At 56.3% G+C, this 138,430-nt stretch overlaps 4 protein-coding genes and 1 non-coding gene across 7 annotated transcripts; all 5 read left to right on the forward strand.

The window, feature by feature from the left end:
• Positions 1–37,486: 37,486 nt before the first annotated feature.
• Positions 37,487–70,522, forward strand: BICRA (BRD4 interacting chromatin remodeling complex associated protein). Its single transcript, XM_054588658.1, has 15 exons — positions 37,487–37,532; positions 47,919–48,019; positions 49,997–50,042; positions 50,137–50,179; positions 52,143–52,208; positions 54,106–56,064; positions 56,799–56,975; positions 64,769–65,401; positions 65,545–65,725; positions 65,980–66,089; positions 66,984–67,045; positions 68,097–68,245; positions 68,357–68,451; positions 68,639–68,741; positions 69,257–70,522. The coding sequence occupies exons 3-15, from the start codon at positions 50,002–50,004 to the stop codon at positions 70,366–70,368; spliced, it is 4,731 nt and encodes a 1,576-aa protein (XP_054444633.1). The 5' UTR covers positions 37,487–37,532; positions 47,919–48,019; positions 49,997–50,001; the 3' UTR covers positions 70,369–70,522.
• Positions 70,523–75,787: 5,265 nt separating this feature from the next.
• Positions 75,788–94,058, forward strand: EHD2 (EH domain containing 2). 2 transcript variants are annotated; one of them, XM_054588659.1, is made up of 6 exons: positions 75,788–75,843; positions 77,837–78,301; positions 79,058–79,155; positions 82,795–83,207; positions 89,432–89,596; positions 92,244–94,058. In XM_054588659.1, exons 2-6 carry the CDS (start codon positions 77,898–77,900, stop codon positions 92,793–92,795), a joined length of 1,632 nt encoding a protein of 543 aa, XP_054444634.1. In that variant the 5' UTR covers positions 75,788–75,843; positions 77,837–77,897; the 3' UTR covers positions 92,796–94,058. The 2 variants fall into 2 exon arrangements, with proteins under 2 accessions (XP_054444634.1, XP_054444635.1); XM_054588660.1 differs by having other exon boundaries at positions 75,818–75,843; positions 77,841–78,301.
• A 1,764-nt stretch (positions 94,059–95,822) lies between these two features.
• NOP53 (NOP53 ribosome biogenesis factor) lies at positions 95,823–104,558 on the forward strand. Of its 2 annotated transcripts, XM_054588512.1 has the most exons (13): positions 95,823–96,066; positions 96,521–96,585; positions 98,429–98,537; positions 99,223–99,422; positions 99,817–99,887; positions 100,672–100,767; positions 102,052–102,156; positions 102,236–102,442; positions 102,814–102,989; positions 103,199–103,265; positions 103,942–104,018; positions 104,111–104,167; positions 104,401–104,558. In XM_054588512.1, exons 1-13 carry the CDS (start codon positions 95,843–95,845, stop codon positions 104,405–104,407), a joined length of 1,461 nt encoding a protein of 486 aa, XP_054444487.1. In that variant the 5' UTR covers positions 95,823–95,842; the 3' UTR covers positions 104,408–104,558. The 2 variants fall into 2 exon arrangements, with proteins under 2 accessions (XP_054444487.1, XP_054444488.1); XM_054588513.1 differs by lacking the exon at positions 104,401–104,558 and having other exon boundaries at positions 104,111–104,171.
• LOC129082989 (small nucleolar RNA SNORD23) lies at positions 103,310–103,420 on the forward strand. The gene has a single exon (XR_008530453.1). It is a non-coding gene; the product is annotated as a small nucleolar RNA SNORD23 (small nucleolar RNA).
• A 14,628-nt stretch (positions 104,559–119,186) lies between the features above and the next one.
• Positions 119,187–123,789, forward strand: SELENOW (selenoprotein W). Its single transcript, XM_054588514.1, has 6 exons — positions 119,187–119,342; positions 120,859–120,883; positions 120,980–121,033; positions 121,193–121,267; positions 121,378–121,476; positions 123,406–123,789. Exons 1-5 carry the CDS (start codon positions 119,296–119,298, stop codon positions 121,456–121,458), a joined length of 282 nt encoding a protein of 93 aa, XP_054444489.1. The 5' UTR covers positions 119,187–119,295; the 3' UTR covers positions 121,459–121,476; positions 123,406–123,789.
• The last annotated feature ends 14,641 nt before the right edge of the window (positions 123,790–138,430 follow it).

The raw sequence follows: 138,430 nt of genomic DNA on the forward strand, positions 1-138,430 counted from the left end.
CCGTCCCTGTGCAGGGCGAGTTCGGTGGCAGGGGCGTGGACGCGATGACCCCGGAGGTGAGGGGTAGTTGGGTCAGCTGCCCAGGTTCGAGTCCTCCTTCTGCCCCTTCTAACCTTGTGACTCGGGGGCAGGTGGCGCCCCTTCTCTCCTCCCAGGTTAGAGAACCAGAAGTGCAGGAACAATAACAGATGCCTCTCCCGGGAGCCTTTGCACGCACTGAACAAGGCCCTGTGTGGAAAAGCATTTGGCCAAGCGCCTGGCTCAGTCAGCAGAAGGCCTCTGTCACTAGTGTTGTCACCATTGTTACTTCTCATTTCTGTGTGGACCTAAGGGGGTGTAGCCAGACACGCTTGGTGGGGTTCAGAGGGTCGGAGGAAGGGTGGAGGGTCCCGAGTGCCCAGCCATCTCCCCTCTCCCACCCCACCCCTCACTGGTTCCCCCGCAGAGCGCTTTTTCAGAGGGTCTGGAGGGTCTGGAGGGGGCTGCCCACTAGACGACCCCACTCCCAGCCTCCACTGTCCCCTGTGTCCCGGCCTGGCAGCCCTGGGAGCAGAGTGAAGGGGGGTATCCCTGTTCACGACCCCTGGGGCCTGGAGGGAGCCCCTGGTGGCCTCCTCGGCCTGGAGGCTAAGGGCGGCCCTTCCCCCAGGGCACCCACAGGTCAAAGCTCCCCGAAGCCCCCTTTCCGGGAGGGTGGGTGCTGCGTGTCGCCCCCTGTGCAGTGCTGGTCAGGTGGACACCCCAGCTCCGCCTCACAGCGTGGTTGGGACAGCTGGCGTGACTGTAACCCCCTCGCTCCCATTCACAGCACCTCCCCTGTCCTCGAATACGGAGCCCCCCGGACTAGGTGAGGGGGTGCCGTCTGGAAGAGCTCTTAGCTCTTCACCCTCTCATGCCAGGCTCCCCGCGGCTCAGCAGGCCCTTGCGGCAGAGTCCTGCATCCCTTGCCCTCACAGCAACCTCCTCCCGTATTTAAGACGCATCTTTGTTCTCCTGTGCCCTGGCACATGTTTGCTTTGCGAGGTGGGTTTCTACTTTCCATGGAGGATCTTGCTTTATTTCTCCTTCTCTGTCTTTTCCACCTAGCTCTTTGCTTTTATCTCTCTTTATTTATTGATTTTTTGAGAGAGAGAGCAAAAGGGAGAAAAGATATACACACACACACACAGAGAAACATCAATTTGTTGTTTCATTTATTGGTGGATCCCTTGGTTGATGCTTGTATATGTCCTGACGGGGTCGAACCTGCACCCTTGGAGTATCAGGACGACACTCTAACCGACGGAGTTACTCAGCCAGGGCCCCAGCTCCTTGCTCCTAGGCCTCCGTGTTGCTACTTGTCCACGTGGTGCAGCCATCACAGTGTGCTCAAAATTCTCCCTGGGGCCAGACCTCCAGGTTGCCACCATCTCCCAGTTCCAGAGGTGAGAGACAAATTGACTTGTCCAAGGTCACACAGCTAGCTGCTGGCAGAGCAGGGATTTGAGTCCGGGCAGATCCTCCTGGTTAATTCCTGACCCGCACAGCCTCCTGTGTCCCTGGCCTCAGAGCTCTGCCCTCAGGGACGGGGGAAAGAGATAAGCCAAGAACACACCCATCCTCCCTGCAAGGTGAGATCAGTATCTTAGTCAGCTAAGATCCCTGGTGGAGGCTGGGAGGAGAGGTGACTCCTGGAGTATGTTGGGGCAGTCAGGGGAGGCTTTCTGGAAGAGGGGACTTCTGGGGGGACATGCTTTGGATTCAACGCCATTCCCAGTAGAGGAGCTTGGGACGCTTTGTACAAAGGCCTGTTGAAGCTTCGTGGGGAAGGAGGGCCTGGGACACGGGAGCTGGGATCTGGGGCACCGGAGTCTTGTTGATGGGAAGTAAGAGAAAGAGGAAGTTCCGGATGCCCCAAGGTCATTGGCTTCAACAACTGGGTGGATGCAGCTGCCCTTTCTTGAGACGCGGTTGGGCGCCAGTAGTTGGGGACCACAAACCCCGGAGACTAAAGATCTAAAGCCCTCTTCGCTGGGGGCGGGGGAGCGGAATGCAGAGAGGAGAGAGACGGAGAGTGAACGCATGAACCGTAGTGCTCCCCCGTGAGAGATGGGGACCCTGAGTGATGCCTGAAGTCCCAGGGATGCGGATGGGTCCCTGAGGAGAGCGCAGGAGAGAGTCGAGAAGCAACCTGAGTGCCCGCCCATGGGTGGGGTAGGGGCATCTTTGGCCCAAACAGAGAAAGAGAGGGAGGAGGACCCGGATCAGACACGGTCAGCGTCTCGGTCAGCGTCTCGGGAACGAGGTGGAGGGGTTTCTGGAAAGGCTGTAGCTTACATGGACGCGAGGTCAGGCCTCCCGGGTTGGATGCAGCTGTCCTGGGAGCAAAGAGGTTCTGCGTTTGATGGGTAGGTAGGGGCGGGAGCCAGGCTGAAATATGGTGCGGAGCCATGGGAAGGGGGAGGATGGTTTCATGGAAGGAAGGGAGGGAGGAAAGAAAGAAAGAAAAAAATCTTGCTACCTTCCATGGCTCCTTAGTGCTCTCAGGTAAACTTCTAACCCTCACCTCCCCAGAAAAAGCCCCTCTAAGTCTGGCTGGGCTTGTCTCCTTGACCCTACCTCTCACCTTTCACCTTGTCTTCTTCTTCGTCCTCCTTTTAAAAAACGATTTTTATTTATTTATTTTTAGAGAGAGGGCACATGAGGAAGAAGGAGAGGGAGAAAATCATCGATCACACACCCCCACTGGGGACCTGGCCCACAACCCGGGGGGGAATCGAACCGATGACCTTTCGGTTCACAGGCCAGCGCTCAGTCCGCTGAGCATCACCAGCAGGGCTCACCTTGCCTTCTTTATGCTCTGAGCTTGGTCCTCCCTACCCACTTTTGTCCTTGCTGTGCCCTCTGCCTACTGCAATCTCCTCCAAGTCCTTCCTGTCTCCCCGGCCTCTGTATAAATACCCCCTCCTCAGGGAAGCCCTCCTTGTTGCCCGTCAAGCTTCCTTCCCAGCACTCAGTTAATTCCCATGGTAGGATTCACCCCCAGGGCCTGACTCCAAATAAACTCATAATGGGTATTGATTGCCTAAACAAGGGGCTAGGCAACCTTGCCGCAGGTTGGGAGGAGAGGTGCACAGGGAATTGGTTTTCCAGGATCTGAGCAAGCTTAGGGGCTGGGGAGAGAAAAGGAAAGGGGTGAAGGAGAGTTCTGGAAGAGGCCGGAGGGGTGGTGCCCAGTTGGCCTCAGGAGTGTTGCCTCGCAAGTGAGGGGCGAGGAGGAGCGCGGGATGAGGGCCGAGGAAGATGATGTTGGCGCGGTCGGGAGGGAGTGCAGGAGGCCAGCGTTGCCTGCCTGGGCACGAGGAGAGGGCGGCCTGTGGGGGCCCGGGGCCCAGCTGGTGCGGGGAGGGAGCTTCGGCACCTGGCCCGCCTCCGTTGGGAGGCAGGATCTTAAAGCGTGGCTGGTGGTTCACAGTTTGGGGGCGAGAGCTCTGAGGTCCTTTTGGGAATCTGGTCAAAGGCCCCAAACCTTTTCCCCAGAGAAATGCACGCTTGGCCCTCCCAGCTGCGGGCAGAGGGTTCCGGGAGCTGGGGGGGGCGGGGGTAAGAGCTTTACCCAGATTGTGACCATGGCAACAGTGATAGCAGCAGTCAGTGCTGCCCTGACTCTGGCCCAGGCCCTTCGCGAGCGCTGACTCATTTACTCGCAGAGGGACCCGGGCAGGCAGGTGCGCCGAGCACCCCCATTGCACAGAAGAACAAACTCAGGCGCAGAGCTGTTAAGTGACTCGCCCAGAGTCACACGGCTGTGAAATGGTGCTCTGGCCTCAGAACCCGGGCTTTTGTCCGTGAAGGCTCGATGCCGCCTCGTTACTGGGGCCAAAATGAGAAAGCCCACAGCCCGGAAGCTGCTCTCGCCCTTCTGCCCCCACTGCTGGTTGGGGATCCGACGTGGGTCTCAGGGACCCACGGGGAGCCGGTGTCTTCGTTAACATAACCGTGCCGCCCCAGCTTCCTCCAGAGAGCGGATCCGTTTGTGAGTCTGTGAGCTGGCGAGTCGGGCTGGGTGGGCGGCAGGCTGCGATGAGTCAGCGAGGCCCGAGGGACGGGCCTGAGGGGTCAGGACTCGCAAGGCACAGCGGCTTGTAGCCAGCTGTGGGGCTTGGAGTGCCTCTCTTGGCCTCAGTTTCCCCGTCAGTGAGAGGGGCCCCGTTCCTTTCTCTTGGCGGTGAGATAGGTGACGTCGTGAGTTGACAGAAGGGCTGTGTGTATGTCACTAGCTGGTATTGTAAGTGTTTCAAGATTCAAAGTGTCTCAGACCGGAGCTCACGCTGGATGACGGGGGCTGATACCCCCGCAAGGCGGGCAGCTCCCGTCGCCAAAGAGACTTAAAATTTCGGCAGCAAAGAGTGTTTCTGCTGCTGATAGGTCTGTGGCTGATGGCACTGAGAGGGCGGAGACACAAGGATGGTCATTGCAGGTCGGGGGTGTCCCCGAGTCGGGAAGAGGGGAGAGAATGGATTTTAGAGATGTTTCAAGGGTGAGATGGCACATCTGGGGGCCACAGAGTTGCCTAAATTATCTACTGGTGGGATTGTTGGGGAGTTTCACTTGAGATTCTGTGTAGTTGGGTGCCTGGCCCAAGAGCACCTTGTAAATGCTGGTCGATCACTCTCGCTGCTGTTGCTATTATTATCACTAACGAGCCTTTAGCCTGTACCCACTGGTGCGGACAGACGGGGCTGGCCTGAACACCAACGGCTTCTCAGACTTCACCGGTTTCTCAGACTTGACTGCCCGCAGGTTCCTTGGGGAGCCTGTTCCGGTGGGTTCTGATTCAGTAGGTCTGTGGCTCTGCGTTTCTGACGGGCTCGCAGGTGCGGCCAGCGCTGCCCTTGGACCGCGTGTTTGAATTGCAAATGGGGTACCGTGCAGAGTGGTTTCCCCTCGGCTCTGAGTCGCTGTGAGCTGTCCGCAAATCTGAGACGTTGGATGCCAGGCTAAAATAAGATTCCTTAGCTCTCAGCTTTTCCATTTGCTAAATTGAGGGCAGGTCTGTATCAATTATTATATAGGGGGAAAACTCATGTAACCCTCTACGTCTTTGCACTGACCCCCCCAACCCCTCCCCCCCACCCCTCGGGGAGGCGACCTCGGTGGGGAGTTTGTGCTATAGTCTTTCAGCCGCCTTTTCTTTCGGATAGTCACCGGAGGACATGTTTATTGATTTTAGAGGAAGGGGAGGGAAACATCGATGTGTGAGAGAAACAGTGATTGGCTGTCTCTCATAAGCGTCCCAATGGGGGCGCGAACCTGCAACCTACGTACGTGCCCTGACCCAGTATTGAACCCGCAACCTTTCTGGTGTGCAGGACGACACTCCAACCACCGAGCACCCTGCCAGGGCCTACCCTTGCTTTTTAACTTGAACAAATGTCTTCAAATTATTTCCATGCCGGCAGTCTTGAAACTCATTCTTCTAGCAGCTGAGGAGTAGTCCATAATTTATTTAATCTCTACCCTAAGGGTTTTTTTTTTTTTTAAGTTTGATTCCAATTTTTTCTGTGAGTCTATATGTGTCTTTATATTTAAATGGCTCTGTAGTCTGACCATTTCCATCTGTCGATTACCATATTAAGATGATTGCTGTCGGGTAGAAATAAAATGCTAGCCAATTGTTACATTATTGTAGCACTGGCCAGGTGGCTCAGTTGGTTAGAGCATCATCCCGATACGCCAAGGTTGTGGGTTCTCTCCTTGGTGAGGGCACATACAAGAATCAGCCAATGAGTGCATAAGTAAGTGTAACAAGTCAGTGTTTCTCTCTCTTCCCCCCTTCCTCTCTCAACATAAATAAATAAAAAAGGCATATGTTATTTAAAATTTTCTAGTAGCCACAGTAGCAAGAGGGAAAAGTAATGTGAATATATTTTATGTAACCTAATAAACCCAAAATACTATCATTTCAACCTGTGATCAGTATAAAAATCATTAATGAGATGTTTTATAGTCTTTTATTGTGGTTAAATACACTGAACATGAACTTTACCATTTTAACTGTTTTTCAGCGTACAATTCAGTGACAAGTATATTTGCAATGTTGTGTAACTCTCTACCCACTAAATATCCCCTCACCCTTCCTTGCTAGTAACCTCTATTTTACTTCCTGTCTTTATAAATTTGCCTACCCTCGGTACCTCAGATAAGTGGTACCACACAGTATCCATCTTTTTGCATCTGGCTTATTTCACTGAGCACAATGTCCTCAAGCCTCATCTTTGTGGTCGCATGGATCCGCGCTTCGTTCCTTTTCATGGCTGAGTAATATTCCAGTGTCTGCACACCGCCCCCCCCCCCCCGTTTTTGAACTCCGGTGCGTATTTCAACACCCATAGCACACGTGGTCTGGAGCTGCTGCGTTTCAGGGCTCGGCAGCTGAAGTGCGTGGCGGGCAGGGCAGCACCAGCCTAGGCCATTTTCTGTTCCCTGTCCTTACTAATGTGGCCAGATTGAAATCTTCCATCTTGCTCTTTGTTTTCTGTTTACTGCCCGTGCGTGTTCTTTGTTCCCTTTTTCTCGTTTCCTGCCTTCTTCAGATGAATTGAGTAATTTAGTGTCCCTTGCACCCCCACTGTTAGCTGATTCACACAGCCTCTTTGTAGCATTGGGGGTTCTCTTCTGCCTCTTGGACCAGGGCTTCCAGTCTCAGTGCACCAGGAGCCATGAGGGGGGGTTGCTTTGGGCTGGGGAGTGGCCCCACCTGACATTCTTGGAGCCACACCTTCAGCCACTTATGCAAGCGTGCTTCTTCCCAGCTCCTTTCCTGGAAGAGGACTTGCTAAGGCAAAGGGAAGCGCGCATTTAGATGTGGGTAGGCCCTGCCAAATGGCATTCCACAAAGGCTTCGCCATTCTCACCCCTTGCGAGTGGTGGCCAGGATTTATGGAGTGACTGCTCCGTGCCAGGCCTGTGCTGTACCCTGGGGACACAGGCGAGAGTCAGCCCGGGTCCTGCTGCTTAAACACCTCTCGGTCTTCGAGGCCCAGGGCAGCCCCGGAGCCGCCTCAGAGGCAGGCGGAGCTGTCAGAGGAACTGAGAAAAGGAGAGGTGAGAGGATGTTCCAGGTGGTGGCAGCAGCTTGGCAGCCCGCGCCCTGGCGGCGTGAGAGCTGGCCGGAGCAGGAGGCGGGCCGCCCTGGGCCGGCGGCCGCACGTGTGGGCTCGCCATCGGGGCAGGACACGTGCAGAGGAGGAAAACAACCGCCTCCCTCTGGGCTGGTTTGGGGAGGATTCCAGGGGAAGGAAGGCAGCACACCAGCTGTTTGACCCGATTGCCGCCGCCGTGGTGGGAAGGGATCAGCGTCAGGAAGGGTCAGCTTGACCTAGGGGCCGGCTTGACCCCGGTTTTGGACAGCGCCGAAGGCCTGTGTCAGATAAACTTCCTGGACACGCTACTCCAGGCCTCTGGGTAACCGCAGAAGCTGTGTCGCAGGGGTGTGACCACGCGGCCTCAGTCAGTGACACGGTGGCAGCACAGAGCTCGGTACCCTCCGGAACGGGAGGGAGGCTCCCTGAAGGTTAGCTGCAATTATTGTTGTTGCTGCTTTTGTTGTCTTTGTTGTCATTATCGTTAATCTAAGGCCTACGGGCAACAGCCAGATCCTTCCTTGTCCCCAGGGCCCAGGCCCCAGAGAAGCCAAGGCAATTGCTCAGGGTCAGAAAATTGCAGATCCGGGATTTGAAGCGGGGTTTGTCTGATCAGAGCTCATGGGTGTCCCCTTTCCAGGTCTCTGGGGAGCCTCCAGGGTTAGCACACAAGGACTGTGCCCCTTGTAGAACAGCCAGGGAGCGAGACACGCTATCAACATAACACCGCCAGGGTCAGTAATGGTACCGCGGTGACTTGGGCAACAAGACCTGACCTGTAGCCCGGACTATTTATAGTCTGTCTTGATCATGTTCCAAGTGAATATTCATGTTTGGATGCAGAAATATTAGCAGTTGATTGTGGGGCGCCGCCTCAGAGCCCATTGTAGGTGTTCTGTAATAGACACGTGGACACCATTACCTCGCAAAGTCTGGGAAAAAATCTGTTTCGGCACACACCTCAGCCCGAGGGACTGGAATCAAGGATCGCAGAGGCACGTGGCTTCTGTCTCCCCCTTTCCCACACCCCAGGGCGCGTATTGCACACTGGTCAGCACCTTCATGGGTTGTGTTTGCTACTCGATTTCTGCACTCCCAGCTGCACGGCTCCCAGTGAGCAGCGGCGTCAGCCCTTGATGGAACTGCAGGCGAGGGAGCGGGTTGGGTGGTGGGAGTGGGCCGTGGGGCTTGTGGAAACCTGTTCTCCAAAAGCCGGGAGCCTGGAGTCTGTGCTGGGCTGTGGCCAGTGGCGAGCAAGGAAGGGGGAACAGGATGATGGGCCAGGAGCAGTGTCCTGGGAGCCGGAGAGGCCAGGCCCTGCAGGCGGCCAGAGAGCAGAATGGGGCGGGCGGGCGTGCGGGCAGGCGTGCGGGCCAGGGTGATCAACTCACTTCCCCCTCGTTCAGGGCGTTCCGTCCCCAGCCAGTGCTACTGCGCTGAACTCTCCACCGGGTTGTCTGATGGGCACCTCAAACTTTATGTCCAGCACTGTGGCCCCCTCCTCCCCCGACCCCCAAAACAAAGCCAAGCCAAGCCAAGCCTGCCCCTCCCAGGTCGTCACTGTCTCTGCTAATGGCAGCTCTGTGTCCCCCCCCACCCCCCGGACAGGGACAGGGCTAGATAGATACTTTTCTGTCATCTTGACTTTCTCTCTCTCTCTTTCTTAATTTAAAATTGAACTTTCCTTATTGTAGTAAACAACACAAGCATAAAATTGACCACCCTAACCCTCCGGAAGTGCAGAGTTCCGTAGTGTTAAGTATAGATCCACGTTGTCGTCTTGGGCACCTCTTCTTCTAACCCTTGTGCACCTCTGCCTAGAGAATGTCCCCAGAACCTGGCCTCACGTCCCCACTTCCACTGCTCCCCACCTTGGTCCAGCCGCTGTCACCTGCCCCCCCCGCCCCCATTGCGCCTCCTCCTCCTCCTCCTGGAACCCAGCCGGCGCCTCTCACCAAGCCGAGGGACCCCCGTGGAACCGGAGTCTGCTCACGGTCTCTCCTCTGCTCAGAGCCCTCCCGTGGCTCCTGTCACTCAGAGTGAAAGCGAAGTCCTTGCAGAGGCCCAGACTTCTGCTGTCCACCTCGGCGGCCTCTGGCCACGCATGGCCCTTGGGCGCTAAATGAGCTGTGAGTGTAAAATGCACGCTGGATTCCAAAGTTTTAGAATGAAGGGGGCCCTGGCTGCTGTGGCTCAACTGGTTGGGTGTCATCCCACAAAGCGAGAGGTCACTGGTTTGAGGATCCTGGTCAGGGCGCATGTCTGGGTTGTGGGTTTGATCCCCTGCCGGGGTGTGTAGGAGAGGCAGCCGATGCATGTTTCTCTCTCACATGGGTATTTCTCTCCCTCTTTCTCTCTCCCTTCCCCTCTCTCTAGAATCAATAAAAGAAAAAAAAAGAATGAAGGGGGGAGGAAAGGTAAACTAATCTCAATATTTTTATATTAATAAAAGTATTAACTATCTTTGTAATATTGATTGCATGTGGAAATGCCTGTGTTTGCGTATGTCAGGTTACGTAAAACACATTAATAAAATTGGCGTGTGTGAGGCCACCTGTTTTTCCCACTAAGAAAGGCTCTCATCGTGTGTTGTTTGGACAGTGCTGGTTTGGAAGGTCCCTCCGCCCTAGGGCGGCTGGAGGAGCAAATGAATTTACATAGGTAAATCTTTCAAAGCCTTTCCTGATCCATCAAATGGCACATATGTATTAGCTGTTTTTTTTTTATTATTATTATTGCAGGAAAATGTGCATAACACAGAATTTACCCCTTTTACCACTTTTAAGTGTACAGCTCAATGGCACTGAGACGTCCATAATGTTGTGCAGCTGTCACCTCTGTTCACTGCCAGAATTTTTTCATCGGCCCAAACAGAGACTCTGTACTCATTAATTAATAACCTATCCTGCCCTCCCGCCCCTCCCCCCCCGCCCGCCGGCAGCCTCTAATCTACCTTCTGTTTCTATGAATTTGCCTATTGTGGTTACCTTGTATCGGTGGAATTGTGCATTAATGCTTCTTCTGTGTCTGGATTATTTCACTGAGCATAACGTTCTCAAAGGTTCATCAATACTGTCACGTGGATGTCACAGAATTCCATTCCTTTCTGCGGGGGAATGATACTCCACTGTATGGATGTACCGCATTTGTTTATCCATTCATCAGGTGACAGACAGTGGGGTTGTTTCTACCTTTTGGCTATTGTTATTTTTTTAAATGGTTTTTATTAATTTCAGAGAGAAGGAAGGGGGAGAGAGAGAGAGAGGAAAAAAAATTGATTTTGTTGTTGTTGTTGTTCCACCCATTGATGTATTGCCACATGCCCTGACTGGGGATCGAACCTGCAACCCTGGTGTGTCAGGACGACACCCTAACCAACCAAGCTACCCAGCCAGGGCTAGCTGTCATTATCTTTAGTACATGGTCTGGACCCTGGCTTTCTACCCAACCTCATCTCCCACTAACTGCTCTCCCCTCGCTCAGTCGGCTTCAGCCACACAGGCTCCTTTCGCACTCACACACAGGTGCACCTCAGGGCCTTTGCACTTGCTGTCCCCCTTCTCCATGACCCCCTGCCTCCCTGCTTCGACTGAGCCTAACCCTAGGAGTCTATTTAAAATCGCGATCCCCTTGCCGTTCTCCTTCACTGCTCTTCCTCCATAATCACGTTCTGACGTACCATCTCTTTTATGTTTGCATCGATAGTATATAAATATTTTATAGTGTAAGTATTTTCTTTTGAATTTTCTGTGGTGCTGTTTTATTTCTTAATAGTTTTGCCATGAGCCACCACAAATCCCTTGTAAAATCAGACAGGATAATAAGTAATTAATAAACAAGTAGCGAGAGTAGGGATGGAAAACTGCTCCGTTCGTATCCTCATGTTAGGAGAAGCCATCAAACTGCTGTGAAACCTGTCATGCTGGGGTGGGGACAGAGATCGTTTTACGAGTCCAGAGTCCGTGTTCCTGGACCAAAGCGCCACACCCCCTCCGCGGCCTGGTTCACCAGGATTAGAAGTTGACCTCTTGCCTCTGTGGCGCTGCCTTTGCCCAGAGGAGCCTGGAAGAAGCCGGGGCAGCCAGCTCTCGTCCACCAAAGTCTGACCATCTGTGTAGGTGGGGTGACCTTGTACCGGTCAAACACAAGGACATCGCCCGCTTGGGTCAAGGGCATCTGCTGTGGAGGGTCCTGGTACAGAATCACTGCCAGCGCCTGGACGCAGACTCCATCCTTGTTCTTTGGGGCGGCAGCGGCCGCGGCCGCCGCCGCACAGGCAGCCTTGCTGCCCACAGCCTGGCCAGCGGGGGGCGGGACCGCGGGGGGCTGGCGCGGCATGGGGGGCGCCCTGGCCGCCCCTGCACAGTGCACGGCTTGGCAGGGAAGGAGCGGAGTCACTGTGTACTTCTAATATTTATCAATAATTCTGTATATGACATAGCATTTCCACTTTAATACTTATAAATATAACTTACCATGTCTATTAAAATTTTATTCAATAAATATAAATCAAATACATGTAAGTTAAGTACTTGTACATAGTATAATATAGTATTAATTTTGGTCTCTGTCCTTCCCCACCTCAGTCTGGAAGGGAACAGGGGCCCTTGTTTTGTTTACAGCCGTCCCCCCAGCTTCTGGAACGGAGGCGTGTGTCTCAGTCCTTAATTGCTAAATGGGTGAATATTTAGTGGATGAGGAACTCAGGAGGATGTGTACAAGCCACCGGAGAGTGTACTGGGGGTGGAGGGGAAGGAAGGTTGGGAAGAACAGAAAAAAGGCCGTACGGCTTAAAGGTGGTGTGATCAGGCCCTGCGTGGGTGTGAGGGGCAGTAGGAACAGGCTGGCAGAGTAGGCAGGGGGGTGGGGGAATTCCTATCTTGACCCCAAACCCACTTCCCTCACTCATTGCTGGGCGATCTTGAGTCAGTGACGTGCCCTCTCTGAGCCTCATGGGTAAACAAGGAGAAGAGCGGCTGTTTACTCAAGAGGTGTGTCCTGCCTATCTGCCACGGACCAGGCACTGTCTGTGGTGGACGAAGGAGGCAGTGTCCTTGCCCACGCTGAGCTTCTGCCCTAGGCGCCCACCTCCAGGCTGATGTGCGAGTGGAGCGCTCAGAGGCCTGGCTGGCCCCTGGCGAGCCCCGGCGCCTGCAGTCAGGTTTGCTGTAAGCTGCAGCGTTCCCCGTCTCTCAGGCGGGGAACAAAGGCGCCTACGATGCAGGGTGGCCATGAAAGCCTGGGACCTCGTTGATGATAACGGTGATTTATAAATGGGGGATCTTGTCACTGGTGTGATGTTGGGCTGGGGACACAGGTTGGCCCCGACTGCGGAGCTTAAGTTTCTTTTCAAAACGCGAACTTGATATGGCCTAGAACATTTTGTGGGCACCACATCTCTGGCCTTGGACGCGGCCCTGATGCTTTGCTGTCGGCTCTTCTGAGCTGGGCCCACCTGTTGCACCCCGAGGCATGCAGAGTCCATTCCCTCTCCTGGCTTCTCCTTCTGGAACTTCTGCAAAAGGTCTTTCATTCAGCAGGCTGCTGAGCCGACCGGCCTTCATCTGGTGGGTGTGTGAGTTAGCAGGGATCATTTGAGCTACTGTAACAAGGTCATGCTAGCTACTGTAACAAATAAGCGGTCTGTTCTCAGTGGCCTAGCACAAGCCGTAAAAGTATCTTTCTTGCACATCATAGACCAGTGTGCGTGTTTCTGGTTGGGCCGCCTCTTGCAAACTCACTAAGGACGCCAGGCTCCTTCCCTCTGTGGCTCTGCCCTCCCCTGAGGCTGGAGTCCACTGTAAACGAATAGCGGAGGAATGTTTTATGTGACAGGCCTGGAAAACGAGTGTCACTCCACTTACATCCTCTTGGCCAGAATTCAGTCACATGGTGACTAGCTACAAGGGATGCTGGGAAATGTAGTCCAGCCCAGAAGGAAATCAAATGGTTTTGGGGGGCACTCACGGAAGTCTTTGCCACAGTGGGGTTCATAGATGCTGGCATGGCCAGTGGAGTGCGTGGGAAGGACCGAGGTCTGGGGGCAGCGGCATCCAGATGCTCTTTTCCTCACTTTTTTCTTGGAATTCCCAGTAAGACATGTTTTACACCGTGACCCAGGATGGACGGACAGACAGACACACGCACCTGAAACCAAAGTTTTGTGGAACTGGTAGCTTGACTACCTTTCGGTCATTCGGCAACACATTTTAAAATTCTCTTGTTTCATCCATGTAAGTGGTGGTTGAGACCTGTTACGTCGATTTCATTGCCGTTCCAGCACCGCAACCCACAGTTTGAAAAACATTGACAGTGAAAATGGAATTGAGTAAACTGGAGCTGCAACGGGCACCTTCTGGGCGTCTGAGAGCGCAGCTGCGTCCCCTGTGTCCCAGCAGCCCCCGTTGCAGAAGCACGTTGGAGGCAGGGAGGCAGGGAGGCAGGGAGGCTAGAACGCTTAGAACAAAATCCGCTCGCCTCCCCTGCCCCCGCCCCTCGACCACCCCTCTGACGGCATTCCCGGTGCGTCCTCCCGCTTCGCAAGGGTCTGGTTGTTCTTGGGGCCAGCCAGGCACCTTCCTGCCTCAGGGCCTTTGCACTCACTGTCCCCACAGCCTGCTGTGCTTCCCCCCACGTATTTGCGTGACTCGGGTCACCGCTTCCGTGGTACCTCTGCTGACCCCTCTGTTTTAAGATGGAGACCACCCCTTTCCCCATCATTCCTTACCCTGCGCTATGGTCCCCTCCTAGACACTTACCATGGTTACTGTTAACCCCGTCGTAGGGTAATTTGTTGACTGATCATGGTGTGATCCTCCTACAAGAATTTAGCTTCTTGCGGGGCCTGCCGGGGCCTGTGGCGTAGTAGGTGCCCATTAGGTATTTGTTGAGTGAATGAATCAAAGTCTTTTGGTTTTGGTTTTTTCCCTCCTCAGGGGAAAGCTGTTTCCTCAGATGTAGGACCCCCTGTCGGTAGGGAGGACGGGGCGGGGGGAGCGTGGGAGGGACAGAAACGGGGTCGGGAAGGCCATTCCCAGGAGTTCTGTGGCATCAACAGCTTGGATGCTTGAAGCAAGAACATATGTCTGTAGATTATTTTTCATAAATGAATTGCCTCAAACAATGCAGGGTTTTCCTGCCCCCCGCCCCGGCTTCGCACCAGCCCTAAATCTACCTCTTAAATCAGCTCAACCTCCTGAGGGGCCACAGGGTGTGAGCTGGTCCCCTCTGGCCTGGGGTTCTATATCTGTGTCGTGTGTGTGTTTAATGTTTACCTAAGTATAAAGGCTTCTGTGGTTTTGTTAAATGTGTTGGGGTGACATTGGTGCACAGTGATGTCAATTTCAGGTGTACCCCTTCCTGGCCTGCACTCCTACCTCTGTGCGCTCCAGCGTGTGCTGCGCCGGGAGTCTAGTCTCCTTCCGCCACCACGACCCAATGTATTTGACCCCCATTACTCTCGCGGTCCTCTCCCCCCGCCAAAGGTGTCTATGTTTTAATTTGTTTGACATGTGAAGAATTGATGCTTCTGAAATCAGTGCTTTGCACACAGGAAATTCTACAAACCCAGCCCATTTCACATTCCTTTGTGATTTTCTCTGTCTTGCCCATTTTTGGCGGGGGGGCGAGGGCAAACGTGGGTGGAATGTGAGGCCACAGCCTCGTGCCCACCCTCGTGGCACCCTGGCCCCCGGCGGGCAGTGCGTACAGAGGGCAACAACCTGGGAGACGCAGGGCCCTACCTGGAAGTGCATGTGGGGGACCCAGGAAGTACAGCCAGGAGGGGGCGGGGCCCTAGGGTCCACCTCAGTGTTTGGGAGATGGGTGGGGGCTGGGCTAATGAGCGGCCTGGGAAGTGAAGTCCGCTGTGACCTGTTGCATTTTGTTTTTTTCTTAAACTTTTTCTTAAATACTCACGATGAGCTTTTAAAGATTTTATTTATTTAATTTTAGAGGGGAAGGAAGGGAGAAAGAGGGAGAGAAACATCCATGTGTGGTTGCCTCTTGTGCGCCCCGTACTGGGGGCCTGGCCCGCAACCCAGGCCTGTGCCCTGACTGGGGATCCAACCAGCGACCCTTTGGTTCACAGGCCGGTGCTCAGTCCACTGAGCCACACCGGCCAGGGCTTCTTGCTTAAACTTTTAAACCGCTTTATTGAGATATAATTCACATGCCATCAAATCCACCTATTTAAAGCCTACAATTCGGTGGTTTTTAGTATATTCACGGAGTTGTGCAACCATCCTCTCTATCTAGTTTAGTCGGAGAACATTTTCATGTCCCCAAATAGAAACCCTGCATCCTTAAAAGTCACTCCCCTTCCCTCCCCCAGCCCTTGGCAACCGCTGCTTTTTGCTCTCAGTCCCCGTGGATTGGCCTGTTCTGGACATTTCATGGAAACAGAGTCATCCAATACGTGACCTTCTGTGTCTGGCTTCTGTCACGCAAGTCATGTTCCCAAGGTTTTTTCATGTGGTACCACTTATCACTATTTCCTTCCTGCTTTTTCTTCCTTTTCTTTTAAAAAATCGAGATCATTTTCAAACCACAAATTTCTCCCTTTGAAAGTATACATTGCAGTGGTTTTTGGTATATTCACAGTGTTGGGCACCCATCACCTCAGCCTAGTTCTAGAATATTTTCGTCACCATTTCCTCAAAAGGAAACCCTGTTCTTATTTCCCCCTGTCCCTGGCAGCCGTTGTCTACTTACTGTGTCCATAGGTTTGCCTATTCTGGACATTTCATATAAATGGACTCATGCAATATGTGGTATTTCGCGTCTGGCTTTTTTCACTTAATACAATGTAAGCATGTGTCCGTGTTTCATTCCTTTTTATGGCTGAATAGTACTCCGGTGTACAGCTGTACCGCGTTTGGTTTATCCATTCATCAGTGAACAGACGCTGGCGTTGTTTCCACTTTTTGTCAGTTACAGGTAAAGCGACTTGGTGTCCTTTTCTTTGGGGGGCAGTGGCATTTCTAGCCACTCCCTGCCCAGTCCTGTGCTGCTTTTGTTCCCACAGCCCAGGCCCCTCCTCCTCCCCCTCCTCCTCCGGCTCCCCCTCCTCCTCCGGCTCCCCCTCCTCCTCCCCTTCTTTCCCCCTTTCTCTTCCTCGCTTCTGTTCTGTTGTATTTCCCCCTCCCCCAGCCTCCACCCAGGGAGTATGAGCCTGGAAATCATTTCCAGGGAGCCCTGGGCAGGCCCACGGGGCGTCTGAGCTCTGCCGGCAGGGCCGTCTCAGCCTGCGCCCCGCTGCCCACCCCTGGGAAAGCGACAACCTGATCCTTCTAATCCAGCCCCAGGGGAGAGGTGTACGGACAGGGCCACACCTAGGAAACAGCTTTTCTTTGGGGCTTCCGTGTATTTTATTGTATATTTTGGAATAGAGAGCACCTACTCAAAACTCAAATGGTATCAAAGGTTTCTAGTGGGAAATCTCCCTCCGTCCCCCAACTCCCAGCCGGCCACTCCCAGGCCCTGTGCCCAGAGGTAACACAGCTACAGCTCCGGGGCCTCCTTCCAAAGAGATGCTCCGTGCACGTGTTAAGCGTCTCTCTCTCTCTCTCTCTCTCTCACACACACACACACACACACACAGTTTATAAGTCAATAATGACAAGTATTCCCTTTTTTAATGTTTGCTTTTTTAATGTTTACAGAATAAACTTATTCTGTAAAGATAAAGTTTTGACAAAGGTTCATACACATCCACAGTAAAAGGAAAAAAAGCTGATGACGTGGCTAAAAGTTTATAAACCACCACTGAGATACAGTAAATAAATAAAAGAAACATTGAAATTGTAAGTGCAGGCAGTAGGTTTTAATTTAACGAGCTAGATCAAGTTCAGCATCTTTCACAGCTGCTTGTAAATGGCCCGCATCGTGCGCCATTGGAGGGCCCTAACTTAGCGAGCCAGTCCCCCTTCCCCGGACACTTAGGTTAGCTCCAGGCTCTCACTGACAGGGCTACAGTGGGTAACCCTGAGCAACTGTCATTTTGTGGGAACGTGAGTAGAGCTGTAAGTTAAATCCCAGAGGCAGAATTGCTGGGACAAAGCGGGAGTGGGTATGTGTTAAAGTATGAAAATTCCCAAATGTACACAAAAGTAGAGAGAACGGCGGAATGACCCATTAATCCTAAGGCTCCACGTAGATGTAGATTTGGCTACCCTTGCTTTGTTGGTCTCTTTTTTGTTGTTGAAGTATTTTAAAGCAGGTCCTCGATCTTTTTGTATTTTACATACTTTAGTATGTATTTAAAAAACAACAAGAAGCATTTTCTCATGTAACCACAATGACATTATTCAACCCAGCAGAAGTCACAGCTGTCGCTCTCATCGAGCGGTGCGCTTTTTTCTTATCTTTTCATATTGAGATGTAATTCGCATACTTAAAACTTGCCCTCTAACGTGTACAGTTCACTGGTTTTTAGTACATTCGCAGGATTGTGCAACCCTCACCACTGTCTGCTTCTAGAATATTGTCACTACCCCACAAAGGAATCTCGTACCCATTAGCAGTCTCCTCGCTCCCCCAGCCCACCCTCCCTGCTCCAGGCCCCTGGCAGCCACAAATCGACTTTCTGTCTCTACGGATTTGCCTATTCTGGGTGTTTCGTATAAATAGAATCCTACAATATGGGGTCCTTTTGTGTCTGGCTTCTTTCACTCAGCATGACGTTCTCAAGGTTCACGCGTGTTGTAGCGTGGATCAGCACTTCATAACTTTTTATGGCTGGATAAAATTACATTGTATGGATGGACCACATTTTATTTATCCAGCCATCAGTGAATGGACATTTATGTTACTTCCATTTCTTGACTCTTACAAATAATTGCTGCTGTGGACATTGATGAACAAACTTTTGGGGGACATGCATTTTTAGTTCTTTTGTGTATGTACCTGGGAGTGGAATTTCTGGGTCAGATAGTGACTCACTGAGGAACTGCCAGACTGTTTTCCACGGCGGCTGCATCATTTTACACTCCCACCAGCGATGCACGAGGACTCCAGTTTCTCTTTATTATTACGACCGTACTACTAGGCGTGCAGTAGTCTCTCATTATAGTTCTGATTTGCATATCCCTCGTGGCTGATGATGTTGAACCTCTTTTCTTCGGGAATGTGTACTTTAAATTGTGATCTGTGCTTACAAATAGGGGCTAGGACCCCCATTTGTTTTTTAAGGTTTATTTATTTTCAGAGAGAGGGGAGGGAGGAAGAAAGAGGGAGAGAAACATCTATGTGCAAGAGAAACATTGATCAATCGGTTGCCTCTCTCACACCCCCAGCTGGGGGCCTGGCCCGCGACCCAGGCATGTGCCCTGGCCGGGCATCGAACCGGCGACATTTCAGTTTGCGGGACAACGCCCAACCCACTGAGCCCCACCAGGCAGGACTTGTTCACTTATTCAGCAGTTATTTAGTGTATGTTGTGCCTGGCTCTGTTCTAGGAGGGGGACTATGGCAAGAACAAGCCAAAAATCTCTTGCCTTCGGGGAGCTGATTGGCCGGTGGGGGAGACCCAGGAGGTCTGAGAGCTGAATGCTGTGGAGAACAACAAAGAGGGAGCCTGGGTGGGGAGAGGGCTGGTGGCACGTGTGGTCCTTTTAACCAGTCCGCCTTCAAAAGATGACATTTGAGCAAAGACCTGAAGAAGGTGAGGGGCAAGCCCTGCTGCTGTCTGCAGAAGGGTGTCCAGCGAGTGCAAAGGCCCTGAGGCAGGAAAATGACAACGCTTGCCTTATAAGCCATAGTTAGTAAGTGCTGGGGCCTCAGTTTGCATCGGGCAGCCCAGAGTCAGCCTGGTTTGTGGTTTTGTTTTTTTTTTTTAATAATGACCTTTATTGACATGTATTTACAATGTGATACATCTGTTGTAAGAGTTCTGGGGGTGTACTTTGACCACCACCTCAGTCCAAAGCACGAAACATTTCCACCCCCAAACAGCGGTCCCCCGTGCCCCCTCGGAGTCAGCTCTCCCCGCGGCCTGGCCTCAGGCCGTGTCCTCTGCCTATAACTGTAGGTTCAATTGGTCTTTTCTAGAGTTTGACGTAAACAGAATCCCGCAGCATGTGCTGTTCTTGCGTCTGGTTCTGCCACTCAGCGTAACGATTTTGAGGTTCATCTGCGTTGCGTGTATCAGTGGTTCGTTTCTTCTCTGTCACGGCTCTGCTCTTCCGCTGTGTGGCCGCACCACGGCTTGCTTGTCCCTTCACCTGCTGGTGGGCCCTCGGGCTGGGTGCAGCGTGTCTGGCCGTTACTGGTGAAGCTGCTGGGGACAGTCACGTACGAATCTTTGCGTGGATGCGTGTTGTTTCTCTTGGGTAAATTCCAGGAGTGGAAGCCGGGGTCTGACAAGGACATGTTTAATGTTATTAGAAATAACTTCCAAACCATTTTTTAACATTTTACGTACCCCCAGGCTGTGCAGTTGTTCCAGCGGCCCCCCCACCCCCACTGCCGCCTGCTAGGGCAGGCTTTTTAATTTTAGACCTTTGAGTGAGTATGTTTTGGGGTCTCTTTCTGGTCTTTGTCTTAATTTCCCTGATGACGGAAGGGATTGAGCATCTTGTTGGCTCATGGACCATTGGTAGGTCTTCTGTTCATTTTTGAATTGGGTTGTTTGTCTTCTTATGACTGAGTTGTAGGATTTCTTCACATAGTCCGGATCCCGGCCTTTGTCTGCTGGTCGCGCTGCGAACGTTTTCCCCCAGCCTGTGATGGGCCAGTTTATAGCCAATTCTTGTCATTGACAGAAGATATGTTCTGGGGGGTTGGCAAAGGCACCACACTGGGGGCTTTTCAGAGATCCCGCTGGCTTCCCCGGGTGGCAGGCAGCGGCTGAGGCCCCAGCCAACGTGACACTGTGGTGTCCCAGCCCAGACAACCCTTAATGCCACCTTGTGCCTTGTGCAGGGCACCCCGGCTGCCCGGCTCCCTCTTTATTCCTCCAATGAGGCTTTTCTTAAAATGGCTTTATGAGATGTAACTCACGTACCATACAATTCCCCCGTTTAAAGTGTGCAGGTCAGTGGTTCTTAGTATCCTCGCAGGGTAGAGCGACATCACCGCAGGCCATTTTAGAACACTTGCACCATCCTAGAAAGAACCCCATACTTCTTAGTCATCCCCCTCCGGTCCTCACCTCCGGCCCCCCAGTCACCGCGAACTTCTAGTCCTTCTGTCTGCTTGGGTTTGCCTGTTGCTGCTGTTTCATGTAAATGGAATCCCCCGCTGTGTGGTCTTCTGTGTACTGGCTTCTTTCACTCAGCGTCGTGGTCGAGGTTCATCCACGGTGTAGCCTGTGTCATGCTCTGTTCCCTTTATTTATTTTTTTTAAGATTTTATTTATTTTTAGACAGAGGGGAAGGGAAGGAGAAAGAGAAACGCTGAGAAACATCAGTCAGTTGCATGGTTGCCTCTTGTGCGCCCCCTACTGGGGACCTGGTCTGCAACCCAGGCCTGTGCCCTGACTGGTAATCAAACCGGCGACCCCATGGTTTGGAGGCCAGCACTCAATCCCCTGAGCCACACCAGCCAGGGCTGTTCCTTTTTATTGCCAAATAATATTCTATTATGTGGATAGACCACTTTTTGTTTATCCATTTGTCTGTTGCCCGGTGCTCTTGGGCTCTGATCTGACACAGCAACAGAAGAGCCTTGGACGCTTTCCTCTTTCTAGACATAACACGTGCCTCCGCTCACAGTGGGTGGGGGGACTGGGGTGACGAGGCCCACCTGTGTACCGGCTGCTTCCCGTGATGGTCTGGTTTTATCCTCACATCAACCCCCCAAGGGTTTGGGTGCAACTCGCCCATTTCCCGCACAAGGCGACTGAGGCTTTCAGATGGGAAACCGTTGGCTCAGCATCCCACAACTGAGCAGAGTGTCGGGGCCACTGGCCCGGATGTCCCCAGGGGCCTGGACATGAACGCTGGGTGCGGTGGGAGCAGGTGGGCCTCTAGAGAAGAGGGTTCACCCAGGGCAGCCGAGAAGCTCTCTTCCTGTCAAGAGGGGTGAGTTGCAGTTCATTTCTTGTTGTGGGTTAGACATTCCAGTGTTTCAAGAATAGCCAGCCCTGCCCACTGTGGCTTAGTGGATCGGGCAGCGCCCCACAAAGTGAAAGGGCCCTGGTTTGATTCCCGGTCCAGGCACTGCCTGCGTTGACTGAGGCGCGTAAGGCAGCTGACCAGAGTTTCTCTCCCTCTCTCTCCCCCTCCCTTGTCCTGTCTCTAAAAACAAACAAACAAACAAACAAATAAAACATTTTAAAAAAAAGAAAAGAATGAAAAGCCAGAAATCCAGATCATTTTCTTAAACACATTCTTCCCGGTTTCTAAAATCGGGCCCACAGAAGTAACTCTATTTAAACCAACCCAAATAAATCTGGGGTTTCTGGTTTGTTGCCTCCGACTGTCAAAGTGACAGATTTGAATGTGGCTCTTGCTGCTCCGCAGGGGCTCAGGCCAGGCACCTGCTTCCTGGGACATAGGATCCTGCCTCAGTGTCCCCAGGGCCCCTTGTGGTGAGGTCACCAAGGTCCCTGGCAGTAGACAGGCTGTAATAGGGACGGAGGACCAGCTCCCCTGGTGGGTTGGCCTTGGACAGGCAGGCCAAGGAGAAGCCGCGCTCTTTGGCTCTGCGCAGCCTGTGCATTAGCTGGGAGATGGAGGCATAAATTTACATTGTTTCGATGTCCTCCTGGTGGTTGTAACAGTTAACCTCCATTGAGCGTTTAATGTGTTAGGCGCGTGGGCTCATTAGGTCCTGGAACAGTCGTGCAAGCAGAAGGGAGGCAGAGAATATTTCAGCCCCATCCGAACCCAGGCCTGCCTGAAACACGCACGCACGGTCCAGGCAGCGCACCGTTGGCCTGCGAGGCGCCTATTCTGATGTCTGCCTTTCATTTATTTATTTATTGCCTTTAAAAAAAAGATTTTATATACTTATTTTTAGAGAGAGGGGGAAAGGAGGGAGAAACAGAGGGAGAGAAATGTCAATGTGTGGTTGCCTCTTGTGCGCCCCCACTGGGGACCTGGCCCGCCACCCAGGCATGTGCCCTGGCTGAGAATGGAACCAGCGACCCTTCGTTTTGCAGGCCAGTGCTCAATCCACTGGGCCACACCAGCTGGGGCCTGATGTCCGTTTCATAGACGCAGACACTGAAGTGTGGAGGGGGCATCAATTCACTCCAGGTTGCACAGCCAGGAGCACATCCAGGCAGTGTGGCCCCAGAACTGGCTGAACTTTGTTTTGGAAAACTTTCAAGTTTCTAGAAAACTGGCAGAAATAATATAGAAAAACCCTTTATCCAGATTCACCAACTTTTAACATTTTGGTACACTTCCCTTTTTTGGTCTCTTTTTCTCTTTTTATGGGCCAGCAGAGCACAGTTTTCTTGCATGGGAGTCTCAGTTTTCCTCATCTGGAAAATGGGCCAGTTACAGAAGTTGGTCCTGTCACACCTGAACTCTACACAATTTGTTTTTCCTAAACCATTAGAGAGTGGGGACCATGCACCCCTTGCTGTTTTGGCCTTTGACACTTCGATGTATATTTTCGAAGAACAGAGGTGATGTTACGTAACCCCAGGATAGTTATCAAACTCATGTCATTGAACATTGGCATGATACTGTTATCTAGTGTATTCTGCATATTCCAATTTTGTCCTTTGTTTAACAAAGTTCTTTATAGCGATACCCTTATGCCCCCAAGGTAGGACCGGGTTTGGGATCCTGCGCTGCAGTTAATTGTTTTCGCTTGTTTCCTTCTGTTTAGAGTGTTTTCTTCCCTTGTGTTTTGTGACATTGGCTTTTTTAGAGGGGTCCCCACCGGTGGGCTGGACTGCTGTTTCCTCTCAGTGAGAGTCGGGTATTCAGGTGATGCCTCCCCGCTGGAATTTTCAGACCCCTGCTCTTGACCTGGCTGTGAGGTTCTTCCTTTCAAAGGTGCGGTCTGGCAGGCGGTCATCTCCTCGTTCCTGCTCCCGTGGCTGGCGTGTCGTTTGCGACAATCTGTTGCACTTAATAATGTGTGCATTTGGGGAGGCATGTGATTTCAATAAAAAGTTAAAGAAAAACCATCTCTTGCCATGCAAAACACCATACAAGTTCGACAGAAGTAACGAAGGAGGGGGGGGGGGCGCATTGGAATATGCAGATGCCCCAACTGCGGAGAGCACAGGAGCAACAGGAAATTCTGGCGCCCGGGGTCCCGCAGCCTTCCCAGCGTTTTGGCACAGGGCCTCCCAGTCTGCGGGCCTTTCCCCATGCCCTCCGGGCGTTCAGTGTCACACGGTGGACAGACTGGTAGATTTTGAGAGCTGAAGACGAGGAGAATCCGAGGCCAGGCTCAGTCCAGGGACGTTGGGGGCCTGGCCGGGCGGGCGCATCGTGAGTGGGCAGTGCCCACAGAGGGCTCCTGTTCCCCGCGGTGGCAGACCCTGTGGGGCCTTGTGCGGAGGCACCTGTGTCCCCCAGTGGCCCTGGGAAGGACTCGTAGCCTGGGTCCTTCGGGGTGAGCAGGGCAGGCCTATCCCCACCTCTCCAGATCTGGGGACCCAAAGCCAAGGCCAGCCGGCCCTGACCGGCCCTGACCGGCCCTCACCGAATGAAGTGCTTTGTGCTTAAAAACAGTTTTCCCGGTGGTGTTATTTTTTTTGAAATCTGAGCCTGGGGATTTGGCCACTTTTGATAAAAGCGCTGGCTCCTCACCCGTCCTGTGAACCCCGGGCACATACTAATTCACTTAATCCTTGTGTCACCGCCTCGGAGGTGGTGTGGTTCCTGTCAGAAGTAGAAACCGAGCTGCAGGGAGAAGTAACTTGCCCGAAGCCAGAGAGGTGCTTGGTATCTGCAGAACCCAACCGGGGCCGCCCGGGCGCGGGTGGTGGGCATCCTGGCCTCATCTGAAGAAGCAGTTCAGCCTGTTTATTTAACCATGGCCTCCCTGCTTAAACTGTGTCAGTTAAGCAGCATGGCACTTCTGTGGAACTAAAAACAGATGTCCCTTTTTCATGACCCTTTAATGCCACCTGCCAGAAAAGGGTGGTCCTATACAAACCCCATCTAGTATGTGTCTAATGTGTCGTAAGCAGGAACAGCGTCTGCACCGGTCACCCAGTGTTTACCAAACATGTCCCAAGGGCTACCTCAGAGACAGACAACAAGTCAGTAAAATGTTTACTGTGTCAGATAATTGGTGAATGTGCCTGAGAAAAATAAAAGCAGAGAAAAGGGGGATCGGGGGCAGGAGGCTGGGGCTACACGTTTGCAGGTGACATTTGAGTGGAGACCTGAAGGGGGGGAGGGGTTCGCCGTGTGCGGGTTCAGGGCAGAGCGTTCGGCAGAGGGGCTGCCCGTGCAAAGGCCCTGAGGCAGGGTCCTGCCTGCTGGGTCTGGAGGCTGCTGAGTAGCCGGAGCTGAGCGAGCAGAGGGGAGAGGGTGCAGGGGAGAGCAGAACTCAAGGTGGCAGGTCCCTTGGCAGGTCCTGTGGGGCCATGTGGGCTCCAGCGAGGACTCGGCGTTTGCTGCGAATGCACGGGGACCTGGGCAGGGTTCTGAGCAGAGGGGGACGGGAGCTGACTCGGGTTCTGAGCAGATCCCTGTGAAGGCCAGAGCGCTGTGGGGCAGGGAGACCAGTGAGGAGGCTGCGGAGGAGGTTCAGGCCCAACGTAGGCTCGGGAAATGTTTGTTAATGTTGAGTGAATGAAAGGCTGACTTCAAGGCAGAATGAGCCGTTTCCTGAGGCAGAGGCAGGGGGTGGGCTGCAAGGTCCGTTCCTCCGGCCCGGGCCCCTGCCCCGCAGAAGGAAGCAGCCCCGCCTCAGAGCCCCTGAGGGCCATGCTCTGTGCCCCGGAGCGGGCCGGGTGGGGAGGGGGCCTGTTGCCTCTGTTTCCACTCTGTAAAATGGGGATAATCAAGTACCTTGGTGTGGCCAGTACATATTTGCTCCTTTAAAAAAAAAAATCATTCTTAGGGGAAGGGAGGGAGAAAGAGAAGGAGAGAAACACCGATGTGAGGTTGCCTCTCGTGCGCCCCCCACTGGGGACCTGGCCCGCAACCCAGGCCTGTGCCCTGACTGGGAATCAACCCGGTTACCTTCGGGTTCCCAGGCTGGTGCTCAGTCCACTGAACCATGCCAGCCAGGGTCATATTTGTTACTTTTTATTTTTTAAATGAATAGATACATACTTCTTTTGTTTTTATTATTTTTAAGTCATCACCCAAGGCTATGTTCAGTCACTTTTAGAGAGAGAGGAAGGTAGAGAGAGAGAAACATTGTTCAATTGCTTCCCGTACATGCCCAACAACCCAGGCACGTGCCCTGACTGAAGATCAAATCCACAGCCTTTTGGTGCGTGGGGTGATGCCTCACCAACCGAGTCCCCCAGCCAGGGCATATTCGCTACTTTTAAAAATAATGGCGAAATAGAAGATTCATACAGAAAAATATAAAACATGTGTGCTCCATCTGGCAATTATAAAACAACGTTCTCTTACACAGTCCTTTTTAAACAGCTTTATTGAGATATAATTCACGTACCACACAATCCACCCATTTAAAGCGTGCAGGGCTGTGGTTAATAGGATATCCGCAAATGTGCAACCATCAATATCCTCAACTTTAGAGCATTTAATCACCCCAGGGAGAAACCCTGTGCCCCTTAGCTGTCACCCCCCACCCATTCCTCCCATCTGTCCCAGGCCTGGCCACCACTGATCCACCTTCTGTCCCTATAGATTGGTTTATTCTGGAGGTTTCACGTGAACAGAATCACGTAGTATGCGGCCTCGTGCGACCGGCTTCAGCCACTCAGCGTGATGTTTCCAGGCTCGCCCATGCTCTCGCACACTAGCGCGTGAATCTTTTTTATGGCTAACATTCCATTGTATGGCTCTGCCACCTGTTGCTCCTGCATCCATCAGTTGGTGGGCATTTGGATTGTTTGTACCTTTGAGCTGTTGTGAATAGTGCTGCTGTGAACATGGGTGTACAAGTTTTTATGTGGACGTGCATTTTTTTAATTGATTTTAGAGAGAGAGGAAGGAGAGGCAAGAGAGAGAGAGCGATCGACTTGTGGTTCCACTTACGTATACATTCATTGGTTGTTTCTTGTATGTGCCCTGCTGGGGGATTGAGCCTGCAACCTCGTTATACGAGGACAGCACTCTAACCAACTGAGCCACCTGGCTGGGCTGGACATGCATTTTTATTTCTCTTGGGTATCATAGGATTACTCTGTGTTTAACTTTTGAGGAACTGCCAGGCTGCTTCCCACACAGTTACAACATCTTACGTTCTAGCAGCAGCCGATGAGGCTGACAGTTATGCTGCTTTATTGTTTTCTTCCCCTTTTGATAACTTTTGGTTGACTGGTAACATGCAAAAATGTGCATGCATCATAAGTCCCCAGCTGCATGTTTTCACACATTGGACACTTCCCACCCAACCTGCTCTTAGATATGAAAACAGAACGTGACCACACTCCCAAAAGATGCCTTGTGCTCTTTCAAATCCCTCTAACTCTCCCCCCGAACCAGGGAACCACCGTCCTGATTCTATGTGAAATCCAACAGCGGCGTTTTCTTCCACTCAACGTCACGTTTTTGAGGTTTTTCCACATTGTGTGAATCAGCACTTGGCTGGCTCCCATTTCATGGCTGTGTCGTATTCCATTGTGTGGCTGTGCCTCCACACATTCATGCGTTTCCCTGTTGATGGGCAGCTGGGTTGTCTCCCGTTCAGGGGTGCTGTGGACATTCTAGAACATGTCCTTTGGTCCACTCTGCCCCGTTGCTTGTAAGGGTGGAATTGCAGAGAGGGGAGCCCCAGGCTCAGAGGCTGACGGAGGAGCGCCCCGCATCGCGTGCTGCAGAATCCTTCCTGGGTGAGGGTCGGGAGCCATGATCTCAGCCCCTGCTGCTGGTTTTGGCTCTTTAACTCTTGCTTGTGGTCTTGAGAAGTGTTCTCTTGCCTGGTGCCCGTGAGCCAGGACCCACATCGCCCGTGCAAACGTTGGGGTGGCTGCGGGAGGGTCCTGTCCCCTGTGAGCGCGTGTCCTGTTGGGCTTCATGGGGCTCACAGGGGTGGCGTCACCCCCAAGGGGGCGTTCCCCACTTTTGCCCAGAGTTTGGTTGTCTGGGGGTGGGGCTGGTCCTGGCATTGGGTGGGCGGGGGGCACTGGGGAGGCTGACCGGCCCACTTGCCTCTTGGGTTGGAGCACATGGCGGGGGCAGGGGGTAAGTCCTCTGGAGGTGCTCCAGCTTCTCACTCCCTGTCTTCCTCTTGCTGTCCGTCTGTCTGTCTGCAGCCCCCTTTCCCACACGCTGTCTGCCCCATCAGCACTTCCGCTCAGCGCCCCCTTCTCTGGCCAGCGTTCTGGCCGCTGAGGCCCAATTGCGCCTTCCCCCCGCCCCCATGACCTTTCACCTCCTCGCCCACGTCCCGCCACCAGGTTTCCTCGGGGTCCCAGGGCCTCACTCCCATCCAGGGTCTGGCCCCGTTTGGAGCCCAGCCCCCTTGCGTCACTCTTCAGCCTGTGGATGCGTCCCCCTCCCCGAGTGGGTCCCCTCCCTCCCCCAGTCCCGGTGGATCTTGGGCCAGGCGCCTACACTGTTCAGCGTCAGCTTTGGTCCCCGAGAGAGCAGTGCCCCTCCGTCGTTCAGTCTGTGTTTACACAAAGCGCACCAAACAGACAGAAACCTGGTGGAGACAGGCAGCAGATAAGATAAATCAAGTTTACTGCACGTCAGATAGTAATCAGTCCTTTGAGGAAAAGTAAAACAAGCGGGAGGTGGAAGTGCTGGTGGGGGGTAGGGACTGCAATTGTAGACAAACCCGTTTGAGTCTCCCTGGCCTGCTGACAGCGGAGAATGGGAGGTACAGGCAGAAGCAGCAGACAAGGGGGAGCAGAGGGAACGGCTTGTGCAAAGGTCCTGAGGTAGGCGAGTGCCTCCTGCGTTGGAGGAACGTGAGGAGGCTGGTGCGGCTGGAGGGAGGGAATGGTGGGGAGACGGTGGGAGATGAGGACACAGCAGGGTTGGGGCCAGATGGAGTGGAGCCTGGCGAGCTGCGCCCGGGGCTTGGGCTTTTCCTCTGAGGGAGGCGGGAGCCCGGGAGGGCTGTGGGCGGCTGCTGTGTGGGGATGAGACTGTAGGAGAACAAGGAAGGCAAAGGGCCCCGTGGCCACTTGGGAGCTGTGAGGGACAGGCAGACCCCAGGGGTGCGCGGACTCCTCAGGCAGACCCCGAGCACGGCCCAGGCCCCGTGGTGCGCGGTGTGCAGGCCAGGGCTGCATCTCCCGTGCTTTAAAAAACGTTCTTTTTTTATCCTCACTCAAGGCCATGCTTGGAGAGAGGGGAAGGGAGGGAGAAAAAGGAGAGAAACATGACATGAGAGAGAAGCATCAGTCAGTTGCCACTTGGACACACCCCAACCAGGGATCAAACCAACAACCGAAGCGCGTGCCCCGACTGGGAATTGAACCCATGACCTTTGGTTTATGGGACGCCACACTGGCCAGGGCTCCGACACTTTTTTTGTTTTGTTTTGCTTTTTGTTTTTTAAGGTCCATTGAAGACGGTTGAGGTTTTTAAAATATACATAAATTTGTTCTTTTCAAATAATTTTAGATTTACCAAAAAATTGCAAAAATAGCACAGAGTTCTTACACACAGCACACCCAGTTTTCACCCATGTTAACATTTGACATCACTGTGGTCTGTTGGTCACAACCAAGGAACCAACATGGCGCGTGTACTGCCAACCACCTCCAGAATTTACCGAGTGCCTGCGTCTTCCCCTAATGTCCTTTTCCTTCTCCAGGGTCCCGTCCAGAGCGCCGCCTCACAGTCGGTTCAGCGCCATGTCTCCTCAGGCTCCTCTTGGCTGTGGCGGCCTCTGGACTCTCCTCGCCTTTGCTGCCCTTGACAGTGTTGAGCGGCCCTGGTCAGGTGTTTTGGAAACTGCCTCACTTGGGATCTAGCTGTTGTTTTTCTCGTGACTACACAGGGGTTAGAGGTTTGGGCAGGAAGACCACAGAGGTCAAGTGCGCTTTTCATCCTGTCACATCAAAAGCACCTACTCTCACCCTGGCCCGTGTGCCCTAGTGGGTTGGGTGTTGTCGCGCAAAGCGAAAGGTCACCAGTTCACCAGTTCGATTCCCGGGTCAGGGCACATGCCTGGGCTGAGAGCTGGCTGAGGGCGTGCAAGAGGCAACCAACCAGTGTTTCTCCGTCTTTCACCCTCCCTCCCTCTCTCTCGAGAAATAAATAAATAAATAAATAAATAAAACCTTAAAAAAAAAAAAAGGACATACTCTCAACGTGACTAACTACCATTGGTTGTTAACCTTGATCACCTGGCTGAGGGCACGGCACTTTTGGCAGTAAAAATGATTAGCTTGTGCCTTAGTATGTGTCGTGTGTGTATGTGTGTGTGTTTTCACGTAACAACTCATTTTCCTCTCACAGCCCTGGGGAGTGGGCACTACTTTTAATCCCATTTTACAGAGAAGGAAGCTGAGGCACAGGGAGGTTGAAGTGAGTGCCCAAGGTCACACATCAATGAAGTAGCGGGGGTTGGGTTCGAATCCCGGGGCTCTGGTTCCAAAGCCCAGGCTCCGTGTTGTCACCTGTTTATTGTAAACCGCGTACACATACGAGAAGTTGTTGACACTTCTGTACAGTGTAAAACGTACAGCCAAGTGTGAGTTTCATTAAGACAGGCGAGGAAAGAGTTTAAAAGAACATTCTATTGATCAGAGGTCATCACCGATGATGAAAACTGAAATCTACATTTTGAGTAAGTTCTTGATGATTAAAAGTTGCAGCCAACTTTTTTGCCAGTTCTGGTGAAAATTTCATGGATTGTGCTTTGGAAAGTGGTTTAGAAAGCGCCTATAATAGGAATAAAACCATTTATTTTCTGCTCCTATTAACTATTATTTTGAGGCAAAATTCACGTTACAAAAAATTTCACATGACATAAAAATAACCATTTTTAAAGTGTGCAGTTCAGTGGCTTTTAGTACATTCGCAGTGTTCCGTCTCGTTTTCTGTCTCCCTAGATATCTAGGCCACTTTCGTTGCCCAAAAGGCGACGCCGCACCACAGGCACTCACTGCCCGGTTCTCCTGCTCGCGGCCCCTGGCACCTCCAATCTGCTTCCTCTCTTTATCAGTTCACCTTTTCTGGACATTCCGTATGGGTGGAATCCTATGATACCTAACCTTTTGTGTCTGTACAATTACCTTTCACCTTTTGGTTTCTTTGTAAGCACGCTTTTACGCCCTCTGTCTCTTTTATGAGGATTTAGTTAAGAGTGGATAATATACTCTCTACAAGCCTGTTTCCCTGGATACAAAAATACGGGATTGGCCATTAGGCAGAGGGACACCGCGGTCCCTGATCTTGTGCCTTTCGAAAGCAGCCTGCTTCCTGGACCCTCAGTCACCGTTTGCGGCTTCCGGCATGTATTGATTACCTGTCCAGGGGAATCTGTTCTAGTTCTAAAATCAGGGAATAAGTAGAAATGGATGTTCTACCCATGGGATAGAACAGAGCCCGGGACAGGAGCCGGGCACATATGGACGTCTGGTGTGGGGCCCAAGCGGCCACTGGCCAGGATAGGGGGGGTGTGCCGGGGGAGGGGTGTCATTCCTATGAAAAGAGATGAAATTGGATCCCTACCTCACACCATGTACCCGAGATGGTTTAAGGATTCAAAGTCAAATCTAAACTTGGAAACTGTTTAGACTTGGGGATCAGGACAGACTCTGAAACAAGATACAAAAAGTGTCGCTATGAGAGGAAGACTTGGAGGTCTGGCACATTTCTGGGGTGGTGGCCCCCCCAGCTAGTTCTCTTTCTCCGAGCAGCCCCTCCCCCTGCTCTGCCCTGCATCGGGGGGTGGGGCATCCCCTCTTCTAGTAAGGTAACCAGCGGCTTTGGGGCCATCAGGGTACCTTAGTGAGAAATAGCCTTCCCTGAGGAAGGTGCCAGGTCCAACAGCAGAGCTTACACAAAGGGGCAGTCACCGTGCACCCGCCCGGCCGCCTAGCTGTAGCTGCCCTGCCCCCACACCCGTCTCCAACCCCACAGGGTCCTCGACTCCGCTCCTTCCCTCACCCCCCGGCCAATAGATCTGCAGCCCCTGTTGCTCTGCCATCGTATCTGGAACCCAGCCACTTCCCACCCCTTCCCTTGTCACCGCCTCCGCTCGGGCTCCTTGCTCGCTTCTCGCCTCCCGCAGTGCGCTCTCCGCTCAGCCTCCGGAGGGGTCCTGCGAAAACCCACGGCAGACCCGTCGCAGCTCTGCCCAGAGCCCTCCCGTGGCCGGGCACTGCGGACGATGCTCAGGTCCTCGCCCCGGCCCTGCCGACAGGGCCTCACGGTCGGCCTGACCTGGCCTCCTCCGCCCCGCTTTCCCACCACTGTTGTCCAGGCGCCCCCAGCATGCTGCCGCCCCCAGGCCTTTGCTTGTGCGGTTCCTGCGGCTGGGGGCCCCCCCTCCGCGTGTTCACATCGCTCCTTTCCTCCCCTCCTGCGTATCTGCTCATACTCGCCTTTCTCCACGAGGCCGTCCTCCTCCCTTTAGCTAAAAACGCCCCCCAGCCCTCCGGGCCTTCCCATTCCTCCTCTGTCATCCTCGCCTGCTCTGCAGTGTGTCGTCGTATATCAAGGTCTGGCTCCTGCCTGTGGGACGCAACCCCCAGGAGAGCAGGGGTGTCCGTTGCCCGCTGCCCTGCCCCCCGGCACCTGCAGCAGCCTCTGGCTTTCCCTGGGGGCCGTGGGCGGCCTGTGAAGAGCCCTGCGAGGGGCAGCGGCGGGACCTGCAGTCAAGGGGTCGCCCTGGCCGCCGGGCGGGGCTCGTGCACAGGGGGCTGGAGAGCAAGGCGGGGGTCAGGTAGCGACTCCGCTGCAGCCCGCCACGCAGCAGCGAGCACAGAGCCGGCTGGCCTGGAGAAGGGGGGGCGTTAGGAAACCGGAGGCGGCACCTTGTCTTCGAGCCACGCAGTGAGCCGATCCCAGGGGGCGGCTCTGCCCGGAGAGACCGCAAAGCCCTCGCTGGCGCGGGGCCTGCTCGGGGTGGGGGTGTCGGGCTGCACCAGACCCCCATCTTCCGGCGAATCAGGCAGTTCTTAGACCTGTGCGGAATTCGGGAAGGAAGTGCTTCCACCACCGTGCAGTGGAAGGAAGGACAGTTGTCTCAGGTCCCGCAGATGCTCAGCTTTCCAGAGTTTGCACAGACAAAGGAGGCAGTGGGATGTCTTGGAAAGCAGCCCAGGCTTCGGTGTCCAGGAAACCCAGGTTCAAATCCCCGCACATCCTTTTACCCTTGAGTAGCTTTTTAGTTTATCTGCAAGTACTAGTTTATCTGACTAGTGATGACTTAAACTATACTCTTATTTTTTTTCCCCAACATTTTTTAAAAATTTATTTTTTTGGAATGGTTAGTACATTCACACGGCTGAAAAGTCAGGAATTATTTTTGAAAAATATGCAGTGAAATGCTTCCCTCCCACCTTTGTTCCCGTCTGTCCTAGTGCTCAGTGTTCAGTGCCCTATAGGTTCTTCTCAGCCTTCTTTAGACACAGAGACGCTTAGAATGTATATTCTTGTATCTTCCATACTCTCTTTCAGCAGATGGTCACATTTCATACATATTGTTCATTTTTTTTTTTGATGAAGTAAACAGTCTTGGAGAGCTTTCCCTATCAGTATATAGAGAACATCCTTGTTAAAAACAAACAAAAACTAATATCTGTGTTGACAGACACAGTCATTGTACCGCTTAACGACAGGGACGTGTTCTGAGAAAGATGCCGTTAGGCAACTTCATCGTGCGAGCCTCGCAGAGCGCACAGCAAGTCCCCGTGTGCCATCTTCGGTGGGTCCTGGGACTTGAAATGAAACAACACGCAGTGAAGCCAGTCTTGCCACAGGCTAACTGATATAAACAGGAGTTCAGTCCCTGTGACATATCATCCACGCAGTGACAGAACAGGCTGATTTGAGGACCTGCTATATTGACACAAACCTGAACGGTCCAGCCCTCTGCTACTGTCGCTGTACCTGTTACCTTTGACACACAGCCGGCAGCGCAGCGGGTTTGTTTACGGCGGCATCCGCACCAACCCGTGCGTGCCGCGTTGCCCTGCAGCAGCGCGGTGGCGACGATGTCACCAACCACATTGCATTCCTCCCTTTCCGCAGGCCCCTCCCAGCGGCCCCTCCCCTACCTTCTGTCTCTGCGGTTTGTCTCTCCTGGACATTTCAAAAAAAAAGGAGCCCTCCAACGGGTGGCCTGTTGTGCCTGCCTTTCGCTCAGCGTCACTGTGTCACAGTTTGTCCTGTTGTCCCACGGTCCCTCAGTACGGCGTCCCTATCGGTGGCCAAAGAATGAATGGCCCCACTGTATGGATATACCGCACCCACTGATGGACATTTGGGTTATCTCAGCTTTTTGGCTCTTATGGGTGTGCAGCTGTGCACACCGGCATGCAAATTTTTGTGTGGACAAATGTTTTCATTTCTCGTGGGTGTGTATGTAGGAGTGAAATAGCTGGGTCGCACGGTGGCTCTGTTTTTAACTGTTCGAGGAGCTGCCCAGACTCTTCCACAGCAGCCACACCATCGTACATGCCCGCCGACAGCACGGGCGGGTCCTGATGTCGCCCCGTCCTCGTCAGCCACTTGTCACCGCCTTTTTACTCACAGCCACCCCAGTGGGTGTGAAGAGGTGTTTCATTGTGGTTCGATGCATTTCCCTACTGGCCGAGGACGCTGAGCGTCTCTTCACATGCTTAGTGGCTGTTTGTACACCATTCTTTTCCACAACTGCATATTATTCCCTTGGGGGACTGGCTATCGTTTCTTTAACCTGTTTTCTACAGGTGGCCCGTGGGTCATTTCCAGTATCTTGCTGTTAAACACATCACCATAAAAGCTTCTGAGTGTTTGATTCTGGATGTGTCGGGTTGTAACCGTAGGATACATTCCTACAAGTGAAATCGCAGAGGAAGGGGTTAAGTGCATGGTCATCTTGAAAGTCATAGCCCTAGACAGTCAATTCTCAGTATCGGCACAGTTGGGGGCCACATGTGCGAACTCGCCTGCCTGCTAAAAGTTCTTTGTGATCCCCAGATCTGCCCTTGCTTTGTACACCCCAAGTGGCAGCGCTGTCCTGGTCGCTTGCAGGTGGGGGCCCTCTGCGCCCGTTCCCGGCTGAGGTCTGGCGGCGCTGGGCCTTCTCATTCCAGCTCTCACGCCGTGAACAAGGATCTTTGTTCGGTTTATTTAGTGCCATGTTTTCCACATTTTTATGGGGTTTTTTTTTTTGGTGGTGATTTAGCTGTTTGAAATGCCTCTCAAGTACAATGCTGAAGTGCTGGCTAGGCCTCCGAAGCTCAAGAAGGTTCTCATGTGCCTCACAGAGGAAATATGTGTGTTCGAGAAACTTCTTCAGGTGTGACTCACAGTGCTGTTGGCCAAGAGTTCAGTGCGAACCAATCAGCAACATATATTAAATAAGGTGTCTTTAAACAGAGACACACATAAAACACAGTGGCGTATCGATCAGTTGATGAAAATGTTGTGACCAGAGGCTCACAGGAACCTGGGTTTTCCCCTGGATCAATACAGTTCATTAGTCCCTAATCCAGGGTTTGTGGAACTTCACAGAACACAACTGCTGCGAGTAACAAGGATTGATCACGTAAGCTCTTCTTTCTTTCGTGCGCGCTAGCTGTGCTTTACTGAGGTTTTGTAGAACTACGTGCAATGAAATGCATGGATTTTAAGTGCACAGCTTGATGAATTTGACACACGTTACCTGTGTAACAGTCACCCAGACGCTGCTGCAGAGCATCTCGTTCAGCTCCGACTGCCCTGGCTCAGAGGGCTGGGCGTCGCCCTCCAACTGGAACGGTCGCCAGTTCCACCGGGGTCCCGGCACAGGCCTGCGTTATGGGCCAGGCCCCCGGTTGCGGGGGTGTGAGAGGCAGCTGATCGATGTTTCTCTCGCACATCCAAGTTCCTCTCCTTTTTTTCCCTTCTCTTTAAAAAATAAATAAATAAAATCTTAAAAAGAAAAGAAAAGAAAAAGAAAACATTTCCATCATCCCAGAAGACTTCTTCGTGGACCTTCCTAGTCAGTGCCGGTTCCAGCTTCTCCTTTCCGCCCGCCTCCTTCGACAGCAGTACCTCTGCTTCTTTCCCATCAGTTTCACTAGACCTTTACTTAAAGGGGACCACACAGTGGGTATAGTCTTTTTCTGTCTAGTTCCCTTTGCTCCTCATGACTCCTTTCAGATTCATCTTGCCTGTTACACGTATCGGTAGTGTATCCCCTTTTATTGTTAAGCTGGGTTCCCCTGTGTGGCTAGAACTCGGTTTGTTTATCCATTTCCCATCAATGGACACCCGTCCTGTTTCCAGTTTGGAGCTGTTGTGAGCAAGGCTGCCATGGAAGTGTTTGTACAAATGTTTTTGTGGACATACTTTTCACTTCGGTTAAGTAAACACCTCGGAGTGGAATAGCTGGGTCACGGAGTGAGGTATGCGGTTAACCTTTGTTAAACCAGGCTTTTAAGTCTTTTCTGGAACAAGACTTTCTAGCAGAAGGCCCCTCCAGGGATGCCTGGCAGCTCAGTGTTGCTGAGCCGCGAGGTCTCTTCCTCTCTCGACCTTCGCCTCGGGACTCCAAAATGACTGTTGTAGCACCGGCCATTGTCGTCAGGCTTCCCCTCCGTCTTTCAAGCAGAAAGAGGGAGCAGGGACAAATAATCTTCCTGAATTAAGGCTCTGTCTTTCTGTCCAATATAAAAGTCATTCCCATGTCCACACTTGGCAGCAAAAGAGGCTGAGAAAGACATTTCTGGCAAATAAGCAAAGGCCTACGCTCGTGATTCATCCTCTTGGGAGGGTATGTTGACGAATGAAGTCAGTCCAAGTTCTGTTTATTAGGACGTCAGTCTGGGAATGGCTGTCGGACCCGCCTGAGCCTTGGAGAGGACCCTCTGGGGCCGCTTTGTCAGGAACCTGGACGCTGGCTGGGAACTGGTGGCTTGTGTTTGATACGGGAGCGAGAGCCCCAGAAAGAAGACTAGAGATGGAAGCTTCCAGAGCAGCAGTTCTCCAGGTGCGGCCCCTGGACCAGCAGCTTCAGCTCCACCTGGGAACTTGTTAGAAATGCACATTCTCTGGCGCCACCCCAGACCTGCTGATTCTGAGTCCCAGTCTTTATTTTTTTTTTATTTACTTTTTAAAAGATTATTTATTTACTTAGAGGAGGAGAGGGAGAAAGCGAGGGAGAGAAACATTGATCTACGGCCTCCCGCACACGCCTCCACCGTGAGGGCACCGGCAGCCCAGGCACGTGCCCTGACTGGGAATCGAACTGGTGACCTTTCGCTTTGTGGATTGACCCTCAACCAACTGAGCCACACCCGTCCGGGCCCAGTCTTTACTGTAAAAGCCTTCCAGGTGATTCTGGCTCACGTTGAGGAATGAGAGGCCTAAGGCGTCTGTGGGATGTTGGCGGGGCTTTTGCTTCCCCTTTGCCCCTCTTCCTTCCATTCCCCCCCACCCCGCACCCCCTTGAAGTTTTCTCTGTTGCCTGAGGCCTCGAAGGCCCAGGGTGCAGTCAGCGGAACCCCTCCTTTTGTCCCCTTCTCTCCAACCCTTGCCTGTTTTCAGTCTTTCTCAGAGTTTCCCTGGCTTTTATAAACTAGTATTAAGCAAAAAATCGAAAACCTCTTGTGGTACCTGATTTTCTCGGCAGGCCTGCAGCTCTGTGGCTGTGTTTAGAATACCCGCGAATGGCAGAAAGGGGAAAGAAAGGACGCACAGAACACTTCCAGTGTGTAACCAACTACCTGTATGAACGGGGCTTTTAGGAGCTTTTAGGAGCACAAAAGACACCAGGCCTTTTAGGAGCAATCCCTGGTTTACAGGGCGCGCTTTTGCACTGTTACACTAACTCAACGAAGGCAGAACTCTAAAGGTCACTCAGAAGAAAGATGGTGTAGATTTTAATTGCTCTTCAACTTGCTCTTTGTCTTCCTTCCCCTTAAAGGGCTGGGAGCAGGCCAGGAATCAACATTTTTTCCCTGTTTTCCTTTTTGGGCTTTGAAATAGACACAGCACGGGAGCAGCTCCGCAGCAGGGCCCCGCTGGCTCTGACTGGGCTTTTGCCGGAATTTCACCAGGTGCCGCCTCCGGGAGGGTCCGGCCCCGCGTGCCTCCCTTGTGCCAATTAGGAGATGGGGTCCTCTCCCCTCCAGGTGGACGTCGCCCTTCCGTGGGCCTCCCTGGTGTCAGCAGAACCTCGGCTGCATGTGTCCCCGTGTCTGGGATCCTTTGCACAGCAAACGACCTGGACAGCTGTGCGTGGCGCTTGGTAGATACGTCACACGCCTGTTACGTACCCGGTGCAGATGATGTCTCCTGAGCTTGCATCCTGCAGTAGTTTCTTGTGGCTGCCTTAACAAGCACAACTACCATGGGGGCTTAAAATAATAGAAATGGATCCTCGGTCTGGAGGCACAAGTCCGAAAGCCAGGCGCGGTGGGTGGCCGCAGCGGTCCTGTGCTTGCGGCCGCCTGCTTCTGATCTCTGCTTCTGCCTTCACTGCTTTGCCCTCTGTGTCTTCCCTTCTGTTAAAAGGTCTTTGACTGTAGGGCTCACCCGGCTACCTTAAAGTGATCTCATTTCAAGATCCTTAATTACATCTGCAAAGATTTCCCCCCGGTCCCCAAATAAGGAAGGCCACATTCAGGTTCTGGGTCGTGGACATACCTTTCTGAGAGGCCACCATTCAAGGCACCACAGACCTGAGAAATAAACACACCATCATAGCATAACTTGCAGGCACTCTGGCACATTGAGTCCAGCCCACAGCCTCTCACCCGACCTGCCCGCCTGGCCAAGCTGTGTGGGAAGGGCACTGACTTCCCTAGGGCACTTTCGGACAGTGTGAGGGAAGAGGGCCCAAGGGTGTTATCGGAGGACGGTGGGACCTGTAAGGGCGCTGCAGAAGGTCACTGGTCGGGGTTTGGCGGAGGGCTAGCCAGGCTGGCCCCACTGTGTGGTTCCCACGAACTCGGGAACCTTTCGGCCTGGGTTCAAATCCCGGCTCTGCCAGTCCGCTAACTGGTGACCTCAGTCAACGTGCCGAATCCTTTTCTCGGCCACGGTTTCCTCCTCTGTGAAATGAGCTTGAGAGGAGTGGCACCGGCCACATAGGGCTGTCATGAGAATGAAATGAAATAGGAGGAAGCACTTAGAACGGCACCCGGCACTGGTGTGCTTGGCAAACCTTGGCTATGATGGCGAAGATGACGAAGCAGGAAGTGGTGGCAGCCGTGGGGGAAGGGCCCAGACCTTCACCGCCTCAAACGCCGGGCCTTCCCAGCTCCAGCCATCTGTTGGGGGGGCTCCCGGGCGGGGTTGGCCCTGCGCTTGGGCAGGTCAGCTGGTGGCCGGCGAGGAAATGGGTTAGCACAGAGGAGCCAAGACCACAGGGGGCCTGGTGGGCTTTGTGAGGTCTTTTGTGTGAGTCAGGATCGATGTGCTTACTGGCGGACTTGAGCTCCAGGAGGGTGTGGCCATGCCTGCCCACCGGAGCCTTGGTGCCCAGCGCAGCACAGTAATACAGGAGGTGCGGCGTGACCCCCGCGAGTCGGTGGGCAAATGGGTGCGTGCTGCGGAGATGACATTTAAACTTCGTGTAGGTTTTATTTTTATTTATTTATTTTAAAGATTTAAAAAAGATTTTTAAAGATCTTATTTATTTATTTTTTAGAGAGAGGGGAAGGGAGGGAGAAAGGAGAGAAACATCAGTGCGTGGATGCTTCTTGCGCACCCCCTGCTCGGGGACTGGCCCACAACCCAGGCGTCTGCCCTGACTGGGGATTGAGCCAGCGACCCTTTGCTTTGCGGTCCGGTGCTCAACCCACTGAGCCACACCAGCCAGGGCTAAAATTCACGTGACTTTTACATATTGCCTCCGCTGCACGTGAATGCCACTCAGCACGGCCTCTGAGTGGGAGGGCTGTGATGGAGCAGCAGCAGGTACAGCCCTCTGGAGACTAAGGGCCAACCTTGACCTCGCAGCCCGGACTCACCCAGGCCTCACCCGTTCCGCCACCCTAGTCCTTACTCCGCTCTGTGTCCTCCTCTCCAGAACCACTATTGCTGCCCAGGGCTAGGCCTCACCCTCTCCCCTCACCTTCCCACCCACCCAGCCTGTGTTAGCACTCGCCCGCTCCGTCCTCCCTGCCGCACCCGTTGTTCAAATACTCAAGCGCTTCCTCACCAACTGCCAAATGTTGCTTTAAGCACCCAGCACCCCGCCTGACTGCCCAGGACCACCTGAAGACCCCCGCCGCCCAAGACCCAGCAACTGCAGGGAGCCACCTGGCAGGGCAGGGAGCCTGCGGACCTCCTCCTGCACCATGCGGGCCCTTGGCCTCCAAAGGGCTGCGTCCGCTGCTGCTGCATCGCTACCCCGCAGCAAAGAGGCCGTTCTGGTAGCTGTTGTTGCTGTTTAACAAATCACCCCAATCATAGGAGGTGAAAGTAGCAATTGGGTTGTGCTCACAGGTTTAATGGGCCAAGCATTTCGCATGGAATCTGACACACTGGGCCTCTGCTCCACGGTGTCCAGGGTCTGGGCCGGGAGGGCCCCCAGGCTGGGGCACAAGGGTTGTCCGCGCATGCGCTGGGCCCCGGGCTGGGGCGACTGAGGCTGTGAACGTCAAGCACCGTGCCTGCTGGCGGGTCTGTTCGTAGCTTCGGCGTCCCCCTCGCGTGGTGGCCTCAGAGCCGTCAGGCGGCTTTCTGATGGCTTTCAGGGTCAGTGTCCCAGCGGAGGAGGCAGAAACTGAATCGCCTTTTGCGACCGAGCCTCAGAAGTCACACAGTGGCCGTTGTGTTGCTCCACCCCGGCTGAAGTAGTCACGCTTTCCCCCATTCAAGGGGAGAGCAGCAAGATGGGGCTGGGGAAGATGGGGGGATTGGAGACACCGTCGCAGCCACCTGTGGAATGCGTCACAGTGGCTGAAAACAAAACCATGATCCTGGTGGTTGGAATTAGGCCTGGGCCCTGCTGGGTACTTCTGGGTGTGGCTGGTGTCTGTGCTCAGCTGGAGGTCAGCGAGGTAGCTCTGCCTCCGGTGCTTGGAGCTGCGGCGATGGGGGTGACGGGCACGTGTCTCTTGTCCTCCCGCAGGCTAGTCCGGGCTTCTCCACGTAGCAGTGGGCAGAGAGGGAAAGTGCGCTGGTGTCTTTAGGCACAGCCTCAGAAATGCACGCCCTCGCTTCTGTCACATTGTTGGCCAAGGCAAGACAAAAGGCCAGCCCAAGTTCAACGATTGCGCAATAGACCCTACCTCTTGACCAGAGGCGCCGCAGAGCATGGGGCAAGGGAGGATGAGTTTCTGGCCGCACTGGCATTCCCCCCTGTAGTCTTGTTTGCAGACCCCTCTCCTGTTTGTCCAGGCCTCTCTTCCCAGGGGGTTCACAGAGTCTAGTCCTTGGCCTGTGGAAAGCCGTGAGTCCTGGTGATGAGTTGCAAAGTTATCAGAAGTATAAGCTCCTTTATGTCAGGTTGTGCCTGACTGCAAATAAAGGAAAACCTAATAGGAGCTTAAACTGTCAGGATTAAGAAGTCTGGAGGCAGCCAGCCTGTGAGGGGTTGTTAAGAACCCAGTCTTTTTCTCTCCTCTCAGCAGTCTTCCTTTGCCGAGGACCTGATCAGCTTCAAGTTTGTTGTCTCATAGTTACAAAATGGCTGCCACAGCCCTGGTTGTCTCAACTGTATTCAAAGCTGGAAGCATGCAGCAAAATACTTTTTCTCTTGAGAAAAGTTCTGTCTTTACATTCTGGAAGAGAAAACTTTCCCTGCTATAGTCTTCCCCAAAAGTCTCATTGAGCTGAACCCAGATCTATACATTTTGGCTTTTACTATATGCAGAATACTATGGCTAACCCAGCTGCAAGGAAGCCTGGGATTGTGAGTGGCTGATAAAGGGGGTAGGCATGCCACTTGCTTAGTCTAATTATTTTAAAGCTACTTTGACCACAGTAGGAAATATGTACCCATACAAACAAGCGTAATTGAAACCAGTGTTAAAAAGAGATACTTAATGCTGAACATGTGTGCGCCTTTTAATTTTTCTATTCTCTCCCATTCTATTTTATACTCTGTACAATTTAATTAAAAAAAAAATCCTGGTCACGACCTGCTAATTTGATTTCGCAGCCCTCAAAGGCATGCCCCATTGTTTGAGAAAGACGGACTCAGAACAGCCTTCGTTTACATCTTGGAGTTGGCAGGTGCTACCCTGAGCGCAGGAGGCTTCTGGGAGGAGGGCAAGGAGGGCTGGGGAACCGTGTTTAGAAAAGTAGTAGCCAGACTTTGCCACTCACCTTCTTGTCCTGCCAGTTCCCATCAGGCCATGATGCAGCTCTGTCAACTTTCGTTTTTTATGACTTGCAAATAACTCCGGGGGTTACTGAAGTTCCAACAGGGAAATTAACATTTGCCTGTGTCTGGCGTTGATGGGGCCTTCGGATTCCTCTCCTGCTAAGCTGTCTGGCTTCTGCACGGCTCCCGATGACAACGCAAAACTCCGATCGCATTACAAGTGCCGGAGGAATTCACACGCGTTTCTGGAAGGACACTTTGTCATTGTTGCGTCATGGCTGTTCTCTTGAGCTGCCTGTGGTTTCCAGGCCTGGCTTTTCCTGCTTTTTATAGCAGGTGGTGAGGAATGAGGTTCTTCAGAATCACAGGGTCTGAGTTTGAATTCTGCCCCCATAGTGTGGTTTGAGGCAAGTGCGCGGACCCCCCTGTTTCCTGAGCTCTGTTTCCTGTGCAGTTGGCGTTCCGCCCACCTCTCCAGAGCTCGGGAGGGGTCAGCGGGCGTGGAGTTAGCACCAGGCCTGAGCCCGAGGAAGCGCTGGGGCCAAGCAGGCTGTGCGTCTGTCAGCTTTGGCTGAGCGGCGTGCAGTACCAAGTGAGCCACAGATCTCAGCGGCATTACAGTTGTAAAATCATCTCGTTCTCCCCCGCATGTGTGCTCTTCGTAGGTCGGCCACGCCTCTGTCCCTGGGTCCACTCCATTCTGGGACTCAGGCGGGAGCCATGTGATGGCTCTTAAAGCATCTGCTCCCATGTGAACAATTTTGGGTTGGCAACTGTGCGCAGGAGTTGTGACTCCCAGAAGTCGCTTTTTCAGAAGCTTTTGATATGTGGGTCTCAAGGCGAGGGGCTCCTAGTGCCGCCCCTGGTTGAGAACTGCGGGGCGTGCTCCCCAAGGTCGAGGGCTGCATCGCTGCGGCACCCTCAGCTCCCCCCGTGCTGGACACAGAATGGGCGCTTCACCAATGCCTTTGCCACCAGGCTGCTCCTTGAATGAATGAATGGGTTTGTTTTCCTGATGCAGATTCATTTAATAAATATTTACTGAGCCTCCTACTGTGTGCCATGCACTGGGCGAGCAAAGAGAACACAACAGGCAAACATCCCTGCAGGAGGGGAGAGGGGGTGGGCATACAATCAACAGCCACGCAATCAGGGAGACCTGTGATATTTGATATTAAAGTTTTTTTGTAGTTACAATTTTTCATTATGGAAATTTTTTTTTTAAGATTTTATTTTTTTATTTTTAGAGAGGGGGAGAGAAAGAGAGGGAGAGAAGCATCAATACGTGGTTGCCTCTCATGTGCCTCCTACTGGGGACCTGGCCCACAACCAGTCATGTGCCCTGACTGGGAATTGAACCAGTGACCCTTTGGTTCTCAGGCCTGTGCTTAATCCATTGAACCACACCAGCCAGGATTCATTATGGAAAATTTTAAATATGCACAAAGTAGAGAGGATAGTAAAACATGGACAAACCCCAGCCCCCGGCAAATCAACCAACTCCACCAATTTTCATTTTTCCACCATTTTTTTTCCTATTTTTATTTTTAAAGAGAGAGGGGAAGGGAGGAGAGAGGAAGAGAAACATCAATTGGCTGCCTTTTGCCCTGACCAGGGACCAAACCTGCAACCCAGGCATGTGCCCTGATTGGGAATTGAACCAGCAACTTTTCTCTTTGTGGGAGGAGCCCAACCAACTGAACCACACCAGCCACAGCTTTTCCACCGTTCCTTCCGACCAGCGCTGTCCAGGGAGCTTTCTGCCATGATGGACGAGTTCTGCATCTGTGCCCTCCCCTGCTGCAGCCACCAGCCACAGGTGGCAGTTATGGGGCCCTTGAAATGTCACCTACGTGACACATCTAAATGCTTCATTTCATTGAAATTTTTAATATTAATATCTATATTTAAAACTCCGATATTCCTAATTGTCCTTTTGCTCAGTTTTTAAATTGTGGTACGTACGATACATGTAATGTAAAATTTACCATCTTGGCCTTCTTTAAGTGCACAGCTCAGCAGCATTAAGCACATGCACACTGTTGTGCAGCCATCACTGGGTCCACCTCCTGAGCTCTCTTCATCTTGCGGAACCAAAACTGCACCCAGTAAAATGACTCCCTGGTCCCCCTTCCATGCCAAGCCCCTGACAACCACCCTCCTGCCTCCTCTCTGAGTTCCTCAGAAGTAGAGTCACAGCGCGTTTGTCTTTCGGTAACTGGCTCGTTTCACTTCGCGGTGTCCTCAGGGGTCCTCCATGTTGAACCTGCGTCCGGATCTCCTTTCCGGAGGGGGCGCCGCTGTCTGTGCACACCACGCGGGTTGTCCGTTCACCTGTGGACGGACACTTGGGTTGGTTCTGCACCTTCACTATTGTGACCCCCACGGCTGTGAACATGGGGGACAAATACCTCCTCGAGACCCCACTTTCAGTTCTTCTGGGTGTCTACCCAGAAGTGGAATCGCTGGATCACGTGGTGGTTCTATTTTTAATTTTTTGAGGAACCGCCAGACTGTTCTCCACAGCAGCTGCACCATTTTGCGTCCCCTCGCGAACCAGCGGCGCACAAGCGTTCCGCTCTCTCCTCATCCTCGCTGACACTTGTGATCTTCTGCCTCATGGACAGCGGCCACCCTAACGGGTGTGAGGCAGCGTCTGTGGCTTTGACTGCATTTCCCTAATGATTAGTGACATTGATCATATTTCACTTGCTTATGGCCGCTTGTGTGTCTCCTTTGGAGACATGTCGAAGTCCTTTCCCCTACTTTTATTTACTTAACTGGAACTAAAGCGCACACAGCCACGTGTGGCTAGGGGCACTGTCTTGGGTGGCGTGGGGCTGCATGCCCCCTACACACCCACAACTGGATTGTTTTGGAGTAAATCACATTCTGTCATTTTACTCTTAGATGTTTCTAAAAGTTAAGGACTGTAAAGGGAGGGGGGAGAACATGGTGTCATTATTACACCTAGAATTTTTTTAAAAATCCTCACCCAAGGATACATTTATTGATTTTAGAGAGAGAGAGAAAATCGTGCCTCCCGTATGTGCCCCAACCAGGGGTCGAACCCACAACCTAGGTACTTGCCCTGACTGGGGATTGAACCTGCAACCCTTTGGTGTACAGAACAACACTCCAACCAGCTGAGCCACCCAGCTAGGGCTACACCGAGAATCGTAATCACAATTTCTTAGTATCATCAAATATCCAGGCACCTCAAAGTCTCTTTTGCAACAGCTGGGTTCGTCCGTGCCCTGAAAGGCTCCTTCTGCCTGCCGGTTGGGAGCCACGGCATGCCTGCCGAACCCCGGGCAGGCGGGTGGCAGGCACATTTCTTCCCTGTGTGTGGCCCCTAGTTTCCCCATAACGGCTCTCTTTGGCCCTGATGATGTCATCTGAGAAGTGGGGGCGATGACAGGGTTGGATGGATTTGAGGAGCCTGTGCCGCGGTTTCAGTCGGACTGTGTGCATAACCCACGGCTGAAGTGTGACATATAAACCCTCCCAAACGGGCTCAAGGGTGACACACGGCAAAGGGCACCAGGTAGAAAACCTGGGGCCTGGGACGTTTGTCCCCCGAACTGAGCTGTGACCAGAAAGCTTTGGGCGTGGCCAGAGTGCGTATTCCCAGTGGCCGTTAAAATGATCACAGGTGCACCTCTCTGTAGTGCACTTCACAGATATTGTTGTTTTTGTTTTTGTTTACAAATTGAAGGTGAGACCTCCACCAGCAAAAAGATTATGACTCAGGTGCTTTATTGCGCTACTTCATTGCACTGTTCTGGGACCACACCTGCAATATCTCTGAGGTGTGTCTGTGTAACTAGTATATACATCACTTACAAGATGTGTGAGGTTTAAAGGTGTTCCTGTAAAACGATCTCCTGGGGGATCGTAACGCTGTCTGCATTTTCCAGATGGGAGGAAAGTCACAGGGGGCCAAGTAACTTGTTGTGGGGCACGCAGTTGGTTAGTGGCCATGCCGGGGTGCGAAGCCAGGCCTTCTCTACCCACGCACCGCCCGCCTCGGCAAAGCTCTCGATTCCTGCCGGGAGCCCTGGGCCAGCGGCGTGCTCACGGCCGCTTGGTAGAAGTTGGCCGGCCACTCCGAGTCTGGGCGTTTGTTAAAGATGCCGCAGCTCTGGCCCCGTCCCGGTTCCTGACCATCTAGATCCAGGATGGGGCCTGAAATCCGTGTGAGACTCTGTGGAGAGGGAACTGTGGGCAGAGGGCAGAAGCTGGAGGCCTCTGCCCCTCTGACCTTTTCTCGTTCGGTGGTGCTCACAGAACACAGAGCGCTGATATCGAGACCAGCAGTGTCAGTACACAGACTGCAGTCCAGGCCCTTGCTGAGAGCCCCTCCCCCCCCCCCCCCGCCGCCATGGGAGAGGCGGGGCCTGGTGTCGTGCCATGTGACAGACGGGGGCACGGAGGCCCAGGGAGGCGAAGTCAGTCACCCTTGGTCACCCGGCCTGTGCGTGGGGCAGCAGGGGCAGCAGGGGCTTGAACCACCCTGACCCCAACCCCAGAACTGTCATCCCACGCTGGGCCACTTGGCGTCAACCCCGTGGGAGAGAGACGCCACCTGGGTACCCAAATCTCAGAGGAGCCCAGACCTGCTAAACGTTGGCATCACATTCTGTTCATTGTGGAGTCTCAAGAATACACAAAGTACCTGGAACATGTGCTGGAGCCCCCAGCTACCTGCCACCCGGTTACCTGCCACCCAGTTCCGACAGTTGTCAGTGCGTTGCTGCTCATCATGCCTCTCCTCTTCCCCCACCACTCCATGAGGATGACTTATTTTTTAGTTTCTAAAGGTGACATTTACATGCCTTGTGATGCACAAATCAGGGCGACGCCCCGTCACAGTGTAGGTCAGTCCCCTGCCCCCGCGCGTGTCTCTGATGTTACTATTGGGACGAAAATGCCTGGATCAGAAGGTCTGGAGGAGAAGCCTGGAGCCTCCCCTGTGGACGTTCCCCTGTGGATGGTTTGGGGAAGCCACTCTGGCTGGTTGTGGGGGGGGCACACCCGGGTCGCGGGGAGGGGAGCGTCTCTCCAGACCAGGGCGGTGTCCCTGGAATCTAGGTGGCACACCGGGTCTTGTAGGTCTTTCTGGGATGAGGAGGAGGGGAAGCCTCTCTTTATCACTCTCTTTATTATCGCCTGGAATCTGGATCCAGGCCGTTCCTGAAGTGATAACAAAAGCCTGCAGGAGCAGGTCACCCGCCTCCGGCTTATCGCCACATTTTCGCCATGTTTGCTTCAGATCTTCAAAGAGAAACAATGCTCCCGGCATCTTCTGTGTGATAGCGGTTAAGGGAGTGGGGGCGACTCTGGAGTGAGCCTGCCTTGGCTCGAGTCCCAGCCCGGCTACCGCGGACGAGGGATCTTGGGCACAGCGCTGACTGGTCTGAGCCTCGGTTCCCTCCTCTGCAGAATGGGGCTCCTAAAAACCTCCCCCTCGCAGGCATTTAGAGGAGGTGGAAAGGGTTAGGGTGTGCAGAGCACTAGAAGCCAGGGCCAGCGCACAGCGGGCCCACAATCATGGGGACATGTCCTCCCTATTATGGCGGAACCCCGTCCTTGACGGAGCCTGCATTTGCGACCGTGCCCGCTCGCTCACGTCTGTAACCCCCAGCTCTCAGCCCTCGGCTGCTTTCCCGGTCACTTGCAGGCGCGTGCAGAGCCGTGGAAGGCACAGGCATGCGGGGGTCTGCTGAGGGCGCTGTTGTGCCACCCAGCGCAGAGCTGAAGCCCAGCATCCCGGAGACCGGGAAGGCAGGGACGCGCCCTCAGGGAGGAGGCCTGTGTTCCAGAAGCTTCGTTCACAGGCGAGCGAGAGGGCTGTCGGCTGTGTGACCCATGTCAGCACACCCGCTGCTCCTAGTAAAGAAGGTGTCCTGAAACAGGAGCACGAAGGGTGAAGATGGGGCAAGACGCTTGTAGGAACTGAGTCCCTTGAATTTCCCCCAGGAGTGGCGGTTCAGCTTTCACTGATTCAGTGTTCATGGCAATTTGATAGAACAAAAGTACCACGAGTAGCCAGAATTGACTGTTTTGCCACACTGATGTGCCGGTGATACTGTATGATGTAATATACTATTATGTAGTAGGTTTATATATCTACAATATTATACATGTGTACGTATGTACAGTATGTATGTATGTTCGATAATGTAAGGTGTCGTTCTATGTGGTTTTACGCTTGTGTTTGGCTTCTCCTTTTAACAGCCTTCCCCTCTCCCTCCTGTTCTCCCCGTTCTTGCTCCGCCCGCCCCCTCTGGCTACCCCTCTCTCTCCTTTGCTGACTTTCTCGCTCACAGCCTCTGTGTCATTCTCTCTCCACAGCTGGCCCCCGAAAGGACACTCCCCACGTCCCCGGCTGGGGGCCCCGCGTAGACCTGGAGCGGACACCCCCTCCTTCCCTTCATGATTCGTTTGTAGCACAGGTAACCAGCGGAGGGTCCCCGTGCATCCCCGGAGGGGCTGCTGTCCCTCAGTTTCCCCTCCTGGGCCCACCTGGGCCCCTGAGCTGGGAGGGACCACACCGCGTTGGCAGAGGCTGGATCAGTAATGACCTGCAGCACCCGCCCACCCCCGCCCCCTGTCCAGCCGGGCCCCAGGTCACTTGGGCGGTCCCGCTACCTCCGCACTCGTGCCGGCCGGCCTTCCTCTCCCTTTTCTCCAGATTCCGTGCAGATCTTGCCCTTTCCTCCCTGGCTGGGCCTGGTTCCTCCCCATCCCCCGTGGCTGGTTGAGAAGGGCAGGGGCTTGGAGGCTGTGGATCTGGTGCCACAGGGAGAAGGAAGTGTACGTGGCTGGGAAGCCGAGGAAGGGCCTTTCCCGGGACGGTCCCCATGGCCAGCTCTGGGACGGAGAGTGATTGGCACGCGAGGCTGTGGGAATGCACGAGTCTGTCTGCGTGGCCTGTGCTGTCATAGACCTGGGGCCCATGCGGGGTGCACGTGTGGATGTACATACATGTATGCGCAGTGAACCCTGGGAAGCATGGGTACCGTTTTAGGCCACAGCCATGCTTCTGGCCAGAGTGTCTTGGGGTCCTCAGCTCCTCCCAGACGCTGTTCGGGGAGGACCTCCCCCAGCCCTCAGAGGTCCCCCGCCGGCTCGTCTTTGTGTCACAGAGCAGTTGAGGTCCTGGGAGCTGGGGTGGTGATTAGAGGGTTTCAGTCGGGGTTGTTCAGAGAGTGCTGTCAGGGTGAGGGGTTCGAACCAGCTGTGAGACTTGTGTGTGTGTGTGGTGGGGGCAGGGGGTCCCCAACAGTCACAGCATCCTCAGGTTCAGGACGTCCCTCTCCAAAAACAAAGGCAAGGACTCCATGGCCCTGGGCCGGCCCCCTGAGGGACCGGGCAGGACTTCTCTGTGTCCCCAAGTGCCCCTGGGAAGAGAGGATGAGTAGGTGGCAGGGAGGGTCATTTGTGTGTTGGAAGAAGAGAGAGGAGCAAGACGGACGTTTGATGGCAGTTTGGTGAGATGGGCAGGCGGAAGCTCCGAGGAGTGGAGGGGTGTTTGGAAAGACAGGAGGTTAGGGGGTTGGGGGAGATGGGCAGATGCAGAGAACTTCAGCCCCCTCACCTGCAGGGCAGGCCGACGTCATGCTCCCCGCTCCCGGGGCTGGAACGAGCCAGCATCCTTGCAGCACCTGGGAGGGGCCGGAGCCGCGGCATCACCAGGCGCAGGTTCCCCGCCCTCACCACGGTCCTGCTGACGGCTCTGCCCGGCTCCTGGGGCCCCCTCTCCCCGCTGTGACCTTCTGTGGGGGCCACTCTGGATAAGTCTTCAAGGGGGTCCCAGAACCTGGGCCGGGAGGCCCTTCTTGCTTCCTGCACCCCCTCCCTCTGTCTCCCGTCCGTTTGCGGGACAGGCCCCTAGCACAGCGCGCTCCAGGCCGGCCCCGCGCTCAGGCAGGCAGGGCGGCGTGGCAGCGGACAGCCCGGCTCCGGGGCCCGGCCTCCTGGGCACAAGGCCTGGCTCTGCCGCCAGCCGGCTGGGAGGCGGAGGGCGAGGGTCTCCATGTCTCCACTTGCTCACCTGCACCGTGAGGGTGGCAGGAGCCCCCTCCAGGGGTACCGTGAGGATGAGTTAGGAGTGCACGAAGTGCTTAGCTTGGAGCTGCACGTGATCCGGGCTCCTTAGTCTTGGGTGATGTCATCATCATCGTTTTCAGATTCTGGGGACAGAGAGGGAGAGGGGAGGAGGACGAGGCAGCTGTGGCTGGTCCGGAGCCTCTGCAGGGAGGGCCCCCGAGAGCTGCCCCCGCCCCTCCCACACCCACAGACTCACGGGAACAGAAAGCTTGGCGCCCCGGGGGCCTCAACCCCGGGATCGGTCCTCAAAGGGAGGGTTCTGACCTGCTGCTGAACTCTAACCCGGCTCCTCCTGCCCCGCCCCGCCCCGCCCCATGCAGTGGCGATGGATGATGAGGATGGGAGATGCTTACTGGACGTGATTTGGTGAGTAACGCGCTCCTCCTGCCTCCCTCTCCCTCCCCTGCCCTGCCCCCCCTCCCCCCCAGCTCCTCAGTGCCTCTTCCCTCCTCTCTTCCAGTGACCCTCAGGCCCTCAATGACTTCCTGCATGGATCCGAGAAGGTGAGTGCCGGGCGGGGAGGCGGTCCCGGGGCCGGGGCGGTGGGACTGGGGGCTGACGCGTCCCCTGGCTCAGCAGACATCCGCCTCCCGACTTCTCTGAGCCAGGCAGCGGGGTTGGGGTGGGGAGCAGAAGAGGTGGCCAGTTCCGGTCCTGGCACTGTACACACTTCCTTGGTCAACCGAGGAACCAGTAACCAATAAAGGAGACGGTGGGGAGCACCATGCAGAAGAGGACGGGAAAGGATAGTGTCACTTGCACAACAAAAGGGACTTCAGAAAAATGAATGGGGAGGGGAGGGGCTTCTTTAGCTAGTGTGGCCAGGGAGAGCCACTCTTGAGGAGGTAACATTGAAGGTGAACTTGAAGGATCAAAGGGAGGCGGCCACGGTGCCCCAGGCAGGCCAAGGGCGGGTGCAGGGCGAGGAAAGCTGGCATGTTCGCGGGACAGAAAGAAGGCCGGTGGGGCTGGACCGAAGGGGAGACTAGTAGGAGGTGAGGCTGGAAGTGACAAAAGTCACCAGGTCTTGCAGGGCCTGGAAGGCCTGGATCGAGGAGTTTGGGTTTTATTTTGAATGTGACAGGCGTCTCTGACGGGTTCGTAAGCAGAGGAATGGCGTGTTCGAGTCTTACCCCACAGAGTGGGGCAGAGCAGGGGAGGGGGAGTCAGTGAGCCCCGAGGGGTTGTATCAGTCACCCAGGGCTGCGTAACAAAATGTTCCAATACTTAGTGACTTAAAACATTTGTTAGAGCTCAGCGAGGGTCAGGAATCAGGGAGCAGCTTAGCTGGGTGGCCTGGCTCGGGGTCTCCCGTGGAGCCTCAATCAGATGTCAGCTGAGGCCTCATCTGAGGCCGGAAGACGTGCTTCCACCGTAACTCACTCCCATGGCCATTGGCTGGAGGCCTCAGCTCCTCGCCACGAGGACATCTCCTTGGGGCAGCGTAAGCGCCCTCGTGGCACAGCAGCTGGTCCGCCCAGAGCGCGTGACCCAAGGGAGAGAGCCAGGAGGAAGCGCGGTGCCTTCTATGACCGAGTCTCCGAAGTCACACATTGTCACTCCCATCGGGTTGTAGTCACTCGATGCGAGTCGCTGAGCCAGCTGCTCTCACAGGGAGGGGGAGGGAGCGCCAGGTCTGGGAAGGAGCGGGGTCGGTGGGCGGAGGGGGCGAGCGCAGCAGGGTGACGGGGACCTGGGCCCTGGGGCAGGCAGCGCGGGGGGCGGGGGCGGGGGCGCGGGCGCGGGCTTGGGGGTCTCTGGGAGGCAGAGCCTACTAGACTTGATGCCAAGGAAGAAAGAGTGTCTAGAAGGCTGCCTGGATTTTGGCCTGAGCAACTGAGTGGGTTGTGGTGCCGTTGTGCGCGACTGGGAATTTGGGGTGGGTTCCAGAAACCCATGGGGGGCTGCTGGAGATGCCAGCCTGGGGCTCGGGAGGGGCGTCCCGCTGGAGGGAGGGAGCGGGGAGGCCGCCTTGGCCGTGGGTGCACAGACGGTCCCCGGAGCGCGCGCACAGATGCTGGGCTCTGTCCCAGGTGCTGAAGGTGCCCCTAGAAATCAGCCAGCCCCTGCCCTCCCAGAGGAAGGCTAGGCACCGCCGGTCAGGTGCGGGGGGCCGTGTTGTGCTGGGTACTTGGAGTCACTTCGTGAGGAGGGACAGAGAGTTGTTGGGCAGAGGTGGCATGTGTGACAAGCCCTGAAGGAGGTGCTGCCAAAGGGACGGAGGGCGAAAGGCAGGGGCACAGCCCGGCAAAGGCGTGAAGGCAGGATTCGCGAGCCGAGGCCGCCACGGTGTCGGGGGCACCTTGGAAGCCAGGCCGAGGGACTCAGTGTTGGGGACACCTTGCCCCCCACCCTGTCTTTGTCTTTTTGTCCCATGTAACCCTAAATTGGTTTTTGTTCTAGAGCAGGGGCTGGCTCACTGCCCAGCTGACCTGTGACCTTGGGTGGGGGCGGGTCTTGTTGCAGCTCGACAGCGATGACCTCCTGGATAACCCCGGGGAGGCCCAAAGTGCCTTCTATGAAGGTCCTGGGGTAAGTGGCCCCGGGGCCTGGGGGGGGCTGCAGGCTCCGGTCACCACCCAGGCCGCCTGAAGCGGCAGCCAGTGGGAGGGAGGCCCCGAAGGCAAGAGGGGAGGGGTCACGCTGGTCCCCACGATGCCCTTTGCTGGGTGGAGGGGAGGGGGCAGTCGCTGGGAGCAGTTGAGTGGAGGCGGGACTCTGCTGCCGGACTGCCCTGGCTTGGAGACCTGGGGGTCAGCAGGTGCAGAGCTGTTCTGGGCAGGTGAGGCGGATGCTGGCTCTGGGGTACACCGGGGGACACTCCCCTCAGGAGAATGGGATGTGGGGGCCTGGGGTTCTGTCCTCGTTCCGCTGTTAGGGGGTGACCTGGACAGGGAAAGAGGGTCAACTGATGTAGAGGTCAGGCTCCACCTGGAAGATGAAGGCAGGGCGATGAGCGAAGCCCAGAGCGGAGGCCGCGGTGGACGCTCACTGAGCACCTCCTGTGTGCCCGGCCGCGCTGGGCCCATGGCTGAACGCCGGGGCCCCTCCTTTCTCTCCTGCCCCTTCTGCCCCCCTCCTCCTCTCCCCTCTTCCTCCTCTCCCTCTTCTCTCTCCCTCCCTTCCTCCCGCCTCCCTCTTCGTCGTCATAACTATCACTTACTGAACACTTCTTCTGTATAGGCCAGGCCCTTTAGGGTAACTTTCATTTCATTCTTATAACTAATATATTCTGAATACTTTATCTTTCATAATATAAATGACTAAATCCACAACCCAGCCAATAAGCATCATTTGATGTTGGTGCCTTTGCAGGCCCAGGAATGGTGCCGAGCCCACAGTACTCCTTCGGGGGCCTTGTTCTCGCTGCTGTTGTTTTCTAACGCCCGTGCCGTCCGGGCTTGGGCTCTCACGCCTCCTGTGTGTGATGTCGCTGAAAGTCATGACCCTCCTAGGAGGCTCTCTGGTCAAACCAGAGGGGATTCCACGCGGGGACCGTGATGATGGCGTGTACAATATTTACTCAAATGCACATGCACATATTTATGTCTGTGTGTCCTTGGTCGGGCGTGGAAACTATTTAAGAAAAGTCAGACTCGCGGAGCCCTTGGCACAAAGGAAGGTTTACGTGCCTTAGCGGCTGTTGCTGCTGCTGCTATGTTTGCATAATCTTTTTATTTTTTTAAGGTTTTATTTATTTATTTTTAGAGAGGGGAAGGGAGGGAGAAAGAGAGGAAGAGAAACATCAATGTGTGGTTGCGTTTCGTGCGCCCCCTGCTGGGGACCTGGCCTGCAACCCAGGCATGTGCCCTACGCTTGGAATTGAACCAGCGACTGGTTCACAGGCCGGCACTCAGTCCACTTAGCCACACCAGCCAGGGCTAATAGAAGCATGATCTTTTATCTAAAACCTCAGGGCCAGGTATGCTTTGAATTCAGGACTTTTCCGGATCCTGGATAGGTAGGTGGTGCCGGGTGTGTGTGCGCCGCTCATAACAGCAGCTCATTCACCTTTCCGTGGACAGACTTGAGGGGTCACGTGACATGGATAGCTAATGCCTTTCTTCAAGAGCGCCGCATCAGTTCTGGTCAGGTTTTGCTTCCAAAGCGATATGAAAACACTTGTGGTTGTCAGAGCTTGGGGGTTTTGGAATTGCAGGTAAGAATTAAGGGCCTGTATGATGGTTTAGTAAATGGTTTTTATTATGTTCTACTGATGTGTGCAGCTGGGGAACAAGGCCAGGTTAAGCAAGTGCCACAGCTAAGCCCTGGTGGAGCTGGGATTTGAACCCGGGTCCAGACGCTTCCGAAAAGAATGTTCTTCCTTACTGTGCCACCCTGACCCACAGTGTCCCCTGTTTGAGCTGTGTCCTGAGCCCTGCCCTTTGCTAATCTCAGGTCTTTCCTTCCCACCTTGTTTGGCCTCCAGCTCCATGTGCAAGAAGCTTCTGGCAACCACTTGAACCCGGAGCCCAGCCAGCCAGCCCCCAGCGTGGACCTAGATTTCCTGGAAGATGACATCCTGGGCTCGCCCACGGCAGGGGGCGGCGGTGGGGGCAGCGGGGGCACCGACCAGCCCTGCGACATCCTCCAGCAGAGCCTCCAAGAGGCCAACATCACCGAGCAGACGCTCGAAGCCGAGGCCGAGCTGGACCTGGGCCCCTTCCAGCTGCCCACCCTGCAGCCCGCGGATGGCGGGGCAGGCCCGGCCGGCGCTGGAGGGGCTGCCGCCGTGGCCCCGGGGCCCCAGGCCCTCTTCCCGGGCGGCACAGACCTGCTGGGACTACAGGCCCCGCCCACCGTGCTGGCCCACCAGGCCCTCGTGCCACCCCAGGATGTGGTCAACAAAGCCCTGAGCGTCCAGCCCTTCCTGCAGCCTGTGGGCCTGGGCAACGTGACCCTGCAGCCCATCCCAGGCCTCCAGGGCCTGCCCAACGGCAGCCCTGGGGGCGCCACGGCGGCCACCCTAGGCCTGGCCCCCATCCAGGTGGTGGGCCAGCCGGTCATGGCCCTCAACCCACCCACCTCCCAGCTCCTGGCCAAGCAGGTGCCTGTCAGCGGCTACCTGGCCTCGGCGGCCGGCCCCTCGGAACCAGTAACCTTGGCGTCCGCCGGAGTGTCGCCCCAGGGGGCCGGCCTGGTCATCCAGAAGAACCTCCCAGCCGCCGTGGCCACCACACTCAATGGGAACTCTGTGTTCGGAGGAGCAGGAGCCGCCACTGCCGCCGCTGCCGGGGCGCCCTCAGGGCAGCAGCTGGCCGTGGCCCCGGGCCTGGGCACCTCGCCGCTGGTGCCGGCGCCCAACGTGATCCTGCACCGCACGCCCACGCCCATCCAGCCCAAGCCTGCGGGCGTGCTGCCCCCCAAGCTCTACCAGCTGACACCCAAGCCTTTCGCCTCCGCGGGCGCCACACTCACCATCCAGGGCGAGGCGGGGGGGCTCCCGCAGCAGCCCAAGGCCCCCCAGAACCTGACTTTCATGGCAGCGGGCAAGGCCGGCCAGAATGTGGTGCTTTCGGGCTTCCCGGCGCCCGCCCTGCAGGCGAACGTCTTCAAGCAGCCCCCCGCCACCACCACGGGGGCCGCCCCGCCGCAGCCTCCCGGGGCCCTGAGCAAGCCCATGAGCGTCCACCTCCTGAACCAAGGCAGCAGCATCGTCATCCCCGCCCAGCACATGCTGCCCGGCCAGAACCAGTTCCTGCTGCCCGGCACGTCCGCCGTCCAGCTCCCCCAGTCGCTCTCGGCCCTGCCGGCCAACGTGGGCGGGCAGATCCTGGCGGCCGCAGCGCCCCACGCGGGCGGACAGCTCATCGCCAACCCCATCCTCACCAACCAGAACCTGGCGGGCCCGCTGAGCCTGGGCCCCGTGCTGGCCCCCCACTCCGGGGCCCACAGCGCCGCCCACATCCTCTCGGCCGCCCCCATCCAGGTGGGCCAGCCCGCCCTCTTCCAGATGCCTGTGTCCCTGGCCGCCGGCAGCCTGCCCACGCAGAGCCAGCCGGCGCCCGCCGGCCCCACCGCCGCAACCGTCCTCCAGGGGGTCACTCTGCCCCCCAGCGCCGTGGCCATGCTCAACACCCCTGACGGCCTGGTGCAGCCGGCCACCCCCGCCGCCGCCGGCGAGGCCGCGCCTGTGCTCACGGTGCAGACAGCCCCCCAGGCGCCGCCCACGGTCAGCACCCCGTTGCCTTTGGGCCTTCAGCAGCCGCAGGCACCGCAGCAGCCCCCCTCACAGGCCCCTACGCCCCAGGCCGCCAACCCACCTCAGGCCACCACCCCCCAGCCCAGCCCGGTCCTGGCGTCCAGCCCGGAAAAGATCGTGCTGCCCCCCTCTGCCGCCGCCACGGCCATCCTCACTCAGGACTCCCTGCAGATGTTCCTGCCCCAGGTAACCAGGGCCGGGTGGGGGCTGCGGGGCAGCGAGGGCCGGGGCTGTGCTGCGGGGAGGGGCCGATCCCAGCGGGGCAGCGACTGGGGAGGCCTTGTGGGCTGGGAGTGCGTCTCCGAGGTGGCACCCTGCCTGGGTGCTGGCATCCCCTAGGCGGAGGCCCGAGGGAGACACGGACTGACTGACAGGGAGACAGACACAGAGAGGGGCCGACTGACAGATGACAGGCAGGGAGAGGGACCAACTGCTAGACAAGGAGAATCGATTTGACACTGGAGACACAGAGGGCCCAACTGACAGGTGACAGACAGGGAGAGGGGACCATTGATTTGACACCAGACAGGGACAGGCGGACAAGGAGAGGGACTGGTTGACAGTCAAACACAGCAAACGGCTGGCTAATGGGACGATTGATTGACAAGGAGAGGTACTGACTGACAGACTGCCCTCCTGCTGGAGGGCTAGGAGGGATGTGGACGGGCAAACGGGACAGACAGAGGGAGAGGTGGCGCTGGAAGATGACAGACCCCCAGGGACCCAGTGGCAGGGGCTACTAGGGCTGCCCCCCCCCCCCGGTGCCTGGCTCCCCAGGACTGCTGGCCCCTCGGTGCTGCTGGTACCTGGTTCCCACACCCCCTTCTCTGGAGCATCGCTGGGGGCGGGCGGGGGCCTCAGGGTGGGGAGGCCGCAGGCCGGGGGCGGCCTGCTGACCCTGTGCGGGCTGCCCGTTGCAGGAGAGGAGCCAGCAGCCCCTCTCCGCCGAGAGCCCCCACCTCTCCGTGCCCGCCTCGGTCATAGTCAGCGCCCCGGCTCCCGCCCAAGACCCAGCCCCGAGCACCCCCGCCGCCCAAGGAGCTGGCCTCGGCCCTCAGGCCCCCGACGGCCAGGCCTCCCCGGCGCCAGCCCCCCAGGTAGATGAACCCCAGCAGCCTCCGCCCTGGCCCAGCCAGCCCTGCCCCCACGCCCCCCTCTGCTCCCCTTCCTCCCCTGGCTGCCCTGCCTGCCTCTCTGTCTCGCTGGCTTGGGAAATGGCGCTCTCCTTCGCTCCCCAGACATTTCTGAGGGCTCCTGACAGTCACAGACACCTAAGACCAGGGCCAGCTGCCGGGGAGCCCGCACTCTAGGCAGAGGCAGGAAGTCGCCACACACAGTGGAAAATCAGTGATTTCCTAAAATTTTCATATCTGGATAAAGAAAACATTCAGGTAGTTCCCATGTAAAGAGGCAGAGAAGAGAAGCCCCTTTCCTGAGCCTAAGCCTGTGGCTGTCTCTCCCTTTTGGGCACAGACAACCAAAATGATGTCCGGATTCTTTTCCTTCCATTTTTACAAAAATGGTAGCGTTTGCTGCATGCAGGTTTGCACTGTGCATTTTTTTTTTTTAAATAGTATTTTAAGGATTTTATTTATTTATTTTTTGAAAGGGGGAGGGAGGGAGGAAGGCAGGAAGAGAAACATCAATGTACAGTTGCCTCTTGAGCACCCCCTACTGGGGACCTGGCCTGCAACCCAGGCATGTGCCTTAACTGGGAATCGAACCAGCAACCCTTTGGTTCACAGGCTGGTACTCAATCCACTGAGCGACACCAGCGAGGGCTGCACCTTGCTTTTATCATTTAAAAACTCATCGTGGAGACTGCTTTGTTCTTTTATACAACTGCATAGCATTCCATTGTGTGGGGGTGCTGTTATTTATTTAGTCCATGTTGTGGATATTTTGGTCACATCTGGTCTTTACCTGTTATAAGCAAGGCTGCCAAGAATGACTGTGCACTCAGCTCTTCATAGGATAAATTCTTGAAAAGGAGATGCTGCGTCTAAGAATACATGTATTTGTAGTTTTGACGGGTATGGCCAAATTGCTCTCCATGGTGTGTAAATCAGTTTCTCCTTTATCACCAATACATGATCTATGCCTTGTTTCCAGCAGCCTCTGCCATGTATTGAACTTGGCCAGTGTGGTAGGCGAAAAATTGTCCCTTGTGTTTACTTGCATTTCTTTTGCTGGGAATGAGGTTGGGCAGGCTTTCATTGATTTAGAACTATTTGGGTTGTCTATGGAATTGGCTGTTCATAACCCTTTGCCATTTTAACATTGGGGTTATTGGTCATTTTCTTGTTGATTTGTAGAAACTCTTTACATATTAGGAAATTTAGCTGTTGTCTCATAGGGGTCATAAGCACCAGAGGTTAGGGAGAGCTAGACACCTTTTACCCCGGAGGGGTGGTGTCACTCATTCAAAAAGACCAGCGGATGGGCACGTCGGGACAGAGAGGAAGAAGGAGTAGCATCAGTGCAGTCGCGGGTGGCAGAAATCAGCTGATTTTGGCCTCAAAACAGCCATGATTTCATTCTTGTATGATTTCAGTGCCACGTGACTGTAAGCAGCCAGTCTGTTCATTCATCAACAGGTGTTTGGGGAGGGTGGGTCATTCACTGTGTGCCAGGCCAGTGCTGGCCCTGAGCAAGTCGCTGGGACTGCTGAACCTCGACCTCCGCATCTGGATAACAAGAATATTTTCTTAGAGATCTGTTAGGAGTAAAAGAGTTCACGTGTGCTTCACACAGAGCAAGCACTTGATACGTATTTGCTATTGTATTAGCCTTTGTTGTTATGGGGCAGAGCTTGGGTCCCATCCAGAGGGACATGGGGTCATGAGGGCATCGGGTCTGTGCAGGGAGGGGGCGGGTAGGCAGGAAGGGGTAGGGGAGGGACAAGGGGCGCCTGGTCTGGGAGAGACCCAAGTTGGAAGCACTGGTTCTAGAGTGGGTCACTCGCAGGCCTGGGTCTCTCTGGCAAGTGGCTCCCCTTCTTCAAACCTCCCTCCTCAGAGACCCGGGCCAGAGCATGTTGGTCCCGCGCTGTTTCAGCGGGTCACTGCAGACACCTGCAGGGGGCCGGGCGCTTATCCAGGCGCCCCTTGGAGCCTGTCCCTCCCGGTCTCCCGGTATGGAGGAGGTTCTCGGGATAAAGGGCTTCCCGCTTTAAAACGTAGGCAGTGTAAATCAACCCCACAAGGGCCGAGTTTCGTCTGTCTTGTCGCTGCTGTATCCCCAGCGCCGGAACAGCGCCTGGCACGCAGCGGACATTCCGTGAGCATAATTAAATAGGGGGGTGGGGGGGTTGGGAGCCCAGCCACCCGCCGGGATGAGCGCTGCCCGGTGCGTAAGCCCCGGGAGATCCAGGGAGAGTGTGGTGATGGTCCTGCGAGCGGTTTGAAACCCACCGTCCTGGAGGATTGTGGGTAGTCGTCAGGAACAGGGACTCGAGCCCCAACTCTGCCACTGTAGGCTCTGTGCCTCAGTTTCCATTCCTGTAAAGTGAGGATAATAGTATGTACTTCAGGGGGACAACTAAAGTACGTAAAGAGCTTGGACAGCGTCGGCACGTCTGAAAGGCCTACAGTGTGAAAGGCAGGCAGCCTGTCTGAAGGGCAGAGGAGGCCCTTGCGGCCTGGAGGGTCCCTCTCTGGGCACTGCAGTCATTTGCCTCATCTGCGGGCGATACTTGCCAAGACACTGCCGCAGCGGGTGACTGAACCCGCGGATAGCCTAACAGCGTCCCACTCAAGCACACAAGATATGGCGTCTTAGGCGCAGCGTTCAAATTAAAACTGTCAGTTATTAAACCCATATTATTACCCTCCCAACCACACTCAAGCAGGCGTTCCTTCTGCCGGACTCTGTATAATGTTCTTATATGCACATACCTGCGATCAAGTTTAATTTATTCATTAGGCACAGTAAGCAATTAACAACGATAACATAAAAGTTACGTGACTGTGGCCTTATTAAGTAAAATGAGAGCGGCTTGAGCATAAGCACCGCCGCCTCACGCGCAGCGCCCCGCCCCCCAGGTAACCGGCGGCCACTGCGCCACTGGGGGCGGGGCGCGCACGGCCGCTGCGACGCACGGAAGCTCGACTCGGGTCCCGGCAGGACAGAATGGGACGGGCCACGTTCCTCAATTTAAACTTACAAAGTGATTATTTCTACAATTTTCCATTCAACATTTTTGGGCCGTGGTTAACCTCAGGTAACTGAAACTGGAAAGCAAAACCGTAGGTGTGGGAGACTTGTATACGGCAGAAGCAGCTATAGACCATACATTAAATGAACGAGTATGGGCGCGTTCCAATAAAACTTTATTGATAGACACTGAAACTTGAATTTCGTATCCTTTTCACGAGCCACAAAATATTTTTCTTTTTTTTTTTAACCATTTGAAAATATAAAACTATTCTTAGCTTGTGAGCCCTACAAAAATGACAGGGCAAGCAGGCGGCAAGCCAGATTGGACCCAGGAGCCGGTGGCTTGCTGACCCTTTTCATATCATTTATTTCATGATTTATTAATTCAGTCCCCTATCATGACAACTGAAGGTGGTTTCCCCTGTGATTAACAATGGTCACAAATTTTTTTTTAATCCTCACCCAAGGATATATTTATTGACTTTAGAGAGGGAGAAAGAGAAACATCAAAGTGAGCGAGAAACATCGATCAGCTGCCTTGCATACGCGCCCTCACCGGGGATCGAACCCACAAACCCTCAGCCTTTTGATGTGCGGGATGATGCTCCACCCAACTGAGCCACCCAGCCACGGCCAATGTTTATAAATATTCTTTACCCAGGCTTTGCACACACGTATGAAAATAACGGTAGGGTAAATTTCTAGAAACAGAATTGCTGGATCATAGAGTGTGTACACTTGCCAACCATTTTTTAGGAAGCCCTAATCCGGCTACACTCCGCGAGCCTTGTGCCTGTAGGGGCTTCCCCCCCCCGCGTGGTCTCGGCCCAGAGCCGTGCGCCGGCAGACGCCTCCTGCGCGTCCTCCAGCTCTGTGTGACGCGGACCGCCTTGCCGTCCATCCACACAGGGACAGTTGGAGTCTCTTCATAAACAGTCCGCTTGTGTGGTAGTTTTAAAGAAATGATTATAAAAATAAGTTCATGCTTATTTGGAGAATTTAGAAAATACACAAAAGAACAGAAGGAAAAAATCACTCCTAATCCCACTACATAGAAGCCGCTGGTAACATTTTTGATAGGAAATGTTTTTCAGCTTTTTTTTTCTTCCCATTCATGGAAGATTTTTTTTTTTTTAATTTTTAAAATTAGGTATTATTTCATAGGGTTCAGTCACTGGAGAGCATTTTGTTTTTAAAGTGCAGGGGAAACGTCCTGCCCCATGCCAACGTGCCGGCCCGCGCTCCCCCCAGACAGCCACAGGAACTTACTCGTGTGTGTCTGTGTACGTACACAGCCTGGTGCGCATGTGGGTTAACATTTCTCTCTGTCCAGGGAATCACAGTCGGCCCTCCGTATAAGCGGGTTCTACGTCCACGAATTCGACCAACCATGGATTGAAAATATTTAGGGAGAAAATTTCCAGAAAGTTGATCCCTAAATGATACGGTGTAACAACTGTTCACATAACATTTACATTACATTAGGCATTTTAAATAATCTAGAGATGAGTTAACATATATGGGAGGATATGTGCAGGTTATGTACAAATACTATGACGTTTTATATAAGGGACTCGAGAGTATGTATGGGCTTTGGTATCCGTGGGGGGTCCTATAACCTGTTTCTCCAGTGAATGCTGTATTGATTCACGTTAGACCATGTCCAGGCATTGGCGCTCCCCACGGAGCTGCTGTAAACAACCTGTTCATGTGTCGTTTCCCACAGGAGCAGGCGTATCTGCCTGGTTACTTCCCAGAAGCCTTTGTGCTGAATCAAAGCAAATGTGAACCTATAATTTGGGTAGCTACTGCCGAATCCCCTGCCTCTGGAGTTGTAGCACATTGTGTCAGTTTAGACCCCCACGGGCAGTATGTAAGAGTGTCTTTATGGGACACGTGGCTTATTCCTAATGTGAAGAGTGCAAATGGTTCCATAGGGTACTTTCGATTTGCATTTCTCTTATTACAGGTGAACTTGAGCATCTCTTGAAACACTTAAGTCTTTTGTGTTTCCTGTCCTGTGCACTGTCTAGTTATATCCTTTGCCCTCTTTTTCTCTGCTTTTTTCCTTAGCGATTTCTAGATGTTCTTTACATATGAAAAGGATAACTTTGTGCTACAAATTGCAGGTATTTCCCCTAGTAGGTCATTTGGTGTTTTTACCTTGTTTTGTTTGTGGTATGTGTGTGTGTGTGTGTGTTTGTCTCTGCATTTTTAATGAGAACAGATCTAAATTTATTTTTTAATTTTGGTATTTTTAACTTTGTTTTAAAATCATTTAAAATATATGCAAAGTTGCAAAAATAGCTCAAAGCACCCAGGGGAGCTCTTTACTCTTTAACCAGATATATTAGTTGTGTAGTGCTATGTAACCAATTACCCCACTACTTAGCTGCTTACGACAACCAACGTTACCTCATCTCCGACAGTTTTGAAGGAGCAGGAATGTGGAAGTAGCGTCTGGAGGGTTCTGGCTCATCATCTCTCGTGAGGTCAAAATGCGAACGAGGGCTGCAGTCACCTGAAGCATTGGCTTCTAAGGTGGTGCTCTCAGGTGGCTGTTGGCAGGAGGCCTCAGCGCCTCTCTGCAGGGGCTCCTGTAAGAGGTGGCTCATAACACGCTGCACGGTGGCTTCCACCAAACTGAGTGATCCAATGGGGGGAGGGAGAAGGGGCGGGGAGAGAGAGAGAGAGAGAGGCTGTGCCCTGAATGGAAGCCACAGCCTTTTTGATAACCTAACATCGAAAGTAGCATGTGATCACTTTGGCCGAATTCTATTGGTCACAGAGACCAACACGTCTGCAGAGTCAGAGGAGACTGACTATGAGGAGGTGGGGCCTCTGGGGGCCAGTTCCCTTTGTTCTTATTCGTAGCTCTCAATAGCATTCCCTCCCCCACCCCCCAGTCACTTGAGAATCAATTGCAGATATCAGTCTCCTTTACATGTTAATATTTTAGTAGAGTATTTCAGCCCTTAGGAACAAGAATGTTCTCTTACTCAGCTATGGTAGATACATTCAAAGTCAGCAAATTTAGCATGGAAACAAGACTGTTGTCTGGTCCACTGTCCATAGTGCAGGTTGGCCACCTGCCCAGCCATCGCGGAATGCATTGCTCTGCCTGCTTCACTCAGCGCTGTGTTCTCCGTCGGCCTTGTGTGTAGGGAGGGGTGGAGCGGGCCAGCTCTCCTCTCCTGACTCTTTCAGCCCCTCGCCTGCTTGGGGCCCTTCGGGTCAGTGTCCTGTTCTGTCCTGTAAATGCTCCCACAGTGGGTAGCCCTGTGAGTGAGGGCCTGGCTGCGCCTTATGACAGATGCCTGGAGGGGGGCCACCAGGTCAAAGGTTGGGCCTTCTCCAAGTCACCAGACCAAACTGCCTTCCGGAGGGGTTATCTGGGTGCCAACCTCAGCCAGCCCTGTGGGAGGTAGGGGCTGCCCCTGCTCTCTCCTTAGGCATGGCAAGCCTTTGGGAACGGGCAGAATGAGCGATTCCTTTTCGTTTTGAATTGCTGACATGCGCAGGGCAAGCTTGGAAGGGATGCCTGCAGGGCCCAGAGGCTCGGAGCCTTAAAACAAGTCGCGGCTCTGAAATCATGAGTCGGCCCACCTCGGGGGCTCGGAGCGGAGAGCTCAGCTTCGGAGCCCGGCAGCGCCGGGGCCTTGGGCAAGGCCCGAGCCCTCCTCGCTCAGCTTTGAAGTCCTGGGTGGTGGTAAGACCGGGAGACTCTGGACCCGTCTTTTCGGCTCCAGGCTTCAGGGTCTCATCCGTGAGATCAGTCCAATGTGGTCGCTGCCCTTGGGGCCGTGGAAGACCACACGCGTGGGCGCAGGTGGCCAGTTGTACTTGTTGGATCCGTGTGAGCTGTCACTAGGGCGAGGATACTGCAGCTGCGCCAGTGACGCCGCTGGCACTCGCCGATTAACTGGCTGCCACGGTCCTGATTTCAGGGCAGGAGAGTGCAGGGCCGAGGCGTGTCAGGCAGGGTGGCTGTGTCCATGTGGTAGAACTACGCCTGGATCTCGTGTTCAAGCCTGATACACGCGCACCTGCGGCACTAGAGTGTGCACACACGTGCCCGTGCCTGTGGACCCAGGCGGCGCTCAGGTGGCCAAGAGCCCCGACCACATAGCACACGGAGGCAGAGGCCCTGGACACCCCCCACGGGGCCCAGGACTCACAGGCGGCTGTCCTCACCCTCGGCCGCCTGGGCCCCCCAGCCCCCACTGTGCCCTCCACGGCCATCAGCCCTCCCCCGGGGACACGGCCGGAGGGTTAGCCAGACAGTCAGGCCGGGCTTGGCTGCTGGGACCTGCCCCGCCCGGCACCCCCTTCTGCTCGCTGCTTGTGCTCACGCTCCTTGGCGCCCCCACCCCGCCCGCCTCCCCGCTGGACAGCTGGTGTGTTGTCGCCTGCTGCTGCCTCTGCTGCTGCCCCCAAACCCTGCACCTTCGTCTGGGGGAACTGGGGAGGCGGGCATGGGGGCGGGGGGAGAGCTCAGAGGGCAGAGGTGTGGCGGGGGTGAGGAGGGGTGGGTGCAGGGGCGAGGTGGGGAGTGAGACACGAGAGGCGGGAAGGGCAGCGGCTCTCATGGAGGGATTCTTCCGGGGCCGGGGGTTGCTAAGAAGGGTGGTTTCTGGTGGGGGCGGCCGGGGTCCCCAGTGTCTTAGGACAATGGGAGCCAAGGTTGGTTCTGACCCCTGCCCCCTCCCCTCTGCCTCCCTCCCCTGCCCAGATCCCAGCAGCGGCTCCACTGAAGGGCCCGGGCCCCTCCTCGTCCCCGTCACTACCTCACCAGACCCCTCTGGGAGACAGTCCCCACCTGCCCTCCCCACACCCCACCCGACCCCCTTCACGCCCGCCCTCCCGCCCCCACTCCCGGCCGCCCTCCCAGCCCCAGAGCTTGTCCCGCCCACCCTCAGAGCCCGCTCTGCACCCTTGCCCCCCGTCCCAGGCCGCCCCCACTCTGCCTGGCATCTTTGTCATCCAGAACCAGCTGGGCGTCCCCCCACCTGCCAGCACCCCTGCCCCGACTGCCCCAGGCCCACCCCAGCCCCCTCTGCGACCCCCGTCCCAGCCCCCCGAGGGACCGCTGCCCCCAGCCCCCCACCTGCCTCCTGCCTCCACCTCCTCCGTCGTGGCCTCCTCCGAGACGTCCGCCAGACTGCCAGCCCCCACGCCACCCGACTTCCAGCTCCAGTTCCTGCCTGGCCAAGGGCCCCACAAGTCCCCCACGCCCCCTCCAACCCTCCATCTGGTCCCCGAGCCCGCGGCGCCCCCCCCACCGCCTCCTCGGACCTTCCAGATGGTGACCGCCCCCTTCCCGGCGCTGCCCCAGCCGAAGGCTCTTCTGGAGAGATTTCACCAGGTAACGCAGGCCGCAGGCCCCCCGCCGCATGCTCCGGCGGCCCTCCCCACTGCAGTCTGATGGGAGCCCCCCCAGCCCTGGTGCCTGGCTGCCCCCACTCCTAGCGGGTGCCCCCGCCCCTCAACCACCTGTCCCCTCCTCAGGTGCCGTCCGGAATCATTCTCCAGAGCAAAGCCGGGGGCCCCCCCGCTGCCCCGCAGACCTCCGCCAGCCTGGGGCCCCTCGCCAGCACCGCTGCCTCGGTGCTGGTCAGCGGGCAGACCCCATCCGGGACCCCCGCCGCCCCCAGCCATCCCCCTGCCCCGGCACCCATGGCCGCCGCAGGTAGGGGAGGGGTAGCCCACGAAGGAAGGATGGGGACCTGAGGGGGGGCTGAGCTATGGAACCAAGGGGTCGCTCGGACCTCACGGGCCAGGGAAGGTGGAGGAGGAAGGGCTGTCTCCCAGGTCCTATGGCCGGTGGGACCGCTGAGGCCGGAACACCGGAGCAGAGCGGGAGGCAGGCTTGGGGCGGTCACGTGTGAGGGGGGCCTTTGCCGGTGACCTCTGAGCCCTGTTTGCTCCCACCCCTGCCCCCAGGCCTCCCTCCTCTGCTTCCTGCCGAGAGCAAAGCTTTTGCCAGCAACCTCCCCACCCTGAGTGTGGCCAAGGCCGCTGCGTCCGGGCCAGGGAAGCCCTCCGGGCCGCAGGTAAGGGGCCGCCGGAGCGAGGGCGGGGGGCGGCGGGGCCCGGGAGGCTGATGGACGGACAGGTGGATAAGGCAAATCCAGACAGTGGGTGACACGGGACAGTCCGGGCAGTGGCCATGTGAGAGACCGAGACCTTTGGACAGAGGCCCACAGACAGCACGGTAGCTGGGTAATTGGGTGAGAGTCAGAGAGATGGCCTGAGACCTCCTGTGGTCCCTGGGGCGGGAGCAGGCGAGAGGCTGACCGAGGGAGGAAGGGGTGACACTGTCGGATGCAGGCTCCGGACGGGCGGGTGGGAAACGCAAGAGAAAGGGTCTGGTGAAGCCCTGGACAGAGGGGCGGGGGGTGGGGGGCGACAGAGGCAGAGGTCACCTGTGGGGAATGGTGGGGGCGGGGAGACAAGGGCGCCTGTGCAGAAATGAGAGGCAGGGCAGGTGGAGGGACCGGGACCCGAGGGGTTGGAGAGTCTTGAAGACAAGATTCACCAGAGGCTGAGCGGGAAGACTGGGCGTGGAACAGGGAGGAGGCCGAGGTGCAGAGAGACCTGAGGCAGAATGAGGAGCCGGGGTGGAGGGGCTGCAGACCCCGAGAGGAGCAGCGGGGGAGGCGCCAGAAGCGCCCCTGGTGTCCCCCCAGAAGGCAGGCGAGGCCCGAGCCCCAGCGGGAGAGGGGGCTTCAGGGCTCAGGTCTGCTTGTCCCCCTCTCCTCGCCACGTGCCCACCGCACCCAGCCCCGCTCTCCCCTGCAGGTTGCGTGTGATGGGCAGGACCAAGTCCCCATGGGGGAGATGGGCCCCTCCTGCCTGTGCCCTAGTTTGAGGGACGTCAGGGGTCAGAGCACCGAGGGAGGGGAGGCATGTCCGTGCGACCCGCTCACTCGCCTTTCACCCCGCAGTATGAGAGCAAGCTGAGCGGCCTGAAGAAAGCGCCCCCACTTCAGCCCAGCAAGGAGGCCTGGTGAGGAGCAGCGCCGTCCTCCTCCTTGTTTCCTGCCGCACCCCCCCCCCCAAGACTTCTGCCTGCCACCCTGCAGCGGGGGGCAGGCCGCAGAATCCCCACTCGCCCCTGTGTCCACCCTGTGGCTTCCCGGTGCCATTTCCCTGACACAACCCCAGGCCGCCACCCCCGAAAATGGGGTGGTGACGGGCATGATGGGTGAGGATGCGGTGAGACGGTGCTAAGAGCATTCCTGTGGCACCGTGAGGCGGGTGACTTCAGGCGGGAGGCCCTGGCGTGCCCTGGTCCCCGTTGCACCCTCAGACCTCAGACTGGGCCTGGGGGGCGGGGGTGGGGTCTGGATGCGTGGGTGGAAGGGTTGGTGTTTGGGTGGATAGATGGATGTTCAGGTGGGTGGAGGGATGGGCGTTTTAGGTGGGTGGGCAAACGTTAGATGCTTGCCTGCCTTCTCTGCCCTCCTCCCACCGAGTATTGATCAAACACTCACTCGTTGCCCAGGCCTGTGCTGGGTTCTGGAAATGCAAGACAGACCAAATCCTGCCCCTGCGGTGTGTGGGCCGCTGCTCTTCAGCACAGGGTGGGGACTATCACAGGATAAAGAGACATAAGTCGCTGTAATCTGTGCTACCGTAGAAAGCCTGTGAGAGAAGAGGATTTTAGGTACCAGTCCAGGGACGTTGGCCACCGCAGCGTGGCGCCATGCTGACCCCTGGTGGCGGAAGGCAGCATAGCATGGAGGAGGAGTTGGAGGCCCTGGCGCCTGATTCCCAGCTCTGATGCTTCCTCGCTCTGTTTTGGGTGGAAGCACTTCACCGCTCCGGGCCTGGGTTTCCTCGTTTGCGAAATGGGATAATGGTAGCACCTCCACGCGTGGGGTGTCACCAGAGGTCCCGTGAGACAGGTCAAGCACAGCCAGCTCATGCTGGCACCTGCTTCCCAGTTCTCTCTTCCTCCCGCCATTGCCAGCTTTGGGGCCTGGGGCTCGGGGTCCTGGTCTCTCCTGGCCTCATCACCAGCTCTGCGTGTGTGGTCTCTCCTCACCCACCCCCAGTTTCCTAGAACATTTGCACAAACATCAGGGCTCCGTCCTGCACCCAGACTACAAGACAGCCTTCCCCTCCTTCGAGGATGCCCTGCATCGTCTCCTGCCCTACCACGTCTACCAGGGTGCCCTCCCCTCCCCCAACGACTACCACAAAGGTAAGGCCTCCCGGAGCCACCCCATCCTCGCCCGGCAGCGTGGAGTGGGCTGGTGGGCACCTGCGCTTCAGCCCACCTGCAACGCCTGTGCCCTGTGCTCTTCTCCCTCAGTGGACGAGGAGTTTGAGACCGTCTCCACGCAGCTGCTGAAACGCACCCAGGCCATGCTCAACAAATACCGCCTCCTGCTCCTGGAGGAGTCCCGGGTAGGGTGGGGTCACCTCCCCCCATCCCCCAGGGGACCCTGGCCTTACCCTCTCAAGGAGGGAGGAAGGCAGGGAGGCTGGCGGTCAGATCGCAGGGACACTTGGGAGTCTGCGCCCATCCACCTGGCTTACTCGTATCCCCTGCCCCCTCCCGGCTTCTTCACTTGCCCACCTTCTCCCCCCTCAGAGGGTGAGCCCGTCAGCGGAGATGGTGATGATCGACCGAATGTTCATTCAGGAGGAGAAGACAACCCTCGCCTTGGACAAACAGCTGGCTAAGGAGAAGCCTGGTGAGAGGGGAGAGGACAGAAGGAAGGGGAGAGATGCCCTCTGCGCCTTCCGTTGCAGCAGAATGAGACCGGGGCTGGAGGGGGCGTGGCCTTACCTCGCGGCGCCACTAGGCGGCGCCCGAGCGGCCTCCGTGCGGGGGCCGGGCTCCCTGCGAACCGAGTCTCTTTTCCTCCATCGCCACGGACCCTCACCCTCTGGGTCCCGGCATGGAAGGGACGTTCTTCCACCTTCAGGTGGGTAGAGAAGCAGGGGAGCAGCGCCAGGATGAGGGTGAAGCAAGCAAGGTACCCAGGTTGCAAAATGGTGGCATCTAGCCTAAGGTGCTGTGTTTCTCTCTGCGCCATTGCCGGGATTTGGGGACTGCTGAGAAGGGTCGCCTGAGTCAGCGGCCCAGCCCAGGGCCTAGGGGACAGTAGGGGCGCAGTGCACAGCAGCCCCCCCCACCAGCTGTGTTCTGCACAGGCAACCCGTGCCTTGCCTGACTTCTGGGTTTTCCTGGCCCCTCCTTCTGCAGATGAGTACATGTCTTCCTCCCGCTCCCTCGGCCTCCCTGCCACAGCCTCTTCCGAGGGACATCGGCTTCCCGGCCAGGGCCCGCCGCCTGCCTCGGCGTCCGGGGCGCCCGCGCAACCGCCGCTGCACCTGCCCACCAAGCTGGTGATCCGGCATGGCGGGGCGGGCGGCTCCCCGTCCGTGACCTGGGCCCGCGCGTCCTCCTGCCTGTCCTCCTCGTCCTCCTCGGCCTCCGCCGCCTCCTCCCTGGACGCCGACGAGGACGGCCCGATGCCCTCCCGCAGCCGCCCGCCCATAAAGACCTACGAGGCCCGGAGCCGCATCGGTCTCAAGCTCAAGATCAAGCAGGAAGCTGGGCTCAGCAAGGTTGTGCACAACACGGCCCTGGACCCGGTGCACCAGCCCCCGCCGCCGCCGCCGCCACCGCACGCCGCCCTCAAGGCGGCCGAGCCCCCGCCCCGGCCCCCGCCGCCGCCGCCTCAGACCACGGGCCAGATGAACGGCACCGTGGACCACCCGCCTCCCGCTGCCCCGGACCACAAGCCGCCGGCCCCGGCCGCGCACTGCCCGCGCCTGCCGCTGCGAAAGACGTACCGCGAGAACGTGGAGGCCCTGGGCGGCGGGGCGGCCGAGGGGGCCGTGACCGGCAGGGCGCGCGGCGGCAGTCCGGCGCCGCTGCCCACCAAAGTGGACGAAGCCACCAGCGGGCTGATCCGCGAGCTGGCGGCGGTGGAGGACGAGCTGTACCAGCGCATGCTGAAGGGCGCCCCGCCCGAGGCCGCGGCCAGTGCGGCGCAGGGCAGCGGCAGCAGGGACCCCGGCTGGGAGGCGCCCCCGCTGCCCCCCGCCAAGCGGCGCAAGTCCGAGTCGCCGGACGTGGACCAGGCCAGCTTCTCCAGCGACAGCCCGCAGGACGACACGCTCACCGAGCACCTCCAGAGCGCCATCGACAGCATCCTGAACCTCCAGCAGGCCCCCGGCCGGACACCCGCCCCCCCGTACGCCCACGCCCCGCCGGCCACGGCCGCCTCCCCGTCGCCCCTGCACAGGCCTGAGGCCTACCCGCCCTCCAGTCACAACGGCGGCCTCGGCGCCAGGACGTTGAACAGATAACACCGGGCTGGTCTTCCCTTCCCCGTCCCCCGCTCGGTGCGGACGCCAGGGCCAGCTGAGCTGCTGACCTCAGCCTCCTGGGGGCCCACGAGCCGGGGAGCCCCTGAGTTTTTCTTGCCTAAGTTATTTGAGTCACAAAGGCCTCCTCTCCCACTGCCTGCTTCAGCGGGGTTGTTGGGCGGGGGGTCGTGGATTTAGGGGAGGGGGCTGTAAATGTACAATGTCCCCTGCCAAAGGAGCGGTAAACCTGGTGTGTCACGTCCCATTTCTTCCCACCTCCTGCTACACTCCACCCCTCCTTCCAGGGGACATGCGTGTGGTTGCCAGGTATGGGGGCACCCTGCTTGTTCCCACTGCTCGTGCGTGTCCAGGTGCCAGGCTTGTCTGTGTGGCTTCAGGCCTCCACGCCTGGCGGGCGCTCGGAGCTGGGAGGGTCCCTGGAGGCCCGCCCAGCCCCTCCACACCGCCCCCAGGAGGCCGTAAGAGGAAACGCAGGGAAGGGGCAGTGTGAGCCAGAGCCGCGGGACCTGCAGAGGGCACCTGCCGCATCCCTGTGTGTGCGTCCAGCTCCTTGTCCTGTGTCCCTGTGTGTGTGTGCTGGAGTGAGCGAGAGAGGGAGAGAGAGAGAGAGAGATTCCGAACCCTTCCGTCCCTCAACTGAAGCCCAAGCACCTCCAACACAGGAAACCGAGGTCTTCCTCCCCACCCCCACCCCCACCAGTCTTCCCTCTGTTCTTCCTGCCGCCAGCCACCCGCGCCAGATTTTGAAATCTCGGAGACAAAACTAGTACTGTAAGATAAATTTTTTTGTACTGTATTTATTGTGTATAACAATTTTTTTAAAGGAGAATTCTGTACATTTAGAACTCTTGTAAATTAAAAGCCGATCCTTTTTTTAAAACTACTGACGACCCCTCAGCCCCTTTGCTTTTGGGTCTTGGGGGGGTTTGGAGTCTGGGGGTTGGGGTGAGACTTGGGTGGGCAGGCGGAGGGGCGCTTATTCCACATATATTGGTGAAGCACCTACTGGGTGCCAGGCGCTGTTCCCAGCAAGGGGTGCAGCATGGGACCAGGCGGACAGGAATCCCTGCCCCGGGGCTGGGGGTAGGGGGTGGGGACTTAGTGAAGGAGGAAAACTGAACAGCTCAAGCAGGCGATTTTTTAAAAAAAATTCCCATCTCCCCACCGCCTCTCCTTGGCAACCCGCAGCTTGCTCTCTTTAGGTCTTTTTCTGTTTTGTTTATGGGTTTATTTTGTTTTCTCCATGATTATGCACGCTAATGTTCTGTGGTCTAAAACATAAACTCAGCGAATACTTGGAGCCTCTGGTCACAACATTCTAGTCAAATGATCAACCTGTCGCCTTGTTTTATGTGTGTTTCTGTTTAGAGACACCTTATGAATACACCTCCATTGTTGATTCGCTAACATTGAGCTCACGGCCGGCAGCACTAGAACTCAACACCTGAAGGAAGTTCATCCAATATTACCTATTTTCTCCATAAGGCCCATCACAACCTTTTTCTGCTTAGGAACGCCACGCAGCATTAAGCACCACGCCTGGGAACCAGTGGGCAGGGCGAAAGGCAAGATCACATGGTCCAAAGGGGGTTTATCCTGTAGGACCTTGGGCTCCCAGGTGACAGCTCTGCTCTTAACTCAATGAAGCGGGAGCTGCGGCGTGTTCTGAGCACAGGACTGTGAGCTGACAGTTTCCCCCCCTGGCGCCCTCTGGTGGCCGCATGGGGAACAGACGCGACGGCGGAATCGGAGCCCAGCGAGGTCCCTGCCGCAGGCCAGGTGGGAGGTGGTGGCTGGACTCTAGCCACGTGCCCGTTCTTTGCAAGCCCCTGGAGGTGTTTGTGGTGGGAAGCTGGTACGTGGAATCTCCTAGAGATGATCCCCCTGCTTGGCTGTGCACCTGCTTCCCCCACATGCAAAATATATAAAGCGCTGAAGGAGAGCGGCAGTTTTGGTTTTTGTTTTTTAAAAGATTTTATTTAGTTTTAGAGAGAGGGGAAGGGAGGGATTAAGAGAGGGAGAGAAACGGCAATGTGTGAGAGATACATGGATCCGTTAACCTTCGCACACCCAAAACTGGGGACCTGGCCCGCAGCCCAGGCATGTGCCCTGACTGGGAATCAAACCAACAACCTTTCGGTTTGCTGGACGACACCCAGCCCGCTGAGCCACACCAGTCAGGGCACCACTGGAGCCATTTTAAACTACACAGTTCGGTGGCATTAAATACATTCACATTGTGTAACCATCATCACCATCCATCTTCATAACGCGTTTCATCTTGCAAAACTGAAACGCTGCCCCTTTAAACAATACCACCCTTCCCTCCACCCCGCCCCCGGCCCCTGGCAACCACCCTTCTACTTTCCATTTCTGTGGATCAGACTGCCCTAAGCACCTCATATGCCTGAACTCACACAGTATTTGTCTTTTGGGGACTGGCTTATTTTTACACTTGGCATAATGTCTCCAAGGTCCATCCATATTGTAGAATGTGCCAGAATTTCTCCATCCAGTTTTGACAAATGGGGAAAGGGGGAGCTGGAAAAAAATTTGAGCTTGTGCCGTGGGGAAGGGGCTCCAGAGGCCGTGAGGGCATCAGGGATGACACCAGGGATAGGTCTCCGAGAGTCCCTGATCCAGGGAGCAGCGAGACAGTGAGATGAGACAGTAGCGCCAGTTATCAAGGGCTCAATATTTAAGGAGGCCGGGCAGAAAGTCCACTGGGGGCTTTCCCCTCCACTGATCCCTTCTAGAATAATGTCTGTAAATGCGTGAAATAAGACTCGCGGGATTACAAGAGAAGCAACGATACTAAAATACAGTTATCTGTCTTTTAAGAAATCCACAGCCCTAGCTGGCGTGGCTCAGTGGACTGAGCGCCGGTTCGATTCCCAGTGTAGGACACGTGCCTCGGTTGCAGGCCAGGTCCCCAGCAGGGGGCGCGCCAAATGCAACCACACATTGATGTTTCGCTCCCTCTCTTTCTCCCTCTCTTCCCCTCTCTAAATAAATAACAAAATCTTAAAACAAACAAACAAACAAACAAACCCACAAATCCATGACATGCTAGCAGGGGCTGCTATTAATTACACATTAATTATACAGAGCTAGCAGTGGGGCAGGGTGGTGACCGGAGATCTTTGAAACAACTGAAATGTGATGGAAACATCGGCAAGTCCCCCTGGTGACGGTGGCACAGGCCCCGCTGGCGCCATGGTGTCCTGCGGCCCCACACTCAGAGGACAAGGAAACCCTGGATTTCAGTGGAAAGCCCACATGTCGTTATTTTTCCCAGGCCAAGTTCACGGACCCTCCTGAATTTTACCTGAGGACAGATGGGGAAACTGAGGCTGAGAAGCCCCGGGGTGGAAAGGAAAGCAGGGCTCTGCCGTCAGGCTAGGTGGCTGGGCTCCTCGTCATTTCACTCCTTGGGCCAAGAGAGACACGACTTCCTTGTACCTCAACTTCCGCATCTCAGAAAAGGGATGAATAATGATAATATACGTAAGAACAGGACCTCGCCTCCTAGGGGGGACGGAAACAGTCCAACCAGCGCTGTTAGCATGGGGCCTGCCTCCTAGCGGTAATGACGCCAGTTACTGCTAAGCTCCAGGCCCTCGCTTCACATATATACACCCCAATTGTGAACATCCTCGCAGCCAGCCAATAGTTACTGAGCACCTGCTGTGTGCCAGGCACTGTTCTAGGTGCTGGGGAAGCAACAGCGCACGCGACAGCCATGGCCGGGTGCCTCAGTCTGTTGGAGAGCCATCCTGTGCCCCCAAAGGTTGCAGGTTCAATCCCCGGCTGGGATGCGAAGGGGAGGCAATGATATTTCTTTCTCACATTGCTGTTTCTCTCTCTGTGTCTCCCGTCCTCTCTCTCTCAAATCAATAAACATATCCTCACTGTGGATATGTATATCCTCAGTGAGGATTTAAAAAAAAAAAAAAGAGTGAACACAACAATCCTAAATTCCTGCCCTCAGGGAGCTGATAGTTTTGCATGGGAAAATGAAAAATAAGTAACAGTAGAAATAAATAAATAAAAATCAATGTTAAAAGAAGAAACTGAAAAAGATAACACGTTCTGGCCCACGGTGATAAGAGCCGAGAAGGAGCGCGAGGTCCGGAGGGGGGCTGGCGGGGTGGAGGCAGGACATCAGGGTAGGGCACCCTGGGGAGGTGCCGTTGGAGCGAAGACATAAGAACAGCGATCCTGTGAAGTGAGACAGATGGGGAAACTGAGGCTCAGAGAGGCAAAATCTCTTTCCTGCAGTTCTCCTGGAAGCAAGAGGCAGGGCTTAGATCTGACCGGGGCCGAGGCTGCCCTGAGTCCCTCCCTGGGAGGAAAGCCCAGCTCTGGGCCTGGATCAGCAGCGCGGACGTTGTTTAGGCACCTGCTACGGACCAGGCCCGGCGCTCAGCCCTGAGCGATCTCTCTGGCTTTTCTGAATCCACTTCTCCAGGACTCGGTTGCCTCGCCTGAAAAAGGGGGTTAAAAATACCTACTTCTCAGGGATAGTCTGAGAATTCAAAGAGCTTAGTGTGGCGCTTGCACAGAGGAGGCGCTCGGTAAAACTCAGGGATTCACTCAATAAATGTTTAGTGAGCTCCTTCGGGGCACCAGGCCCCGTGCCGGGCTGAGGGCGCACAGCGTGCCAACCAGAGGGGGCTCCCTGCCCTCGTGGAGGCCCTGCTGCTGTGAGGGAGACAGTCACTTTCGCAGAGAAGTGGGGCGTATGTGGAGTGATAAGAGCTGTGGAGGAAAATAAAACAGCCGTAGTGGCTACATGGTGGGCGCTGCCTTAAATAAAGAGAGCACGGAGGGCTTCTCTCCAGAGGTGGCTTTTCAGCAGACACCTGAAGGAGAGGAGGGAGCAAGCCATCCCTTCCAGGTGGAGGGAACAGCAAGGGCAAAGGCCCTGAGGCTGGAGGGCTGTCGGTGTGTGGGAGGAACAGCCCGGAGGCCACGGTGACCGGAGCGGAATGAACAGGGCGAACAGGGAGGCGGGTGAGGACGGGGCGAGGGACCGGCGGATCCTGCGGGTCTTGCGGGGCACCCTGTTTAGCTGTTACGTTGAGTGAGAGAGGAGCCAGGGAGAGTTGTGAGCAGAGGAGTGTCCTGAATTCACTTAAGTCTTTCGTTAGCATCATCACCGCTGCTGTGACTGTTCTTTTTATTCCTTTAAGGTGAGTCTCACCACTTCGCGAAGGCGCCCTCCCGCCGCCCACCAGGGGGCGCCAGAGGCCGGGCGCCGGGTTTGGGGGGGGGGGGCCTCGTCCCGCCCCCCCACCCCGCCCCTCCCTGCCCTCCTCGGGCTCCAGGCCCCACCCGGCTCAGACGGCTCCGGACGGGACCGCGAGCACAGGCCGCTCCGCGGCGCCTCTGATCCCCGCGGGACCCCCGCCCAGCCCGCCCGCCCTGTCCAGCCGCTTGCGCGCCCCATCGGTGAGTGGCCCTCGACCGCAGCCGTCTCCACCCAGCCCCCGCCCACGGAGCCCCGGAGCCAGCCCGGGCACCCGATGAGTCCCTTGCTTGCCCAAGACCCTCAGTCCCCACCCCGCAGAGTTTAACGGTCTCTCCCGAGTTCCCAGTCCCTCCTGAAACCTGGCTCTTCCCCTCCCCCAGCCCCTTCCAGTCGTAACAGTGGCTCCCGCTCTCGGCGTCCCTCCCAGTCTCGCCCAGTCTCCCCCACTCCCCCGGTCTCTGCCAGTCGCTCCCAGCTCCGCTCCCCATCCTCTCAGCTAGGGCAGACGCCTCCTCCGGGTCTCTCTGCACCGCCCTCATCCCGCTCTGTCCTACGTGGTCCTCCTCCCCCGCAGGAGCGCCTCTCCCACCTCACCAACCCCATCGCCGGCCCAGCCACCCCCAGCGTCCTTCCAGCGTGACGCCCAGACCCCTCCCTCGTTAGGACAGTACCCAGGCTCCCTCTCCTGCCCACATCCCAGGGCCCAGCTCCTGCCTCTTCTTCACCTCTTCTTCCCAGACCCCTCTTCCCTTTTTATTTTTTTTCCTTTTGAAAATCATTATGATTTTACGGATTTTTAAGCTATTTAATTTGCAATTCTTTCCAATGCTCCAACTGTCTGAACATTGGCCAGGGGTCCCCGCCGGGCTGGGTCCCGCGTCCCCCCACCCCTCTTGGAGCGCTTCCCCTCTCCCTGGTCTGCGCTCACTTCTTTCCCTCCGGTGGCCCCAGAGTCAGCCGCTTCTCTAAGGAGCCCTGGTATCTTTCCGTGGAAAAGGATATTTAGAGATACGACCAAAAGCTGGTCTTGTGAAAAGACCAGTAAAATTATAAGCATCTACTTAGACTGATCGGGGGAGGGAAAAAAGCAAAGGCAGAAATGACTGATATCAGGAATGAAAGAGGGGGCATCGCTACAGGTCCTACAGAGAATGAAAGGCTGGGAAGGGAATAGAGACCACAGTCTGGGTGCTGGGGGTGCTCGCTGCCGCTGGGTTGGTAGTTCTTTCTCTTTGTAACTCTTCAGACCTGCGGCAGGCGTGCAGGCTCTGAGGTCGTATTGTTTGGAGTGCCACCTTTTTAGCACTTTCTAGCCCGTTGGGCAAGTTAGTGCTGTCTTTCGAAGCCTCCATTTCCTGGTCAGAAAAGTGAGGACAATAATAGCCCTACCTTACAAGGCTGTTAGGAAGATTAAATAAAGTAGGGCAGTGCCTGGCATTCATTGACCACACGTTATTATTCTTGTGAATGCCCAAGGGCCTTGTGACCTGGGTGCAACTGGGCAATTTTTCAGCTTTACTTCTCACCCCTCCTCCCGGTGCCTCTGTGTCCAGCCACCCTGTCCGTCCATTTCACAGCGCCCGGCCTTTTCACGCACCGTCCTCTCTGCCTAAATGCCCCTGTCATGCCTGCTCTGTGACAGGGGAGCAGCTCACAAGCCAGCCTCGCCAGAGCTCGCTGACCCTGGGGCCAGCTCCTCCTGTTCCCCTCTGGTGCCCACAAGTCCACCGCCTGGCATTTCTCAGGCACCACCGACTGCTTGGTGCCCAAACCCTCTCCTCACTGGGGGCTTTGAGTGGGTGGGAGCCGGCCTCTGGCCTATTTCTGGGCCCATGGCTCCTGACCCGTGGGGTGATTTCAGCGACAATGTGTGAAATGATGGAAGGGGAGAAGGGAGGAAGAAAAGAATGAAGGAATGTATTTCTTCTAAGCAGCTTCTGCCTCCTTCCCTCTGTCCCTTGGTCTTCCACGGCCAGTCCCCCTTCTTCAGTCGTTCCACCCTTCATCTCTCTTCCTCCTTCGGCCCTTCCCCCCACCCCCACTCCACCGTCCATCATGAGCGCTTGCTGCTCCCCGCCCCCCGCCCCTGCCCATTCCATCCTCCTCCTCTTTCTGGTCCACCTTGCAGCTCCCTTCCTTCTCCTCCCCCTCCACCAGGCAGTCCCCCATCCGCACCCTCCTCTTCTCCCGCAGGCAGCTCTCCCCCTGCGCATCTCCCTCAGCCGGCGAGCCCAGCGGGTAGCGCGCAGCCGCCATGTTCAGCTGGCTGAAGCGGAGCGGGGTGCGGGGCCAGCAGCCCGAGGCCATCCGCACGGTGACCTCGTCCCTCAAGGAGCTGTACCGCACCAAGCTGCTGCCCCTGGAGGAGCATTACCGCTTCGGAGACTTCCACTCGCCTGCCCTGGAGGACGCCGACTTCGACGGGAAGCCCATGGTGCTGGTGGCCGGCCAGTACAGCACCGGCAAGACCAGCTTCATCCAGTACCTGCTGGAGCAGGAGGTGCCAGGCTCCCGCGTGGGGCCCGAGCCCACCACCGACTGCTTTGTGGCCGTCATGCACGGCGACACCGAAGGCATCGTGCCGGGCAATGCCCTCGTCGTGGACCCAGAGAAGCCCTTCCGAAAACTGAACCCGTTCGGAAACACCTTCCTCAACAGGTGCTCGGCCAAGGGCTGGGGGAGTCTTCCTGCCCCTCGTCCCTGTCTCTGTCCCTTCCCTGCCTGCGCGTCTCCCCTTTTTGGCCCCTATCTCCGTCTCCCTCCGTGACCCTCCCCGGCCCTGCCTCTGCTCTCCTGCCTTCCCTAGGGCAGCGCCCAACAGTGTGGCCAGCCTGCAGGGGCCCGCCCCTGCCTAGCGCGGTGCTTTGGGCAAATGACTTGCCCTTTCTGGGCCTCCCTTATCCTCATCTGGAAAATGGGCATGACCGTAGTCCCCATTCCACAGGATGGTTGTGAGGACTAAGTGAATTATAATACATAAAAATGCTGAGACAGCACCCGGGACAAAGTAAGTGCTCAGTAAACACCAGCTCTAATTTTTTCCAAAAGATTTTATTCCTTTATTTTTAGAGAGAGGGGAAGGAAGGGAAAAAGAGAGGGAGAGAAACATTGATGTGAGAGAGAAACATCGATCTGTTGTCCTCCAGCTCACCCTGACCGGGGACCTGGCCCGCAACCCAGGCTTGTGTCCAGACCGGGAATCGAACCGGCGACCCTTGGCTTTGCGGGATGATGCCCAACCAATGAGGCACAGCGTTCCGGGCACAGCTCTAATTTTTTAGTAGTTACTATTCTCTGTCCTGATCTTTCTTTTCTCTTTCAGTCTTCTCTCAGAACCTGATCGAACCTGTCCGAGGCGTCCTCTCCCCCGTCCCTCCCTGCACTGACCGGCCTCTCCCCTCCCTTCCACCCCAGGTTCATGTGCGCCCACCTCCCCAACCAGGTCCTGGAGAGCATTAGTATCATCGACACCCCAGGCATCCTGTCGGGCGCCAAACAGCGAGTGAGCCGCGGTGAGTGAGGCTGGACCCGGGGCAGGAGGGCCCTGGGCCTCTGCTAGGACGTGCCCCTGTGTCAGCTGGCCTTGCGCTGCCTGGGAAGGGAGGGGAGCCGGTGGGAGAGAGGCTGTGATTCCCCGTGTTGGCGCCCGTTGCCGGTGGGGGTGGGGGTGGGGAAAGCGGGGCGGGGAGGGGGGGCGGCGGGCGGTGAACAAGTGTGAACAGGCCGCAGCTGCAGGTCTGGGCGGGCCGAAGGGCGGGAGGGAGAAGTCAAAAAAGAGAGACAGGGAGAGATACACAAAGTCAGAGGCAGGGAGACAAGAGGCCCAGCGGAGGCAGAGCCCAGCAGGAGGCCCAGGGCCCTGGGCGCCCCTGGCTGGGTCTGGGCCGCAGATGGGGCTGAGACCGGCTGGGAGGGGGAGCTGGGCGGGGGCCAAGGCCGGGCCTGGAATTTATAAACAGCTGTGCGGGGGGAGCGGCGGGAGGCGAATTCCAGCGGGGCCTCCAGGGCCCGGCCCCCGCCGCTGCCCCGCGCCGCTCAGCATCTGCGCCCCGCACCCCCAGCCCTGCGTTTCTCTCTCCCCGCGCCCCGGAGGCGAGGAACTGGGGCAAAGGAGGCTGCAGTGCGGGCCAGAGGGGACCGGGAGGGTGGGCCGCGGGGCAGGGCGAGGGCGCGGAGGGTTACTGTGTCCCTGGCTGCGGCCCAGCGGGCGCGCTCCCCGGGGAGAAAGGCAGGGGCAGCTGCGGAAGAGATTGGGTGGGCGCGCTGCCAGCCGTCGGGGAGGCGGGGGCGGGGGCGGGGTGGGGATCCCTGGGAGGACCGAAAGGAGTGGGGTCTCCCACCGCTGCAGGGGTGCTGGGTGGGGAGCCCAAAAGCAGTGGGGAGGACGGAGTAGAGAACGGGTCTCCTTTCGTGGGAGCGGGGTAGAGGAAGAGGAGAGTCTGTCTGCCTGTGCGCGCCTGTCTGTCGGCGAGTCTGTGCCTGTGAGTCGCTGTGACTCAGCGCGCCGCCGAAGAGCTGCGGGGGACTTGGAGGGACTGTGTGTGGCTCTGCGGTGGTATCTCTGTGGACAGTTGTGTGCTTGTGCGTGCCCGCGAGAGAGTGTGTGCAGGGCCGTATGTGTCTGCGTGAGGGCCTTTGGACCTGGAAGGGTGTGGGCGTTGTGTGTGTGTGAATTGCGGGTGAATTGCGGGTGTGACAGTGTGCTTGTGTGTGCATGCTGTTACTCTGTGCGGGTCTCACAGTGTCTGCGATCGTGGGACCGCGAATATCCGTGCAGGTCCCGGACTGTGAGCAAGAGTGTGTCTGGGAGTCTGCAACTTGCCGCGTGTGACCAGGTGTGTGTTGGGCGTGCGCATGCGTGAGGGCGCCCCTGGGTGAGCATCAGGAGGCTGTGTGGCTGCCTGTGTGTGTAACATCAGTGAGCATGCGTGTGCGTGACTGTACCTAACGGAGCTCCCTGGCGGGGTCAAATCTGGGCTCCGCTATTTTTAAATGGTGGGACCTCGGGCAAGCTACCTAACCTCTCTGTGCCTCAGTTTCCTCATCTGTAAGATGGGAATAATAATGGTATCAGCTCCATAGGTGGCACCGAGGGTTAAAATTAAACGTCAAAATGTGCAGCGCACTGGAAACAGCGTGTGGCGCACAGTAGGTGCTTTGGAAGTGCTAAGGGGACCTTTCCTGTGTGAGTGCACAGGCGCCCGGTTCCTCGCTGCCACGTCTCCCATTCCCACGCTGACTCAATCCTCCTCCCCCCTCCTTCCCTCCTCCATGAGACACACTTTCCAAATCCGGGCTGGTGTGTGTGTTTATGTAGACACTGGGGAGGGAGGGGACCCCAGCTGCCGTCCCTCTGGTGACCCGGCCCTTCCTCCCCCCTAACAATGTCCCCCACCCGTCCCCTCCAGTCCCCAGCTGCCACAAGGAGCCTGCTTTCTCCTTAGAAGGACAGACCCCGCACCAACCAGCTCCCCGGCTGAGCAAGGAGGCTCAGGGGGGCTCCTGCTCTGTGGCCTCCTACCTGTGTGTCTTGAGGAAATCCCTCACTTCTCTCTGTGCCTCAATTTCCTCATCTGGAAAATGGGCATCATAAAAGTGCCTGTCTTCCTGGTGTTGTTTTGTGAGGCATCAGGAAGTGATGTCAGGCAAATCAGCTCTGGCTCCTTGTTCTGCCAGTTAACTCCTCAGCACCCCCCCAAGGTCTCTTCCTCCTCCTCCAAGAAGCCCTCCCTAACCCTCCAGCCTGGGTCAGGCGCCCCCTCTGGGCTCCTGCAACTCCCTGGGCTCCCCCATCCCAGCCTGTGTTCCCAGTGGATTGTGAGCCCGGTAAGGACAGGATGGGGCTGCCTGAGCAAGCCGTGTCCCCAGCACAGAGCAGGCATCCCTGGGGACAGTTCCTGCATGATCCCCCCACAGTGGATAACATGCACCATGACTAATACCTGTTGAGCACTTACCATGCACTCAGTGCTGTTTTTTTTTAACAGTTTTATTGGGGTGTAATTTACAAGCCTAAATTGCTCCCATTTTAAGTATATAGTTCAGTGCCAGGTACTGTTTTAAGCTTCTTATATCTATTAGCTCATTCATATTCTTTTATTTTTTAAAAAGACTTTATTTCTTTTTAGAGAAGGGAAGGGAGGGAGAAAAACATCCATGTGAAATCGCTTGACTCTTGCTCACCCACAGCCGGGTGGCAGGTCGGCCTGTGCCCTGAATGGGATTCCAACTGGCAGCCGTTAGCTTTGCAGGACAACCACCAACTGAGCCAGGCTCGTCAGGGCTCTTTATATTCTTTTAATCTTCACAACAGTCCTACAAGGTCTGTTTTTTTATGATTTCCATTTTACAGAAGAGAAAACAGAGGCTCAGACATGTTTCCTACTTGCTTAAGGCCATACAGCCGATGGGGGCAAAGCCAGGATTTGAACCCAGGTCTCTCTTTCCCAAACACTGCTTGGGAGCGACCCATGCGAATGCCTGAGTGAGCGAGGATATGAGTGGTGCAAGGAAGGAGTGAATGAACCTGTTGTTGGGACGGGCGTTCTACAAGGCAAGGGCCTTGTCTGTGTGTTCCCTGTGGTACCAGGACCTGGCACACACCAAGACTCTCCGTAAACAGTGCTAAATAATTTAAAATATTTAACATCTGCTAGGGCAAGAGCGTAGCCACGGCCAACGTGAACTGTAGTTGCTGGATTGTGGGGAGATCCGACAGGTCTGGGGTGGGGCCGGGGTAATGGAGGTTCTGGAGGGGACTGGCGGGGCCCGGGGGAGGGGGGGCGCTCTGCAGAGGCACAGTTGTTAGGAAGCACTTCAGGTATTAACAACTTGAACAGAGAGTGGGCCAAGGCACGCCACTCTCTGCTGAACGCATGTGTGCGCGCGGGCGTGAATGAATGAATGGGGGTGATTCTCCCCTGTAGCTGGCTGGCCTGAGGGACCGGGGCCACAGTGAAGGAATTCTGGGACCTGCGGAGCCAGAGCAGTGGGATACTCTGGGGACCTGGGCTATTTCACAAAGACAAGGATTTTGATCGTTAACAACCGGGACATCTGTACAGCCCAATATCAACCCAAAGGGACGGATGCCTGCGGGTGGCTGGAGGGTGGGGGCTCATCGGCCGTCCCCACCCTCTGCCCCCCACCAGGCTATGACTTCCCAGCGGTGCTGCGCTGGTTCGCCGAGCGCGTGGACCTCATCATCCTGCTCTTCGATGCGCACAAGCTGGAGATCTCCGACGAGTTCTCCGAGGCCATCGGCGCCCTGCGCGGTCATGAGGACAAGATCCGCGTGGTGCTCAACAAGGCCGACATGGTGGAGACGCAGCAGCTGATGCGCGTCTACGGGGCGCTCATGTGGGCGCTGGGCAAGGTGGTGGGCACGCCCGAGGTGCTGCGCGTCTACATAGGCTCCTTCTGGTCCCAGCCCCTCCTCGTGCCCGACAACCGGCGCCTCTTCGAGCTGGAGGAGCAGGACCTCTTCCGCGACATCCAGGGCCTGCCGCGGCACGCGGCGCTGCGCAAGCTCAATGACCTGGTGAAGAGGGCCCGGCTGGTGCGGGTGAGCAGCCCTGGGGGGGACCGCCAGGGGGCAGTAGTGACGGGATGGGAGACAGGGGCATCTCTAGGCTTTCCTCTGACCGCCCCCTGCTTGGCTGCCAGTCACGGACTTAACCAACCAACTCGCTGCCGGTCAGTTGTCTAATCTAAGAGAATCTGCCAGGCTGGACCATGCTGGTGCACAGTAGACCGGGGGAAGCCGAGCTCCACGGACAGTTGTGCCTCTACCATTGCGTTCAGGTCACTGTCTCTTTCCCTGTCTCCCTGTTGCTTCTCTGTTCTATTATTCCTTCGTTTATCACCTACAACCCAATTGTCCCATGTCCCGCCCAGGACTCCTGTGTCACTCAGCAAAAACCAAGCCCTGCCTGTGGTCCACAGCCCACCCCTTCCGCCCTCCATCCGCGCCCCGCCCCCGTCTTCCACTCTCTTCTATCAGTCATTGCACTGCACACTGGCCTTGTCAGTGCTACCTCAGGGCCTTTGCACTTGCTGTTTCCTCTTCCCAGAGACTTCCCCCTACCCACCCCTCTCTCACCTGGCTCATTTGTCACCTCGCTGTCTTTACTCAAGTGTCACCTCTCAGGAAGGCTTCCCTACCTGCCCTCCCTTTTTATGAAAATAACTCCCCCCACCTGCTTCCACCTGCAAGTCCTGCTTTTTTTGTTTTTGTTTTTAAATTTTATTTATTTATTTATTTATTGGGAAGGGAGAGAGAAAGATAGGGAGAGAAACATGTACGAGAGATACATCAATTGGTTGCCTCTTTTGGGTGTCTCCAACCAGGGACCTGGCCTGCAACCCAGGCATGTGCCCTGACCGGGAATCAAACCGGTGACTTTTTGGTTCGCAGGCCGGCGCTCAGTGCACTGAGCCACACCAGCCGGGGCTGCTGGTTGCAGTTTTCTTCATTGTGGTCATTACTGCCTGGTCCTATGCTATCCGTTCCTTGGGTTTCAGTGTTTATTGTCATCTCTCTTCCTCCTGCATTTAAGTTCCACAGAAGCAGGGGTCTTTCTTTCTTTGAATTTGTCCCCTGCTGTATCCCCGGCTCCTGGAACAGAGCTGGCGCTCAGTTCTGAACAACGGACACTGAACGAGCACGCGCATTGAACGAAATCCCTTCTGTGCCTGGCCCTGTGCTGGGTGGTGTAGGGCAGTCCCATCCCCGACGGTGAAGACCCAGCGTGGTCAGCGCTGGGGCTGGGAGCCCCGGGGGGAATCAGAGAGGGCTGCTTGGAGGAAAGGGCCCCTGAGCTGCAAACGGGAGGATGAGGCGGATGAAGAAGGGAAGGGACTCTAGACAGTGGGAGGAGCAAGCACATGGGCTGCAGATGAGAAGATGGCAAGTTCCGGGAAGAGGGACGATGTCAGTTGACTCTCGTGCAGGCAGGACCAGTAACTGAATCTGAAGCTGGGGGGTGGGGTGGGGGGTGGGAGTTGCAGTTCCCAGGGCTGTGGCCGGGAACGTCTCCGCGCTTTGTCTCAAGAGCATCGCTTTGTCTCAAGGGCACCGGGGAGCCATGGGAGGGTTCGGAGCAGGGGAGGGGCAGCGTCCTTTCTGGGGGGTGGACTCAAGGGTGGTGAGACTGGGGCGCAGACCCCGGGGGAGGAGAGGAATAAAGAGGAGCCTGGGTCGGGAAAGGGAGGAGAGCGCTGGTTTCAGAGCGACTTTGGAGGCCAAATGGAACATTCATGGGGGAGACTGCCAGGATGGAGGTGGGGCAGGAAGCTGGGCAAGCAGGGAGGCCCAGAAGGTGATGGGGGGTGGTGGGGGTGGAGGAGCCAGAGGTGTTGGTTTAAGGAGCAGGGAGAGGGGGTGAGTCAGAGCTCCGCCCCTGCCCCAGGAATCCTCCCTGGGAGGGAGCGGCCTGTGTGGACTGGAGCCTTCAGAAACCACCTTTCTGTCCTCTGCCCAGGCTCCGGCCTCTCTCCGCCTGTCTCTCTGTCTCTCCATGTATATCTCTATCTCTATCTCTATCTCTATCTTTATCTCTATATAGATAGATATACATATCCTTGTTTATACCTCATTCTCAGTTTCTCTCTCTCTCTTCTTTATCTTTTTTCCTTTCCTCCCTCCTTCCCTCATTCTTTCTCCCTCTCTCTCCTTTCTCCGTGTCTGCCTGCATCTCTCATTCATTCTCTGTCCCTTTCCCTCTGTCCTTTCCTCCCTCTCTGTCTTATTCTCTCTCCTCTCTCCCTCATCCTGTCTCTCTGTCAATCATCTATGTATCCACCTATCTATCCCCCTCTCTGCCTTCCTCTCCATGATTCTCTCCCCCCACCCCCGCCCCAAAGACCCCAGGCCCCGTTCCCGGAGGCCGACAGCGGCAGGAGCTGGAGCCCAGGGTCCGGGACCGAGGGGCAGGGTCGGGCCGGACACCTGGTGCCCCCGCCGGACAGGAGGCGGCTCCGGAAACCCGGACAAACCCCGGAGTCCGGGACCCGCGCCCGGGCCCACCCCGCCCTCCCACCTTATCTCTTCCTGGCACCTTCCCCCGCTTCCTCTCTGGAAAAGCCATCAGCAGTCTCCCGCCTCCCGTCTTTGGGTCCCCGAGCAGCGGCCCTTTGGCCACGCCCCCTCACCCCATTGGCCCGCTCTCACAGGCCACTCCCACCAGCCCTGCCACACCCCTGTCCTGATTGGCCCCTCACACCTACAGACCTGTCCTACCCCTTCTACCCGCAGATCCCTCCGTGGCTCCCTAGTGCCACTCGAGGCGCAGGGTCCACTGTGACCAAGCCTCGCTGCCCCGCCCCTGCTCCATGTCACCTGCTCACCCCCGCGTGTGATTCTGCCCCAGTCGGTCCCACCATCAAATACGCTCTCCCCCAAGGGTACAAGGCCTTCCTGGACTTTCGGTAGCCACCGTTCTCTACGAGGTCGGGTGTCCATGGGCCCTCTGGCTCTGCTCTTCGGCCGGAGCCAGAGCTACCAGAAGGGCTATTTCGCTGGGCCGGGGTAGCTGAGGCCAAGGGCTTGGGAGGGTCCCCCCTCCCTCGCTGGGCTGGGGTAGCTGAGGCCAAGGGCTCAGAAAGGCCCCCCTCCCTCGCTGGGCCGGGGTAGCTGAGGCCAAGGGCTTGGGAGGGTCCCCCCTCCCTCGCTGGGCTGGGGTAGCTGAGGCCAAGGGCTTGGGAGGGTCCCCCCTCCCTCGCTGGGCTGGGGTAGCTGAGGCCAAGGGCTTGGAGGGTCTGCGTCTCCAGAGGCCAGACGCCCTGAACCTTCCTGCCGAGCTGCTCTGAGCAGCCCAGGGACATTCATTTAGCACACAGTCAGGGAGGGCCTGCAACATGCCCCTTCACTGCTCCAGGCCCCGGGGGCACAGCAGGGAGCCAATTACTTTGCAATGGGGAAGTGGATATTAAGTAATCTATAATATTATATTGTACGTGACAAGGATTAGGAAGAAAAATGAAGCAGAGGAAAGAGCAACTGGTGAGGGGCTGGCTGTTTTAGGGACATCAGGGAGGGTCTCCCCAAGAAGGCGATATCTGAGCAGCGGCCCACAGCGGGGGGAGGGCGCGCTGAGCGGAGATCTGGGGGAGGCCTCGCCAGGCAGAGGGAACAGCAAGTGCGAAGGCCCTGAGGAAAGGGCAGGTTCCAACGAGCAGCCAGGGTGGCTGGAGGAAGCAGGGAGGTGGAGGTGGGCGGGGACGAGGATTCAGGACCGGCCAGAGTCACCCACATTTTCAGCACGCTAACCTTCTGATTCATTTAATAAGTGTTTTTAATGGAACATTTAAGCTCATTCATGCCGGTCAGTTCCTGCCCACCCCGACCCCAGCCCTCAGGGCCCCCTCCTTAGAGGCAGCCCCATGAGCGGCCCCCGGTGCCTTTTCCTAGAGATAACATTCTTATTTGACCATATACATTGAAATATTTAGCTTTCTACTTAAAATGGGACATAGCATACTCATTACTCTGCTGTATTTGTTTGTTTTTTGATAACATATGAGACTGTGGCCCAGAGGCTCCCTAGTTCATTAGTTTATTCTAGAAATATTTCTTGAGTGTTTTCCGTGCCCATTGTGCTGGAGCTGAGGACAGAGGGAACGATGAAGGTCTCAGCCCCCCTGGAGCTCTCCTTTTGACGCAAAGAGACAGAATAAATAAACCAGCAGATAAATAATGATGAATTGCGATAAATGTTGTGGAGAGAACGACAAAGGTGAAGCTGGGACACAGTTGGATGGGGCGGTGGGGGCACCTGCTTGCCATCAGATGGCCTGTGTGAGGAGGCGGCCTCAACACGGAGCTGAGGGCGCCAGCTGTCGGGAGACGGGGCAGAGAGTGGCATATGCAAAGGCCCTGGGGTGGGAAAGGGTTGGCATCTGGTGAACCCAGGAAGGCGAGGGAGCTAGAGCAGCGACGGGGGCGCTGCTGGTCGCCGCGGCAGGAGCCACATCGCAGAGCAGTGCTTCGCAGGCCTGCCAGTCAGTCTCAGGGCCTCCTCACACTTGTAAGAGTTACCGAGGGCCCCGCAGGACTTGTCTGTACCGAATCTGTGTTGGCCGTGTTAGAATTGAAAGCCCAGAAAACGTTTACGGTTTATTTCAATATTAACAAGCCAATAACTAATAATTACATAATTATTAGGCAGTCATTTATTATCATTGTTATCAGTAGTTTATTGGTGATGTTAGTGTACCTTAATAAATGTCAATAATAATGAATATTATAAGATCACTTAACATTAACAACAAATGTTAGTTAATCTAAGTAACATATGTTTTATAAAAAGTAACTATTTTTGAAACAAAATAGTTTAGGAAGGACCCTGAGCTTGTTTTACATTTTTTGCAAGTCTCTTTGATGTGTGCCTTCCCCATATCTTGTAGTCTTAAAAAATGAAAAGAAACCTCATTACCTACCTGCTCCAGAAGAAATGAAAAGTAAAAAAGCTAAATAGCGCCTTCTATTATTATTTTTTTTTAAAGTGCACAGAGCCTAAGTGCACATTTTTTAAAAAAGATTTTATTAATTTTTAGAGAGAGAGGAAGGAGGGAGAAAGAGAGGGAGAGAAACAGCGATGTGTGGTTGCCACCCGGGGACCTGGCCGGCAGCCCAGGCCTGTGCCCTGACTGGGAGTGGATCCAGCGACCCTTTGGTTCGCAGGCGGCACTCAATCCACTGAGCCACACCAGCCAGGGCATGCCTTCTATTATTCAAATTCTTTTGTTTGAGTGAACCCCTAAAGGTTCTTGGAACCCCTAAAGCACACTCCGAGAATTGCTGCTGTATGGCCTTGTCCGCTGGCTGTGGTAGGAATTTTCAACTTGGATGAAAAGCAAATCGAGGCTTTGGAGTAGCATGAAAACCTTTGGTGGCACTTGGAGAGAGAGGGTTTGTAGGGACAAGAGGAGAAGCCAGGAGACCGGGGGGTGACTGGTATGTCTCCCCAGGCAAGAGCTGGTGGCCCTGGTGGTGGCCACTGAGGCCGAGAGACACGAGAGATTTAGGAGGCAACAGGAGAGGGACTCACTGCGAGGTTGGCGGTGGTTAGTGAGGGACAAGGAGATTGAAGTCAGGACTGATTTCCAGATTTCTGGCCTCCACTGCGGAGGGAGAGGTGGGGGTGCCATTGGTTCCCCCCAAGTGGGCACATCTGACGGGGACACAGCTCTGGAGGCTGGGCCCAGATTCCCTAGAGGGTGCTCGGAGCCAGAGCTGTGCGGGGCAGTGGCCAAGGCAACCTCGGGGAGGGAGCTGGGCTGGGACGTACCTCTGGGTGGGGGCAGAGCTGTGGGCGCTTCAGCCTCGAAAGGGCCGAGGTCGCCTGCAGGAGAGGAGGAACCCTTCTACCTGTGACAGCACAGCCTGCTTGCCTGTAACTGTTCAAAATGCAAATCCTCAGGCCCTGCCTGGCACCAGGTGGATAGGCAACCCTGGGCGGGAGGCCTAGGAAGCTGTGTGTGTGTGTGTGTGTGTGTGTGTGTGTGTGTGTGTGTGTGTGTTGTGTGTGTGTGTGTTTTAAGATTGCATTTATTTAATTTTAGAGAAAGTGGGAGGGAGGGAGAAAGAGATGGAAACATCGATGGGTTGCCTCTCGCACACCCCTGTACTGGACCAAACCTGCAACCCAGACATGTGCCCTGAATGGGAACTGAACCAGTGACCTCTACCCACTGAGCGACACCAGTCCAAGCAGGAACCTATGTTTTGATGAGCCCGCCCGCCGGGGGACTGTGAGGCAGGCTCAGGCAAGCGCTCTCTCCCCGCAGGTTCACACGTACATCATCAGCTACCTGAAGAAGGAGATGCCCTCCGTGTTTGGGAAGGAGAACAAGAAAAAGCAGCTGATCCTCAAGCTGCCCGTCATCTTCGCCAAGATTCAGCTGGAGCATCATATCTCCCCCGGCGACTTTCCTGACTGCCAGAAGATGCAGGTGGGAGGCCGCCCGGGAGGGGGCAGAGGGTTGCCAGCCGGGAAGGTGGGCTTCTGTGGGCTCCGGGATGCGGGATGCGGACCGGAAAGGGGAGTGATGGGTGGCGGGTTCTGGAAAGCACCTTCCGCAAATGGTTCCGTGGGAGTATGGTTTTATGAGTTAGGATGTGAAGGAACCGCCCCCTCCCCCCACAAACCTATGGCTTAATTAAGATAGAAGTGTATTTCTCTCTTTCATAAATGTCCTGGGAGATGATTTGGGGCTGGTTTGGTGCTTCACAGAGCCAGGGACTCAATTTTCCTGAGTTTCCCTCCATGCCTGGCTTCCTGGCCCAAGAATCCCTCATGGTACAAAAAGGCTGTGGAAACTCTAGCCCTTGTGTCTGCATTCCAGCTAGCACAGAGGAGATGGAGAAGGGAAGCTAATGGGACAGTCTGTTATTTTATACAACAGTGCTGTCCAATAGTACCTTATACAATGATGAAAGTATTTTATGCTGTGCTGGCCGATATGGTAACCACTAGCCACATCAGAACTGAAATTTTAGGTTTTACTTAATTTTAACTCATGTAAATGTCAATAACCACATGTGGCTACTGTACTGAACAGGGCAATTCTACTAAAGTTGCACTTGTAGCTTGTGCTGCCATTCAGTTGGCCAGAACTTAGCCGGGTGGCCAACTGCAAGGGAAGCTGGGAAGTGTAGTCTTTCCTTTAGGAGGCCAGAAACCCAGGCAATGTTCTGGGATTCCAGTCCTGAGGAGGGAGGGGCAAAGGATTTTGGGGGATGAACGGGAGGCTCCCCGCCTGAGCAGGCCGAGGATTAACTGGCGATTAACCCGCGAATGCGCAGGGGCTGGGCGTGGTGGTACGGGGTAAAGGAAGAGCCACCGGAGGCGGGCCGGGCGGGAGCGACCCAGTGCTCTCGGAAACAAGTCCAGGCCCAGGCACGTGGCGGGGACGAGCCCCTGGCCCAGGCAGAGCCTGCTCTGAGGGCTGACCCTCAAAGCCTGTGGCCGCTGGGCCTGCGATGTCTCCCAATGCAGGACAGGGGGGATCCTGGGAGAGTGAATTTGTGCCTTGGCCACATACTAAGCTCCATGAACTTGGGTAAGTCACTTCGTTTTCTGAGCCTCAGTTTCTTCAACTGGAAAATGGGCATCTTGCCAGCATCCACCTACTGCCACGAGTACCAAGCCAGCTGACGCCCGCCGAGCCCTGGGCACGGCGTCCGGCACGGAGCTTGGGCTTGATGGAGATTTTTCACCCTTAGCACGAATGACACTTGGGGCCAGAGAAGTTGCCATTGCAGGACGGTTAGTGGTGTTCCTGGCCTGTCTAGACACAGTAAGAAGTGTCTCCAGAGCTTGCCAACTGTCCCTGGTGGGGACACCGTCGCCCCTGGTCGAGAGCCGCTGGCCTAAATAGCAGCTGTTACTGTTACGCTGACATTTTTATCCAGGCAAATTCATTTAGCACTTCTCACCCCCCAAATGAGGGAAGTGCTAGCTCTCAACCTGTTTTACAAATGTGGAAACTGAGGCCCAGAGAGGTGAAGTCATTTGCCTGAAGACACGCAGCGTGTAAGTGGCAGAGCTGAGCAGGAACCCCAGCAGCCTGGCCTTGGAGCCCTGCCCCTCCCCCGACGACCCTGCTGCACCATTCACACGCCCATCTTTTTTTTTTTTTTTTTAAGATTTAATTTATTTTTAGAGAAGGGGAAGGGAGGGAGCAAGAGAGGGAGAGAAACATCAATGTGTGAGAGAAACATCTATCAGTTGCCTCTTGTACGCCCCCAGCTGGGGACCTGGCCTGCAACCCAGGCATGTGTGCTGACTGGGAATCGAACCGGCGACCTTTCAGCTTGCAGTACGGCGCTCAACCACACCAGCCAGGGCTCACATCCTCATCTCTCTATGGTCACGTTCAGTGGGTCTCCCTGACCGGGCTTTGGAAATTAATGTGGTGCCATAACATGGGTCAGTCCTTGTTGTCACTCTGCCGGTGTGGGTCACTTAGAGTTGCCAGGGCGAGAAGCTGTGCGGCCCACTAACCCAGCCACACAGCCGCTCTAGCGAAAGAAGACTTGTTGTGGGGCACCCTCCCCCATCCCATCCTACCCTCAGGATCCCTAAATGGCCCGTCCACCCCAAAGCTAGCCTCCGCACCCGGCAGCAAGCCCCCTAGCGCTTTCCGAGTTGGGGAGCAGCAGAGCTAACAGAGTGGCAGACACTGAGTTTTCCTGACTTGCATCATGGTAGGGGTGCTGGCTGGGTGGAGGGCCCACTGGCCTGGGCTCTGGTAAAGCTGGAGCTGATGTCGGTCGAAATGTTGAAATCCTCCTCGACCAGCTGGCAAACGGCTGCTGCTCTGAGTCATCGGAGGTCCCCCAAGCTCTCCGCCGTCCAGTGATTCCGGGGTGTGCCGGGCACAGGGAGGGGGGCAGGCGGGGAGAGGGCCCGCGGGACCTTGTTGCCCAAGCCCCTTCTGAATGGTGGGGTGACAAGCAGATTTTCCCATGCGTCTTTCCTCTCGGTAAAGATCTGCTCCGGGAGCTGCTCAGGTGTCCTGGTGCCACCACGCGGCCCGGGGCCTTGGGGGGGAGGTGTCGCCTGACCTTTCGGTGCCCCCCTGCCCTGCCCCACAGGAGCTGCTGATGGCTCATGACTTCACCAAGTTCCACTCGCTGAAGCCGAAGCTGCTGGAGGCGCTGGACGAGATGCTGACGCACGACATCGCCAAGCTGATGCCCCTGCTGCGGCAGGAGGAGCTGGAGAGCACCGAGGTGGGCGTGCAGGGCGGCGCCTTCGAGGGCACCCACATGGGCCCCTTCGTGGAGCGGGGGCCCGACGAGGCCCTGGAGGACGGCGAGGAGGGCTCGGATGAGGAGACCGAGTGGGTGGTGACCAAGGACAAGTCCAAATACGACGAGATCTTCTACAACCTGGCGCCAGCGAACGGCAAGCTGAGCGGCACCAAGGCCAAGACCTGGATGGTGGGCACCAACCTCCCCAACTCGGTGCTGGGGCGCATCTGGAAGCTGAGTGACGTCGACCGGGACGGCATGCTGGACGACGAGGAGTTCGCCCTGGCCAGCCACCTCATCGAGGCCAAGCTCGAGGGCCACGGGCTGCCCACCAACCTGCCGCGTCGCCTCGTGCCGCCCTCCAAGCGGCGCCACAAGGGCTCCGCCGAGTGAGCCGCCGCCGCCCGCAGGGCCTCCCGCCCACGCGCCCCGCCGCGGCTCCCCAGCTTCGGTCAGCTGCACGCACACCCCCGGCCCACGTGCACCCCGCCTGCCCGCCTGCCCAGCTGTAAGGACGGGGGTCTCTCTATGTCCTACCGCCAGACAGAGGGGACCAGGGGAGGGGCAAGGCTTCTCTGCTCACCCTTCACACCTCTGCCCACACGTACACTTAGGCACATCACACTGACATTAACACACGCGCGCGGAGGCATCCGTCCGTTCATCCTCCATTCAAGTATTTATTGAGCACCTAGTCCATTCGGCGTTTGGGGCTCGTTCTAGGCACTGGGGAGTCCAGAGAACAAAACAGACATAATATCTGCCCTCATGGAGCTGACGTTCTCAGGAGAGAGCACCTACGTGTCATTCAAATGTGTGCGCGCGCGCGCGCGCGCGCGCACACACACACACACACACACACACACACACACACACACAGAGGCCCTGACCAGTCCCATCCTGGATTCTGGGTAGGACCCCTCGCCTCTCCCCATAAATGAGCAGCTACTTGGTTGAAATGACTAATAGGCCCCCTGCTCTACTTCCTCTTGCCCCCCCGGGAAGGGCCCCCCCATCCTATCCTCAGGCCTTGGGACCACCGGGGGTTCAGAGGGAAGACACAATCTCCTACTTCCTCAGATGGACCCCTCTTAGCCCCTCCCCCCGGCTCCGGTCACGGCCTTTTTAATAAGGATCTTTCCGGGACAAAAAAGCCTCCCCAGTTTTTGCTCTTACCAGACTGTGCTCACTTGGAGGTATTTGTGTTCCTCCCCTGCCCCGTGCCCCCCCCCCCCCACCTTGGGCTGAAAGCCCAGCCTGACCCCTATCCCCCTTCCAGCGGGTGGTCATGATTTAAGACTGTGGGGTCCCAGCCTTGCCATCCATCAGTCCATATTGATGTGGCGCCCCTACCAAATATAAAAGACCCCAGGGCTTTATTTTAGTCCCCTTTTCAGGGAGGTTATGGGGGTACAGGCTCTTGGTGCTACAGCCCCCCCTCTCCTATAGGGACCTTGTACCCCCTTTCCTGCCATCACCCCATATTAGTGCTTGACCCTGGTGGGAACCCCATGGAAAAGACGAGGAAGAGGAAAATAGAGCACTGGATAGGATTCCCACGCTCACCATCCCCCTCCCCCCCGCCCCAATATCTGGGAGGGGCCTGTGAACGGAATAGCGGGCCCACAGAGCGAATAAAGCCAAGGCTTCTTTCCACGTGGGAGTCAGGCTGTCTTTGGACGGGCTGTGGGGGGATCGCTCTGCTCCCAACCCCCCGGGAAGGAGAGCCCGTGGTAAGATTTGCATGTGTCTCCCCTCCAAGCTTTCAGGGTCTGGGGTGGAGGCCATGACTCAATGCTGCGGAGCCTAGTGACTCAGCCTGGGCTGGGGGCCAGAACGACATATTTTCCGAAGAAAAGTTACACTGGGGCCCTCCCTCCGGGACATCCCTCCCTCCCACCTCCTGCCGTGGGGCCTGGGAACGGAGCCCTGGGGCGTGGAGTTGTGTGCGCACGAGCTTGGGCACAACCTGCCCCCCGCCCTGCCCGCCAACGGACACCCATCAACCGGGATACACAACTCCTGACGCATCACTCCTGGACCAACGGGCTCCAGGCGCGCAGGAGGGGGTGCTGTGCCCCCACAGGGCCACCACGTGTACGCGCGCGCTCCCGCCCAGAGGACTTAGCTATGCAGCGGACACACACCCAGGACCACACCCACGGCGCCCCGGGACACTGTGGCCCGGCGCTTTGCCCGCCCACGCGCGCCCGCTTTCGCGGCTCCCAGCGCCCTCTGGCGGGCACTCAGGTGCTGGGCGGGCTGGTGACCGAATCCGCCGCCCGAGGTGGGGGCGCTCAGGTTTCCAGGGCCACACACCGGGCTTGTCTCTTTCCCGGCGATGCTCCAGGACTCCACGGAGTTGGGCTGCGTGACGCCCCGCTTAGCTCCCTCCGTCTCTATGCCTTTTTCCTTTTTGAGTCTGGAGAATCCTTTATGAGGCCCGGGATCCCTTGGATGGTTGCCCGGGCCCAAGGGCCTCTGGGCTTCCTTCCTTATTTGTAAACAGTTAGGATTTAGTTGATTCTAGGATGAAGTTCAGGGGCGAGACGGTAACAAGAGCTAACATTTAGATGCCAGGCACTATCTTAAGCGCTTTGTATAAATATATTATCTCGTTTAATCTTCGGAATAATCTGAGGCAGGGGTACTATTATCATCCCCATTTTACAGAGGAGGAAACTGAGGCAGAGCTTAGTTTGCCCAAGATTAATGACTCTGAGTGGATGCTTCTAGGGTTCTTATAGTGTATGTTTATAATATTCCTACCAATAAACTTCTCTGCTTCCAACCACGACATTCCAAATGCTTTTTGATTTCCAGGATTCTAGAATTGGTATGCTGACCGGCCAAACGTTCTGAGACTGGGAAGGGTCTTGCTCCGAATCTGCCATTGATGGTTCCAATTTTTCTCTTCTAAGAAAACTAGATTAAAAAATAATACTCATATTTAGAAATATTCCTGGGAGGCTGGGAAAGATGTTTGGCTAGGGTGAAAGCCAAGAACCTAAAACCTGCGGTGGCCAGGAATCAGCAGAGGAGAGAGAAGCCATTCATCCTTTTTTTTTTTTTTTTTCTTAAAGATTGTGTTTATTTTTAGAGAGGGGGAGAGAGAAAGAGAGGGAAAGAAACATCAATGCTTGGTTGCCTCTCGCACACCCCCTACTGGGGACCTGGTCCGCAACCCAGGCATGTACCTTGCCCGGGAGTAGAACCAGCGATCCTTTGGTTTGCAGGCCAGCGCTCAATCCAATGAGCCACACCAGCCGGTGTCCCTTCCCCCTTTGTCAAGATGGCTGCCTCCTCGCTCCTCTGCCGCTCTAGCCACTTTACCAAGATGGCGGCCACCGATGTGGGTCTCAGGAGTGACCGGGACATCTGCGCGCGCATGCCCCAAACCGGATTTCCGCTCCCGGCGCCTGGATTCTTTCTTTAACAAGATGGCGGCAGGAAACAGTGGTGGTAGCAGCGAACTCCGCTCAAAAAGTGAAGCCGATTCCGGCTTCCTGGGTTTCAGGCCCACTTCGGTGGACCCGGCGTTGAGGCGGAGGCGGCGAGGCCCAAGAAACAGGAAGCGGGGCTGGCGGCGGCTCGCCCAGGAGCCGCTGGGACTGGAAGTTGATCAGTTCCTAGAGGACGTGCGACTGCAGGAACGCACGAGTGGGTGCGTGGGGCGGGACTTCGGCGCTTGGGCGGTGTTCTGTATGGTCCGGTGTGAAGGCGAGCGTGCGGGGGCTTCCGGGGCGCTGGGAGCACCTGTCCCGGGTGTCCCTGGGGAAACTGAGAGCAAGGGCTGGGGATCCTGGGTCGGTGGCTGGGAGTCTTGGTAGTGTTAATCAGATGTAGAACTCGCAGTTAAATTAGAAATCAGGTGAACAACTGCTGTAATTTTCTAGTGTTTGTATGCCGCGTGCAGCCCCCCAGCATAGTGAATTTTAAGTTCTGTAACCTGACGGGAGAAACCTTGGCCGGAAGAGGCCCTATGCCGACAGGGGGGATGTTTGAAGGAACATAAGCGGAGAGCTGGGCCCTGCCTGCGAGGTTAAACCTACTCCTTTCGCCGTGTCTTACTCGCTCCCCAACATACGTGGTTGACGTTTTGTATTTCTATCTCCCAGTGGCTTGGTATCAGAGGCTCCGGATGAAAAACTCTTCTTCGTGGACACCGGCGCCAAGAAGAGAGGTGAGGAGGGGCTTTGTGTGTTGCAAGGCAGTGATGGGTCATCGTCTTGCCGATGTCAGCCTCTGCGGGTATCTGAGTTGATAACATGGCTTGGCGGGCAAACACCTTCCCAAAAGGGGCTTTACTGTAAACAAGAGAACCTGGGATGAACAGGAAGCAGGCTAGACGCTAACTTGGAGTCAGATTTTTCTTTTCAAGGTATCAGAGATGTCCGTGCTCAGAAAAGCTGGCAGGTCTGCCTTGATGAATGGATTCGACATAAAACAGTGGGGCTCATGCATTTACCAAAAAGCAAGTCAAGAACCTGCTGTAATGAGTCAGATCAATTTGAGTTAAAAATGTGCTTTCATAAGGAATAGAGAATTCACTTTAATGAGTGGGGGAGAAGCTGGCCTTCATCTGCTGGTTGTCGTTTGCCAGGATGCAGGGTCGGGAGGTGCTGGGAAGGGTGGAGGAGTGGGCGAGGGATTGTTAGGGTCTATGTCAGTGCCCGGAAACAGACTAAGAATTGCTTCCACGGGTGGGGGGTGGGGGGCACGCTACAGGGTCTGCTTCAGTGGGAAAGCTGAGGGCTTTAATGAGCGAATGGCAAGCCACTTTAACAGCAGGACCTCTGTCATGGTCATGTTTGAGCTCAGACAAGGGACCCGTCCTAACTGAAGCAATAGGACCCATGTCAGTGAGCAGAAAAAGTGTGAAAGGGCCTGCTCTCAGGCCCAGGAGCCTTTCAGCGAGCAGGTGAGAGCGGGCTGTTGAGGAGGGCGACTTGCACGCAAGTGCGCAGACCTGGCTGCAGGCAGAAGGGGTGAGCCAGGCCCCCCCGAGTGAACGGGGAGGAAGCAGCAAAGGCTGCCTTGGCCAGTAGGAAGTCTCCTTGGGGAACAGGGGTGGGGCAGGGGGGCAGTTATAGGTTCTGCTTTAGGTTAAAAAGAAGATAGAAAGACAGTAACAATTGCGCGCTCTCACAGGTGCTTGCTCACTGTGCTTTGTACACGCGCGGCCCTGTGAGGTGGGCGTGAACGTTCTCAGTTTGGGAGCACAGGGCGGCAAAGTCATCTTCACAAGGTCCCATGGTAAATGGAAGGATGCGGAATTTTGTCCCAGTATGTTCTGTCGAAGAGTTCTTGCTTTTTAGCGTTAGGTTTTATTTATATTTTTTATTTTATTTAAAAAAATTATGTTTTTCTTTTACTGATTCTAGAGAGGGGGAAGGAGGGAGAAAGAGAGGGAGAGAAACCATTGATGTGAGAGAGAAACATCAATTGGTTGCCTCTTGGACATGCCCCCAAGCAGGGGCCTAACCTGCAACCCAGGCATTGGCTGTGACTGGGAATCAAACCCGCGGCCTTTTGGTTTGCAGGATGACACCCAACCTGCTGAGCCACACCAGCCATCGTTACTATTAGGTTTTAAAAGTAAAAGGCAGAAAACCACCCGGTGCTGATAATTAGTCATATTGGGTCCTGAGTCCAGCTTTCTGGGCCTCAGTGTCACCTGACCGCATGCTTGCTTCTTTGTTGGTGTTACCAGTTCTGTGGCCATTTCCCTGCTGTGTCTGGAAGCCTCCTGAGTGCAGGGCTATGGGTCTGACTCCCTCTGTGTCCCTAGCACGGAGCCGTATCCAGCGGCCCAAGAAACAGGTGTGCTTCAGCGCAGGGCCTGGGCACCTTGGGGCCTGCTCTTGGGGACCTCCTTCCTCAGATGGGGGCCTGGTGTCCGCCTGGGGCCCCCGTGTCCTGCTGGGGCGCAGGCCCCATGGAACTGACACGTGCTTGGTGGGGCGTTGGCCTCGGGACACGAGGAGGCCCGAGGCCCTGACTCTTCCCCTTTCTCTTCCTCCCAGAGCTGAACAAAAAGAGGACCAAAGACCAGAAAAGATCGCAGCTTCTCAAGAAACCCCTTCGGGTCGACCTCGTTTTAGAGAACACATCCAAGGTCCCTGCCCCCAAAGAGTGAGTGTCCCACCACCTTCGGACCCTCCTTTCCCACTAGAACTGGGCCTCCTGCCTTCTCTGCAGCGGCCCCGCTCACTTCCCGGCCCTAAAGGCATTGCTGGGGGTGGCAAGGGTCGCTGGGAGGGCAGCGACGGGGCCAGGCTTGGGCTTTGGAGAATGGATTGGAGGGAGCGAGGCAGGAGCCAAATGCAGCGGCTGGAGCGGGCGGGGGTGCGGCATGGACCTGCCCGGGGACCGTGGGGACGGGGAGGAAGGGGCGGGCGGTAGGTGGGTCAGGCAGGGTGTAGTGACTGACCCCTGAGGGGTGTGATGTGGCGGTCGGTGGGTGGGGCCGCCCCTGCGGGGGAATCTGGGATCACGAGCGGCTTTGGGGGCAGTGCCGAGGTCGGTGTTGTGTGGTGCCCAGGAGACACGCGGGGCGAGGCCTCCAGGGGCTACTGTTTCGTGAGGTCTCGGGCTCAGAGAGGCCTGGGCTGGAGACAGACCTGGGGACGTGCTCTCCAAAGCTGCTGGACAGAGTGGGAGTGAAGGAGCTAGGAGGACGCTTGCCATTGGTGGGGGCCTTGGGAGGGGGCTGCTGGACGAGGAGCTGCCCGAGGGGTCGGGGGCCCAGCTGGAGGGGCCGGGCCTTCCCAGGCCTCTGACTCGCCCGCCTCGCCCATGTGGCCTCTCCCCGCCGCAGCATCCTCGCCCACCAGGTCCCCAACGCCAAGAAGCTCAAGCGCAAGGAGCAGCTATGGGAGAAGTTAGCAAAGCAGGGCGAGCTGCCCCGGGATGTGCGCAGGGCGCAGGCCCGACTCCTCAACCCCCCAGTGGTCAAAGCCAAGCCCAGGCCTCAGGACACCGTGGAGCGGCCCTTCTATGATCTCTGGGCCAAAGACAGTGAGTGCCCCTGCTGTCACCGTTGGGGGGACAGGGCTGCCACACACTGCACGAGAGCAGTGCGTCTAAGGGGTGCGCGGTGGGTGTTGTCTCCACGATGTCCAGCAGAGCCGGGCGTCCCGAAGGGGCCCTGTTCCCGTTCACGCTTCCCTTTCCCCAGTGGGCTTTCCCGAGGGCCAGCCTCACTCCTCAGCCGTGGCTCTCCTGCCGTCTGGAGCCCGGCCAGATGCTTTTTTGCCTGGCTTTCGAAGCCCCTCGGGGTCTGAGAACCAGTCCTCCGCAGCCCGTGCCTCGGCGCCATCTTCGTGCGAGGGGGCGGGGTCGTGGGGAGCCCCGGGAGGCCAGGCGCTCTGCGCCCGGACAGCCCCCAGCAGCCGCCCTCCCTGCCCCACAGACCCCCTGGTGCGGCCCTTGGCGGGCCAGGACGCGTTTTTCCTGGAGCAGACCAAGAAGAAGGGCGTGAAGGTGAGGCTGCATTGTGGGGGGTGACGGAGGTCAGAGGAGGGGCTGGGAGCAGGGGGACCACCTGGCATTCGGGCCATGGGGCCAGGGTCTCAGAGCCCGTCCGTCCTGTGACACACGTGTGGCAAGTTGGGGCCTCAGAGGGAGAGAGCTGGGGGAGGTCAGGGACACCCTTCCAGCAAAGGGAATGGCAGGGCCAGTGAGGAGGAGGAGGAGCCTGCGCGGGGAGGCGGGGCTGGCGGGGGCGCAGCCCCGGCGGTGGTGCACCGGAGGGCAGTGGGATCCTGTCTGCACGGCTGTTCTGAGGAGCTGGGAGTGAGATGGGAGTGGGGACGAGGGCAGGGGCGCCCAGGGCGACCCCCAGCTTCTGCTGGAGACCGAGGTCCTCCGCTGGGGTGCAGGCCAGACGGGCAGGGGTGAGGAAGGTCTGCGAGTGGCGGAGCTGTGGAGGGTGCTGCTCAGACCTGAGTGGGCACGCCCGTCGCCGGTCCTGTGAAGGGGCGGAGCGTCCAGGCGGCCCAGGATTGTGTGTGTCTTACAAGGTCCCCGAGGGATCCGGGGCTGAAGTCAGAACACACTGGACCATCTGTTCACGCAAGCGCCCCCACTCCTGTCTGTGGTGGGGGTTCCAGGGACTTGTCTCAGGAGAAGGCGCAGAGCCCGGCCTGCAGGGAGCTGGCGGGCCCTGGGGATGCCGCTTCCGCGCCCGGAGCCCAGGTCCTGCCGCTCCTGAGAATGCGAGTCCTGGGGCCCCCGGCCTCATCCTGCTCTGGCTTTTGTCCTCCAGCGGCCGCCACATCTCTACACCAAGCCGTCCCGGGTGCCTGCTGTGGAGGTGACCCCCGCCGGAGCCTCCTACAACCCGACCTTTCAGGACCACCAGGTACACAGCCTCTCCCAGCCGCTGCTTAGCCGCTGGGCCGGCATCGCCTTGCCTGGCACGTTCTCCGTGCCCATGGGGCGCTGAGGGCTCGGTGGTGACCGTGGTAGCCTGGGCCTGCCCAGCTGGGGCTCCCAGACCTGCTCCCAGACAGTGCAGCCCAGAGTGGACAGGGCTGGGATGGGGGTCCCCAGAGGGGCCGCCAACCTGACCTCGGGGGTTGGGAGGGCTTCCTGGAGGAGGGGACAGCCGCTGAGCCTGCGGGGGGAGCTGGCTGTGGGAAGAGGGGAAAGGGAATTGCAGGCAGCGAACAGCATGTGCAGGGGCCCAGACACCGTGGGGTGCGTCCCTGGCACCGTGTGGGATGTTCCTGGAACGTGGGTGCCAGAGGCCTCAGGGACTGGGAACAGACCCTGAGTGACCAGGTGAGGTTTGGCCAAGGCCAGGGAAAACTTCGCCGCGCGAGTCACTGTGCTCACTTCACAGATGTTTGTGGGGCACAGGTGTTGGGAACAGTGAGGACACAACCCCCACCCTAGGGGAGCACGTGTTCCCAGAGAGAAATCAGGTCACGGAGCCGACACAGGAGAGGCGCGAAGGCCGTTCCGCGTGGTTCAGCCAGAGGCACGCTCAGCGGGCAGGAGTGGGGCGGGGCCCTCACCCGGCTGCTGTGTCTGCGGAGGCGGACAGCGCGCCCCGCATGGGGGGAGGTGGGCGTGGCCACACGAGCGGGCACCGTGACCGCAGTCTGTTCCCAGTGGGGCTGACGAAGGTGGTGTGGGTGCAGGGGAAGAAAGCTCAGACAGACGGCCGTTTTTAAAAAATCACGAACCTGCTTTGCAGAGATGTAGTTCCTGGGACGTGTGATTTGCTCACTTACAGGCACAAGTCAGTGATTTTTAGTGTATTTGCTGAGCTGCGTATCCATCGCCCCGATTTTAGAACATTCTTATCACCCCAGAAAGAAACCCTGGGCCCGTCGGCCGTCACCCCTGAGCCCCGTCTCCCCCAGGCCCAGGCAGCCGCCACGCTCCTCCTGCCTGTGGGCTTGACATTCCTCCAGGCCCCGTGTAGGTGGGGCTGTGGACGTGTGGAGACCAGACCGTCCTGGAAGGGAACCCGCAGAGTAGCCAGGAGGTTAAGGGCTGGGAGCCCCCTCTGGCTGCTGTGACTGGGCTGTGACCGGGGACCAGGGAGAGGAGGGGCGCAGAGGTGGAGGGCCAGGTCTGTATTGCCCAGGAGAGGCTCCTGGGGCTTGGCCCTAACCCCAGCCCTGCCCCCTCCCAGACCCTGCTCTGGGAAGCCCACGAGGTGGAGCTGCAGCGGCAGAGGGAGGCAGAGAAGCTGGAGCGGCAGCTGGCCCTGCCCCCCGCTGAGCAGATCGCCACCCAGGTGAGCCCGCACCTGCCCACCCCCCACACCCTCCTGGCTTTCTGCTTGCCTGGCCTCTGACACCCCCACCCCCGCCCAGGAGTCTGCCTTCAAGGAGATGTGCCAGGGGCTGCTGGAGGAGTCCGACGGGGAGGGGGGGCCGGACGAGGGGCCCGAGGCGAGCGGAGACCAGGCCAGGGAAGACGCCGGCGGGGGTGCCCAGGCCTCGGCCACACCTGCCTGCCCCGCCGCTGTGGAGAAGAAGACGGAGCAGCAGCGTCGGCGGGAAAAGGCCGCCCGGATACTGGTGAGCACTGTGGGCTCAGGTCTGCTCTCCCTGCTCCCGCAGCCTGATTTCTGCTGCCTTCAGCCCTCTTTCTGCCACGTCCGCAGCCGCCGCCTCTGATCCTCTCCCGGGGCCCTGCAGGGGATGCAGCGGGGGACAGGCTGGGTCCTGCTGCTCGCTCTGGGGTGGGGCGGGGCCTTACGGGCCACTGACAGGGGAAGACTGGTTTTGGGAACCGCTGCCGTGATGAAACTAGAGCAGCTGGGCCTGGGGGGGGCGGGGGGCCAGGAACGCAGCCCTGAGGGAGGCGTTGCTGGAGGGGCCCCGGGTGGAGGCGGGGCCCGCAGGGCGCATGGTGCTGGGCGGGGCCCTGACTCCAGCTGTCCCTGCAGCGGGCGCAGCAGGCCTCGGCGCGGGCCGCCCTGCTGCGACGCCAGGACCTCTTCAGGCTGCGTGGGATCAAGGCCCAGGTGGCACAGCGGCTGGCGGAGCTGGCACGGCGGCGGGAACGACGGCGAGCAAAGCGGTTGGCGGAGGCTGACAAGCCCCGCAGGCTGGGGCGGCTCAAGTGAGGCCCTGGCCGGGACCCCGGGGAGGCTGGGAGGGGCCCTGGTCCCCGTCCTGGCACCTCCCTGCCTGCGATCAGCGTGACCCCCTCCGGGGAGGCCACGTCTTGCCCCCAGCGTCCCATGTTCTCGGAGGCCCCCTCTTCCCGAGAGGGGGCTGTGGACTCGGTGCCCGGCCCAGGCCCCCTGAACGCCCTGCCCTGCCTTCCAGGTATCAGGCCCCCGACATCGACGTGCAGCTCAGCGCGGAGCTGTCCGACTCGCTCCGCACCCTGAAGGTACGTACTTGCCCGCCCGCGGTGAGGGTCTGCGGGGGAGCCCGTGCCCGGTGATGACACCCATCCTTGCTCCCCGTGCCCCCCAGGGGCTGTGGGCGACACCATGGCTGCCCCCGGGCCGGGCCGGCTGGGCTGACGCCCGGGGGCTGAGGGCACGGGGTCCTGAAGTTGCTGTTCCCAGGGGTGAGGGCCTGGGTGATGTATTGGTTTGGACCTGTGACCCTCGGAAGGCCCTTCCCCCGAGTCGGGTCCCATTGCAGCGCCTGGTCTCCTGCCGTTGTCCCCTCCAGTTCCAGAGGGCCCGGCCTAAAGCTTGGAGCAGGGCCTGTCCCTCCCTGGCTCAGATGCTCCACGGCCGCCCACGCGCCTGCCTCGGGCTCCAGCCCTGTGCCTCCCGAGTGGGCCGGCAGGCCCCCTTCCCCGTACCCTGCCTTTGCCTCGCTGCTCTGTCGACCTGCAGGCCTGTCCCGCTCCACCGGCCTGTCTGCGGTCCCCCCACGCCCAGCTCAGAGGCAGCCGTGGGCCGGTAGCCGTCGCCCCGTGAGCTGGGGCCGAGCCTCCACTGGAGCCCGGGCTGGACGCCCCCTCCTGCCCCCGCCCCTGCCCCCGCCCCCGAGAGGTCAGAGGCCCTCGGCTTCTTGCCTGCGCCCGCTGAGACCTCCTCTGTGTCCCGCAGCCTGAGGGCAACATCCTCCGCGACCGGTTCAAGAGCTTCCAGAAGAGAAACATGATCGAGCCCCGGGAGAGAGCCAAGTGAGGACCGGGCTGCCGTGGGGGAGGCGCCGGGGCCGCCTGTGCGTGGGGGGCCTGCGCGACACCGACCGCGCTCTGCTTTTCTTTTCCAGGTTCAAGCGCAAGTACAAGGTGAAGCTTGTGGAGAAGCGGGCGTTCCGGGAGATCCAGTGAGTGACACCCCTTCTCGGTGGCGTCCACTGGGTCCCTGGGCCGGTCCCAGACCCAGTCTCTGCGGCCGGTGGTGAGGGTCAGCCCTCCAGATGTGCCTGAACCCGAGCTGCGGCAGGAGGGTCCCCAAAGGGAAACGGAAGGGTCCAGACCAGAGGAGGGTGTCAAGTGGGGGAGAACATGGGACCCCCACTCCCCTCGTCCTCCCTCAGCCTCCCTCCTCTGCCCCCAGGTTGTAGCTGATGCCAGACGCCGGAGCCCTCACCCTTCAATAAAGCACCTTCTGGCCCCCCTGGGCCTCGTGTGTTACTTGTCCCCTGGGGGGGGCGTCTCTGTCTGTCCTCCACTAGTACAAAGCCTGGTGAGGACCAGGATGTGGCAGAGGCCCAGCCCTCGGGTAAGGCGGGCACCTGTTCCCGAGTGAGGAGGGCCTTAGGGAGCCCTGCGGCTGGCTGCTGGGGTGTGCGGGGCGGGGCGGGGGGCCGGGGAGGGCAGGTCCTCGCCCGCATCCAGCCTGAGGGGCACAGCCCGGGCTCCCTGCCCCCGTGGTGAGGGGCGGGTCTAGAGGACGGCCCTGTCCTCTGGGTGGTGGTAACAGCTGTGCTCTCAAGAGCTGGGGACGCTCCCTGAGGGCCTCACCCATTTTAAAGGCGAGGAAAGAACACATCCGAGGGGGTGATGTTCCTCCGCCCCCACACCTGTTTACTATTTCCCGAAACAATTCTACGAATAAAGGTGTAAGTCATCCATACGGTGCATAAAGACACCAAAAAACCACACTGTCCTCTTTGACCTCTGCCCTCCATTCGGACTCTGCAGAGGGGGCTCTCACTGCAGTTTGGGGCAAAGGGTGCCATTATGTCCCTATTCTAACGATTTTATGTTTAGAGAAGGGGAGGGAGGGAGAAAGAGGGAGACAAACAGTGTGAGAGAGAAACACCACTTGGTTGCCCCTTGTATGTGCCGTGACCACGACGAAGCCACAGCCCAGGCGTGTGCCCTGAGCAGAAATTGGACCAGTGAACTTTGTTTTGTGGGAAGACTCCCAACCAGCTGAGCCACACTGGTCAGGGCAAAAACAGAATCCTTTTTTATTTCTCTGTGTCTTGTGTAGAATCACACCAGGTGCGGTTTCTAACTTGCTTTTTACTCTGTCTTAAAGAATTTCAGTGCCTGTGTGAGGCACCTCCTTTTTCATACCCGCGCAGACCCCCTCTTACAGGAGCGGGTCATGATGTCACTCAGGCAGGCCGGTTGCTGCTAGTGACGCTGGGGTGAGCAGCCGTACACGAACCACTTCACGAGTGTCTGTGGGACAAGGGCCTGGACGCGAACCTCTGGGCGACAGGGAGGGCATAACGAGGGGGTCGTTTGAGAGCTGGGCCGGCTCTGCAGGCTCCCCCCCGCCCAGCTGCCAGGGGCTCGCGCGCCCAAGCCGCCGTTGCTGAATTGAGCTTGGTTGCCAGCGCGGCCGAGCAGCTCTTCATGGGGTCCCTGGTAGTTTCCCCTTCTGTGCGGATTCAGACCTTTTCACCATTTCCCCCCTGGGCTATTTGTCATTTTCTTGTTTATTTGTCTTATTTCTTGCTCTGTATTTATTGTGGATCTGAAGTCTGTTGTACATGTTGCAAACGCTTCTCCCAGGCTGTGCCTTTTGACTTTGTACAGGGTATCTTTTGTCAGAAGTGTTGAGGGTTTTGAGATTTCTGTTACCTTTTCCTGTCTTTTTTTTTTTTTTTTTTTTTTGTGGTCACTTGGAAAGGTTTTTCTAGGACAAGATATTTATAAAAATAGGTCCAGTAGTTTATAAAAGAAATTAGTGAAGGGAGAGTCTAACGTCAGAGCCCCCCCCCTCACACCCCCCATATCCTGTGAAACATCACGACTTGAAGGGACCGAAGCCTTGGCCTCTGACCCAGTAAATCCATCCTGGGGAGCGAGTCTGAAGGAACCTCCTGGAAGAGGAGAGGAAACTCTTAATGTCCAGAGGTGGCCATCAGCACATCCGTTACATTAATGGACGGGGTGAGGTGGTCACAGCCACTTGGGCAAATTCTGCAGCGTGGACACGAAGCAGAGTCCGCAGGAAATGCACACATTTTTATTGCCTCGGGAAATTATCTTCCCACGTGTGCAAAAAAGGATTCTGTGATAAAGGCACATGTGTGTGTTATTGCACATCAATTGCCTTTCTCATTTGAATTTTACAGCAAAAGGAAACTTGGAAATGCTGAACTCTAGTTAAACGATTTGCAAAACACATTAAAACAATAAGGGGACGAGTGGACGGGTGAGGGGGTGGGCAGGTGCCCAGATGCGTCCAAAACCACGCACAGTGAAATGTGAACGTGGAATCTAGGTGGTGGTGTATAGGGAAAGCTCGAACTCCACTGTTTGAAAATATTTTTAATAATTACAGGGAGAACGGCACCTTGGGGCTTAGTGAGGTGCTCATGGAACTTGAGTTTCAGCCACTCACTCTGCGCTGGTCTCTTCCAAGGCTCTGCCTCCTTTTGAATGTGTAACTGACTTCCTAAAGTAGGTCCTTCAAACCATAAAGCTTCAGGCCACCACAAAATCTGGATCTGCCTCTGATATAAAACAGACCAAGAGGACTGCCCACCAGCTGGGTAATCTGTACCTCAGGACGTGCACAACTTGACCACTGGGAAGGACGGCCCTGGCCGAGGCGCTCTGTCAGCAGCATCCAGAGAGGCCAAGGTTGCGGGTTGAATCCAGCCATGAATGTGTAAATAAGTGGAACAGCAAATCTCTCTCTCTCCCCTCCCCTGCCTCCACCTCCCTTTCTCTCTCAAAAAAAAAAAAAACCCAACAAACGGGCAGAGGTCATCTGCAGCAGCAGCCTAGAATTAAGGGCGTGGCTTGGGAGCCAGCGTCCTGATTTCAAATCCCAGCTCCGTTGCGGGCCAGCTGTGTGGCCCTGTGAAGGTTACGCACCCTCTCTCTGCTTCGGGGTCCCCAGCCACAGAGTGGGCACTGTGATGGCCCCTCCCCCACTGTGGTTTGTCACAAGGATTACGGGAGTCAGCACAGGAGAGCGCGGAGAGCAGCGCCTGGCACGGAGTAAGCCCTAGATGAGTGTTTGCTATTAAAACAAGGTCAAGAAAAAAAAAAACAAAAATGGCTTCAAAAAAAGCACGGAAACGTGTGATGTGAGCCAAAGACCCCTCACAAAGGCTTTCTACCTTTTGGCCCCCTGATTGCCCTCTTGGGAACATGCCCTGAGGAAGTGGCCGGAAGTTCGGGGAGCAGCATAATGCAGAGACAGGCCCAGCAGAGTGCGGTGCAGAATGGAAGGAAACGTGGTGATGGACTTGAGCAGGCCCGGCCAGTCCAGGGAGGGAGACCTCTGCGGCTGCTGGCCCAGGGTGGGGCACACGTGTAATAACCGGGACGTGTTTATGTCCTGATGCTTTGTGGGAAAGCAGACCGGATCTGGCACCGTTCACGCTGGGGCTCGTCGACCTGACCCCGGGCCCCAGGTCTCTGGGGGCAGGGGGTGTTCCAGGGGTTCCTTTCTCCTTCTGTGACTTTCCCCAGCATCTCCAACTTTTCTCTAGTGGAGAAAAAAGTAGGAATTCAAAGCGCGGACAACGATGTCTCGATATCCGCGAAGATGCCTGCCGCTGTGGTATCTGGAAGGTCAGAAACAGAAATAGTCCAAATGCAGAAAAACATGAAATGGGCTTTTACAACAGGACGGCCACCCTGGGGATATTTCACTACCAGTTAAAAATATACTGGTTTTTGGAAGAATTTGTAATGACCTGGGGAAATAGTTATGATCTGTCTCAGAAAACTGGTAAGTGGGGAAAGGGCACAATGTGACCCTGATTGGTTTGAAATGTGTATGAACGCACACGCAGAGAAGGCACCCGCGAGGGCATACACGGGGGTGAGTGCGGACCGCGCTCGGGACGGTGAATGACGGTGGATTGTTACTGTGGACCCTGAGAAAAACGACGTCTACTGAGAAGGGCTGCTGGTGGCTAAGTGGGCTCAAATTTTCAAAAACAGCCTCGCAGCCATTTCTACACCACCTGCTCGCACTGACTTCACGTCTGGAAGAAGCTTGCACTGCCCGCACTGCGTTTCTGCCGCCTGAGCCAGCCCTTATAAAGGGGCTCCTGGAATCTTATTTCAACCAATAAGACTGAGGCTTTACCCAAGCTGCGCAGCTCTGACCAACCAGAGCAACTCTATTGTGTCCAATTCAGGACAGTGTTTTTCGAACCAATCAAACTGGGGATTTGGAATCCTTATTTGCATGAGACCACTGTGTGGGAACTTCTGTCCCTATAAGCCAGTTTTCTTTAGGAGGATAGTTTCCCTTTCTTAGGAGATTTCATTTACCTTTAGGGAGGAGGGAAGGAGGAAAGGAGAGAGGGAGGGAAACATCGATGTGTGGGAAATACAGCTAATCAGTTGCCTCTCACCTGCCCCAAACTGGGCACTTGGCCCACAGCACAGGCATGTACCCTGACTGGGAATGGAACCGGCGACCTTTTGGCTCGCAGGCCAACTCTCGATCCACTGAGCCACACCAGCCAGGGCAAGGCTGTGTCTTTCTGGCTGAGCTGAAACACCAAGGATGTCTCGCTGGAGAGAGCGGGCAAGCCCAGCAGCACTAAACCCACCCAGCACAGAGCACGGCCGGCCAGAGAGGGGCCTGGCCCCAGGCTGCCTCCCAGCCCAGCTGTTTTCACAGCCCTGCTGCATCACAACTGCGCTGTTTTGCACTGAATAAAGTTTCCTTTGTCACCCCACCCCAAACTGGGATTCCTGTTGGTGCTGAGTGGTTGCCAACGACCATTTCTCACGTCTGCTTTTCTGCCTCTTCGCTTCCTCCCTGGTCTTTCTTTTGGGAGAACACGGGGGGTGGGCGGGGGGGCGCTTGGCTGATCTCCGCCCGCCCGCCTTCCTCACCGCGGAGGCTGCAGCAGCCGCATCTCCCAGGCACGCTCGCAGCTGGGCTCTGGGTGCAGATCGGCCCCAGCAGTTAGAGTCCCCCGGCAGCGGTGGACGGCAGAAGTGATCCAGGGTCACCGGCAGGACTGACGGTGCTTGCACCAGCGGTGCCGGCGGCGGAGGCCTCAGAGGCGGTGGCAGCAGCCCTGGTCCGCGGGTTCCAAGCCGAGCGTCGTCCCGGGCGTCGTTCCTGAGGGCGTGGCCCGGGGCCCGGGGCCCGGAGCCCGGAGCCTGGAGCCCACAGCTCCGGCCTCCCTGCGTGGTCTGAGCACCTGGCGCCCAGCACTAATACCTTCCCGTTTAAAACACCTGGAATCGTTTCTGCTCAGGTTTCAATCCCTGCCTTCGGCAATCACGCACCGTTTTTCTGTCTAGGAAAATCGTTTTTTTAAATTCTAAGAGCTTTCCGGGGTAAGCATGAAACGAAACCAGTGTGAAAAATTGACAATTTCTGTGTTCATTTGCCAGCTACAGAGATGGTGGTTCAGAGAAGGCAAGGGCTTTACCGGGGGCCGCACAGGTTTGCCAAGGGTTGGGGTCCAGCAAGGACTTTTCTCCAGGGCACTTAGAGAGCCCAGCCTCCCAGGAACGAGGCAGGAGTCCTTAGAGACGCCGAGGGAGCCTCCGCCACTATGTGCCTTAACTGCTCAACATATGCGGGGGCAGGGGCCGCGGGGGAGTAACTGATGATCTAGAATCCTGTAACGTGCCCTGGCTGGTGTGGCTCAGTGGATTGAAGGCACAGGCCTGCGAACCAAAGTGTCACCAGTTCAATTCCCAGTCAGGGCCCATGCCTGGGTTGTGGGCTGGGTCCCCGGTTGGGAGTATTTGAAAGGCAACCACACATCGATGTTTCTCTCCCTCTCTTTCTCCCTCCCTTTCCACCTCTCTAAAAATAAATAAAATCTTAAAAAATAAATTAGCAGAAGTGGAAATCATTTAAAAAATAAAATAGAATCCTGTGACCCAAACTCTGGAGTAACACTCACATAAGTCCCCCAGGCCAGAAACCTGGCAATGTTACAGATTCTTCTCCCTTTTTTCAGTTGATAATATAGTATTTAAACACTTGATACATGGCCCTGGCAGGTGTGGCTCAGTGGATTGAGAGCCGGCCTGTGAACCAGAGGGTCACCGGTTCGATTCCCAGTCAGTGCACGTGCCTGGGTTGCAAGCCAGGTCCCCAGTGAGGAACACACAAGAGGCAACCACACATTGATGTTTCTCTCCCTCTCTCCCTCCTTTCTCCCCTGTCTAAAAATAAATAAATAAAATAAAATAAATACTTGATACATGTTCTGAATGTAGAAAGCTGTCCTGCAGAAAGCTGTCCTGCCCAGGTCCTTGTTCTGGTCCCGGTAAGACAGATGCTATTGTGACCCTCCTTTCACAGCCGAAGAACTTGAAGTACAGACAAGGAGAGCCACTTGTCAGGATTTGAGATTCTGCCCATGTCCATTCTCCCTTTGAAACAGTCCTTCCACTTGTCCCCACGCCCTCACCCAGCCACCCACTGAGCCAAAATACTGTGCTCTCTCCTGGTAATTGACATTTGAGCAGAGACAGGATTAAAACAAGAGAGGCAGCCGCCATGTGGGTATCACAGAGAAAACCTTTCCCGTGCAAAGGCCCCGGGGTTGGGAACCTCAGGAAGGGCAAGGAGACCTGGGTACCTGCAGCCAAGTGACCAAGGAGAGAGCGTGGTAGGTGAGGCCCAACATACAACTGGGACCAGCGAGAGCCCCTCTGGCCGTGGGTGGGGACGGGTTGCAGGAGAGGAAGCGGGGGGCCCTTGCAAGTAGTCCAGGGGGAGATGATGGTGCTGGGCCAGAGTGGAATCAGTGGAGGTAAGAAATGATCAGATTCTGGACTGTTTTGAAGGTGAAAATGCCCAAATTGGCAAAGAGGCTGCGTGTGGGTGTGAGAGGGTGGGAGGGAGATGGGGGACGGCCCCAGGATGTCCTGGGTGGAGCGTTTGGATGGCTGGAAGGACTCTCTGCGGAGGTGGGACACAGGTGGCTTTGGGAACAGAAGTCTCGGCAGGTAAAGCCCTAGCTCCTTCCTGGCGGGTGGGCAGATGCAGAGGGAGACAGAGAGTGAGTGGGATCCGAAGGTTTGAACAGAGGGGGCACGAGTTAAACACGGGTCCGCTGAGGTGGGGGCAGCTCAGGTGAGAGTGGGTTTGGGGCAGCGAAATTCGGCTTCGGCCAGACTAAGCCTGAGCCGCCTGTCAGGCTTGTGAATGGTGAAGGGGGTAGGGGGTGGGGGCTGGACACAGGAGCTGGGGCTCAGGGACGGGCCAGGGAGACACGCAGGGAGCCTGTGGGGGTGCGGGCATTTGAGGTTAGGGTTAGGGAGTGGGTCCGAGAAGCTGAGCGGAGACGAAAGGGTGTGGGGAGGGAAGAAAGAGGTGGAAGGAGGAGGTCCAGTGGAAGGAAGGAAAGGGGGGCGGCAGAGATGGCACAGCAGATGCGGCCAGAGGGGTGAAGAGAGGGGAGCGGGCGGCCGATGAGCCACTCTGGCCACGCCCCCCGCCCCACAAAGCTGCAAGTAACCCCAGGAGCGGGGAGGGAGGGCAGGAGGTCGGGTCAGGGGATGGATTTCTGTGAACCGCCCTGGAGAGGCGGGGATCCAGAGCGGGGGCCCACCCCCGGGACTGTGTGGGCGCGGCTTGGTGGCGCCGCCGGTGCTCCTGCGTGAGCACGATCGTCCCTTCCTCGCTGAGTGGCCCTTTGTGGACCGTCACAGGCAGATCTCCCAAGTTCAAGGGGCAGCGATGCGAGGAGAGACAGCGGCAGCCAGGGGGCGCCAGAGCCCGCGCTGAACCGGCCTGGCAGGTTCCTGCGCGACCCTAACTCCCGGTTACCCCCGCTCTGCACCCCTCTAAGGGCCACGCGGCGGCCGGCAGGATAAAAGCTAGACCCGGGCGGGTGCAGATCCGAGGAGAACCCTCTCTAAGCCCGCCCCGAGGGGCTTCTAGGGACCTGGGGGCTATGGGTTGGGGCTTGAAGGTCCTGCTCCGTCTATGAGACTTGATTAATGTTTTCGAGGGTTATAAACCCCCTCAGCTGGGACCTGGACCAGGACATCGCCTGGTGGGGGTGGGGGGCAGTGCTGGACCTGGAGAGACCGGGGAGGGGGACTTAACGGTGAGAGCCAACGGGGAGGGAGGACGGGAAGACGCCCCTGCCCCTGAGGGTCACGTGTAGATAGATCACATGGGGTCGAGGCCAGAAGGTGCGGAGGCCGGTGCAGGTCTTTGCCACTTTGCTGGGGAAAGGGGTGGCAGGCCTCACCCCTGGCTCCCCCCCTTCCCCGTGCCTTCCCCCACTTCCCCCACTGCCAGGCTGAGACCTTACCCAGAACTGCTAAGGGCGGGCCAGACACGGTCCCACACCATTCATTCCTCAGTGGGTCCTTTATCCATCTCTCAGTCCATGTGTCTGTCCGTCTGTCCGTCCGTCCGTCCATCCATCCATCCATCCATCCATCCATCTATCCATCCATTGATCCATCTGAGGCAGGATATAAGAACCTAGGGAAATTCCTTGACAAATAGAATAAACAAGGCCAAACAATTTGAGCCATTTACAGTGAGCTAACGGTCACACGGTTTTATCTTCCCTAAACAAGGACACTTGGAGCAAACAGTTGGCACATGCCAGGCTGTGCCAGGGGAGACCCACCTCGGTCCTGTCCCTCTTCAATCAGATTCTTATAAAATAAAACTAACAGCCTAGCCAGGGGGCTCGGCTGGTTGGGGCGCTGTCCCGTATACCAAAAGCTTGCGGATTCGATCCCCGGTCGGGGTGTGTACAGGAGGCAACCAACTGATGTTTCTCTCTCTCTCCAATCAATACAAACATATCCTTGAGTGAGGATTTTTTTTTTTAAAAAAGAAAATGAAACTCACCAGAAGATAACCCCGACCCCTTTAAACACACATTTTGATGACTCAGCACAGAGCAGGACACAGCGGGAGAGCTGACGCACATTCTACCGAGGCCTCTCCCGAGACCGCCCCTGGGGTTCTGGGCGGCCGAAGGAAGATAAGGAGCCTCAGGACAAGGGCCCTGCACAGGCGCTCTCTCCGTCCTCTCGGGAGCTCGCTCGCCCACGCCTTTCTCCCCTGGGTGTGTATCTGTGTTCCCTTTCTTCTCAACGCTAAGGGTCCCCACGAGCCGTGCAACCAGGGGAGCAGTGGGCAGCAGCAGCTTGTCCCAGGCTAAGCCCCTGCTCCTGCCCCCAAGGCCCCCTTTCCTCTGACTTCCTCTGCCTAGGCTCTTGCTTCTCCGACCCTAACCCCTTCCCTGTTTCACCGTCGCCAGATTTAATAAATTCTCACAGTCACCCGGACTCGTCTTGTGAAATCTTTCCTGCACGAGGTCAAGAGCACACACGCTTCCAGCCAGCCTGAGGCAGACCCGCTCCGGGCTGGACCCCGTCCGGAAACACCCATCCAACCCACCCACCCACCTGTAAGGAGTGCGAGCTGTACGATTCCATTTCTATGAAGTTCTAGAACAGACCAAGATCACGGATGGGGATATAGGGCAGCATAGTTGCGCTGCCTGTTGGGGAATTGACAGGGAGGAATGATCTGTATTTTGATCTGAAAGGTGGTTAAATGGTGTTACACATAGGAAACATCCACTGAGCCGTACACTTAAGATTTGTGCACTTTACTGTGTAAGGAAAGGTAAATTTAAAAAAAATAGGACAGCCAGAAAAATCCCGAGGAGGTGACATTTGAGTAAATGCCCCTGTCACCAGTATCCCTGAGGCTCCCAGGCTCCTACAGGAGTCATATTCACCAGAATAGGTCACACCAGGTTCCTGTCATCTTCGCAGGTATGCGCCTGTGTCAGGGGCACATGGACCCCGTGTAAACAGAAGAGACCTGATGGGACTCGGGTGGATTTTGGACAAATCTGCCCCCTGTGGATGGGGACCCTCTAAGCCCTACTTTTCAATCAGAAATATGCCTTTCTACCTCTGGCTGGTGTGGCTCAGTGGACTGAGTGCCGGCCTGCAAACCACAGGGTCGCCGGTTTGATTCCCAGTCAGGGCGCAGGCCTGGGTTGCACACCAGGTCCCCAGGAGGGGGCATGTGAGATGCAACCACACGTTGATGCTACTCTCCCTCTCTTTCTCTCTCCCAACCCTTCTCTAAAAATAAATAAATAAATCTTTAAAAAAAAGAAAAAGAAATACGCCTGTCCCTTTAAGGATGCAAATTGGCTTCTTATCAGCCAAGGGGAAGTCTGGAAGGAAGTGAACCCCCACCTCCACCCCATCCAACTTGCCTGAACTCTGAGGGCTCCATACTTGCCTTGAAAGAGATAAGGATTATTGCAGGGAGAGCAAGATAAGAATTTTCCTGTTGCTAACAAATGACTTAGTTCGTTTTCCTGTTTCACAGACGGTTTTTACACAACTCAATGGTTTCGAATGTTTGTGAACATTCAAATACATGGCATGTTGTTTTATAGATGGTTTTTGTGAAAATAAATGATGTTCACAATGGTAACTCTTGATAGAAATGACGCGACGATAAACTTACTAAATATTTTCTTAAAGATGCATTTATACGACGAATATTTACTGTGTGCCTATTGTGTGCCACTCGGTGCTTTAGACGCTGGGCACATGCCAGGGATGGGACAAGCAGAAAAACACAGAGGGCACCTTCTTGCAGGGGAGACAGCTAATAGCATCAAAAAATCATACTAGCCCTGGCTAGGGTGGCTCAGTGGATTGAGCACAGGCCTGTGAACAAAAGATCGCAAGTTTGATTCCCAGTCAGGCCACATGCCTGGGTTGCAGGCCAGATTCTCCAGTTGGGGCATGTGAAAGGCAACCTGTCAATATTTCTCTCACACATTGATGTTTCTCTCTCTCTCTTTCTCCCTCCCTTCCCTTCTAAGAAGTGAATAAATAAAATCTTTTAAAAAAAATCATAGTAAGAGACATGGAACATCCAGGAGATGTGTGTGTGTGTTCATGGGTGAAGCTGTGCTGTTGTGTGCCAGCATCTGCCTCTAAGCATAGCAATGCAGTTGTGTAGTCTCACTGTGCATTCTGTGTTTCGTCCCCAGCATGCCGCTGTGTGACATTGTTGCTGTACTACTGTGCGGTTGTGTCGCTTGGGGGCAGGCGGAGTTGTGTGTTGTGTGGTGCTGCGTGGGGGGCACGCCGATGGCATCGATGGCCACGTATGTGCGTGCGGCTGCGCTGCTGGGACAGGTTCCTGCAGCGTGTGCTTCGGTCCCGGTGAGCGTGGGTCTCCGGGTGACTGGCCCGCCCCTGGTGGGCTCTGTGTGTGTGTGTGTGTGTGTGCGCGCACGCGTGCTATGGTGTGTCTGGGGTGCAGCTGTGTGTCCCACCATGTGGCCCGATGGAGGTGGCTGCCACTGTGTGTCGCACATGTGGAGGTGTGTTGTGATACGGGGCTGCTGTATATTTGGTGGGGGAACTCAGGAACTGGGAAGTTGCAGTTTCAGGTAGAGCTGATAAGCTTAGTGGTTAATGCAGGTGAAAAGCTACTTGTTGCAGGAATGCAGGTGCGCAGGGCCCCCCTGACTCTCAGGGACCCAAGCGATTCTGCCTTGTGCCCCCGGGGCACCACGAACAATCAGCATGGGATCTGAGCCTCTGTGCTCCAGGCAGAGACATCCCGCAGCCCGGGACACAGATAAAGAAAATCACCCAGGACACAGGACACAGGACGCAGAGGGTAAATCATCGGTCACAGGAAGAGAGGGTGTTAGAGAAATTGGTCAAAGGATGAGAGGGTGTTAGGGAAATGGCCGGATGGCAGCTTTTATCCAGATAAACCTCTTTCCTGAATTCCAAATCCCTTCTGCTTTTTTCTCCTTGTAAAAAGGCCGGCTTGAGAAGAAACGTAAAACTGTCTGTTAGGGTCCAAACCCGCCGCCTTCTCAGATCGCCCGCCACCTGAATAAAGCGCCCATGAAGATCCAATCCCTGTCTCTGCTCACCGGGTCTCCTCGTGACAGGCAGCGCCAACGCCGGCTCTTCCGGTTTCATATTGAGAGCCCGGTGGGCTTCTGTGTCATCACGTGGCAGGACAGAGGCGTGGGCTGTCCCTGTGTCTCTGAGTTGTCGTTTGTCTGGATGTGCAATTGTGTAGCCAGGTGAGGGTGAACAGAGCGTGTTATTGTTTGTCTTTGTGTGTGTGAGAGAGTGAGGGAGCGACCCAGCCCAGAAGCCATTACGAGCTCCTCCAGCCTTCCCCACTTCAGGACAACAGGGAGCCCTTTGTGCGCAGCGGCAGAAGGGGGTGTCTTTCTTCTTCTGAGCCCCCGGCAAGTTCCCAGCTGGTCAACAAAAGGTCCTTTGAGCCGCTGGCCCGTGTCTGGCCACCTGCTGAGTGTGCGGGGAGTGTCAGTGGGGGCACGTGAGCACGGAGGGGACACGGACCCAGCCTGAGGGGACATGGACCCAGAGTGGAATGATATTGTTACAAAAATAATTTGGGGAGGGGGAGGGAAAATCATGACTCCTACAGATCTAAAAGTAAACATGTGTTAAAGATGAGGTTTTACAACCAAAGGAGATCAAAGAACAGACGCATGTATAGATCTAGATATTGAAACAAATGTGCAAATGGTGGCAAAATATATTGGGGGTTCCTGTGGTCTGGGTGTCTGTGTCCCCCAAATTCACGTTGAAGCGCTGTCCCCAAAGGTGATGGTATTAGGGGGCGGGCTTTGGGAGGGGAAGAGGTCATGAGGGTGGAGACCTTGTGGGTGGAATCAGAGCCCTCAGAAAAGAGCCCCCAGATTGATCCCTCACCCGCCGCCCTCCTTCCACCACGAGAGGCCACAGCGAGAAGGTGCTATGAACCCCGAAGAGAGCCCTCACTCCACCATGCTGGCACCTTGACCTTGGACTTCTAGCCTCCAGCACTGTGAGCAATAAACTTCTGTTGTCTGGGCCCTGGCTGGGTAGCTCGGTCCGTTAGAGCAGCGTCCCGATGCACCAAGGTTGCGGGTTTGATGCCTGGTCAGGGCACATACAAGAGTCAACCAACGAGTGCATCGCTAAGCAGAACAACAACTTGATGTTTCTGCCTCTCTCAAAATTAATTTAAAAAATTATAAATAAATAAATTTCTATTGTTCACAAGCCAGCCAGTCTGTGGCTTTTTTGTTATAGCAGCTCAAACCGACTAAGACAGGGGCAGGGTTGTGCCTCCGCCACACAGGACTCGCGCCAAGTGTCTGCAGGGAGGAGTTATTCTGCATTGCCGTCCCGACCTACAGCTTACGGAGCTGTAACCTAGATCGCACGGGACCCGATACCTCTGACTGATGTTCTGGGTCCAGTCGTGTCCCCCCGAAATTCTCATGTTGAAGCTCCGACCCCCAGGACCTCGGGATGTGCCCTTATTTGGAAACAGGGTCATGGTGGACGTCGCGCGTTAACAGGAGGCCCTTCCGGAGCAAGGCGGGCCCTAGCCCGACATGACCGGCGTCCTTATAACATGCGGGACTTTGGATGCAGTGATGCGCACACGGGGAGAACGCCGCGTGAAGGGGGAGACAGAGGCTAGGGTGACGCATCTACACGCCAAGGAGCGTCAAGGGTTCCCAGCAAAACACCAGACACTGGGAGGGAAGCGGGGGAAAGGTTCTTTCTCCGCCTTCAGAAGAAACCGTGGCGACCCCTTGGCCTGGGAGCGCAGGCCTCCCGCACTGTGACGTAGGTTTCTGTGGTTTAGACGGCTTGGTTTTTACAACAGCACTGTGTCACGCACACACAGATGCGCTGTAGAAGAGGCATCGCTTCCCATCGAAGACAAATGTTCCCTGCAATCTGCTGGAGCTGCTTCCTGGAGGATGCACGAGAAGCAGCACGTGCCAAGAAAGGCCCAGAGGCAGAACAGCGGGGGAGGTGCTTGAGGAGGCCGCACGGCTTCCGTGGGACCGGGGCTCTGACAGAAGCAGCAAGAAGGCGCCAACGTGCCCAGGCAGGGGCAGATGGTGCCAAGGTTTGGGGTTTTGTTCTGAGGGCTCTGGAAACCACTGAGAGAGGCTGTGCCAAGGACAGGGACCACGCCCGGCCCTGCATTAAGCGCTCCAAGTCACAAGCTCCTCGTATCTTTCCAAGACCATCAGAATCAGAGGTCACACAGCAACAGGGGTGGAGTGGCACTTGCAACTTGTCTGCCACCTGCCCTGAGATGTCAGGGTTACAGCAGGTGAGCCAAAGACAGAAACTGGGACAGGAAGTCCTCCCAGCAGAGTCAACCTTTACCGAGCTGTCCTCATGGGACGGACTCTGTTCTAGTTCTTTCCAGCGCATGAATTCACGGGAGGCTCACATCAGCCCCAGGAGAGAAGCGCTGTTATCAGGTCGGCCTCTTCCTTTTACCGCCACCAGCCAAACCACTGTATCCCCATAACCAGGATTCCAGGTGGGTCCGCCGTGTAGTCCCTGAAGGTCGTCACGCCCATCTTCCAGACGGGGAGACGGAGGCTCAGAGAGAGGCGTCCGCACCCTAACACCTTTAACTCAGTTGCCAGCACCCTCCAGGAGCTGGAAGGCACAGAGAGGTTGCCATGGTGATCAGGCGTCTTCCGGGTCTTAAAAGGGCAGCTGGGGCCCTGGCGCGCTCTCTAGAAACCTCGGTGGCACGGGCCGGCCCCTGCGGGCCCAGAATCCTTCCGGACCGGGCCCTGTCGCCCTCTCCAGGGCAGGAGAGAGGCCCAAGAGCCAACCCCTCCCGGACCACACGGTGAAACTGCACCCTCCCCGGCAATTTCCTTTCCTGCAAGTAGCGGTAGGTCCTGAACCCCGCCCCAATGGGCCGTACCATTCAGGTAGGAGGGGGATCCGGGAGGGGGCGCTCAGACCCTGTCCCCGCGGTCCCCCTCTCTCAGAGGCTCCCTGGCCCTCCTCGGGGACAGGAGAGGTTTGGGCGAGGCGCTGGGTTGAGGGAAGACCGTGGGGGCCTCTTTTCCCCCGCTGTGGGCACTTCTCCCTTCCGTCTCCCCCCGGCGTTGGTTCGCTCCGTGGAGCGCGGAGGCTGGTGCTGGGTGCGGGGCGTTCCAGCCCGAGCGCAGACCCCGGGAGTCTGCGGCCCAGGTGGATTGTGTCCGTGCTCCCGCGGATGCTGCGATCGCGAGCCATGGGTCTTGCCGTCCGAGTCGTTTATTGGTGAGCACGACACCAGAAGCCCCGCCCGGACCCAGTGGGGCTGGGCGCCGGGGACTGGGGGCGTCAGGGACAGGGCCCCTGGGCAGCTTCCGCGAGAACGGGGACTCCCTTGTGGGTGGGGTGGGGTGGGCGTGAGCGGGGCGCAGACCACAGAGCCTTGACCCCTCTCCAGTTTGTGACCTTCTAGACACCTCGGGTTACAGAAGGTAGACCCGAGGCACAATGTGCCCGTGTGAAACCTACGCACTCTAGGACCCAGTTTTGGAGGGCGGGTGGGGTCCGAATGTAAGGGGAGAGGAGCCTCCGTCAGTTCTTCGACGCCCCCTCTCCCAGCACCGTGAACAAGCGTAGGATGCTGTTGGAGAGTCGAGAATGTTCCAGAATGTTCGAGAATATTCGGTGTGGGTTTGGAAAGGAATGAATACAAGAGATGGACTTGGGCACTAATCCTGCAGCTTTTCTGGCCTCAGTTTCCCCATCTGTAGAGGGAGCGAGGGAGTGATCTTAGTAGTTCCCGCGGATGGAGTCATGTGTGTTTACCACGTTCGGGCCGGTTCCCCGCGGTGGAAGCGCCCCGGGAGGATCGGGCACTTTCTCTGGGAGACAAGCGCTGGGGCGTGGCCTCTGGCGGGTAGTGCTGCCTGGCGTGCACAGGCGCGCTGGCCGGTGTCTTTTAGCAAATACGCCGTCCGTGAAAATCCCCCACCAGAAACCTCTTGAGAGAGGAGACTCTTAGCTCCAGTTTACAGGTGAGGAAACTGAGGCCGGGAGTGGGGCGGGCAGGTCAGTAGTTTGAGGTCCAGCCTGCAGCCCCCAGTCTGGGTCGCCCAGCTTCCTGCCCGGGAAGCGCCCACGGGGCAGCCCGCGCTTCTGAGGGGATCAGCTCTGCCTCCGCGTTAGAAATGCCCATTCAGCAGGGCCCGGGTGGAGTGACGTTTTGAGGCCCCCACAGGCCTGTGCTCCAGACCGCAGCCCTGAAATAGCCTGCAGTGGGGGCTGGGGAGGCGTTGGGTTTCAGCCTCAGGCCTGGCAGGGCCTTGGGGATCCCTCAGAGCCTGCCAGGCCTGGGGGTGGGGGGTGGCCGCCAGGCGGTGGACTGGGAGGGGGTGGGGTATTGTTTCTGCTGTTCTCACCCTAACCCAGTTCTCTTCATTCCCTCCCTCCTGCCTCCTCCCTTCCTCCATCTACTTGTGGTTTTCCATTCACCCCCTTTTCCCCGCCCCCCTCTCTGCCTGTCTCTTGGCTCCCCTGCTCGGTTCCGGCTGTCTGCCTCCTTCCTGTGTCCCTGCCCCCCATCTCTGCCTGCTCCCCAACACTCTGTGTGTGTCTTTGCTCTCTCTCTCGAGGATGTCTGTCCCCTCCTTGGTTTTATCACCTGTGTTCCTCTGCATTTCTTCCTGGCTCCCCTCCTACGTCCCTCCATCTCCTGCTGCGCCCTCCACCCCCGCCTGCCTTTCCGTGGATTCCCACCGTCTGCCTCGTCCCGGGGTCCCACTGTCTTGGACTCTCCCACCAGTGGCGCTTGAGGCTACAAGCCCAAGGTAAGCAGAGTGGCCGGCCAGCCGTCCCGGGAAGGTGGCGGGGGAAGGAGAGCTGGCAGGGCCTCTGCTGACATCTCTTGTGACCTCCGCTTACAGTATCTTCAGCTCAAGAAGAAGCTGGAAGATGAGTTCCCTGGATGCCTGGACATCGTGAGTCACGGGGACAGGGGAGGGCTGACATGGGCCACTCTGTCCGTCCGTCCGCCAGTGTGGGGCAGCCCTCCCTTCACCCGTGTTCTCCATTTCCTGGGCGAGGCGGGGGTCCCCAAGAGAGTACCCTGCCCACACGACATCTCTCTCTCCCCCCAGTGTGGCGAGGGGACCCCCCAGGTTACCGGGTTCTTTGAAGTAACAGTAGCAGGGAAGTTGGTTCACTCCAAGAAGGTATGTCTGTCTGTCCATCCTGCCTCATTTTTGGAGTCTTGGGGGGTGGGGGGTGGCGGGTGGGCTTGATGTCTTGGACCCAGCTCACCGCTTCTATCTTGCATCCCCAGAGAGGCGATGGCTACGTGGACACAGAGAGCAAGTTCCTGAAGCTGGTGGCCGCCATCAAAGCCGCCCTGGCTCAGGGCTAGTGTGCCCTTAGGGCAGAGGTGAGGGGCCCAGCTCCTGGACCCTACAGTTCACTCCTCGTTCCCCGTGTACTCCGAACCCGAGTGCTAGTTTCCAGCCCAGCACACCCCAGAGCAACTGGCAATTTCCATACTGTTCTTGCAATCATAGAACTGCTTTTCAGCCGATTTCCAATTTTCAGGCCAGTATGTTCCCGGTGAGCCTCAAACCCAACCCATTCTAGAGCTGGGCACTGGTTGCTAGCCAAGCCCAGAACCGGATTCTGGCTCCTGACCCTGGAGAACCTAGAGGTGCTTTCTACCACCCTCCAAACTGGAGGGCCAGGCCCCACCCTGCAGTGTCTAGAACTGAGGACCCCATCCCAGAATCCTGTGGACTCTGGCACCTGCCCCCAGCACCCTGGCGCTCAAGTGCTTTAGATTTTCTTTTTCAAGAGAGGGGAAGGGAGGGAGAAAGAAAGGAGAGGAATGTCGATGTGCGACAGGTATCTGTTGCCTCTCGCACACCTCTGAACTGGGGACTTGGCCTGCACCCAGGCACGTGCCCTGACTGGGAATTGAACTGGTAACCTTTCGGTTCACAGGCCGACCCTCAGTCCATTGAGCCACACCAGCCAGGGCCGGTTCTCAAATGCTTTAAACGCCAGTTCCATTTCTTAGAGTGCTTTGCTAGAACAGAGCGAGGTCACGTTCAGTGTGAATTTGGACCCACAAGTTTCAGTCAGTGCAATGCAAAAGTGCAAACGTCATGCCTGTGCTTGGGCCTGAAATGCACAGAGCCTCCCCCAATTAAAAAAAACTCAAGAATTGTGTGATTTCAAAGCTGCATGAGCTGAATACACGTGGGCTGCTGATACTGTAAGGAGAGCGGGCTGGGGGTGTCACCCGCCGGGGACTTGACTCCTTACCCAAGTGGAGCCTGCCCCTTGCAGAGACACACCTTGCGCCCCTTCCAAACTGTCGGTAACTCAAAGGCGCTCCCTTACATCAGCGTGAGATTTACCCGGATTCCAGAGAGGTCCACCCGTGGGTGATGTCAGCCAACGGAAGCACAAATGGCAATGACGTCAAGAAAGGGGAGAGGGAAAGAGTGACTCTGACTTGTATGTTTTGTGAGTGCAGTTTTGGGGTCCCTAAGGCCAAGCTCAGGTTCGGCAATTTGCTAGGAGGGCTCCCAGAACTGGGCAAACTGTTATGCCCGGGCTTCGGTTCCTTGCAGGGCAGGGATGGAGGTTAAAGTCAGCGAAGGGAAGAGGCAGCGGGCGGGAGCGCCCTGTGGAGTCAGGCCGACAGCACCCAGCCCCCAGCGGTGGTGTGTGGCCACAGGCCGCCGGCCAGGGAGGTCACCTGAGCTGCGGTGTCCAGGGTGTTACTTTGGGGCCAGGCAGGTAGACACAGCTGACGGCCTTCGTGGCTGACCTTGGTTTCCAGCCCCTCCAGAGGTCGAGAGCTGCCACCTCCGGGCTGAGCTCTCCCCACCCCCAGGTCGCATGGTTAGCATAGGCGAGCAGGTGTGGCCCCGGGCAAACCTGGACACTGAGCAGGCAGCATTCCAGGGTTCCTCCCAGTCAGCCTGTCTTTGGGCAAGGCGAGCCCCGACCCCCGCCCCGAGGCCAGCGCCTCTGGTGACTCGTGGCTTCGTGGCTTCTCCGGAATCGGACCTTCTGGCTGTGTTGGGGGGCTTTCTGTAAGCCTGCGGCCACCCGCTTCCACGCAGGGCCTCCCCTTTCCTCCCCCGAGATCCTCAAGGTGAATTCAAACGAGGGCCCGCCTTGCCTGTGGGGTTAGAAGTCTCCCCTCCTGGTCGCCCCACTTCCTTGCGCCTCATTTTCTCCCTGCGATTGCATTTTCCTCATCTCCCTCTCACCGCCCTTCGCTTCTCACGGGCCCCAGCCTGGCCTCTCTCCCCACAGGCTGACCCCCCCCCCCCCACCCCTTCTCTCTGCACAGCCCAGTGACCTTGGCCCAGCCCCTCTCGGCGGACGCTTCATGACGGGATGGACTGAAATGTCTCGTGGACGCCGGTCTTTCCCAGATGTTCTGCGGCTGCCGCGCGGGGCAGAGATCGACGCCCCTGGTCTGCCTGTGTGTGTGTGTGTGTCTCCCCGAAATATAGCTTTGCACAATGGCCCTCCTCCTCCTGGCCCCCGCCATTCACCATCTGCCTGCCCTCCCCCGCCTCTCCCTGTCCCCGCGCTGGTGTTCGGGATGGTCCCACTCCAGGCTTCGCTCTCAAGGAGAAGCCAAGAGAGGGATCCTGGTGCGTGAGTTTCAGGTTTCAGCCATGTTTGCAAGGGTTCACAGTTCAATAAATGTTGAATGAGTTTAACAAAACATGCCCTTGTTCACGTGTGTCCATTCTGCTCCCGGAAACCCCCAGATCCGTCTCCATTCCAGGAGAGTGGCCCCGGCTCTGAGTGCCCTGGAGCCGGATGCCTTGCAATTAATAAGCACCTTACAGCCGCTGCGGTTACGCGGTTGGAAACATGCAGCCGTGATGGTAATGGAAACAAGACGCAGGCTCCCAGATCGTTTGTCCAAATAAGCGTTGCCAGTGGTCCACAGTCTGATACTCGTGCTGGTTTGCAAGGGCAGCCTTGACGTACCGCCGGCCAGGGGGCTCCGACAGCAGGCTTCCCTTCCTCGGCCCCGGGGCTGGAAGGCTGAGACCAGGGTGGGGGCGGGCGGCTGGTTCGCTTTCTTCCGAGGCCTCTACCTGTCAGTCACCTCCTCACTGTGTCCCCGCATGATCTCCGCATATGTGTCCTGGCGCCCTCTGTCCCAAATTTCCTCTTACAAGACACCAGTCAGTTTGGAATACAAGCCCACTTCAATGGCCTCATTTTTAAAAAGGCTTTATTTTTAGAGAGAGGGGATGGGAGGATAAAAGAATATCAATGTGAGAGAGAAACCGATCAGTTGCCTCTTGAAGAGGAGGCCTGATTGGGATCGAACTCGCAACCTGTACATGTGCCCTGACCAGGAATTGAACCCATGGCCCTTCGGTTTATGGGATGACCCTGCAACCAGCTGAGCCACCTAGCCAGGGCCAGACTGTCCCTGTTGAGTTCTTGGCAGTTAGGGCTTCAATATGTGAATTTGGCGGGGTCGGGGAGAGACTTCATTTGTTCGATAAGAACACTGCTTCCCAGGAGAATGGGGTGGGGGGTGACCCTCTGCCCCCAGCTGGGCTAGTGATTCCACCAACAGAATGTGGGAGAAATGGCGCAGCGAGAATCTCCAGGGTAGGGACCAGGCATGCCCTACCACAGGTCCCTGGGCCTCTGAGCCTCGCCCCCCCGTCCCCCACGTTGAGGCTGCCAGGGGCCACCTGCTGCGGTCTGGTGTGTTCTTCCATTGAGAAGTCACCACAGGAGACAAATGTATTTGAACAACAACAACAAAAAATCACCACAGAGCGCTTTTTGAGCATCTGTGTGCAGTACTTGAGGCCTTCCGCCTGCTGTTGAAGCAAATCTCACGGCTGAACCCGATGTCAAGGGGTCTTAGATCCTGGAAGGCTTTAGTTATTTATTCATTTTTAAAAAGATTTTATTTATTTTTAGAGAGAGAGGAAGGGAGAGAGAAAGGGAGAGAAACAGCAATGTGTGGTTGCCTCTTGCATGCCCTCTACTGGGGACCTGGCCCACAACCCAGGTATGGGCCCTACACTGGGAATCGAACCAGCAACCCTTTGGTTTGCAGGCTGGTGCTCAATCCACTGAGGCACAGCAGCCAGAGCTGGAAGAGGCGTTAGACCTTGATGGCTAAATTAGGAATTGGGTGGCTTTGATAAGCCTCCCCCCGAACCAGATCGAGGAATGTCGTCCACAGACGAAACTTGAGGAGGACCTGAGTCATCAGCCATTGCATGGTGTCACCCCGTCCTGGGTCAGCTGCCAGGGCCAGTCACGCTGAGGGTAGGGTGCCGGACGCCCCCCCCTCACTGCGTTGGAGTCACCGAATGCACCACCAGCTACCTCATTGATATTCTGGACTCGAAGCCTCACAGGCCCGCTTATTAATCGTTCACGTGGCAAGGCCGCCAGATCTATGGGTGCCTGGTCACTTTCGTCCTGCTTCCATTCAAACAAACCTCAGGCAGGTAACGGTTTTAGAGTTCCCTCCTGCTGTCTCCCTGCCCCAGCCGATTCCGGATGACGAGGGCCGTGAAGGTATAATCCATGGAATCAAGGGGAGGTCCTGGTGCCTATTCCTAAGTGAAGGTGTTTCAAAATGAGGAACAGATCTTTCAGAAGTCCTTTCTCTGAGGGCCACGTATGTCTTATGTGCTTTTACCTATCCTGAAAAAGTCCACTCAAATCATTGAAACATAAACAAAATTTTAGTTGTATAAAACCCTGCGTTCAGAAAGGGGAGAGCCCTGGCCAACGGGGCGCATTTGGCTGGGCATCGTTCTGCAAAGCGAAGGGTCACTGGTCGGCCGGGGCACGTGCCTGGGTTGTGGGTTGCATCCCCTCGTGGGGCACGTACAAGGGGCAGCTGATCAAGGTTTCTCACATCGATGTTTCTCTCCCTCCTTTCCCCTCTCTCTAAAAATAAATAAAATCCTAAAAAAAAAAGGAGGGGAGCCCTAGAAATATCTACCACCATTTTAAATTTTGATTTCCTGTTTTTAAATTATACTTTATTGACTATGCTACTACAGTTGTCCTGGTTTTTCTTTCCCCCTTTGGCCCCCCTCCGCCCAGCGCCCCCCACTCCCTCAGGCCGTCCCCCCACCGTTGTTCACGTCCACGGGTCATGGTATAAGTTCTTGGCTGCTCCATTTCCTGTCCCGTCCTTTACATGCCCACGGCTGTTCTGTACCTGTTTGTACTTCTCAGTCCCCTCACCGCTTCGCCCGCTCCCCTACCCCCCCTCGCATCTGGCAACCACGAGAACGCTCTCTGTATCCATGATTCTCTCTCTGTTCTTCTTGTTTGTCTATTTTGTTTTTTAGATTCAATCATTGACAGATATGTATTTTTTGCCATTTTATTGTTCATAGTTTTGACCTTTTTTCCCTTAAATTCATCCCTTTAACATTTTATATAATAATGGTTTGGTGATGATGAAGTCCCTTAGTTTTTTTTCCTGTCTAGGAAGCTCTTTATCTGCCCTTTGATTCTAAATGATAGCTTTGCTGGGTAGAACAGTCTTGGCTGTAGGTCCCTGCTTTTAATGACTGAATATTTCTTCACAATCCCTTCTGACCTACAAAGTTTCTTTTGAGAAATTAGCTGACAGTCTTTTGGGAACTCCCCTGTAGGTAACTAACTGCTTTTCTCTTGCTGTTTTGAAGATTCTCTATCTTTAACCTATGGCATTTTAATTATGATGTGTCTTGGAGTGGGCCTCTTTGCATCTATCTTGTTTGGAAATCTGTGTTTCCCGGACTTGCATGTTTATTTCCTCCGTCAAATTGGGGAAGGAAATAGATCTCCTATTTTCTTTCATTGTTTTTTTCAAATAGATCTCCAATTTCTTGCTCTTTCTTTTCTCCTTCTGGAGACCCTGATGGTTCAAATGTTGGACCTCTTGAAGTTGTCCCAGAGGTTGCTTATACTATCCTTTTTTCCCCCTTCTTTTCTCCTTGTTGTTCTGATTGGTTGTTTTTTGCTTCCTTCTGCTCCAAATCATTGGTTTGATTCTCAGCTTTATTCACTCTACAGTTGTTTCCCTGTAAACTTTTTTTTCACTCAGTGTAGGCTTCGTTTCTGACTGGATCTTTTTTACGCTGCCAAGGTCCTCGCTAAGTTCCTTGAGCATCCTTATAACCAGTGTTTCGAACTCTGCATCTGATAGACTGCTTATCTCCATTTTGTTTAGCTCTTTTTCTGGAGTTTTGATCTGTCCTTTCATTTGGGCCATGTTTCTTTATCTCCCCGTTCTGGCAGCCTCCCTGTGCGTGTTTCTATGTATTAGGTAGAGCTGTTTTGACTCTGTGTCTTGGTGGTGTGGCCTAATGTAGAAGGTGTCACATAGGGTCCAGCGGCACAGCCTCCCCTATCACCCAAGCAGGGTACCCAAGGTGCACCCTTCATGTGGGCTGAATACACCCTTCTCTTGTAGTTGAGCCTTGATTGCTGTTGGCAGGTCAATGGGAGGGATTTATCCAGGCCAGTCAGCTGCAAGACTGGCTGTGACCACTGACCATCAAGCTCCACCATCCGTGGAGGACCAGCTCTGCGAGGACAGGGCGGTGGTGCTCCAGCGTGGTCTGTAGCTGCCCACTGGGTGCGCTGGCCCTGGGGTTTCCCGGGTGCTGCAGACCAAGGTCAGCCTCCACCTGTATTTTGCCCGGGGCCACCCTGCCTGAGCTATAAAGCAACCTGAGATGGCTGTTACTTGTGCTGGGCTTAGAGATTCCCAGGTGAAGCCAAGCTGTGAACCTAGGCTGGCTGCTGCTGGTGCCAGGCCTGGATCACTTAGCAAGAGGTACAGGGTTTGGGGCTCACCGAGGCCAGCTGTTGCTTGTTTGAGAGGATTTAGGAAGTTGTGAAGCCTGAGCCAAGACCAGCCATTCATAGGGAGAAGCAGCTTGGGTGGCCCCTAAGTTGGTGGGACAGAGCCTGTGGGGATCTCCAAGGTGGGTCACACAGCGTTGGCCAGGTTGAGGGAGTCTCAGATATGGCACCATCCTGCCAGCTCTGTGGGGGGAGGGTTTAGAAAAGGGACAATGGCCTCTGCTCTCCTTGATGCCAGACACCTCAGTTCCTCTCTTTATGCCACTGGTGCCTTTCAAGCTGCTACCCCCGCGCTGGAGCCCAGAGGGAGTGAGTCTGAGTAGGTGAGTCGGTGTGCGGGTTCTTTAAGAGGAAATGCTTGGGGCTCCAGGAGCCTCTTCCACGGACTCAATCTGCACTGGCTTTTGTAGCCAAAAGATGTGGGGACTGATCTTCCTGCCACTGGAATCTTGGGCTGGGGACTGGTGTAGAGCTGGGACTCCTCACTCCTGAGATGTCCCTCTGAAATTTTTATCCACCACACGTGGGTGAGGGACCAGTCTGTTCCACATCTGCGCCCCTCCTCCCAGTCTGGATGGATGTGGTATCTTTAATCTTTAATCCTGTAGTTGCCAGACTTCCATTCAACTTGATTTCTGACGGTTCTGAGTGATGGCTGTTCTATATTTTAGTTGTAATTTTGATGTAGTTGTGTGAAGAGGCGAGCCTTGTCTGCCCACACCGCCATCTTGGCTTCATATGGTGGAACAGATACTCTGCTTCATTCCCTTCGTACGTCTCTGATCCTAGCTCTTCAGCTAATCTTAAGATATGATTCTGGGTTGGCTTGACATAAGATCCTCCAGGGTCCACTTATTTAAGCACTTCATCCCTAATGGTGTAAGTCCTGCCTCCCACATGCTCCTGAGCTTCCAGAACAATAACAGCCAGTCCAGAATCATGCAGATTTTGGCTGTTGTCATACCCTGGGTTCCGGGAAGGGCGGGGGCAGAGTGGATTAGACACGCTTGAGGAGAGACTAGGGAGGGAGGTTTTGAGGAGAGAACTGAGAGAGTAGCCACTGGGATCCTGGTGCTGAGTCATCCCCCACACGGCAGCGGCCATCTTGCTCAGGCAGACCCTAATTTTAATTTTCTCTTTTCCACGGAAGAGAAAGAGAAAGTGCCACGATCCTATTTTGAATTAACTAAGGGAATTCACACCTTTAAGCTAAGAGAATTCAGCTAGAGCCTCAATGGCCTGAGCTGGGTGACACAGTGAATTCTTTTTCCAGCAGCGCCACCACGTGGCCAACGTGTGAACTGCGCCTCCCCATCCCTTCCGATCACTATCCAGGAAGGCATCTGGGGTCCCAGGGCAACGCCATGGAATCACTTCTGATCATTCAGACTTGGTATAGTCAAGCGAGGCACCATCTTTGGCTTGGTGACATGATGCTTTTCAAAAAATTAAGGATGAGAGAAAAATACATCCTTTCTCCTCAAATTCTTTCACACCTTACTGTCTGCGGGACTCAGAGAAATGGCCTCACCTCTCCGGGTGCGGGTTTGGTGGCGGCAGGAAGCAAGGCAGTGAGGGTGGGGATCAAGGCAACCCCACGCCGGGGTCAGGCATGGCCAGGGTCATGTGCAAAGTGGGAGATTTTGCCCTCGATGCCTTTGGGACCCCTCACTTTTTGGGGAAACGTCTGCGGCCAAGATTTCCTTTCTGAGTCTTAACCGCCACACATGGGCGTGGCGCCAGCCTGTTTCGCATCTTTCCCTAGTTACAGGTGTTCCGCTGGTTTTCCGATGGTTATCTATGATGATGATTCCGTAATCTTGTTGTCATTTTGATGTGATTGCGGGAGGAGGCAAGGACAGCCTTTCCTGCTCCTGCCTTCAGTGCCTTCGTATCATCCAGACTTCGTCCCTTCAGGCCCTGACTGGCATGGCCGCGTGGGTTGAGCGCCGGCCTGCAAACCGAAGTGGGGCCGGTTTGGGTCCCAGTCAAGGCACAGGCCTGGGTTGCGGGCCAGGTCCCCAGTTGGCACGTGTGCAAGAGGCAGCCCATCGATGCTCCTCTCCATCTCTTTCTCCCTCCCTCCCCCTCTCTCTGAACATAAATAAAATCCTTTAAAAAAAAACCCTTACATTTGAACTGCTTTAAAGTGTACAATTAGTATGCTTTAGTAAATTCCCCGTGTTATGTAACTATCACCATTTTTCCAGTCCTACAATATTTCTTCATTCCAAAAAGAAACCTTTAATCCCTTAAATTGCCACTCCCCATTCTTCCCTTCCTCCCGCCTCTTATAACTACTAATCCTTTTTCTGTCTCTGTGGCTTGTCTGTTCCAGAGATTTCATTGAAATGGAACCATAAATATGTGGACTTTTTTGTCTGGCCTCTTTCGCTTAGAACGATGTTTTCCAATGTTCATCCACGTTGTAGCCTGTGTTAGAACTTCATTCCTTTTCATGGCTGAATAATATTCCATCATATGGATACCCAGATTTGTTTATCCATTCGTCAGCTGATGGACACCTGGGTTGTTTCCACCTTTTGGCGATTGTTAATAGGGCTATTATAACATTTGTGCACAAATTTTTGTTTGAGCATCTGTTTTCCATTCTTTTGGGTTAAATTTTATTTTTATTTTTAAATTTTTTTCTGAAGATTTTATTTCTTTTTAGAGAGAGGAGAGAGAGGGAGACAGAGAAGGAGAGAAACACTGATGTAAGAGAGAAACACCAATCTGTTGCCTCTTGTGCGCCCCCAACCAGGAACCTGACCTGCAACCTGGGCATGTGCCCTGACGGGGAACTGAACCAGCAACCTTTCATTTTGCAGGCTAATGCTCAACCCACAGAGCCACACCAGCCGGTAAAAATTAAAAAAAAAAAATTTAATCCTCACCCAAGGACACGCTTATTGATTTTAGATAGAGGGGAAGGGGGGGAGAGAGAGAGAGAGAGAGAGGGAGAGAGATGGAGAGAAACATTGATGTGATAGAGAAACATCAACTGGTTGCCTCTCACACTCATCCTGATGGGGAATGAACCCACAACCCAGGCACTTGCCCTGACCAGGAAGTGAACCCATGACCCTTCACTTTGCAGACCGGCACTCAACCAACTGAGCCACGCTAGCCAGGGCATCAGGTGTGTGTGGGGGGAGCTTTTGTTACATCCCGGCAGCCACCCGAGCTGCCCACCCTGTTATATCTGACCACCCTCCCCTTCCTCCAGAACCTGTCACGTGTGTTCCCCCCTCCCCCCAGTTGTCCTCTCTAATTCTCTCTCTGCCCTGCCAGGGCTGGCCCGGCCTAAGAGGATTGGAGTATTTGCTAAATGGGACCAGGACAGGGTCAGAGAACAGGCTGTTGGAAGTCCCAAGGGCCAGGGCGACAGAGGAAGAGGGAGGTAGAGACAAAGGAGCAGAGAGAAGGGGTGAGGGGTGCTCCCACCTGGAAGGGGAGAGATGGAGGGAGGGGGGACCGTGAAAGAGGGAACGTGCTCCCTGGCGACCTCTAACAGTATGTACACGGTCACTTGAGGTGCATTTAAAAAAATAAGATGAAATATACTGAAGAGGTGTGAGTAATACTAATGAAGAGCGTGTGATGGAGGAACCAAGAGACAAGGAAAATGTGCGAGTCACCGTGCAGAGAACTGAGTGTGTGGAAGCCCACCGACTCCCCACAACCTCCTGTGCACAGACACGCGAGGGCGCTGGGAGCTGGACGAGAAGCACAGGCTTGTCCCGCACAATGTTTTACGCCGCCACTTAATGAGCGCTTTGAAAGAGGTTGCTGATATTTTTTATGGGATTACATGCAATAGCATTATTTTTAGGATATCCTTTTCCAATTTTTCATTGCTATTATATAGAAATACCATTGATATTGGTTGACTGATTTTGCATCCTGGGACTTGCCAGACGTCATTTATTAGTCTCAGGAGCTTGTGTGTGTTTATCTGTTTCAATGACAAGCATTACAGTTTGACCTTACCCGTGACACTTTTTTTTTTTTAAGGTTAAAAAACCTCACTGCTCTGGCAAGAAAGTTAAATACACGAGAGGAAATGAAGTTAAATACACAAGAGGAAATGAATACAACACAAAACATACATTTCCTTCCCGCCCCCATACCCAGAGAAGAGATCTAGGTGGAGAGTGAGTGCAGCCAAAAAGAACAAAACTTTGTCTTGGAAGCAAAACACTTTATTTAAGGAAAAGACAACTTGGGGGGAAAGAGGCCTAATAAGTAATCAAGGGCAGCTGCTTAAGCGCAGTAAAGCCAATGTCTGCGATAAGCAGTGAAAACATTAATATAAACTGCGTTGCCATAAGTGAGCCTGATTCAGGCGGAGTCGCCTGCTGGATGGCGTGCTTTCAAATATCTTCTTATTGGGTGGGGGGGTGTGTGGGTGTGTATAAATAATTTTAGAGAGAGAAACATCCATTTGTTCTTGCACTGATTTATGCATTCGTTGGGTGATTCTTTTTTAAAGTTTTTATGTATTGATTCTAAAGAGAGAAAGGAAGGGAGTGAGGGAGGGGGAGAGAGAGAGAGAAAACCAGAAACACACAGAGAGACAGGGCTTCGTTGTTCCACTTACTTCCGCCTTTATTGGCTGTTTCCTGTATGTGCCCTGACCAGGGATCAAGCCTGCAGCTTTGGTGAATGGGGATGATGTTCTAACCAACTGAGCTACGGCCCTGGGTCTGGCATGCATTTTAAAAAAACAAAAACAAAAACAAAAACAAAAACAACTGCTCTTCTAGGCCAAGGAAACCTGCTGGGAGAAGCCCAGAGACTGAGGAGGAGGGGGAGAGACCAGAGCAGGAGAGGGAGGCGGTGCACAGCAGAGGCAGGTGCAAGCGGGTGGGCCAGGAGGGAGGAGAGGGGGCGGCAGATCCAAGTGGCAGAGTAGTGAGACCTCCGTTGACTTAGCATCTGTGACTCAGCTCTGTGCTGAGCGTGTAAATGGGTACAGTCCCTGTAATGCACACCCACGTGTGTGGAGAAGGTGGAGGCGTTACCCAAAGGCTCACGGACGTCCAGCGTCCACAATGCCCCGATCTCCTCCTCCAAACGGTGCACGAGGCAGGCGCGCCGGAGCAGAGGGGCAGGGCCGCGCTCCGCAGCTGGGCGGCCTGGTTCCCGCTCGGCTCCGACGCTCCCTGTCTCCTCAGAAGGGCACAGGAGCGCTCTGATGTTTGGCGTGACCGCCTGTAAGCAAGGGATTAGGCTGCTGGCCTTAAAGGACATTTTCTAAGGATATTAGAGTACACAGGACCGCTGCTGTCACGTGAACAGCGACCCCATGCTGGGAGCACCCTTCCGGTGCTGGTTTTGAGATCAAGAAACTCCGATGCCTCAGTTTCCCCTTCTTATTATCCCCCACCTCTCCCCTCTTCGCCCCGATGTCTCCCTTCTGCCTGCCCCTCCGTGTGCCCCTCTCTGCCCTTTGGTCTCTCCCCCTCTGCCCCTCAGCCTCCTTATGGGGTCTCCATGTGTTTTCCTGTACATTTTTTTTCGCAAGCGCTCACTGATCTAAGCGGGAGGGTCTCATATGTCCTGTGGTTGTGCTCATCTCTCAGCCACTGTCGGTCACACGGCCCTCCAAATCGCTGCTAATTCCCCCTATATTTTGCTGAGGCTGGCGCGGCCTAAGAGGATTGGAGCATTTGCTGGATGGGACCGGGACAGGGTCAGAGAGCCGGCTGGGGAGACGCAGGGGCAGGGCGGCCACCAGGGGGCGGCAGAGGAAGCGGAGACAGGAGGCAGAGGGACCGCGTCGTTGGTCAAGCGTATTGAGACTGCAGACCTAAATTAGAGACTTTGTGATACCAACCCGTATATTAATGGGCCGTTGACTTATTTAATTAAAAAATTCCAGTTACAGTTAACATTCAATATTTTATTAATTTTACATGCACACCCTAGTGAAGAGCCTAGTATCCGCGTGACACGTTCACGCTGCAGAAGTGTAGTCCACCACCAAGACCCACGAACCACGGCTTCCCGCACACCCCCCCCCACCCACCCACCCCGCGCGCCCACCGCGCTGGCCAAAGACACCCCGGCCGCGTCTGCTCCCGTGGGGTCTGCAGGACTTTGCTGGGACAGAGTCCCTTATAGATCCTGGAACATCCTGGGGCCCGAGTCGCTCTCACCCTCAGCATCCTCTCCTCCTTGGTACCCAGACAGCAAGGAGGAGGGCCCCTCTAGCGGGTCTTCAGGTGAGAGCAGATCTGTGAAACTAGGGCTCACAAAAGGCTCTGCGGAGAAATTCAAGGCGTAGGGGTCCTGAGACCAGGCTGGGGCCGCGGCTGGAGCTGGAGCCGGAGCTGGAGCCGGAGCTGGAGCCGGCGCTGGAGCAGCCGGGACTAGATTCTGAGCGCCCTGGGCAGGGTCCCACCAGGCCTGGCTGTTGCTGGGGACGCTGGGCTCTGCTGCTGGGCCCGCTCCGAAGGGGCCGGGGGGAGGCGCGCTGTAGAAACCTGGGCCCCCCGGAAACACAGCGTCCCCAGGGACCGTAGCGTCCCCGGAGAACACAGGACCCGTCGGGAATAACAGGTCGTGAGGGAACACGGAGCCCGCAGCGGCAGTCCCGGGCCCGGGCCCAGGCCCGGGCCCAGGCCCAAGCCCAAGCCCATGCCCATGCCCATATTCGGGCCCAAACTCGGGCCCAAACTCGGGCCCAGGCGCAGGCGCACTGACGCCGGGGCCCTGGGTCAAAGCGCTGGCTTCGGTTTCGTCGTCGGCTTCGGGGTCTTGCTGCTCGGGTAGTCCCTGCATCTTCCTGTATTTGGCCCGGCGGTTCTTGAACCACACCTGGGAAAAAAAGGGACAAGGAGGGAGAGTAAGAGGACAGATGCTCGGAGCACCCACCTCTGCCCGGATGTGAGGGTGCTCAGCTGAGAAGGGCGGGCCTCACCCCGCTCCCTCCGCGCGCAGAGCCAATTACTGGTTCCGGGGTTCGCAGGCCCAGGGTCCCGGAATGTGTCTCGCCCCAGAGGCGCCTGGGCTCCGAGAGGCCATGAGGTCTAGGCCCGGGCAGACCACGGGGGCATCTGCCTGGCTGGATTGCGTTGGCCGGTTTGTACCACACAGGGTTGAGGGGGACTCGAGGCCCAGCCCTGGGCCCCCATGGTGGCCCCTTGCTATGGGGATGGCCCAGGGCAGCTCCTCCGGCCTCGTCGCGCTCCGCACCTGCCGCTCAGGGGGCGGGGAGGTGGCGGATACCTGCACTTGGTGCTCCTGGAGGCTCAGGCTGGCCGCCAGCGCCTCGCGCTCCTCGTAGGACGGGTAATGGTTGCCCTCGAAGAACTTCTCCAGCTCCTCCCGCTGCTCCACGCTGTACACCGTGCGCTGCTGCCGCCGCCGTCCCAGCGGGATCGGGGGCAGCGAGAAACCTGGATGAAGAAGAACACGGGGTGACGGGAGCCCACAGACAGCCCCCAGCCTGCGGGCGCCCTCCCTCTGCCGGGGCCTGGCCACCGCGAGCAGGTGGGGTTGGGCGGGGGCCCAGGCCTGAGGGCCGCGGACACGGTGTGGCGGTTACAGTGTGGCGCCCGACCAGCCGCCGGACCCTCCGCCTTCCCGCCGCAGCCCCTGACCGGCCTGCGCCTCAGTGTCCGCATCTCTGAAATGGGTCTGATAACAGCGCCTGCTTTCCTCGGCGGCTGGCGGCTGGCGGCTGGCGGCTCGCCCGGCCCTCGCCACACTCCGCTCAATGCCGGGGGCCACCGTGACACTTGCAGGAGGCCACTGCTCGTCACGCCGCCGAAAATATCGTTCCATCCTCTCCAGGCTCACTCGGTCCTCCCGGACAGGCGGGTCCTCATCTGGGTGCCCGGGAGCCTCGCAGCCTCAGCCCCAGGGCACCGCTGGCACAGCCTTCCCCCTGCGCCCCTTGCCCCCACCCGCTCCCCGGTCGGCCCAGGCTCACGTTCTGGAGACTCGCGTCCTTGCATCCTGGATGCTGCTCGGCCTGCTGCGTTTGATGCTCTGTCTATAAGGCCTGGAGTTTAAATATCACCTGGGTGGGACCGTAGGGGGTCCTGGGACTATCCTCCCTTGTCCTCAGCCCCACCCCCGTAGGAGACATTGATTAATCCTTTCATGGAGCACCCACTGCGTGGGGGGCCTTGTCCTGGGGACTGGAAGCCCGCAGGGGCAAGACAGCCTTGGGCTGTAGCTCCTGGAGGGGGTGGGGTGGGGTGGGGTAGGGATGGGGGATGGGGGCGTGCGGTAGAGAGTGGGGGTCCCAGCCGGTCCTCGCTGCGCGGTCTCCATCGCTGGAAACGCCCCTCCAGCGGGCCAGCCGCGGCCGCGGGCTCATCCTCTCCCTTCCCGCCCGGGCGTCCTGCCTCTCCCGCCACCCAGCAGCCTCCTCCCGGTCCCCGTCCGGAGCCCGCTGGCGCTTCTCCAGCCCGTTCTCCAACTTGTCCCCCGGGCCCGGAGCCGGGCAGGGTTCACACACGCCGGCGCTGACCATGGCTTGCATTCGGCGGGGCTGGTTTTCCCACGCGATGGCGGTGCCCACGCGGCGAGGGTGGGCTGTTGGCCAATGTCCCTTGTGAATGGATGAACCGGGTTCTGTTCTGTATGTTCCCGGTCACCCGGTCCAGCCCCTCGGAGCGGCACAGACGCGCGTCTAAACGTCAGACTGGACTCGTTGCCTGTCCAGGGCCTGCTGGGGACGCGGGTCAGGCGTGAGCGCGACGGCCAGTGCTCATCCCCGGGGACTTTTATTATAATCGACGTGCGTGACAATTCTCTAGGGGGTCAAGTACAAAAAGCAACAAAGCAAAGCAATCTCGTCGTTGGAGTCGCCTCGCAGCCTGAACTGCCGCCTCCTGCCCCGCGGTGCCTTCTGCTCTCTCGGGACATCTCTCCTGCTCCTTGGGAACACCGGCCCGGGACGGCTGAGGGCCCCGACGCCCGCAAGCGGTAACCCAGCAATTGCTGGGTCTACAAACTGTGAGCAGAGACCCCTGCTCCCTAGCGTGGAAAGGAAGATAAATGTAGCATTCTGCTGATTCGATCGGCAAAGATGAGAGGCGGGATCCTGCCCGGGCTTGGCGGCTGGCGGGGGTGGGGTGGGAGGGGCCAGCCCTCCATCTTTTGGTGTGTAGGTTGTTTCTGAGGCAGACTTGGGGACATCTGCCAATGTCCCTCAGCCAAGACCATCATTAGAACCCCAGTCGTTAAGCAAATTTGGGCTCACTGTCTCAATGCAATGGCAGAGGCTGGGGAGGGGCACTCCGCATGGAAACCGTAGAGGGCTCTCGGTAGAGGGTATTGGAAAGGACCTTTATGTGGGCTTGTATGTGATGATTTTGTGGAAGGTTCAAAGAGTGGCTTTTAGGCCCCAAAGAATTGTAATCGGGGACACAGGTGCTTGGACACCTATAGTCAGAGCAGCGTGGTTCAACGTAGACAAAAAAGTAGAAACAATGCAAACGTCCATGGAGGGAGGAACAGTGGAGGAACAGAACACGGTCTGTCCATACAATGGAACACTGCTCCGCCTTATAAAGGAAGGAGTTCCGGTATATACCGCCACATGCATGCATCTGCAAAGTACTCTGCTAAACAAAATAAGCCAGCCAAAAAGGGCAGATATTGCACGATTCCACTTGCATGGAATATTTGGACTGGGCAGATTCCTAGGGACAGAAAGGAGACTTGACGTTACCAGGGTGTGGCCTGGGGCAGGAAATGGGGACTTAGTGTTTAATCCTCACCTGAGAGCATGGTTTTACTGGTTTTAGAGAGAGAAGAAGGGAGAGAGAAAGAAACACCCCTGTGAGAAAGAAATATCGACGATCGGTTGTGTACACACCCCAATGGGGGATTGAACCCCCAACCTTGCTATGGACCCTGATCAGGAATCAAAACGGAGACCTTTCGGCGCGTGGGAGGGTGCTCCAACCAACGGCGCTGCCCGGCCAGAGCCAGGGAGCTCGTGTGGAGCGGGGACGCGGCGTCACCCTGAGACGGTGGATAGAGTCCTGGGGTTGGGCAGGGACGATGGTGGCCCGGCTGGGCGACCGCGCTTAATGCCACTGAGCTGTGCTCTTGCCACTGGACAAAAGGGTCCATTTCATGGTCTATTTTACCCCAATTAAAAAAAAAATAGGAGTAGCCCTGCGCTGGGTTGTACGTTGTCAGGAAGTGGGGGTAATTCCAAGGTTGGGTATCTTATGCAGCAGGTGAGAAGGATGGAATGTGATTTGTGTAGAAAGCATCACTCAGTATCAGCCTGGGTGGGTGAACTTGGCCTCTTGCAGTTGGGACAAGGCTTGTGTTTCTCTCTGTGTTCAGATAAGATTACACACAGAGAGAGGCTACTCTGAAGCGGCTGAAGCCTGACTGTGTCCGTCTGTGCTTTGTGGAAACATTGCTCTTTAGCAGGAGGGCGCTGAGGCAGCCCCTGGTCCCAGGGGCGGCCGCGAGGACTGCTTTGATATTTCTCCTGTTTAGAGAACTCCCTTGGACTCCTAGGC

This window comes from Pteronotus mesoamericanus, unplaced genomic scaffold, assembly GCF_021234165.1.
Source record: "Pteronotus mesoamericanus isolate MK-2021 breed Mesoamerican mustached bat unplaced genomic scaffold, CSHL_Meso_final scaffold_137, whole genome shotgun sequence".
Classification (NCBI taxonomy): Eukaryota; Metazoa; Chordata; class Mammalia; order Chiroptera; family Mormoopidae; genus Pteronotus; species Pteronotus mesoamericanus.

Bases quoted from the DNA above. Each gene is read 5' to 3' on its own strand.
- BICRA (XM_054588658.1), top strand. From the start codon at position 50,002: ATGGATGATGAGGATGGGAGATGCTTACTGGACGTGATTTG. The intron at 50,180-52,142 runs GTGAGTGCCGGG...GTCTTGTTGCAG, and splicing joins TCCTGCATGGATCCGAGAAG to CTCGACAGCGATGACCTCCT. The intron at 66,090-66,983 runs GTAAGGGGCCGC...TTCACCCCGCAG, and splicing joins GGAAGCCCTCCGGGCCGCAG to TATGAGAGCAAGCTGAGCGG.
- EHD2 (XM_054588659.1), top strand. From the start codon at position 77,898: ATGTTCAGCTGGCTGAAGCGGAGCGGGGTGCGGGGCCAGCAGCCCGAG. The intron at 78,302-79,057 runs GTGCTCGGCCAA...CTTCCACCCCAG, and splicing joins GGAAACACCTTCCTCAACAG to GTTCATGTGCGCCCACCTCC. The intron at 83,208-89,431 runs GTGAGCAGCCCT...CTCTCCCCGCAG, and splicing joins AGAGGGCCCGGCTGGTGCGG to GTTCACACGTACATCATCAG.
- NOP53 (XM_054588512.1), top strand. From the start codon at position 95,843: ATGGCGGCAGGAAACAGTGGTGGTAGCAGCGAACTCCGCTCAAAAAGT. The intron at 102,157-102,235 runs GTGAGCCCGCAC...ACCCCCGCCCAG, and splicing joins CTGAGCAGATCGCCACCCAG to GAGTCTGCCTTCAAGGAGAT. The intron at 102,443-102,813 runs GTGAGCACTGTG...CTGTCCCTGCAG, and splicing joins AAAAGGCCGCCCGGATACTG to CGGGCGCAGCAGGCCTCGGC.